Source organism: Somniosus microcephalus, unplaced genomic scaffold (genome assembly GCF_052327205.1).
Source record: "Somniosus microcephalus isolate GS21.2 unplaced genomic scaffold, FLI_Smic_1.0 unresolved_chr4, whole genome shotgun sequence".
NCBI lineage: Eukaryota > Metazoa > Chordata > Chondrichthyes > Squaliformes > Somniosidae > Somniosus > Somniosus microcephalus.
Window position 1 is genome coordinate 25,243,234 of NW_028225182.1, and position 144,179 is coordinate 25,387,412.

A 144,179-nucleotide genomic window follows, 5' to 3' on the forward strand; every position below is an offset into this window, starting at 1 on the left:
GAGACTCACACACAGAGCGAGACTCACACACAGAGACTCACACACAGAGAGAGACTCACACACAGAGAGACTCACACAGAGAGAGAGAGACTCACACACAGAGTGAGACTCACACAGAGAGAGAGACTCACACACAGAGCGAGACTCACACACAGAGCGAGACACACACACTGAGAGAGACTCACAGATAGAGCGAGACTCACACACAGAGACTCACACACAGAGAGAGAGACTCACACACAGAGAGAGACTCACACACTGAGAGAGAGACTCACACAGAGAGAGAGACTCACACTGAGAGAGAGACTCACACACAGAGAGAGACTCACACAGAGAGAGAGACTCACACACAGAGAGAGACTCACACACAGAGCGAGACTCACACACTGAGAGAGAGGCTCACACACAGAGAGAGAGGCTCACACACAGAGAGAGAGACTCACACACTGAGAGAGACTCACACACTGAGAGCGAGACTCACACAGAGAGAGAGAGACTCACACACACAGAGAGAGACCCACACACTGAGAGAGAGACTCACACACAGAGAGAGAGACTCACACACTGAGAGAGAGACTCACACACAGAGAGAGACTCACACAGAGAGAGAGAGAATCACACATATAGAGAGAGACTCACACACTGAGAGAGAGACTCACACACAGTGAGAGAGACTCACACACTGAGAGAGAGACTCACACACAGAGCGAGACTCACACACTGAGAGAGAGACTCACACACACACAGAGAGACTCACACACTGAGAGAGAGCCTCACACAGAGAGAGAGAGACTCACACACTGAGAGAGAGACTCACACACTGAGAGAGACTCACACACTGAGAGAGAGACTCACACACAGAGAGGGAGACTCACACTCTGAGAGAGAGAGACTCACAGACTGAGAGAGAAAGAATCACACACTGAGAGAGAGACTCGCACACAGAGCGAGACTCACACACAGAGCGAGACTCACACAGAGAGAGAGACTCACACACATTGAGAGAGAGACTCACACACAGAGAGAGATTCACAGAGAGAGAGAGAGACTCACACACAGAGCGAGATTCACACACAGAGCGAGACTCACACACAGAGCGAGACTCACACAGAGAGAGAGACTCACACACTGAGAGAGACTCACACAGATAGAGCGACTCACACAGAGATAGAGACTCACACACAGAGAGTCAAACACACTGAGAGAGAGAGTCTCACACAGAGAGAGAGAGATTCACATACAGAGAGAGACTCACACACAGAGCGAGACTCACACAGAGAGAGAGAGACTCACACACTGAGAGAGACTCACACACAGATAGAAACTCACACACTGAGAGAGAGACTCACACACAGCGAGAGACTCACACACAGAGAGAGACTCACACACAGAGAGAGAGACTCACACAGAGAGAGACTCACACACAGAGAGAGAGATTCACACACATTGAGAGAGAGACTCACACACAGAGAGAGATTCACAGAGAGAGAGACTCACACACAGAGCGAGATTCACACACAGAGCGAGACTCACACACAGAGCGAGACTCACACAGAGAGAGAGACTCACACACTGAGAGAGACTCACACAGATAGAGCGACTCACACAGAGATAGAGACTCACACACAGAGAGTCAAACACACTGAGAGAGAGAGACTCACACAGAGAGAGAGAGATTCACATACAGAGAGAGACTCACACACAGAGCGAGACTCACACAGAGAGAGAGAGACTCACACACTGAGAGAGACTCACACACAGATAGAAACTCACACACTGAGAGAGAGACTCACACACAGCGAGAGACTCACACACAGAGAGAGACTCACACACAGAGAGAGTGACTCACACAGAGAGAGACTCACACACAGAGAGAGAGATTCACACACAGAGAGACTCACACACAGAGCGAGACTCACACACAGAGAGAGACTCACACACAGAGAGAGACTCACACACTGAGAGAGAGACTCACACACTGAGAGAGAGACTCACACACAGAGAGAGACTCACACACAGAGAGAGAGAGACTCAAAGACACTGAGAGAGAGACATCAAAAATGAAATGCTAAAGTTCAGCAATATGGAGATGCAGGGTGCGATACTCAAACTATTCAACATCATATTACGCTCAGGCTGTTTTCCCGATATCTGGTGCCAAGGACTAATCTCCCCCATATATAAAAGTGGAAACAAATCAGACCCAAATAACTACCGCGGCATCTGTGTCAACAGTTGTCTAGGGAAGTTATTCTGCAGTATTCTAAATAGTAGATTACTTGATTTTCTTAACAAACATAATATCCTCAGAAAAAACCAAATAGGCTTTCTTCCAAAACACCGCACCGCCGACCATATCTATACCCTTCACACCCTCATTGAAAAACATATACACCAAACAAAAAATGGGAAAATATTCGCCTGTTTCATCGACTTCAAGAAAGCCTTTGACTCTATATGGCACGAAGGGCTCTATTATAAACTTCTTCAGTGTGGAATAGGGGGCAAAGTCTATGACCTTATTAAATCAATGTATCTGAAAAACAAATGCGGGGTCAAAATTGGAGACAAACGCACCGATTTCTTCACCCAGAGAAGAGGCGTCCGGCAGGGCTGCAATTTGAGCCCGACCCTGTTCAACATATACATAAATGAATTAGCAGACATGCTGGAGCAAAGCGAGTCACCAGGTCTCCGTCTCCTGGATGGAGAAGTAAAGTCCCTGTTCTATGCGGACGACCTGGTTCTGCTGTCTCCCACAGAACAGGGATTACAGCAACAACTAGACCTACTCGACAAATACTGCCAAAATTGGGCTCTAACAGTAAATCTAAAGAAAACCAACATCATGATTTTTCAGAAAAGACCCAGATGTCAGGAAAACAAATACCAGTTTACCCTCAGTGATACCACTATAGGACACACTATGAGCTACACCTACCTTGGTCTAACTATTACAGCATCAGGGAGCTTCAGCATAGCAGTGAATGCACTAAAAGAAAAAGCCCGAAGAGCCCTATATGCAATAAAAAGAAAATTCTACAACATCCAAATCCCAATCAAAATCTGGCTCAAAATTTTTGACAGCATAATCCTGCCCATTGCACTGTACGGTAGTGAAGTATGGGGCCCGCTAAATCACCAAAGCTACACTAAATGGGAAAAACACACAATAGAAGCCCTACATGCAGAATTCTGCCGAAGCATCCTTCGCACCCAAAGAAAAACGCCAACAAATGCATGCAGAGCCGAACTAGGCAGATACCCACTGATAATAAACATCCAAAAACGAGCACTAAACTTCCTAAATCACCTCAAATCTAGCTCCCCAGACACCCTTCATTTCAAAGCCTTTCAGACCCAAGAGCTAAACCCAGAAAAGAGTCCCCTGAGTCAGCTGCTACTGAAACTAAGTACTCAGCCGGACCCTGACCAGCCCCAGACCAACACAGCCGTCCAAACACCAATCCGAGTGAACCAAATCATTAAAAAATGCAAAGAAACCTACCTGGAACATTGGAACAAAATAACCGAAAGCCAAAGCAGATTAGAATGTTACCGGGCCCTAAAAAGAGAATATAAACTGGCAGACTACCTCACGACCATCAGAGACACAAAACAGAGACAGACCCTCACCAGGTACAGACTAAGCGACCACCAACTGGAAATTGAAAAAGGCAGATACAAGAAATCCTGGCAGCCTAGAGAGAATAGAATATGCGATCAATGTCTGGCTGGCGAGGTTGAAACAGAAATGCATTTCCTCCTAAAATGCGAAAAATTCAACACATCAAGCAACATATTATTCAACAAGCTAAGCCAAACAACCCCAGATTTCAAGGAATTGGATGATCTGTCAAAATTGAGATTAGTCCTAGGAGAAGGAGACAGACCATACCTTGGGGCTAAATATGTAACAACATGTCACAACCTGAGGACTGTTTAAAAGTAAGACTGTTTAAAATTAATATTGAACATACCAAATGAAGTAGAAAGACTGTTTAAAATTAATATTGTTTAAAAGTAATATTGTATGTACCCAACAAATGTCAAATCGATTGACACCTACAGAATGTTGGAAAACTGTACCTTTTTGCTATGTAAGCTTTGGCAATATGGTTCTCTGTAAACTTTCATGCCAATAAAGCATTTGAACTGAACTGAACTGAACTGAACTGACTGACACAAAGAGAGAGACTCACACACAGAGCGACACTCACACAAAGAGCGAGACTCACACACAGAGAGAGACTCACACACACTGAGAGAGAGACTCACACACAGAGAGAGAGACTCACACACACTGAGAGAGAGACTCACACACAGAGAGTCACAGAGAGAGAGAGACTCACACACTGAGAGAGAGACTCACACACTGAGAGAGAGACTCACACACAGAGCGAGACTCACACACAGAGCGAGACTCACACACAGAGCGAGACTCACACACAGAGAGAGACTCACAAACAGAGAGAGACTCACACACACTGAGAGAGAGACTCACAGAGAGAGAGAGACTCACACACAGAGAGAGAGACTCACACACACTGAGAGAGAGACTCACACACAGAGAGAGACTCATACACAGCGAGAGAGACTCACACACAGAGAGAGAGAGACTCACACACTGAGAGGGAGACTCACACACACTGAGAGAGAGAGACTCACACACACTGAGAGAGAGATTCACACAGAGAGAGAGACTCACACACAGAGCGAGACTCACACACAGAGAGAGGCTCACACACACACAGAGAGAGACTCACACACAGAGAGAGATACTCACACACAGAGCGAGACTCACACAAAGGGAGGGACTCACACACAGAGAGAGACTCACACACAGAGCGAGACTCACAGAGAGAGAGAGAGAGACTCACACAGAGAGAGAGAGCCTCACACACAGAGAGACTCACACACAGAGACAGACTCACACACAGAGAGAGAGACTCACACACAGAGAGAGACACACACACAGAGAGAGAGACTCACACACAGAGCGAGACTCACACACTGAGAGAGAGATTCACAAACAGAGCGAGACTCACACACAGAGAGAGACTCACACACAGAGCGAGACTCATACACAGAGAGAGAGACTCACACACAGAGAGAGACTCACACACACACAGAGAGAGACTCACACACAGAGAGAGAGACCCACACATAGAGAGAGTTTCACACACAGAGAGAGAATCAAACACAGAGCGAGACTCACACACAGAGAGAGACTCACACACAGAGAGAGACTCACACACAGAGAGAGACTCACACACTGAGAGAGAGGCTCACACAGATAGAGAGACTCACCCACAGAGAGAGAGACTCACACACACTGAGAGAGAGACTCACACACACACACACAGAGACTCACACACAGAGCGAGACTCACACACTGAGAGGGAGACTCACACACAGAGCGAGACTCACACACTGAGAGAGAGATTCACAAACAGAGCGAGGCTCACACACTGAGAGAGACTCACACACAGAGCGAGACTCACACACAGAGAGAGACTCACACACACACAGAGAGAGACACACCCAGAGAGAGAGAGACTCACACACAGAGAGAGACTCACACACAGAGCGAGATTCACACAGAGAGAGAGACTCACACACAGAGAGAGACTCACACACAGAGAGAGACTCACACACAGAGAGAGACTCACACACAGAGAGAGACTCACACACAGAGAGAGACTCACACACAGAGCGAGACTCACACACGGAGAGAGACTCACACACAGAGAGAGACTCACACACAGAGAGAGACTCACACACAGAGAGAGAGACTCACACACAGAGCGAGACTCACACACTGAGAGAGAGATTCACACACAGAGCGAGACTCACACACAGAGAGAGACTCACACACAGAGAGAGACTCACACACACTGAGGGAGAGACTCACACACAGAGAGAGACTCACACACAGAGCGAGACTCACACACAGAGAGAGACTCACACACAGAGCGAGACTCACACACAGAGAGAGACTCACAAACAGAGAGAGACTCACACACAGAGCGAGACTCACACACAGAGAGAGAGACTCACACACAGAGCGAGACTCACACACAGAGAGAGACTCACACACTGAGAGAGCCTCACACACAGAGAGAGACTCACACAGAGAGAGAGACTCACACAGTGAGAGAGACTCACACAGAGAGAGAGGCTCACACAGAGAGAGAGAGATTCACACACAGAGAGACTCACACACAGTGACACACATACTCTGAGAGAGAGACTCACACATAGAGACTCACACACACACAGAGAGAGAGACTCACACACACTGAGAGAGAGACTCACACACAGAGAGAGACTCACACACAGAGCGAGACTCACACACAGAGAGAGACTCACACACAGAGACTCACAATTCAATTCAATTCAATTCAAATCGCTTTGTTGGCATGATAAGGTACATCTTATGTTGCCAAAGCATCAAAATACATTTATGGTTGAACACATAAACGCAGTTCTATTCATACAGTGTATAAACAGATATATCCCTGAGTGTATAAATATACATTCGCATTATTTATATGTAATCTTTTCTTAGTTTACTGGTTGTCCCTCTGTTCATGGCAAGCTGTAACATAGTGTGCCGCCAGTGTTACACAGCTTCTCTCCTCCCCCAGTAGGTATGGGAGTTTTTGGTTGTCATTCAGATTTCTGAATTCAGGGCATATTTGTGAGAATTTTTGGTAGAAATTCTCCCTGATGCCCTGATATTTTCCACAGGCTGTGAGGAAGTGCATCTCTGTCTCCACTACTCCCTGACTGCAGTGAGAGCATATCCTGTCCTCTCTTGGCAGCCTGGTCTGCCTGTGTCAGCCTTTTTCGATCGCTAGGCTATGTTCGCTAAATCTGTACCTTGTCAAGGTTTTTCTCAGTTTGTTATCCTTTACCATGGTTAGGTAATCAGCTATGTTGTATTGTCTGTTTAGGGCCAAGTAGCAATTGAGTTTGCTTTGGGTTTTTGTTGTTTCTGCCCAATATGTCAGATATTTTTCCTATTGCTTCGCGACGATTGTGTTGGGTCGAATTCTTTGTGTTACGCTGTCACTGTACTGGGGCTGGTTATTGTTAGTAGTGTTAGTAGTTACTTCACTGAGTCCCAGGACTAGTTGACTGAGGGTATTCTTCTTTATGGTCAGCTCTTGGCATTGCAGGGCGTCGTAGTGATAGCATTGGGGGTTGCTCATTTGTAGGCGATTCCAAAATTTGGTGGCTCTTTTTTGGATAGTGATTATTAATGGATATTGGCCTAGTTCCGCCCTGCATGCATTGTTTACTGTTTTCCTTTGAGTCCGGAGGATACTTTTACAGAATTCTGCATGTAGGATCTCAATTGGGTGTTTGTCCCATTTTGCAAATTCATGTTGTGTTAGCGGTCCCCATACCTCACTGCCATAGAGTGCAATTGGTTCAATTACTGATTTTAACATTTTTAGCCAAATGCTAATTGGGATTTCTTTTTGGATTTATTTTTTAATGGCATAGAAAGCCCTTCTTGCTTTCTCTTTCAGTTCATTCACAGCCAGTTTAAAGTTTCCCGTAGAACTGATTTTTAAGCCCAAGTATGTGTAGTTAGTGGTTTGTTCAATTTTGGTTGTTCCTAGTGTGAAATTTATTTTGGGTCCCTCATGTTTGGATCATTGCTGGAACACAAGGACTTTGGTTTTTTGGGGATTTATTGTCAGGGCCCAAGTCTGGCAGTACGACTCCAGCAGGTCCAGGTTCTGCTGTAGACCCTCCTTAGTTGGTGACAGCAGAACCAGGTCGTCTGCATAGAGGAGGAATTTAATCTTGGATTCATATAGGGTGAGGCCGGGTGCTGTAGATTGTTCAAGTAGTTTTGCCAATTCAATTATGTAAATATTAAAGAGTGTCGGTGAGATTGGCGAGCCCTGCGTCACCCCCCACCCCTGTGGGAAGTATTTTGTTTGTTTGTCTCCAATTCTAACTGCACATTTGTTGTTTGTATACATTGATTTAATTACGTCATATGTTTTTCCCCCTACCCCGCTTTCGATAAGTGTCAGGAATAAACCGTCATGCCAGATGGAGTCGAAAGCCTTCTGGAAATCTATAAAGCATGCGTAGTTTTTGCTTTTGTTATGGTGAACGTGTTTGTCAATTAGGGTCTGTAAGGTGAAGATAAGATCTGATGTTCTATAGTATGGCAGGAATCCAATTTGGCTTTTACTCAAGACAATATGCTCCTCGAGGAAGTTTATGGCCTAGAAGTTCAGTTCGGACGCTATTGCGGCGCTAAAGTCGGGCGCTCGTCAAATTTAGCGGCCGCCGGAAAGTGCAGGCGAGCTCGCCGAAATTCAGTAGATTTGGCCAACTTTTTGGCCGAGCGCTGCAAAAGGCGTTGGAACCCTGTGTTCAGGCGCTAATCTGGCGATGCAGCCTGATAATGCCGATTCCGGGCGCAGCGCAGGTGCGATCATGTGGTGAGTGTCAGCAGACACCCTGACGCCGGCCAGCTCTTAAAGGGGGAAGGGTCAACTTTGACTGCAGCCACGCCCTGCATGCTGTAGCCCTGCAACTAGGCCTCAGGACTGGTTGTGTGCCATATCAACGCCTGGAGGTCATGGAGAGGGCCCGTGAAAGAGCCCAGCGGTTCTCTGAGCATGCGCTGGGTGTGCTCCTTCATGGGGTGCGCCAAAGAAGACGGGTCGTGTGCCCGGCTAGTGGCAGGAAGGCTCCCAGGAGCCAGTTCAGGGAGGCGTGGACCAAAATTGCCCGGAGGGTCTCCTCCAACTCCGATGTTCCCAGGAGTGCGGACCAGTGCCGCAAGAAATACAATGACCTATGTCGGCTGGTCAAGGTGAGTACCCTTTCCAATGTCCCCCTCATCCTTGCATGTGCACCTCCCATTAGGGCCAAAGGGACATCCAAGGTCTAATGCCCAGCCCTGCTGCCGCTGCAATGGCACTTGCATGTTAATCAATAGCTCTTTCTGCACTTACCACACTGTGCAAGCTATTCCACCATGGGAGGCCTCACACACAGCTACAGGGCACCACACTGTGCAAGCTATTCCACCATGGGAGGCCTCACACACAGCAACAGGGCACCACACTGTGCAAGCTATTCCACCATGGGAGGCCTCACACACAGCAACAGGGCACCACACTGTGCAAGCTATTCCACCATGGGAGGCCTCACACACAGCAACGGGGCACCTCACTGTGCAAGCTATTCCACCATGGGAGGCCTCACACACAGCAACAGGGCACCACACTTTGCAAGCTATTCCACCATGGGAGGCCTCACACACAGCTACAGGGCACCACACTGTGGAAGCTATTCCACCATGGGAGGCCTCACACACAGCAACAGGGCACCACACTGTGCAAGCTATTCCACCATGGAAGGCCTCACACACAGCAACAGGGCACCACACTGTGCAAGCTATTCCACCATGGGAGGCCTCACACACAGCAACGGGGCACCACACTGTGCAAGCTATTCCACCATGGGAGGCCTCACACACAGCAACAGGACACCACACTGTGCAAGCTATTCCACCATGGGAGGCCTCACACACAGCTACAGGGCACCACACTGTGCAAGCTATTCCACCATGGGAGGCCTCACACACAGCAACGGGGCACCACACTGTACTTAGACACCCTCCTTTCTCTTGCAGGCCAAGCTGGCGAGGAACGCCAGGAGCCTGCGTGTCACTGGTGGAGGCCCTCGCGATTACCAGGAGCTAACGGCTCTGGAAGAGAGGGTGGCCCGACTGCTGCATCACCCGGTGATTGGGCCTGTGGCGCTCGGCGACGCCGACCCTATACTGGAACCCACTGGTAAGGACAGGACCGGGTGCACCTCTCTCCTTGCCCTCGCGCATCAGATCTACATCCTTCCCCACTGGCCAAAAAATGCGCATAATGCACCAGTGCGGCCTCCCTCGCTGTCGGCCTGTCCTCACTCTAAAGCTACACTTGTGCCTTCCTGCTTTCAGCTGGTGAGGAGGAGGTGCTCCCTGAAGCCCACACAGCCAGGCCCTCAGAGGAGGAGGACGTCGAGGAGCAGCAGGAAGGCGCCACCTCGGGGGAACCCTCCTCCGCTCCAGGAGATGGCAATGAAGGGGAGACGTCTGGCGTGCCGGAGAGCCAGGGGGAGGCGGGGGAGGGGAGCCCCGAACCTGGTCCCAGTGGCATGGATGCACGCGGTAAGGCTCTGGCAGCACACCAGCCTTCTGCCCAGAGGGGGGAGGCGGTGGAGGGGAGGGCAGAACCTGGTCCCAGTGGCGTGGCCGCACGCGGCAACGCTCCGGCGGCACGCCAGCCTTCTGGCCAGAGGGTGGAGGCGCCCTCCAGTCCGGACTCGGACGTCGCCCAGGAGGTGCGCCTCCTGGACGAGATGTCGGCAGCGTCGGAGCGCCGGCACGTCGAATTCATGGAGGTGGTGGCACAGATGCCTCACGCCATCGAAAGCCTCGCTCAAATTGTGGTGGCTTTCGGCCAATCCCAGGCCAGGGGCCTAGAGCTATTCGCAGCAGCGCACGCCAGGGGGGTGGAGCTCCTTGTGGCAGCGCATGAGAGGGGGGTTGAACAACTCGAGGCAGCGCAGCATGCCAGTCGCCAGCTGAGAGGTGCTGTGCAGACAATGGCACTGCAGATGCGGGGACATGCCGGCGCAGTTGGGGCACTGACTTCTGCCACCCTCGCACTGGCGCGGACGCGTCGCCAGGCCAGCCGCCGCCCTGCTGCCGCACACCGGTCTGGCGACCAACAGTTTGGCGTGCTTGCTCCCCGGCCAGGCCGGCCGAGTGCACGTGTGGCTGGCGCCCAGCGTGCGCCTGGCATCACCCACCTTGTCCCCATTGGTGCAGGCGAGCCTGCGACTCCCCCAGCCAGGGTGCAAGGAGCTACTGCAGCCAGTGAAGAGGGCCACCCACAGCTGCAGCAGCCACCAGCTGGCCCCTCCCGGGCCCGCCCTCGTGTAGGCCGACCCCCAAGGGCATCTGGCGAGACGCCTTGTCGCTCTGAGGATCCTTCCCCCAGCCTCGCCACAGCCTCACGGCCCAGCTTGAGGCGCAGCAGCAGGACGGGCCGGGGCAAAAGACAGCTGTCGACAGACTCGCCCTCTCGCCACACCGAATAGAGTGTGTTGAGCGAGGGTTTGGGTGATGCGGGGGCTTCTGTTCTGGGGGGCATTATGTGGTTTGGTTTTATGGGGGTCTTTGTGTTGTGGGGGGGGCTTGTTTTTGTTAGGCCAGTGACGAAGGCCATTTGGATGGTGATGTTATGTTAGTCCTCCCCAGGTTTTGGGAGTGACAGAAGTTTGTTACTGTTTTTTGGGGGTCTTCTCTGTTTTGCTCTTCCATGTGGGAAGGGCCCTGAGTTTTTGAAATAAAGATGTTTATTTATTCACCATGTGCAGGTGTCATGTTTCAAGTGGTTGTTGGGTTAACCGGCTGAGGGCTTGCGAAGCGGCTGCGTTCAGTGGGCCAGGCCATTCCCTGACAGGGGACCTAGAAGTGTCGAGCAATAAGCCCCCGGCGGACGGCCCTTGGACCTTGTCGCTCCCTCCTGGCCTGGTGCTCCTCCTCCTCAGGGTCCTCCTGCTCGTCCTCCTGAGGTGGTGGGGCAATGTCAGGTGGCAGTGCCTGAGTCCTGCGGATAGCCAGGTTGTGGAGCATGCAGCACACCACGACGAACTGGGAGACTCTATCCGGCGAATACTGAAGAGACCCGCCCGAACGATCCAGGCAACGGAACCGTTGCTTGAGGACGCCTATCGTTTGCTCTATTAGGTTCCTTGTGGCTTGATGGCTTTCGTTGTATGCCAGCTCCGCTGGGGTCCTGGGCGCGCGGAGCAGGGTCATGAGCCATCTGCACAAAGGGTAGCCCTTGTCCCCGATAAGCCATCCCCTTGGTGGAGGCTGTGCCTGGAACATGTCAGCCACAGTAGTCTGGCGCAGGATAAAGGCATCGTGGCTGCTTCCTGGGAAGCGGGCATTGACAGCTAGGATGCGCTGCCTGTGGTCACACACCAGCTGCACATTTAGGGAATGGTAGCCCTTCCGGTTGTGGTATTGCTCGGCATTGTGGATAGGTGCCCGCATAGCCACATGCGTGCAGTCAATGGCGCCCTGCACCATGGGGAAGGCCGCGATCCTGGCAAATCTGAATGCACGCAGCTCCTGCTTGTGTTGGGTCATGGGGAAGGAGATGAATTGGTGCCTCCTCGCGAAAAGTGCTTCGGTGACCTGTTGGATGCAGCGATGCGCGGCGAACTGGGAGATGTTCGTGATGTCCCCAGCAGCGGCTTGGAAGGAGCCGCTTGCATAAAAGCTGAGAGCCACCGTGACCTTCACTTCCACCGAGAAAGACGCCCTGGACATGAGCTGTGGCTGCAAAATCTGCATGAAGCAGCTGGCAGATCTCTTCAACCACCTCCCTTCTGAAGCGCAGCCTCTTAACACAATGCGCCGCAGTCATGGTGAGATATGAGACCTGCTCCCGGTATTGCCTGACTGGGTAAGGCCTACGTTGGCGACACCTGATGGCCCCTCTGCGTCTAGGCATGCCTGGCCCTCTCTCAAAGCGTCTGCGAGCCCTTCGCACAAAATGTAGGAACTGAGGGTTGGCCCCCCATGCAGCCCCCATTACAAAGTTCCAAACAGCAAAATCACAAGGATGCAAATGTCAAAGCACTGGCTAGAAGCCAAAAATACCTCTCCTATGGTGTCCGAAATCAGTAATCTCTGTGCCTTGCTCTCTGTGCAGAAATCCAAACCAGTCAAGTCATTGCAGCGAATTGGCTGGATTTTATGGGTGAGTGGATGTGCCCTTTAATTAGCGCTCCCCGAATCCCACAGGGCCTCTGTTGAGTTCCATTTCACAGTTCTTAGCAGCGCCACGGCCACATCGGCCGGGCGCCACTGAATTTCCGGTTTGGGGCGCACAAACGGCGTTGCACGATGGAATGACGTCATAAGATGCGCGCGCAGCTGAGCGGGCGCTAACACTTTGCGCCGGCGCTAAAGCCCAGCTGAATTTCGGCGTAGGCGCAGATCCAGCGGTGCCCGGGCGCTAAGTGGATAGCGCCGGAAATCTGGCGCTAACGGCTGGCGCAAACAGCTGAATTTCTAGGCCTATGTCTTTTGTTTATGATGCTACAGAATACCTTCCTCAGGTTACTGTTTACACAGATGCCTCGATAGTTATTTGGGTCGACTTTGTCCCCACTGAGAGAGAGACTCACACAGAGAGAGAGACTCACACACAGAGAGAGACTCACACACAGAGAGAGAGACTCACACACACTGAGAGAGAGACTCACACACACTGAGAGAGAGACTCACACAGAGAGAGAGACTCACACACAGAGCGAGACTCACACACAGAGAGAGACTCACACACATTGTAAGAGAGACTGACACACAGAGAGAGAGACTCACACACAGAGAGAGACTCACACACAGAGAGACAGACTCACACACTGAGTGAGAGACTCACACAGAGAGAGAGAGACTCACACAGAGAGAGAGAGACTCACACACTGAGAGAGACTCACACACTGAGAGAGAGACTCACACACAGTGAGAGACTCACACACAGAGAGAGACTCACACACAGAGAGAGAGACTCACACACAGAGAGAGACTCACACACAGAGAGAGACTCACACACACAGAGAGAGACTCACACACAGAGAGAGAGACTCACACACACAGAGAGACTCACACACAGAGAGAGACTCACACACAGAGCGAGACTCACACACAGAGAGAGACTCACACACAGAGCGAGACTCACACACAGAGAGAGACTCACACACACTGAGAGAGACTCACACACATTGAGAGAGAGACTCACACACACTGAGAGAGAGACTCACACACAGAGCGAGACTCACACACAGAGAGAGACTCACACACAGAACGAGACTCACACACAGAGAGAGACTCACACACACTGAGGGAGAGACTCACACACAGAGAGAGACTCACACACAGAGCGAGACTCACACACAGAGAGAGGCTCACACACAGAGCGAGACTCACACACAGAGAGAGACTCACACACAGAGAGAGACTCACACACAGAGCGAGACTCACACACAGAGAGAGAGACTCACACACAGAGCGAGACTCACACACAGAGAGAGAGACTCACACACAGAGCGAGACTCACACACAGAGAGAGACTCACACACTGAGAGAGACTCACACACAGAGAGAGACTCACACACAGAGAGAGACTCACACAGTGAGAGAGACTCACACAGAGAGAGAGGCTCACACAGAGAGAGAGAGATTCACACACAGAGAGACTCACACACAGTGACACACATACTCTGAGAGAGAGACTCACACATAGAGACTCACAAACACAGAGAGAGAGACTCACACACAATGAGAGAGAGACTCACACACAGAGAAAGACTCACACAGAGCGAGACTCACACACAGAGAGAGACTCACACACAGAGACTCACAATTCAAATCAATTCAATTCAAATCGCTTTGTTGGCATGATAAGGTACATCTTATGTTGCCAAAGCATCAAAATACATTTATGGTTGAACACATAAACGCAGTTCTATTCATACAGTGTATAAAGAGGTATATCCCTGAGTGTATAAATATACATTTGCATTATTTATATATACTCTTTTCTTAGTTTACTGGTTGTCCCTCTGTACATGGCAAGCTGTAACATAGTGTGCCGCCAGTGTTACACAGCTTCTCTCCTCCCCCAGTAGGTATGGGAGTTTTTGGTTGTCATTCAGCTTTCTGAATTCAGGGCATATTTGTGAGAAATTTTGGTAGAAATTCTCCCTGATGCCCTGATATTTTCCACAGGCTGTGAGGAAGTGCATCTCTGTCTCCACTACTCCCTGACTGCAGTGAGAGCATATCCTGTCCTCTCTTGGCAGCCTGGTCTGCCTGTGTCAGCCTTTTTCGATCGCTAGGCTATGTTCGCTAAATCTGTACCTTGTCAAGGTTTTTCTCAGTTTGTTATCCTTTACCATGGTCAGGTAATCAGCTATGTTGTATTGTCTGTTTAGGGCCAAGTAGCAATTGAGTTTGCTTTGGGTTTTTGTTGTTTCTGCCCAATATGTCAGATATTTTTCCTTTTGCTTAGCGACGATTGTGTTGGGTCGAATTCTTTGTGTTACGCTGTCACTGTACTGGGGCTGGTTATTGTTAGTAGTGTTAGTAGTTACTTCACTGAGTCCCAGGTCTAGTTGACTGAGGGTATTCTTCTTTATGGTCAGCTCTTGGCATTTCAGGGCATCGTAGTGATAGCATTGGGGGTTGCTCATTTGTAGGTGATTCCAAAATTTGGTGGCTCTTTTTTGGATAGTGATTATTAATGGATATTGGCCTAGTTCCGCCCTGCATGCATTGTTTACTGTTTTCCTTTGAGTCCGGAGGATACTTTTACAGAATTCTGCATGTAGGATCTCAATTGGGTGTTTGTCCCATTTTGCAAATTCTTGTTGTGTTAGCGGTCCCCATACCTCACTGCCATAGAGTGCAATTGGTTCAATTACTGATTTTAAAATTTTTAGCCAAATGCTAATTGGGATTTCTTTTTGGATTGATTTTTTAATGGCATAGAAAGCCCTTCTTGCTTTCTCTTTCAGTTCATTCACAGCCAGTTTAAAGTTTCCCGTAGAACTGATTTTTAAGCCCAAGTATGTGTAGTTAGTGGTTTGTTCAATTTTGGTTGTTCCTAGTGTGAAATTTATTTTGGGTCCCTCATGTTTGGATCTTTGCTGGAACACAAGGACTTTGGTTTTTTGGGGATTTATTGTCAGGGCCCAAGTCTGGCAGTACGACTCCAGCAGGTCCAGGTTCTGCTGTAGACCCTCCTTAGTTGGTGACAGCAGAACCAGGTCGTCTGGATAGAGGAGGAATTTAATCTTGGATTCATATAGGGTGAAGCCAGGTGCTGTAGATTGTTCAAGTAGATTTGCCAATTCAATTATGTAAATATTAAAGAGTGTCGGTGAGATTGGCGAGCCCTGCGTCACCCCCCGCCCCTGTGGGAAGTATTTTGTTTGTTTGTCTCCAATTCTAACTGCACATTTGTTGTTTGTATACATTGATTTAATTACGTCATATGTTTTTCCCCCTACCCCACTTTCGATAAGAGTCAGGAATAAACCGTCATGCCAGACGGAGTCGAAAGCCTTCTGGAAATCTATAAAGCATGCGTAGTTTTTGCTTTTGTTATGGTGAACCTGTTTGTCAATTAGGGTCTGTAAGGTGAAGATAAGATCTGATGTTCTATAGTTTGGCAGGAATCCAATTTGGCTTTAACTCAAGACAATATGCTCCTCGAGGAAGTTTATGTCTTTTGTTTATGATGCTACAGAATACCTTCCCCAGGTTACTGTTTACACAGATGCCTCGATAGTTATTTGGGTCGACTTTGTCCCCACTGAGAGAGAGACTCACAGAGAGAGAGAGACTCACAGAGAGAGAGAGACTCACACACAGAGAGAGAGACTCACACACACTGAGAGAGAGACTCACACACACTGAGAGAGAGACTCACACAGAGAGAGAGACTCACACACAGAGCGAGACTCACACACAGAGAGAGACTCACACACATTGAGAGAGAGACTGACACACACAGAGAGAGACTCACACACAGAGAGAGACTCACACACACAGAGACAGACTCACACACTGAGAGAGAGACTCACACAGAGAGAGAGAGACTCACACAGAGAGAGAGAGACTCACACACTGAGAGAGACACACACACTGAGAGAGAGACTCACACACAGTGAGAGACTCACACACAGAGAGAGACTCACACACAGAGAGAGAGCCTCACACACAGAGAGAGACTCACACACAGAGAGAGACTCACACACAGAGAGAGAGACTCACACACAGAGAGAGAGACTCACACACAGAGAGAGACTCACACACAGAGAGAGACTCACACACAGAGCGAGACTCACACACAGAGAGAGACTCACACACATTGAGAGAGACTCACACACATTGAGAGAGAGACTCACACACAGAGCGAGACTCACACACAGAGCGAGACTCACACACAGAGAGAGAGACTCACACACACAGAGAGACTCACACACAGAGAGAGACTCACACACAGAGCGAGAGTCACACACTGAGAGAGACTCACACACTGAGAGAGAGTTTCCCACACAGGGACTCACACACACTGAGAGAGAGACTCACACACAGAGAGAGACTCACACACAGAGCGAGAATCGCACACAGAGAGAGACTCACACACAGACAGAGACTCACACACAGAGAGAGAGACTCACACACTGAGAGAGAGACTCACACAGAGAGAGAGAGACTCACACACAGACCGAGACTCACACAAAGAGAGAGACTCACACACAGAGCGAGATTCACACACAGAGAAAGACTCACACACTGAGAGGGGGTTTCACACACAGGAACTCACACACACTGAGAGAGAGACTCACACACAGAGAGAGACTCACACACAGAGCGAGACTCACACACAGAGCGAGAGTCACACACAGAGAAAGACTCACACACTGAGAGAGAGTTTCACACACAGGAACTCACACACACAGAGAGAGAGACTCACACACTGAGAGAGAGACTCACACACAGAGCGAGACTCACACACACTGAGAGAGAGAGTCACAGACAGAGAGAGATTCACACACAGAGAGAGACTCACACACACTGAGAGAGATACTCACACACAGAGCGAGACTCACACACAGAGAGAGACTCAGAGAGTGAGAGTGAGACTCACACACAGAGCGAGACTCACACACACTGAGAGAGAGACTCACACACACTGAGAGAGAGACTCACACAGAGAGAGAGACTCACACACAGAGAGAGAATCACACACAGAGAGAGACTCACACAGAGAGAGAGACTCACAGAGAGAGAGAGACTCACAGACTGAGAGACTCACACACAGTGCGAGACTCACACACAGAGAGAGACTCACACACAGAGAGAGACTCACACAGAGAGAGAGAGACTCACACACAGAGAGAGACTCACACACAGAGCGAGACACACAGAGAGAGAGAGCGAGACTCGCACACAGAGCGAGACTCACACAGAGAGAGAGAGACTCACACAGAACGAGACTCACACAGAGAGAGAGAGACTCACACACAGAGCGAGACTCACACACAGAGAGAGACTCACACACAGAGCGAGACTCACACAGAGAGAGAGAGACTCACACACAGAGCGAGACTCACAAGGAGAGAGCCTCACACACAGAGAGAGAGACTCACACACAGAGCGAGACTCACACAGAGAGGGAGAGACTCACACACTGAGAGAGACCCACACACTGAGAGAGACTCACACAGAGAGAGAGAGACTCACACACTGAGAGAGAGACTCACACACAGAGCGAGACTCACACACAGAGCGAGACTCACACACAGAGAGAGACTCACACACAGAGCGAGATTCACACACAGAGAAAGACTCACACACTGAGAGGGAGTTTCACACACAGGAACTCACACACACTGAGAGAGAGACTCACACACAGAGAGAGACTCACACACAGAGCGAGACTCACACACAGAGCGAGAGTCACACACAGAGAAAGACTCACACACTGAGAGAGAGTTTCACACACAGGAACTCACACACACAGAGAGAGAGACTCACACACTGAGAGAGAGACTCACACACAGAGCGAGACTCACACACACTGAGAGAGAGACTCACAGACAGAGAGAGATTCACACACAGAGAGAGACTCACACACACTGAGAGAGATACTCACACACAGAGCGAGACTCACACACAGAGAGAGACTCAGACAGTGAGAGTGAGACTCACACACAGAGCGAGACTCACACACACTGAGAGAGAGACTCACACACACTGAGAGAGAGACTCACACAGAGAGAGAGACTCACACACAGAGAGAGAATCACACACAGAGAGAGACTCACACAGAGAGAGAGACTCACACAGAGAGAGAGACTCACAGACTGAGAGACTCACACACAGTGCGAGACTCACACACAGAGAGAGACTCACACACAGAGAGAGACTCACACAGAGAGAGAGAGACTCACACACAGAGAGAGACTCACACACAGAGCGAGACACACAGAGAGAGAGAGCGAGACTCGCACACAGAGCGAGACTCACACAGAGAGAGAGAGACTCACACACAGAGCGAGACTCACACAGAGAGAGAGAGACTCACACACAGAGCGAGACTCACACACAGAGAGAGACTCACACACAGAGCGAGACTCACACAGAGAGAGAGAGACTCACACACAGAGCGAGACTCACAAGGAGAGAGCCTCACACACAGAGAGAGAGACTCACACACAGAGCGAGACTAACACAGAGAGGGAGAGACTCACACACTGAGAGAGACCCACTCACTGAGAGAGACTCACAGAGAGAGAGAGAGACTCACACACTGAGAGAGAGACACACACACAGAGCGAGACTCACACACAGAGCGAGACTCACACACAGAGAGAGACTCACACAGAGAGAGAGAGACTCACACACAGAGCGAGACTCACACACAGAGAGAGACTCACACACAGAGAGAGACTCACACAGAGAGAGAGAGACTCACACACAGAGCGAGACTCACACACAGAGAGATACTCACACTGAGAGAGAGACTCACACACAGAGCGAGACTCACACAGAGAGAGAGACTCACACAGAGAGAGAGAGACTCACACACTGAGAGAGAGACTCACACACTGAGAGCGAGACTCACACACACTGAGAGAGTGCCACACACACAGAGCGAGGATCACACACAGTGACACACATACTCTGAGAGAGAGACTCACACACAGAGACTCACACACACTGAGTGAGAGACTCACACACAGAGAGAGACTCACACACAGAGAAAGACTCACACACAGAGAGAGAGACTCACACACAGAGCGAGACTCACACACAGAACGAGACTCACACACAGAGAGAGACTCACACAGAGAGCGAGACACACACACACTGAGAGAGAGACTCACACACTGAGAGAGAGACTCACACAGAGAGAGAGAGACTCACACACTGAGAGAGAGACTCACACACAGAGAGAGAGACTCACACACAGAGCGAGACTCACACACAGAGAGAGAGACTCACACACACTGAGAGAGAGACTCACACACACTGAGAGAGAGACTCACACAGAGAGAGAGACTCACACACAGAGCGAGACTCACACACAGAGAGAGACTCACACACATTGAGAGAGAGACTGACACACACAGAGAGAGACTCACACACAGAGAGAGACTCACACACACAGAGACAGACTCACACACTGAGAGAGAGACTCACACAGAGAGAGAGAGACTCACACAGAGAGAGAGAGACTCACACACTGAGAGAGACACACACACTGAGAGAGAGACTCACACACAGTGAGAGACTCACACACAGAGAGAGACTCACACACAGAGAGAGAGCCTCACACACAGAGAGAGACTCACACACAGAGAGAGACTCACACACAGAGAGAGAGACTCACACACAGAGAGAGAGACTCACACACAGAGAGAGACTCACACACAGAGAGAGACTCACACACAGAGCGAGACTCACACACAGAGAGAGACTCACACACATTGAGAGAGACTCACACACATTGAGAGAGAGACTCACACACAGAGCGAGACTCACACACAGAGCGAGACTCACACACAGAGAGAGAGACTCACACACACAGAGAGACTCACACACAGAGAGAGACTCACACACAGAGCGAGAGTCACACACTGAGAGAGACTCACACACTGAGAGAGAGTTTCCCACACAGGGACTCACACACACTGAGAGAGAGACTCACACACAGAGAGAGACTCACACACAGAGCGAGAATCGCACACAGAGAGAGACTCACACACAGACAGAGACTCACACACAGAGAGAGAGACTCACACACTGAGAGAGAGACTCACACAGAGAGAGAGAGACTCACACACAGACCGAGACTCACACAAAGAGAGAGACTCACACACAGAGCGAGATTCACACACAGAGAAAGACTCACACACTGAGAGGGGGTTTCACACACAGGAACTCACACACACTGAGAGAGAGACTCACACACAGAGAGAGACTCACACACAGAGCGAGACTCACACACAGAGCGAGAGTCACACACAGAGAAAGACTCACACACTGAGAGAGAGTTTCACACACAGGAACTCACACACACAGAGAGAGAGACTCACACACTGAGAGAGAGACTCACACACAGAGCGAGACTCACACACACTGAGAGAGAGAGTCACAGACAGAGAGAGATTCACACACAGAGAGAGACTCACACACACTGAGAGAGATACTCACACACAGAGCGAGACTCACACACAGAGAGAGACTCAGAGAGTGAGAGTGAGACTCACACACAGAGCGAGACTCACACACACTGAGAGAGAGACTCACACACACTGAGAGAGAGACTCACACAGAGAGAGAGACTCACACACAGAGAGAGAATCACACACAGAGAGAGACTCACACAGAGAGAGAGACTCACAGAGAGAGAGAGACTCACAGACTGAGAGACTCACACACAGTGCGAGACTCACACACAGAGAGAGACTCACACACAGAGAGAGACTCACACAGAGAGAGAGAGACTCACACACAGAGAGAGACTCACACACAGAGCGAGACACACAGAGAGAGAGAGCGAGACTCGCACACAGAGCGAGACTCACACAGAGAGAGAGAGACTCACACAGAACGAGACTCACACAGAGAGAGAGAGACTCACACACAGAGCGAGACTCACACACAGAGAGAGACTCACACACAGAGCGAGACTCACACAGAGAGAGAGAGACTCACACACAGAGCGAGACTCACAAGGAGAGAGCCTCACACACAGAGAGAGAGACTCACACACAGAGCGAGACTCACACAGAGAGGGAGAGACTCACACACTGAGAGAGACCCACACACTGAGAGAGACTCACACAGAGAGAGAGAGACTCACACACTGAGAGAGAGACTCACACACAGAGCGAGACTCACACACAGAGCGAGACTCACACACAGAGAGAGACTCACACACAGAGCGAGATTCACACACAGAGAAAGACTCACACACTGAGAGGGAGTTTCACACACAGGAACTCACACACACTGAGAGAGAGACTCACACACAGAGAGAGACTCACACACAGAGCGAGACTCACACACAGAGCGAGAGTCACACACAGAGAAAGACTCACACACTGAGAGAGAGTTTCACACACAGGAACTCACACACACAGAGAGAGAGACTCACACACTGAGAGAGAGACTCACACACAGAGCGAGACTCACACACACTGAGAGAGAGACTCACAGACAGAGAGAGATTCACACACAGAGAGAGACTCACACACACTGAGAGAGATACGCACACACAGAGCGAGACTCACACACAGAGAGAGACTCAGACAGTGAGAGTGAGACTCACACACAGAGCGAGACTCACACACACTGAGAGAGAGACTCACACACACTGAGAGAGAGACTCACACAGAGAGAGAGACTCACACACAGAGAGAGAATCACACACAGAGAGAGACTCACACAGAGAGAGAGACTCACACAGAGAGAGAGACTCACAGACTGAGAGACTCACACACAGTGCGAGACTCACACACAGAGAGAGACTCACACACAGAGAGAGACTCACACAGAGAGAGAGAGACTCACACACAGAGAGAGACTCACACACAGAGCGAGACACACAGAGAGAGAGAGCGAGACTCGCACACAGAGCGAGACTCACACAGAGAGAGAGAGACTCACACACAGAGCGAGACTCACACAGAGAGAGAGAGACTCACACACAGAGCGAGACTCACACACAGAGAGAGACTCACACACAGAGCGAGACTCACACAGAGAGAGAGAGACTCACACACAGAGCGAGACTCACAAGGAGAGAGCCTCACACACAGAGAGAGAGACTCACACACAGAGCGAGACTAACACAGAGAGGGAGAGACTCACACACTGAGAGAGACCCACTCACTGAGAGAGACTCACAGAGAGAGAGAGAGACTCACACACTGAGAGAGAGACACACACACAGAGCGAGACTCACACACAGAGCGAGACTCACACACAGAGAGAGACTCACACAGAGAGAGAGAGACTCACACACAGAGCGAGACTCATACACAGAGAGAGACTCACACACAGAGAGAGACTCACACAGAGAGAGAGAGACTCACACACAGAGCGAGACTCACACACAGAGAGATACTCACACTGAGAGAGAGACTCACACACAGAGCGAGACTCACACAGAGAGAGAGACTCACACAGAGAGAGAGAGACTCACACACTGAGAGAGAGACTCACACACTGAGAGCGAGACTCACACACACTGAGAGAGTGCCACACACACAGAGCGAGGATCACACACAGTGACACACATACTCTGAGAGAGAGACTCACACACAGAGACTCACACACACTGAGTGAGAGACTCACACACAGAGAGAGACTCACACACAGAGAAAGACTCACACACAGAGAGAGAGACTCACACACAGAGCGAGACTCACACACAGAACGAGACTCACACACAGAGAGAGACTCACACAGAGAGCGAGACACACACACACTGAGAGAGAGACTCACACACTGAGAGAGAGACTCACACAGAGAGAGAGAGACTCACACACTGAGAGAGAGACTCACACACAGAGAGAGAGACTCACACACAGAGCGAGACTCACACACAGAGAGAGAGACTCACAGACAGAGCGAGACTCACACACAGAGAGAGACTCACACACAGAGAGAGAGACTCACACACAGAGCGAGACTCACACACAGAGAGATACTCACACACAGAGCGAGACTCACACACAGAGAGAGACTCACACAGTGCGGGACTCACACACAGAGAGAGACTCACACACAGAGAGAGACTCACACAATTCACAATTCACAATTCACAATTCAAATCGCTTTATTGGCATGATAAGTTACATCTTATGTTGCCAAAGCATCAAAATACATTTATGGTTTAGCACATAAACGCAGTTCTATTCATACAGTGTATAAACAGGTATATCCCTGATTGTATAAATATACATTTGCATTGTTTATATATATTCTTTCTCTTAGTTTACTGGTTGTCCCTCTGTTCATGGCAAGCTGTAACATAGTGTGCCACCAGTGTTATACAGCTTCTCTCCTCTCCCAGTAGGAATGGGAGTTTTTGTTTGTCATTCAGATTTCTGAAATCAGGGCATATTTGTGAGAATTTTTGGTAGAAATTCTCCCTGATGCCCTGATATTTTCCGCAGGCTGTGAGGAAGTGCATCTCTGTCTCCACTACTCCCTGACTGCAGTGAGAGCATATCCTGTCTTCTCTTGGTAGCCTGGTCTGCCTGTGTCTGCCTTTTTCGATCGCTAGGCTATGTTCGCTAAGTCTGTACCTTGTCAAGGTTCTTCTCAGTTTGTTATCCTTTACCATGGTCAGGTAATCAGCTATGTTGTATTGTCTGTTTAGGGCCAAGTAGCAATTGAGTTTGCTTTGGGTTTTTGTTGTTTCTGCCCAATATATCAAATATTTTTCCTTTTGCTTAGCGACGATTGTGTTGGGTCGAATTCTTTGTGTTACCCTGTCACTGTCCTGGGGCTGGTTATTGTTAGTATTGTTAGTATTGAGCGAGACTCACAAACAGAGAGAGACCCACAGAGAGAGAGAGAGACTCACACACAGAGCGAGACTCACACAGAGAGGGAGAGACACACACTGAGAGAGACTAACACACTGAGAGAGACTCACACACAGAGAGAGAGACTCACACACTGAGAGAGAGACTCACACACTGAGAGAGACTCACACACTGAGAGAGACTCACACACAGAGAGAGAGACTCACACACTGAGAGAAAGACTCACACACTGAGAGAGACTCACACACTGAGAGAGAGACTCACACACAGAGCGAGACTCACACACAGAGCGAGACTCACACACAGAGAGAGACTCACACAGAGAGAGAGACTCACACACTGAGAGAGAGACTCACACACTGAGAGAGAGACTCCCACACAGAGAGAGACTCACACACTGAGAGAGAGACTCACACACTGAGAGAGAGACTCACACACAGAGAGAGACTCACACAGAGAGAGAGACTCACACACAGAGACAGAGACTCACACACATACTGAGAGACTCACACACTGAGAGAGAGACTCACACACTGAGAGCGAGACTCACACACACTGAGAGGGAGACACACACACAGAGCGAGACTCACACACAGTGACACACATACTCTGAGATAGAGACTCACACACAGAGACTCACACACACTGAGAGAGAGACTCACACACAGAGCAAGACTCACACAGAGATAGAGAGACTCACATACTCCTCAACTCTTGGGTCTAGTGTGGTGGACTATACAATCACTGACCTGGACCCCTGCGATATCAACGCATTCACTGTCAGGCAGCAATCCCCCCTCTCAGACCATAACCAAATAAATGTGTACCTTAAACTTTCTGCCCAAACTACAGACACAAAAAAGGAACACAGTAAGCTACATAAAATAAACCAGACATACAGATGGGCCCCAGACAGTGGAGATAAATTCATCACAGCACTAAATTCACCTGATCTCACAAGTAAAATTTCAAAATTTAAAGAAAATCTATATGAGATCACCAGAGATGGTGTAAACACGGCCATAGAGGATATAAATATGATCTTCCATGAGGCAGCTGTAAAAGCCGACCTCGTGAAACAGAAGAGGAAGCATCACAAAAGACAAAATAAAAATATGAAATGGTTTGACCACGAATGCAAAAATGCCAGAAAAGACCTGAGAAAAATATCAAACCAAAAGCATCGGCAACCAAACAATCCGGACCTACGTACTAGATACAATGAAACCCTCAAAAGATATAAACACACCATTAGGAACAAAACACAAAACTATACGCACAAAATACTCGAAGAAATTGAAAACTCCACCAATCCAAAACAATTCTGGGAAATGTGGAATAACCTGAGTACAACACAATTGCAAGCATTACCAATCCAAGATGGCGACATCTGGAGAACACATTTTGAAAACCTCTACAAAGACATCCCAAAAAACAAAACAAACCCAAGTCAACATCAGGTCACAGAAAAACTCCACACATTAGAAGCAACAATTAAAGACTACCAAAACCCTCTAGACTCCCCAATCACATGGAAAGAACTGGCCACAAAAACAAAATCTCTCCACCTAAAGAAAGCCTGTGGCCCAGACAACATCAAAAATGAAATGCTAAAGTTCAGCAATATGGAGATGCAGGGTGCGATACTCAAACTATTCAACATCATATTACGCTCAGGCTGTTTTCCCGATATCTGGTGCCAAGGACTAATCTCCCCCATATATAAAAGTGGAAACAAATCAGACCCAAATAACTACCGCGGCATCTGTGTCAACAGTTGTCTAGGGAAGTTATTCTGCAGTATTCTAAATAGTAGATTACTTGATTTTCTTAACAAACATAATATCCTCAGAAAAAAACAAATAGGCTTTCTTCCAAAACACCGCACCACCGACCATATCTATACCCTTCACACCCTCATTGAAAAACATAAACACCAAACAAAAAATGGGAAAATATTCGCCTGTTTCATCGACTTCAAGAAAGCCTTTGACTCTATATGGCACGAAGGGCTCTATTATAAATTTTTCAGTGTGGAATAGGGGGCAAAGTCTATGACCTTATTAAATCAATGTATCTGAAAAACAAATGCGGGGTCAAAATTGGAGACAAACGCACCGATTTCTTCACCCAGAGAAGAGGCGTCCGGCAGGGCTGCAATTTGAGCCCGATCCTGTTCAACATATACATAAATGAATTAGCAGACATGCTGGAGCAAAGCGAGTCACCAGGTCTCCGTCTCCTGGATGGAGAAGTGAAGTCCCTGTTCTATGCGGATGACCTGGTTCTGCTGTCTCCCACAGAACAGGGATTACAGCAACAACTAGACCTACTCGACAAATACTGCCAAAATTGGGCTCTAACAGTAAATCTAAAGAAAACCAACATCATGATTTTTCAGAAAAGACCCAGATGTCAGGAAAACAAATACCAGTTTACCCTCAGTGATACCACTATAGGACACACTATGAGCTACACCTACCTTGGTCTAACTATTACAGCATCAGGGAGCTTCAGCATAGCAGTGAATGCACTAAAAGAAAAAGCCCGAAGAGCCCTATATGCAATAAAAAGAAAATTCTACAACATCCAAATCCCAATCAAAATCTGGCTCAAAATTTTTGACAGCATAATCCTGCCCATTGCACTGTACGGTAGTGAAGTATGGGGCCCGCTAAATCACCAAAGCTACACTAAATGGGAAAAACACACAATAGAAGCCCTACATGCAGAATTCTGCCGAAGCATCCTTCGCACCCAAAGAAAAACGCCAACAAATGCATGCAGAGCCGAACTAGGCAGATACCCACTGAAAATAAACATCCAAAAACGAGCACTAAACTTCCTAAATCACCTCAAATCTAGCTCCCCAGACACCCTTCATTTCAAAGCCTTTCAGACCCAAGAGCTAAACCCAGAAAAGAGTCCCCTGAGTCAGCTGCTACTGAAACTAAGTACTCAGCCGGACCCTGACCAGCCCCAGACCAACACAGCCGTCCAAACACCAATCCGAGTGAACCAAATCATTAAAAAATGCAAAGAAACCTACCTGGAACATTGGAACAAAATAACCGAAAGCCAAAGCAGATTAGAATGTTACCGGGCCCTAAAAAGAGAATATAAACTGGCAGACTACCTCACGACCATCAGAGACACAAAACAGAGACAGACCCTCACCAGGTACAGACTAAGCGACCACCAACTGGAAATTGAAAAAGGCAGATACAAGAAATCCTGGCAGCCTAGAGAGAATAGAATATGCGATCAATGTCTGGCTGGCGAGGTTGAAACAGAAATGCATTTCCTCCTAAAATGCGAAAAATTCAACACATCAAGAAACATATTATTCAACAAGCTAAGCCAAACAACCCCAGATTTCAAGGAATTGGATGATCTGTCAAAATTGAGATTAGTCCTAGGAGAAGGAGACAGACCATACCTTGGGGCTAAATATGTAACAACATGTCACAACCTGAGGACTGTTTAAAAGTAAGACTGTTTAAAATTAATATTGAACGTACCAAATGAAGTAGAAAGACTGTTTAAAATTAATATTGTTTAAAAGTAATATTGTATATACCCAACAAATGTCAAATCGATTGACACCTACAGAATGTTGGAAAACTGTACCTTTTTGCTATGTAAGCTTTGGCAATATGGTTCTCTGTAAACTTTCATGCCAATAAAGCATTTGAACTGAAAACTGAACTGACTCACACACAGAGAGAGACTCACACAGAGAGAGAGAGACTCACACACAGAGCGAGACTCACACACAGAGAGAGACTCACACACAGAGCGAGACTCACACACAGAGAGAGACTCACACACAGAGAGAGACTCACACACAGAGAGAGACTCACACACAGAGAGAGACTCACACAGAGAGAGAGAGACTCACACACAGAGCGAGACTCACACATAGAGAGAGACTCACACACACTGAGAGCGACTCACACACAGAGCGAGACTCACACACAGAGCGAGACTCACACACAGAGAGAGACTCACACACAGAGAGAGACTCACACGCAGAGAGAGACTCACACAGAGAGAGAGACTCACACACAGAGAGAGAGACTCACAGACAGAACGAGACTCACACACAGAGCGAGACTCACACACAGTGACACACATACTCTGAGAGAGAGACTCACACACACTGAGAGAGAGACTCACACAGAGAGAGAGATTCACACAGAGAGAGAGACTCACACACAGATACTCACACACACTGAGAGAGACTCACTCACAGAGACTCACGCACACACTGAGAGAGAGACACAGAGAGAGATACTCACACTGAGAGAGAGACTCACACAGAGAGACTTACACACAGAGACTCAAGCACACTGAGAGAGACACAGAGAGAGAGAGAGACTCACTCACAGAGACTCACACACACTGAGAGAGAGACTCACTCACCGAGACTCACACACACTGAGAGAGACACAGAGAGAGAGAGAGACTCACTCACAGAGACTCACACACACAGAGAGAGAGACTCGCACACAGAGACTCACATGCACTGAGAGAGAGACTCACTCATAGAGACTCACACACACTGAGAGAGAGACACACGCTGAGAGAGACAAAGTGAACTCATTAACTGAAATTTCGAAGGGACAAATGGGTAACCAATTGTCAATGTGACAAATGGTTAACCAAAGTGTCAAAAGTGGGAACTCATGAATAGAAATGTGAAAAGCGACAAATGGTTAACCAAATGTCAGATTGACAGATGATAAACCAAAGTGACAAAAGTGGGTACTCAAGTAACTGAAATTTGAAAAGTGACAAATGGTTAACCAAAGGCACACGTAATAAATGGGGATAAATGGTTAACCAAATGTCAAAGGGACAAATGACACACACACTGAGAGAGAGACTCACATACACTGAGAGAGAGGCTCACACACTGAGAGAGAGACTCACACACAGAGCGAGACTCACACACAGAGCGAGACTCACACACAGAGAGAGACTCACACACAGAGAGAGACTCACACACTGAGAGAGAGACTCACACACTCAGAGAGAGACTCACACACTGAGAGAGAGACTCACACACAGAGAGAGAGACTCACACACTGAGAGAGAGACTCACACACTGAGAGTGAGACTCACACACACTGAGAGAGAGACACACACACAGAGCGAGGCTCACACACAGTGACACACATACTCTGAGAGGGAGACTCACACACAGAGACTCACACACACTGAGTGAGAGACTCACACACAGAGAGAGACTCACACACAGAGAAAGACTCACACACAGAGAGAGAGACTCACACACAGAGCGAGACTCACACACAGAACGAGACTCACACACAGAGAGAGACTCACACAGAGAGCGAGACTCACACACACTGAGAGAGAGACTCACACACTGAGAGAGAGACTCACACAGAGAGAGAGAGACTCACACACTGAGAGAGAGACTCACACACAGAGAGAGAGACTCACACACAGAGCGAGACTCACACACAGAGAGAGAGACTCACACACAGAGCGAGACTCACACACAGAGAGAGACTCACACACAGAGAGAGAGACTCACACACAGAGCGAGACTCACACACAGAGAGATACTCACGCACAGAGCGAGACTCACACACAGAGAGAGACTCACACAGTGCGAGACTCACACACAGAGAGAGACTCACACAGAGAGAGAGACTCACACAATTCACAATTCACAATTCACAATTCACAATTCAAATCGCTTTATTGGCATGATAAGTTACATCTTATGTTGCCAAAGCATCAAAATACATTTATGGTTTAGCACATAAACGCAGTTCTATTCATACAGTGTATAAACAGGTATATCCCTGAGTGTATAAATATACATTTTCATTGTTTATATATATTCTTTTTCTTAGTTTACTGGTTGTCCCTCTGTTCATGGCAAGCTGTAACATAGTGTGCTGCCAGTGTTATACAGCTTCTCTCCTCTCCCAGTAGGAATGCGAGTTTTTGTTTGTCATTCAGATTTCTGAAATCAGGGCATATTTGTGAGAATTTTTGGTAGAAATTCTCCCTGATGCCCTGATATTTTCTGCAGGCTGTGAGGAAGTGCATCTCTGTCTCCACTGCTCCCTGACTGCAGTGAGAGCATATCCTGTCTTCTCTTGGTAGCCTGGTCTGCCTGTGTCTGCGTTTTTTGATCGCTAGGCTATGTTCGCTAAGTCTGTACCTTGTCAAGGTTCTTCTCAGTTTGTTATCCTTTACCATGGTCAGGTAATCAGCTATGTTGTATTGTCTGTTTAGGGCCAAGTAGCAATTGAGTTTGCTTTGGGTTTTTGTTGTTTCTGCCCAATATGTCAGATATTTTTCCTTTTGCTTAGCGACGATTGTGTTGGGTCGAATTCTTTGTGTTACCCTGTCACTGTCCGGGGGCTAGTTATTGTTAGTATTGTTACTATTGAGCGAGACTCACACACAGAGAGAGACTCACACAGAGAGAGAGAGACTCACACACAGAGCGAGACTCACACAGAGAGGGAGAGACACACACTGAGAGAGACTAACACACTGAGAGAGACTCACACACAGAGAGAGAGACTCACACACTGAGAGAGAGACTCACACACTGAGAGAGACTCACACACTGAGAGAGAGACTCACACACAGAGCGAGACTCACACACAGAGCGAGACTCACACACAGAGAGAGACTCACACAGAGAGAGAGACTCACACACTGAGAGAGAGACTCACACACTGAGAGAGAGACTCACACACAGAGAGAGACTCACACTGAGAGAGAGACTCACACACTGAGAGAGAGACTCACACACAGAGAGAGACTCACACAGAGAGAGAGACTCACACACAGAGACAGAGACTCACACACACACTTAGAGACTCACACACTGAGAGAGAGACTCACACACTGAGAGCGAGACTCACACACACTGAGAGGGAGACACACACACAGAGCGAGACTCACACACAGTGACACACATACTCTGAGAGAGAGACTCACACACAGAGACTCACACACACTGAGAGAGAGACTCACACACAGAGAAAGACTCACACAGAGATAGAGAGACTCACACACAGAGAGAGACTCACAGAGAGAGAGAGAGACTCACACACAGAGCGAGACTCACACACAGAGAGAGACTCACACACAGAGCGAGACTCACACACAGAGAGAGACTCACACACAGAGAGAGACTCACACACAGAGAGAGACTCACACACAGAGAGAGACTCACACAGAGAGAGAGAGACTCACACACAGAGCGAGACTCACACACAGAGAGAGACTCATACACACTGAGAGCGAATCACACACAGAGCGAGACTCACACACTGAGAGCGAATCACACGCAGAGAGAGACTCACACAGAGAGAGAGACTCACACACAGAGAGAGAGACTCACAGACAGAACGAGACTCACACACAGAGCGAGACTCACACACAGTGTCACACATACTCTGAGAGAGAGACTCACACACAGAGACTCACACACACTGAGAGAGAGACTCACACACACTGAGAGAGAGACTCACACAGAGAGAGAGATTCACACAGAGAGAGAGACTCACACACAGATACTCACACACACTGAGAGAGACTCACTCACAGAGACTCACGCACACACTGAGAGAGAGACACAGAGAGAGATACTCACACTGAGAGAGAGACTCACACAGAGAGACTTACACACAGAGACTCAAGCACACTGAGAGAGACACAGAGAGAGAGAGAGACTCACTCACAGAGACTCACACACACTGAGAGAGAGACTCACTCACCGAGACTGACACACACTGAGAGAGACACAGAGAGAGAGAGAGACTCACTCACAGAGACTCACACACACAGAGAGAGAGACTCGCACACAGAGACTCACATGCACTGAGAGAGAGACTCACTCATAGAGACTCACACACACTGAGAGAGAGACACACGCTGAGAGAGACAAAGTGAACTCATTAACTGAAATTTCGAAGGGACAAATGGGTAACCAAATGTCAATGTGACAAATGGTTAACCAAAGTGTCAAAAGTGGGAACTCATGAATAGAAATGTGAAAAGCGACAAATGGTTAACCAAATGTCAGATTGACAGATGATAAACCAAAGTGACAAAAGTGGGTACTCAAGTCACTGAAATTTGAAAAGTGACAAATGGTTAACCAAAGGCACACGTAATAAATGGGGATAAATGGTTAACCAAATGTCAAAGGGACAAATGACACACACACTGAGAGAGAGACTCACACACACTGAGAGAGAGGCTCACACCCTGAGAGAGAGACTCACACACAGAGCGAGACTCACACACAGAGAGAGACTCACACACAGAGAGAGACTCACACACTGAGAGAGAGACTCACACACTCAGAGAGAGACTCACACACTGAGAGAGAGACTCACACACAGAGAGAGAGACTCACACACAGAGAGAGAGACTCATACACTGAGAGTGAGACTCACACAAACTGAGAGAGAGACACACACACAGAGCGAGGCTCACACACAGTGACACACATACTCTGAGAGAGAGACTCACACACAGAGACTCACACACACTGAGTGAGAGACTCACACACAGAGAGAGACTCACACACAGATAAAGACTCACACACAGAGAGAGAGACTCACACACAGAGCGAGACTCACACACAGAACGAGACTCACACACAGAGAGAGACTGACACAGAGAGCGAGACTCACACACACTGAGAGAGAGACTCACACACTGAGAGAGAGACTCACACAGAGAGAGAGAGACTCACACACTGAGAGAGAGACTCACACACAGAGAGAGAGACTCACACACAGAGCGAGACTCACACACAGAGAGAGACTCACACACAGAGAGAGAGACTCACACACAGAGCGAGACTCACACACAGAGAGATACTCACACACAGAGCGAGACTCACACACAGAGAGAGACTCACACAGTGCGAGACTCACACACAGAGAGAGACTCACACACAGAGAGAGACTCACACAATTCACAATTCACAATTCACAATTCAAATCGCTTTATTGGCATGATAAGTTACATCTTATGTTGCCAAAGCATCAAAATACATTTATGGTTTAGCACATAAACGCAGTTCTATTCATACAGTGTATAAACAGGTATATCCCTGAGTGTATAAATATACATTTGCATTGTTTATATATATTCTTTTTCTTAGTTTACTGGTTGTCCCTCTGTTCATGGCAAGCTGTAACATAGTGTGCCGCCAGTGTTATACAGCTTCTCTCCTCTCCCAGTAGGAATGGGAGTTTTTGTTTGTCATTCAGATTTCTGAAATCAGGGCATATTTGTGAGAATTTTTGGTAGAAATTCTCCCTGATGCCCTGATATTTTCTGCAGGCTGTGAGGAAGTGCATCTCTGTCTCCACTACTCCCTGACTGCAGTGAGAGCATATCCTGTCTTCTCTTGGTAGCCTGGTCTGCCTGTGTCTGCCTTTTTCGATCGCTAGGCTATGTTCGCTAAGTCTGTACCTTGTCAAGGTTCTTCTCAGTTTGTTATCCTTTACCATGGTCAGGTAATCAGCTATGTTGTATTGTCTGTTTAGGGCCAAGTAGCAATTGAGTTTGCTTTGGGTTTTTGTTGTTTCTGCCCAATATGTCAGATATTTTTCCTTTTGCTTAGCGACGATTGTGTTGGGTCGAATTCTTTGTGTTACCCTGTCACTGTCCTGGGGCTGGTTATTGTTAGTATTGTTAGTATTGAGCGAGACTCACACACAGAGAGAGACTCACACAGAGAGAGAGAGACTCACACACAGAGCGAGACTCACACAGAGAGGGAGAGACACACACTGAGAGAGACTAACACACTGAGAGAGACTCACACAGAGAGAGAGAGACTCACACACTGAGAGAGAGACTCACACACTGAGAGAGACTCACACACTGAGAGAGAGACTCACGCACAGAGCGAGACTCACACACAGAGCGAGACTCACACACAGAGAGAGACTCACACAGAGAGAGAGACTTACACACTGAGAGAGAGACTCACACACTGAGAGAGAGACTCACACACAGAGAGAGACTCACACTGAGAGAGAGACTCACACACTGAGAGAGAGACTCACACACAGAGAGAGACTCAAACAGAGAGAGAGACTCACACACAGAGACAGAGACTCACACACACACTGAGAGACTCACACACTGAGAGAGAGACTCACACACTGAGAGCGAGACTCACACACACTGAGAGGGAGACACACACACAGAGCGATACTCACACACAGTGACACACATACTCTGAGAGAGAGACTCACACACAGAGACTCACACACACTGAGAGAGAGACTCACACACAGAGAAAGACTCACACAGAGATAGAGAGACTCACACACAGAGAGAGACTCACACAGAGAGAGAGAGACTCACACACAGAGCGAGACTCACACACAGAGAGAGACTCACACACAGAGAGAGACTCACACACAGAGAGAGACTCACACACAGAGAGAGACTCACACAGAGAGAGAGAGACTCACACACAGAGCGAGACTCACACACAGAGAGAGACTCACACACACTGAGAGCGACTCACACACAGAGCGAGACTCACACACAGAGCGAGACTCACACACAGAGAGAGCCTCACACACAGAGAGAGACTCACACGCAGAGAGAGACTCACACAGAGAGAGAGACTCACACACAGAGAGAGAGACTCACAGACAGAACGAGACTCACACACAGAGCGAGACTCACACACAGTGACACACATACTCTGAGAGAGAGACTCACACACAGAGACTCACACACACTGAGAGAGAGACTCACACACACTGAGAGAGAGACTCACACAGAGAGAGAGATTCACACAGAGAGAGAGACTCACACACAGATACTCACACACACTGTGAGAGACTCACTCACAGAGACTCACGCACACACTGAGAGAGAGACACAGAGAGAGATACTCACACTGAGAGAGAGACTCACACAGAGAGACTTACACACAGAGACTCAAGCACACTGAGAGAGACACAGAGAGAGAGAGAGACTCACTCACAGAGACTCACACACACTGAGAGTGAGACTCACTCACCGAGACTCACACACACTGAGTGAGACACAGAGAGAGAGAGAGACTCACTCACAGAGACTCACACACACAGAGAGAGAGACTCGCACACAGAGACTCACATGCACTGAGAGAGAGACTCACTCATAGAGACTCACACACACTGAGAGAGAGACACACGCTGAGAGAGACAAAGTGAACTCATTAACTGAAATTTCGAAGGGACAAATGGGTAACCAAATGACAATGTGACAAATGGTTAACCAAAGTGTCAAAAGTGGGAACTCATGAATAGAAATGTGAAAAGCGACAAATGGTTAACCAAATGTCAGATTGGCAGATGATAAACCAAAGTGACAAAAGTGGGTTCTCAAGTCACTGAAATTTGAAAAGTGACAAATGGTTAACCAAAGGCACACGTAATAAATGGGGATAAATGGTTAACCAAATGTCAAAGGGACAAATGACACACACACTGAGAGAGAGACTCACACACACTGAGAGAGAGGCTCACACACTGAGAGAGAGACTCACACACAGAGCGAGACTCACACACAGAGCGAGACTCACACACAGAGAGAGACTCACACACAGAGAGAGACTCACACACTGAGAGAGAGACTCACACACTCAGAGAGAGACTCACACACTGAGAGAGAGACTCACACACAGAGAGAGAGACTCACACACAGAGAGAGAGACTCACACACTGAGAGAGAGACTCACACACTGAGAGTGAGACTCACACACACTGAGAGAGAGACACACACACAGAGCGAGGCTCACACACAGTGACACACATACTCTGAGAGAGAGACTCACACACAGAGACTCACACACACTGAGTGAGAGACTCACACACAGAGAGAGACTCACACACAGAGAAAGACTCACACACAGAGAGAGAGACTCACACACAGAGCGAGATTCACACACAGAACGAGACTCACACACAGAGAGAGACTCACACAGAGAGCGAGACTCACACACACTGAGAGAGAGACTCACACACTGAGAGAGAGACTCACACAGAGAGAGAGAGACTCACACACTGAGAGAGAGACTCACACACAGAGAGAGAGACTCACACACAGAGCGAGTCTCACACACAGAGAGAGAGACTCACACACAGAGCGAGACTCACACACAGAGAGAGACTCACACACAGAGAGAGAGACTCACACACAGAGCGAGACTCACACACAGAGAGATACTCACACACAGAGCGAGACTCACACACAGAGAGAGACTCACACAGTGCGAGACTCACACACAGAGAGAGACTCACACACAGAGAGAGACTCACACAATTCACAATTCACAATTCACAATTCAAATCGCTTTCTTGGCATGATAAGTTACATCTTATGTTGCCAAAGCATCAAAATACATTTATGGTTTAGCACATAAACGCAGTTCTATTCATACAGTGTATAAACAGGTATATCCCTGATTGTATAAATATACATTTGCATTGTTTATATATATTCTTTTTCTTAGTTTACTGGTTGTCCCTCTGTTCATGGCAAGCTGTAACATAGTGTGCCACCAGTGTTATACAGCTTCTCTCCTCTCCCAGTAGGAATGGGAGTTTTTGTTTGTCAATCAGATTTCTGAAATCAGGGCATATTTGTGAGAATTTCTGGTAGAAATTCTCCCTGATGCCCTGATATTTTCCGCAGGCTGTGAGGAAGTGCATCTCTGTCTCCACTACTCCCTGACTGCAGTGAGAGCATATCCTGTCTTCTCTTGGTAGCCTGGTCTGCCTGTGTCTGCCTTTTTCGATCGCTAGGCTATGTTCGCTAAGTCTGTACCTTGTCAAGGTTCGTCTCAGTTTGTTATCCTTTACCATGGTCAGGTAATCAGCTATGTTGTATTGTCTGTTTAGTGCCAAGTAGCAATTGAGTTTGCTTTGGGTTTTTGTTGTTTCTGCCCAATATGTCAGATATTTTTCCTTTTGCTTAGCGACGATTGTGTTGGGTCGAATTCTTTGTGTTACCCTGTCACTGTCCTGGGGCTGGTTATTGTTAGTATTGTTAGTATTGAGCGAGACTCACACACAGAGAGAGACTCACACAGAGAGAGAGAGACTCACACACAGAGCGAGACTCACACAGAGAGGGAGAGACACACACTGAGAGAGACTCACACACTGAGAGAGACTCACACACAGAGAGAGAGACTCACACACTGAGAGAGAGACTCACACACTGAGAGAGACTCACACACTGAGAGAGAGACTCACACACAGAGCGAGACTCACACACAGAGCGAGACTCACACACAGAGAGAGACTCACACACAGAGAGAGACTCACACACTGAGAGAGAGACTCACACACTGAGAGAGAGACTCACACACAGAGAGAGACTCACACACTGAGAGAGAGACTCACACACTGAGAGAGAGACTCACACACAGAGAGAGACTCACACAGAGAGAGAGACTCACACACAGAGACAGAGACTCACACACACACTGAGAGACTCACACACTGAGAGAGAGACTCACACACTGAGAGCGAGACACACACACACTGAGAGGAAGACACACACACAGAGCGAGACTCACACACAGTGACACACATACTCTGAGAGAGAGACTCACACACAGAGACTCACACACACTGAGAGAGAGACTCACACACAGAGAAAGACTCACACAGAGATAGAGAGACTCACACACAGAGAGAGACTCACAGAGAGAGAGAGAGACTCACACACAGAGCGAGACTCACACACAGAGAGAGACTCACACACAGAGCGAGACTCACACACAGAGAGAGACTCACACACAGAGAGAGACTCACACACAGAGAGAGACTCACACAGAGAGAGAGAGAGACTCACACACAGAGCGAGACTCACACAAAGAGAGAGACTCACACACACTGAGAGAGACTCACACACAGAGCGAGACTCACACACAGAGCGAGACTCACACACAGAGAGAGACTCACACACAGAGAGAGACTCACATGCAGAGAGAGACTCACACAGAGAGAGAGACTCACACAGAGAGAGAGAGACTCACACGCAGAGAGAGACTCACACAGAGAGAGAGACTCACAGACAGAACGAGACTCACACACAGAGCGAGACTCACACACAGTGACACACATACTCTGAGAGAGAGACTCACACACAGAGACTCACACACACTGAGAGAGAGACTCACACACACTGAGAGAGAGATTCACACAGAGAGAGAGACTCACACACAGATACTCACACACACTGAGAGAGACTCACTCACAGAGACTCACACACACACTGAGAGAGAGACACAGAGAGAGAGACTCACACTGAGAGAGAGACTCACACAGAGAGACTCACACACAGAGACTCAAGCACACTGAGAGAGACACAGAGAGAGAGAGAGACTCACTCACAGAGACTCACACACACTGAGAGAGAGACTCACTCACCGAGACTCACACACACTGAGAGAGACACAGAGAGAGAGAGAGACTCACTCACAGAGACTCACACACACAGAGAGAGAGACTCGCACACAGAGACTCACATGCACTGAGAGAGAGACTCACTCATAGAGACTCACACACACTGAGAGAGAGACACACGCTGAGAGAGACAAAGTGAACTCATTAACTGAAATTTCCAAGGGACAAATGGGTAACCAAATGTCAATGTGACAAATGGTTAACCAAAGTGTCAAAAGTGGGAACTCATGAATAGAAATGTGAAAAGCGACAAATGGTTAACCAAATGTCAGATTGACAGATGATAAACCAAAGTGACAAAAGTGGGTACTCAAGTCACTGAAATTTGAAAAGTGACAAATGGTTAACCAAAGGCACACGTAATAAATGGGGATAAATGGTTAACCAAATGTCAAAGGGACAAATGACACACACACTGAGACACACACACACTGAGAGAGACAAAGTGAACACATTACCTGAAATTTCAAAGTGACAAATGGATAACCAAATATCAATGTGACAAATGGAGAATCAAATGTCAGAGGGACAAATGGCTAACCAAAGTGTCAAAAGTGGGAACTCATGAACAGAAATGTGAAAATGGACAAATAGGTAACCAAATGTCAATGGGACAAATGGTTAACCAAATGCCAAAGTGACAAATTATGAATCAAAATTTAAAAGTGACAAATGGATAAACAAATGTCAAATGGTTAACCAAAGTATCAAAAGTGGCAACTCATTCAACTGAAATTTGAAAAGTGACAAATTGTTAACCAAAAGTCAGAGGGACAAATGATTAACCAAAGTGACAACTCATTAACTGAAATTTGAAAAGTGACTAATTGTCAACCAAATGTCAGACAGACAAATGATTAACCAAAGTGGCAACTCATTAACTAAAATTTTAAAAGTGACAATTTGTTAACCAAAAGTCAGAGGGACATATGATTAACCAAAGTGGGAACTCAGTAACTGAAATTTGAAAATTGAGAAATTGTTAACCAAAAGCCAGAGGAACAGATGAGAACCAAAGTGACAGCTCATTAACTGAAATTTGAAAAGTGACAAATTGTTAACCAAAAGTCAGAGGAACAAATGATGAACCAAAGTGGCAAATGTGGAACTCATTAACTGAAGTGTAATAGTGACAAATTGTTAACATAGAAAGATAGGAGATAGGAGCAGGAATAGCTCATTCGGCCCCTCGAGCCTGCTCCGCCATTCAATGAGATCATGGCTGATCATCCAAATTCACTACCCTGTCCCTGCCTTCTCCCCATATCCCTTTATCCGTAAGCAATATATCTAACTCCTTCTTGAATATATTTAATGAATTGTCCTCCACTGCCTTCTGGGGTAGAGAATTCCACAGGTTCACCACTCTCTGGGTGAAGAAGTTCCTCCTCATCAATGTCGTAAATGGCTTACCCCTTATCCTTAGACTGTGACAACTGGTTCTGGACTCCCTGGCTATCGGCAACATCCTTCCTGCATCAAGTCTGTCAATCATGTTAGAATTTTATAAGTTTCAACGAGATCCCCCCTCATTCTTCTAAACTCCAGCCCAATCGACCCAATCTCTCCTCATATGTCATTCCTGCCATCCCAGGCATCAGTCTGGTGAATCTTCGCTGCACTCCCTCCATGGCAAGAAGATCCTTCCTCAGATAAGGCGACCAAAACTGCACACAATACTCAAGATGTGGTCTCACCAAGGCCCTGTACAACTGCAGCAAGTCATCCTTGTTCCTGTACTCGAACCCTCTCGCTATGAAGGCCAACATACCATTTGCCGTCTTAACCACCTGCAGCACCTGCATGCTTACGTTCAGTGACTTGTGCACAAGGACACCCAGTTCTCGTTGCACTTCACCTTCTCCCAATCTATTGCTGTTCAGATAATAATCTGCCTTCCTGTTTTTGCCACCCAAGTGGATAACCTCGCATTTATCCACATTATACTGCATCTGCCATGCTTCTGCCCAATCACCCAACCTGTCCAAATCATACTGGAGTTTATCGACATCCTGCTCACAGCACACACGCCCACCCAGCTTTGTGTCGTCTGCAAACTTGGAGATATTACATCTAGTTCCCTCGTCTAGATCATTTATATATATTGTGAATAGCTGGGGTCCTAGGACCGATCCCTGCAGTACCCCACTAGTCATGGCCTGCCACTCGGAAAAATAACCGTTTATTCCAACTCTTTGCTTTCTGTCTACCAACCAGTTCTCTATCCAAGTCAGTACCTTGCCCACAATCCCATGTGCCTTAATTTTACACGCTAATCTCTTTTGCGGGACCTCATCAAAAGCCTGCTAAAAGTCCAAATACACCACATTCACTGGTTCTCCCTAATCTATTCTACTAGTTACATCCTCAAAAAATTCCAGTATATTAGTCAAGCACGATTTACCTTTTGTAAATCCATGCTGACTTTTTCCGATCCTGTCACTGTGTTTCCAAGTGCTCTGCTATTACATCTTTTATAATGGACTCTTGCATTTTCCCCACTACCGATGTCAGGCTTACCGGTCTATAATTCCCCGTTTTCTCTCTACCACCTTTTTTGAATAGAGGGGTAACATTAGCTACCCTCCAATCCATGGGAACTGTTCCAGAGTCTATAGAATTTTGGAAATGACCGGCAATGCATCTACTTTTTCTAGGGCCACTTCCTTAATTACCCTAGGATGTTGATTATGAGGCCCTGGGGATTTATCGCCCTTCAATCCCGTCAATTTCCCTAACACCATTTCTCTACAAATACTGATTTCTTTCAGTTCCACCCTCTCTTTAGACCCTATGTTCCCCGACATCTCTGGGAGGTTATGTGTGTCCTCCTTTGTGAAGACAGAACCAAAGTATGTATTTAATTGGTCTGCCTTTTCTTTGTTCCCCATTATAAATTCCCCTGATTCTGACTGCAGGGGACCTATGCTTGACTTCACCAATCTTTTTCTCTTCACATATCTATAAAAGTCAGAGGGACAAAGGATTAACCAAAGTGGCAACTCAATAACTGAAATTTGAAAAGTGACACAGTGCTAAACAAAAATCAGAGGGACAAATGATTAACCAAATTTTTTGAAAGTGGGACATTTACTGAATTTTGAAAAGCGACAAGTGGTTAACCAAATGTCAATGGGACAAACGGTTAACCAAAAATATGACAAGTGGAACTCGGTAACTGAAATGTGAAATGTGACAAACGGCGAACCAAATGTCAATGGGACAAATGGTTTACCAAAATATGACAACTGGGAACTTATTAACCAAATATTTTTAAGGTGTCCTTTTTGTAAATATTAACCAAAAAGTCACAAATAACACGGTGGGGTTTAATGTCCGAGGTGGGCAACTGGTTAAGCCATTCAGGGAAGGCATTCAGTCAATTCGAAAAAAAATTCCTGAAGTCGGCCGAAAATCAAAAAAAATTCTTGGCCACCGGCCGGGGCGGCGTTCGACTGGGGACGGCAAGCTGCATCTAACGGTGTCAAACTGCTAGGCTCTGACACATGAGTGTGGAGATATGGGCATTCCAAGTTGTACCAGTAGCCCGACAGAACCGGCTTCGGCCGCCATACATGGGCGTCGGGTGATGCTTTCCCGCTTGGAGAAGTGAGTTGCTCTCGGCAATTGGTCATGTGCATTTTCTATAACACTGGTTAATGAGGTAGCAGGTGGGAAAGCATTAACCAATTCGGAAGTCCCGATGGGGAAATAAAAAATGGCCATTTGCGGCGATTTGGGTGCTCACAGTCGGACGGAGGTGGCCGATTAAACCGCCAATTTGACACTTGTCCTTTCTGTAGGGCGGGGGAGGCGGGGTACCTACAGAATGTAAACAGTCAAAATGTGCACATGGGTCGCAAGAATTTGCACCCGAAAGCAACTGTATGGTGTAAGCCGTGACTTAGAACAAATCACTCTATATTAGGCAGGGGATATTAGCGATTGGGGAGCATTCATCCCAGGATGGGTGACTCCCCTGTAGACTTGTAAAATAAAGTTGATTTACTGAACGAACCTCCTGACTCCGAGTGATTGATTGGGAATAAGATGGGCGTCGAACCTTTATATCAGAGTGTCCAACTCGGGGAGAAGAATCTCTCCCGGTTTACCCTTAAAGTGTGTGGCAGTCTGAATGGGCTCCAGGTCTCTGATCTACCAGTGTGTGTGTGGGAGTCTGAATGGGCATCTGGTCTCTGATCTACCAGTGTGTGTGTGGGAGTCTGAATGGGCTCCAAGTCTCTGATCTACCAGTGTGTGTGTGGGAGTCTGAATGGGCATCTGGTCTCTGATCTAACAGTGAGTGTGTGGGAGATTGAATGAGCTCCTGGTCCGTGATGTAACAGATTTTGTGTGGGAGTCTGAATTGGCTCCTGGTCTCTGACCTACCAGTGTGCGTGTGGGAGTCTGAATGGGCTCCTGGTCTCTGATCTAACAGTTATTGTGTGGGTGTCTGAAAGGGCTCCTGATCTCTGGTCAAACAGTGTGTGTGTGGGGGAGTCTGAATGCGCTCCTGGTGTCTGACCTAACAGTGTGTGTGGGAGTCTGAATGAGCTCATGGTCTCTGACCTTACAGTGTGTGTGTGGGGGAGTCTGAATGCGCACCTGGTGTCTGACCTAACAGTGTGTGTGGGAGCCTGAATGGGCTCCTGGCCTCTGATCTAACAGTGTGGGAGTGGGAGTCTGAATGAGCTCCTGGTCTCTGATCTATCAGTATGTGTGTACGTGCATCTGAATGAACTCCTGGTCTCTGATCTAACAGTGTGTGAGGGAGTCTGAATGGGCTCCTGGAGTCTGATCTAACAGTGTGTGTGTGGGAGTCTGGATGACCTCCTGGTTTCTGATCTAACAGTGTGTGTTTGGGAGTCTGAATGGACTCCACGCCTCTGATGTAACAGTGTGTGTGTGGGAGACTTAATGAGCGTTTGGTGTCGGATCTAACAGTGTGTATGTGGGAGTCAGAATGAGCTCCTGGTGTCTGATCTAACAGTGTGTGTGTGGGATTCTGAATGAGCTCCTAGTCTATGATCTAACAGTGTGTGTGTGTGAGACTGAAGTAGCTCCTGGTCTCTGATCTAACAGTGTGTGTGTGGGAGTCTGAATGAGCTCCTAGTCTATGATCTAACAGTGTGTGTGTGTGAGACTGAATTAGCTCCTGGTCTCTGATCTAACAGTGTGTGTGTGGGAGTCTGAATGAACGCCTGGTCTCTGATCTAACAGTGTGTTTGTGGGAGTCTGAATTAGCTCCTGGTCTCTGATCTAACAGTGTGTGAGGGAGTCTGATTGGGCTCCTGGAGTCTGATCTAACAGTGTGTGTGTGTGTGAGTCTGAATGGACTCCTCATCTCTGATGTAACAGTGTGTGTGTGGGAGTCTGAATGGACTCCTCGTCTCTGATGTAACAGTGTGTGTGTGGGAGACTTAATGAGCTTCTGGTGTAGGATCTAACGGTGTGTATGTGGGAGCCAGAATGAGCTCCTGGTCTCTGATCTAACAGTGTGTGCGTGGGATTTTGAATGAGCTCCTCGTCTCTGATCAAACAGTGTATGTGTGGGAGTCTGAATGAGCTCCTGGTCTGGGATCTAACAGAGTGTGTGTGGGTGTCTGAATGGACTCCTTGTCTACGATGTAACAGTGTGTGTGTGGATTGCTAAATGGTTGCTGGTCTCTAATCTTACAGTGTATGTGTGTGGGAGTCTGAATGAGCTCCTTGTCTCTGATAAAACAGAGTGTGTGTGGGAGTCTGAATTGGCTCCTGTTCTTCTGATCTAACAGCTGATGTGCGGGAGTTTAAATGAGCTCCTTGTCTCTGATCTAACAGTGCATGTGTGCGATTGCGAATGAGCTCCTGGTGTCTGGTCTAACAATGTGTGTCTGGGTGTCTGAATGAGCTCCTGGCCTGTGATCTAACAGTGTCTGTGTGGGAGTCCGAATGTGCTCCTGACTCTGATCTGACAGTGGGTGTGTGATAGTCTGAATGGGCTCCTGGTCTCTGATTTAACAATGTGTGTGTGGGAGTCTGAATGAGTTCCTGGTCTCTGATCTAACAGTGTGTGTGCGGGAGTCTGAATGAGTTCCTGGTCTCTGATCTAAAAGTGTGTGTGCGGAATGCTGAATGAGCTCCTGGTGTCTGATCTAACAACATGGGTGTGGGAGTCTCAATGGGCTCCTGGTCTCCGAATTAACAGTTGGTGTGTGTGAGTCTGAATTTACTCCTGGTCTCTGATCTAACACTTTGTATATGGGAGTCTGAATGGGCTTCTGGTGTCTGATCAAACACTGTGTGTGTGGGTGTCTGAATGGGCTCGTGGTCTCTGATCTAACAGTGTGTGGGTGGGATTCTGAATGAGCACCTGGTCTCTGATCTAACAGTGTGTGGGTGGGATTCTGAATGAGCACCTGGTCTCTGATATACCAGTATTTTGGTGGGAGTCTGCATGAACTCCTGGTCTCTGATCTAACAGTGTGTGTGTGTGTGTGGGAGTCTGAATGAGCACCTGGTCTCTGATCTAACAGTTTGTGTGTGAGTCTGAATGAGCTTCTGGGCTCTGATCTAACATTGTGTGTGTGTGGGCGTCTGACTGACCTCTTGGCGTATGACATAAGAGTATGTGTGTGGGAGTCTGAATGATCTCCTGGCCTCTGATCTATCAGTGTGTGTGTCGGAGTCTGAATGAGCTCCTGGTCTCTGATCTAACAGTGTGTGTGTCGGAGTCTGAATGAGCTCCTGGTCTATGATCTAACTGTGTGTGTGTCGGAGTCTGAATGAGCTCCTAGTCTGTGATCTAACTTTGTGTGTGTGGGAGTCTGAATGAGCTCCTGGTCCCTGATCTAACAGGGTGTTTGTGGGAGTCTGAATGGACCCCTGGCCTCAGCTCATACAGTATGTGTGTGGGAGACTCAATGGGCTCCTGGTGTCTGATCTAAAAGTGTGTCAGTGTTAGTCTTTATAGGCTCCAGGTCTGTGATTTAACAGTATGTGTGTGCGAGTCTGAATCGGCTCCTGGTGTCTGATCTAACAGTATGTGTGGGTGTCTGAATGTGCTCCTGGTCTCTGATCAAACAGTGTGTGTGTGTGGGAGTCTGAATGATCTCCTGGTCTCTGATGTACCAGTATTTTTGTGGGAGTCAGAGTGAGCTCCTGGTCTCTGATCTAACAGTGTGTGTGTGGGAGCCTGAATTGGCTCCTGGTCTCTGATCTAACAGTGTGTGTGGGAGTCTGAATGTGCTCCTGGTCTCTGATATAACAGTGTGTGTGGGATTCTGAATGTGCTCCTGGCCTCCGATCTAATGTTTTGTGTGTGGTAGTCTGAATGAGCTCCTGGTCTCTGATCCTACAGTGGGTGTTTGGGAGTCTTAATGGGGTCCTGGTCTCTGAACTAACAGTGTGTTTGTTGGAGTCAGAATGCACTCCTGGTCTCTGATATAACAGTGTGGGTGTGGGAGTCTGAAAGAGCTCCTGATCTCTGATCTAACTGTGTGTGGGTGCAGAATGCTGAATGGGCTCCTGATCTCTGATCTAACAGTGTGTGTGCGGGAGTCTGAAGGAGCTCCTGATCGGTGATCTAACAGTGCGTGTGTGGGAGACTGAATGCGCTCCTGGTCTCTGATCTAACAGTGTGGGTGTGGGAGTCTGAATGAGCTCCCGATCTCTGATCTAACAGTGTGTGTGTGCGGAATGCTGAATGGGCTCCTGATCTCCGATGTAACAGTGTGTGTGTGGGAGTCTGAATGAGCTCCTGGTCTCTGAACCTACAGTGAGCGTTTGGGATTCTGAATGAGCTCCTGACCTCTGATCTAAGAATGTGTGTGGGAGTGCGAATGAGCTCCTGATCTCTGATCTAACAGTGTGTGTGTGTGAGTCTGAATGAGCTCCTAGTCTCTGAATCCAACAGTGTGTGTGTGGGAGTCTGAATGAGCTCCTAGTCTCTGATCTAACAGTGTGTATGTGTGAGTCTGAATGAGCTCCTGGTCTCTGATCTAACACTGTGTTTGTGTGAGTCTGAATGAGCTCCTAGTCTCTGAATCCAACAGTGTGTGTGTGGTATTCTGAATGAGCTCATGGACTCTGATCTAACAGTGTATGTGTGGGACTCTGAAGGAGCTCCTGGTCCCTGATCTAACAATGAGTGTGTCGGAGTCTGAATGAGCTCCTGGTCTATGATCTAACTGTGTGTGTGTCGGAGTCTTAATGAGCTCCTAGTCTGTGATCTAACTTTGTGTGTGTGGGAGTCTGAATGAGCTCCTGGTCTCTGATCTAACAGGGTGTTTGTGGGAGTCTGAATGGACCCCTGGCCTCAGCTCATACAGTATGTGTGTGGGAGACTCAATGGGCTCCTGGTGTCTGATCTAAAAGTGTGTCTGTGTTAGTCTGTATAGGCTCCAGGTCTGTGATTTAACAGTATGTGTGTGCGAGTCTGAATCGGCTCCTGGTGTCTGATCTAACAGTATGTGTAGGTGTCTGAATGTGCTCCTGGTCTCTGATCAAACAGTGTGTGTGTGTGGGAGTCTGAATGCTCTCCTGGTCTCTGATGTTCCAGTATTTTTGTGGGAGTCAGAGTGAGCTCCTGGTCTCTGATCTAACAGTGTGTGTGTGGGAGCCTGAATTGGCTCCTGGTCTCTGATCTAACAGTGTGTGTGGGAGTCTGAATGTGCTCCTGGTCTCTGATATAACAGTGTGTGTGGGATTCTGAATGTGCTCCTGGCCTCCGATCTAATGTTTTGTGTGTGGTAGTCTGAATGAGCTCCTGGTCTCTGATCCTACAGTGGGTGTTTGGGAGTCTTAATGGGGTCCTGGTCTCTGAACTAACAGTGTGTTTGTTGGAGTCAGAATGCACTCCTGGTCTCTGATATAACAGTGTGGGTGTGGGAGTCTGAAAGAGCTCCTGATCTCTGATCTAACTGTGTGTGGGTGCAGAATGCTGAATGGGCTCCTGATCTCTGATCTAACAGTGTGTGTGCGGGAGTCTGAAGGAGCTCCTGATCGGTGATCTAACAGTGTGTGTGTGGGAGACTGAATGCGCTCCTGGTCTCTGATCTAACAGTGTGGGTGTGGGAGTCTGAATGAGCTCCAGATCTCTGATCTAACAGTGTGTGTGTGTGGAATGCTGAATGGGCTCCTGATCTCCGATCTAACAGTGTGTGTGTGGGAGTCTGAATGAGCTCCTGGTCTCTGAACCAACAGTGGGCGTTTGCGATTCTGAATGAGCTCCTGACCTCTGATCTAAGAATGTGTGTGGGAGTGCGAATGAGCTCCTGATCTCTGATCTAACAGTGTGTGTGTGTGAGTCTGAATGAGCTCCTAGTCTCTGAATCCAACAGTGTGTGTGTGGGAGTCTGAATGAGCTCCTAGTCTCTGATCTAACAGTGTGTATGTGTGAGTCTGAATGAACTCCTGGTCTCTGATCTAACACTGTGTTTGTGTGAGTCTGAATGAGCTCCTAGTCTCTGAATCCAACAGTGTGTGTGTGGTATTCTGAATGAGCTCCTGGACTCTGATCTAACAGTGTATGTGTGGGACTCTGAAGGAGCTCCTGGTCCCTGATCTAACAATGAGTGTGTCGGAGTCTGAATGAGCTCCTGGTCTATGATCTAACTGTGTGTGTGTCGGAGTCTGAATGAGCTCCTAGTCTGTGATCTAACAGTGTGTATGTGTGAGTCTGAATGAGCTCCTGGTCTCTGATCTAACACTGTGTTTGTGTGAGTCTGAATGAGCTCCTAGTCTCTGAATCCAACAGTGTGTGTGTGGGATTCTGAATGAGCTCCTGGACTCTGATCTAACAGTGTATGTGTGGGACTCTGAAGGAGCTCCTGGTCCCTGATCTAACAATGAGTGTGTGTGAGTTTGAATGAGCTCCTTGTGTCTGATCTAACAGTGTGTGCATCAGAATTTATTTGTGAACAGACCTGCTCCATGGTTCAGGGACGGTTTCTGTGTTTATCTTCTCCGGGTGAATTGGATAGCCACTGAAATGACAGGATTAGAATTTATCACCGAAAGTACCTGACATCTGTCACTGAAAAGCTGCTCTGACTTCCGGCCAGTAGATGAGACTGTGGGGTTCTTATACTCTGATTTTCCAAATAGCGAGTGAAATAATATTCAGCTCTTGGAGTGTTCACCTTACAGATGGGCAATAATTGTCCAATTTTAATATAGTTATAAAATAATCTCCTTTCTATTTGTTATATAATGTGCCGGACTAGAATGGGTTAATTTCAGCCGTTCAGTGCCTGTAATTGATGCCAGTCTCCATGGGGACTATTTGTCTCTGCTTGTTATTAATTCCAGTCAGTTGAGCACAGCAGGTCAGTGAATATTCTTTCCAATGTGTATTATAATGGAATATATTTAAAATATATCACAGATCTGCATTTTGCTCACATCAAAACATCAATTCCTATCATTTAATCATTAAACACTCTCACTGTACAAAACTAAGAGATGTTCATCTCACTGAGCGAGGTTGCACTGTGGGAATTGGGTTCACTCTGCAGGATTGAAAATGTAGACTGCTGGGTGGAGCGGTGATAAGTAATGTCAGGACTTTCAAAATACGGCAGCAGATTTTCCCCAGTGTGAGCAGCACCTTTCAGGGATTCACTATTCCTCTTTCTGAGTTCAGTCTATACAGCATCAGTGTGAAAATCCCCAACTGTCCAATAAGGCAGAAAAATGCAACATGGACGGTCCCTCATTGCGGGGGATGGAGTTTTAACTGAAAGTTTGGTCTACGCTGCTGAGAATCTGGTTCATATATTGTAATGTTGTGTTACTAAGCTGACTCTGTCCAACACAGGATCCCTCTGAAATGTCCACCAGTAACAGTGAACCTGAATCCCAGCATTAAACAACAGATTGCATTCCCGGCCATGGTTACATCTCTTATTTCATTCAATCAGTGAATGTAATGATTGAATTGTTAGGAGTGAATTGTTTATTTGAGCTGAGAGTTATCTTGGGGAATCTTTCAAAATACATTCTGTGATCTCAGAACTGATAATGGGAGACTTGTGTAAGTCTGTTGTGCTCAGTTTACTGTAACTAATCAGAAACAGAGACAAGTAGGTTCCAGTTCACTGATGTATCAGGAAGGGTAGAGAATATTTAAGTGAGATCAGTGACTGAACAATTCAGGCCAGTAATGTCTCGGAATGGGTAGTGGCAGTACAATGGATGTCAGAGATATTCCTAGAGTTGTAATGACAGTACAATATCTGTCAGTAATCCAGCTCGGTTTGTATTGACAGTACAAGTGAGGTCAGTAATGTACCTGGATGTGGATCGATGGTGCAAGTGAGGTTCCTGGACTACAGAATGGATATTGACAGTATAAGTGAGGTCAGTGACATATCGGAATGGGTAGTAACAGTAGGTGTGAAGTCCGTGACATTTCTAAATAACAATCAAATCTTCCCACATGTTCTGTGAGAAGCTATTATTTCTGTTGCTTGTGTTGAAACTGGCAGTGAGACTGTCAGCTTACAGGGTCTATTAGTGCCAGTCAGTTGGTCACAGCAGCATCAGACATGATCCCGGTCATGTTTATTACAGAACTGAAAATATCTAAATAGAGATATCGAGGAGGGGCAATCAGCACAATCCACTTCTCCCAAAGATCAGTTTCTGGACACTCCAGATTTGCTGAATCAAACTGACCATTAGGTTGAACTGGACCAGAGAACTATAATTGTGAACTGACCTGCTCCGTGGTTCAGGGACAGTATCCGAGTGTACACTGACCGGGAGAATTGGATAGACACTCGCTGAAATGACAGGATTAGAATTTATCACCGAAATTATCTGAAATCTGTAACTAAATTTCTGCGCTCACTGTGATGCTCCCGGACTATGGGGCTCATATTTTCTATTATTCCCAACTGTAGTGAAATAATATTCAGCTCTTTGGGGAGTTCAGTTTACAGACAGGCAATATCTGTCTAATATTAATATAGGTATAAAATAACATACTTCATGTTTGTTATATGAAGTGCCGGACTAGAATGTGTTAATTTCAGCGGTTCAGTGTCTGTAATTGAGACCAGTCTCCATGGGAACTAATTGTCTGCCTGTTATTAATTCCAGTCAGTTGAACACAGCAGGTCAGAGAATATTCTTTCCAATGTTTATTATAATGGAATGTATTTAAAATATATCACAGATCTGCATTTTGCTCACATCAATGAATCAATTCATATCATTTAATCATTAAACACTCTGACTGTAAAATACTAACAGATGTTCATCTCACTGAGCGAGGTTGCGCTGTGGGAACCGGGTTCACTCTGCAGGATTGAAAATGTAGACTGCTGGGTGGACCGGTGCTAAGTAATATCAGGACTTTCAAAATACGGCTACAGATTCTCACCATTGCAAGCAGCACCTTTTTAGGGATTCAATATTCCTCTTTATAAGTTTTGTCTATACAGCTCACTGTGAAAAATTCCATCAACCCTAATAAGGCAGAACCCAGACAACATCGAATGTCCCAAATTTCTGGAGATGGAAATTTACCTGAAAGTTTTCTCTACACTGATTAGAATCTGGATTATATATTTTAATGTTCTGGCACTGAGCTGACACTGACCAACACAGGATCCCTTTGAAATGTCCACCAGTAACAGTGAACCTGAATCCCAGCTTTAAACAAGACAGGTTACTTTCCCAGCCTTGGTTGCATCTCTTATTTCATTCAATCAGTGAATCTAGTGATTGAATTGATAGGGAGTGAATTGTAGAATTGAGCTTCGTGTTAGTTTGGGGAATCTTTTAAAATACATTCTGTGATCTCAGAAATGATAATGGAGACGTGTGTAAATCTGTTGTCAGCTCACTGTAACTAATAAGAAGCAGAGACATGTAGGTTCCAGGGTGAGTCACATTAATTCCAGTCACTGAACAGCAGCAGTTTCCCTTATCACTCTAAGGCTCTTTACACAACAATATACTTTAAACCAGGTATTGGACAGATATATATTAAAAACTCCACAAACCAAAGAATAGGATCGGTTTAATAACTATTGGCAATAGCAGATGTTGCGAATCGCTCGGTCTAACGGGAATGATGAGAAGTGGGAGCCGATTCATTTACAGATTTCAAATCATTTCCATGAGCCGATGTAAACATGCCATTCCATACAATTTATATCCACTTCTCAGGGGTGGGCTTAACAGTCACACCTAGAAACTCAAACATTTCACTGGTCAGACTCCAAAAAAAATCAGGAATGGGAAAATCAGCAGATTATATTTCTATTACAATTCACTTCATGTTTCCTCACCTGTGATATTTCAGAAAATCTAAAATAGGTTCTATGTTTTGTATTTAATTAAATTAATGCATAAATCTACTATAACTTTGAACTATTCGTTTATATTGAAAAGTGCTGCCCTGGATCCATGAGATTTCAGGAGTAATGACAGAGAGTGCCTTATGTCTGAGGCAGCGTCATCATGCAATGTTGCACCAGCGATGTATCTGGATGGGTAGTGACAATATGATTGAGGTCAGTGATAAATCTGGACGGGTAGTGACAGTATGAGTGTGGTCAGTGATAAATCTGGATGGGTAGTGACAGTATGAGTGAGCTCAATGATAAATCTGGATCGGTAGTGACAGTATGAGTGTGGTCAGTGATAAATCTGGATGGGTAGTGACAGTATGAGTGTGGTCAGTGACAAACCTGGATGGGTAGTGAGAGTATGAGTGTGGCCAGTGATAAATCTGGATGGGTAGTGACAGTGTGAGTGAGGTCAGTGACAAACCTGGATGGATAGTGACAGTATGAGTGAGGTCAGTGACAAATCTGGATGGGTAGTGACAGTATGAGTGAGGTCAGTGATAAATCTGGATGGGTAGTGACAGTATGAGTGAGGTCAGTGATAACTCTGGATGGGTAGTGACAGTACGAGTGAGGTCAGTGATAAATCTGGATGGGTACGGTGGCATAGTGGTTAGCACTGTTGCCTCACAGCGCCAGAGACCCGGGTTCGAATCCGGCCTCGGGTGACTGTCTGTGTGGAGTTTGCACATTTTCCCCGTGTTTGCGTGGGTTTCCTCCGGGTGCTCCGGTTTCCTCCCACAGTCCAAAGATGTGCGGGTTAGGTTGATTGGCTATGATAAATTGACCCTTAGTGTTAGGGGGATTAAATACGTGGGGTTGCGGGGATAGGGTGGGATATGTGTTGATGTAGGGGTTACGGGGATCGGGTGGGTTATGTGTCGGTGCAGGCTTGATGGGCCGAAATGGCCTCTATCTGCACTGTGGGGTTTCTGTTCTGTTCTGTTCTGGGTAGTGACAGTATGAGTGAGGTCAGTGATAAATCTGGATGGGTAGTGACAGTATGAGTGAGGTCAGTGATAAATCTGGATGGGTAGTGACAGTATGAGTGAGGTCAGTGATAAATCTGGATGGGTAGTGACAGTATGAGTGAGGTCAGTGATAAACCTGGCTGCGTAGTGAAAGTATGAGTGAGGTCAGTGGTTTACCTGGATGGGCATTGATAACACAGGTCAGTTCAGTGATGTATCAGGAAGGGTAGTGAATATTTACGTGAGATCAGTGACTGAACAATTGACGTCAGTAATGTCTAGGAATGGATAGTGGCAGTACAATGTATGTCAGAGATATTCCTAGAGCTGTAATGACACTACAATATCTGCCAGCAATGCACCTCGGTTGTATTGACAGTACAAGTGTGGTCAGTAATGTAACTGGATGTGGAATGATGGTGCAATTGAAGTTCCTGGACTACAGACTGGTTAGTGACAGTATAAGTGAGGCCAGAGACATATCAGAATGGGTAGTAACAGTAGAGGTGAAGTCAGTGACATTTCTAAATAACTATCAAATCTTCCAGCATGTTCTGTGAGAAGCGATGATTTCTGTTGCTTGTGTTGAAACTGGCAGTGAGACTCGCAGCTTGCAGGGTCATATTAGTGCCAGTCAGTTGGTCACAGCAGCATCACACATTATTCCCGTTCATGATTATTACAGAACTGAAAATATCTAAATAAAGATATCGAGGAAAGGCAATCAGGACAATCCACTTCTCCCAAAGATCAGTTTCTGAACACTCCAGATTTGCTGAATCAAACTGATCATTAGGTCGTGCTGTACCAGAGAACTTTATTTGTGAACTGACCTGCTCCATATTTCAAGGACAGTGTCTGAGTGTAAACTGACCAGGAGAATTGGATAGACAGTCGCTGAAATGACAGGATTAGAATTTATCACCGAAATTGTCTGAAATCTGTAACTAAATCTCAGCTCGCAATGCAATGCTATCGGACTGCGGGCCTCATATTTTCTATTATTCCCAATGCTAGTGAAATAATATTCAGTTATTTGGGGAGTCCACCTTACAGACAGGCAATACATGTCTAATATTAATATAGATATAAAATAACCTCCTTTCTATTTGATATATAATGTGCAGGGCTAGAATGCGTTAATTTCAGCGGTTCAGTGACTGTAATTGACACCAGTCTCCATGGGAACTAATTGTCTCTGCTTGTTATTAATTCCAGTCAGTTGAACACAGCAGGTCAGAGAATATTCTTTCCAATGTTTATTGTAATAGAATGTATTTAAAATATATCACAGATCTGCATGATGCCCTCTGAATAAATCAATTCCTATCATTTAATGATTAAACACTCTGGCCTAGAAATTCAGTTGGCGCTGCGCCAGGGCTTTAGCGCCGGAAAGTTAGCGCCGGCGCTAAGTCCCCCTGCGCGCGCCAAAAATTCAGTAGCGCCGCACCCAAACGGCTGCCGGCGCTACTGAAGGGTGTTTGCGCGATGCGGTGCGGCAGGCTCGGGAAGTGCAGGCCTCCTCCTTCAGTTAAGGAGGAGCTGCCTGTATCCGCCCGCTGGCCGGTAAAATCTTCACAAAAACGAGCCCGGCACCTCGGGGAAGTGCCGGGCTCGCAGCCCAGAAGCATCTGTTCCGCAGGGGGGGTGGAGGAGTCCGGGGAGGGAGGTGCGGGCAGGCGGCCGGCGGGAAAGCGGCCGTCCGCCGCGCGACCTTAATGCGTCGGCGCAAACTCCTGTAAGACTCGGTTGCCAGGCCTAGAAATTCAGTTGGCGCCGCGCCAGGGCTTTCACGCCGGAAAGTTAGCGCCGGCGCTAAGTCCCCCTGCGCGCGCCAAAAATTCAGTAGCGCCACGCCCAAACGGCTGCTGGCGCTACTGAAGGGTGTTTGCGCCTGAAAACTGGCGCTACGCGACGCATTGCGGCGCTATTCTGGTGCTCTGGCGCCCGATGCGGTGCGGCAGGCTCGGGAAGTGCAGGCCTCCTCCTTCAGTTAAGGAGGAGCTGCCTGCACCCGCCCGCTGGCTGGTAAAATCGCCACAAAAATGAGCCCGGCACCTCGGGGAAGTGCCAGGCTCGCAGCCGAGAAGCATCTGTTCCGCGGGGGGGGGGGGTGGGGGAGTCCGGGGAGGGAGGTGCGGGCAGGCGGCCGGCGGGAAAGTGGCCGGCCGCCGCTCCACCTTTATGCGCCGGCGCAAAGTCGTGTAAGACTCTGTTGCCAGTCTTAGTTGCGGCTGCCACGGGCGAGGCGGCCGCAACTGAATTTCGGCACTGGGGCCGGTCGGCATGGCAACCGGGATGCTGCGCACACTGATGATGTTATCGGTGCCGGCGCAGCGCTACCGGTCTACCGCTGTTTCCAGGGCCCCAGTGAATTTTTAAACTGGCCATAACTCCGGCGCTAGGCCGTCCAGCGCCCCAAATGGGGCGCTAGGCCTACTGAATTTCTAGGCCCCAGAGTCTTAGTTGCGGCTGCCACGGGCGAGGCGGCCGCAACTCAATTTCGGCGCTGGGGCCCGTCACCACGGCAACCGGGACGCTGCGCACACTGATGACGTCATCGGTGCCGGCGCAGCGCAACCGGTCTACCGCCGATGGTAGGGCCCCAGGGAATTTCTGATCCGGCTGTAAGTCCAGCGCAATGACCTCTAGCGCCGCAAAATGGGCGCAAAGCCCACTCAATTTCTAGGCCTCTGACTGTACAAAACTAAGAGATGTTAATTTCACTCAGCGAGGTTGCAATGTGGGATTGGGTTCACTCTGCAGGATTTAAAATGTAGACTGCTGGGTGGACCGGTGATAAGTATTATCAGGACTTTCAAAATACGGCAACAGATTCTCACCATTGCAAGCAGCACCATTCAGAGATTCACTATTCCTCTTTATAACTTCAGTCTATACAGAATCACTGTGAAAACCCCTATCACCCCTAATACGGCAGAACCCAGACAACATCAACGGCCCTCGTTGTGGGGGATGGAGATTTACCTGAATGTTTTGTCTACACTGTTAGAATCTGGATTATATATTTTAATGTTCTGGCACTGAGCTCACTCGGCCCAACACAGGATCCCATTGAAATTTCCACCAGTAACAGAGAACCTGAATCCCAGTGTTAAACAAGAAAGGTTAGATTCCCAGCCGTGGTTACATCTTACTTCAATTAATCAGTGAATTTTATGATTGAATTGATAGGGGGTGAATTGTAAAATTAAGCTTAGTGTTAGTTTGGGGAATCTTTTAAAATTAGTTCTGTGATCTCAGAAATGCTAATGGGAGACTTGTGTAAATCTGTTGTGCCCAGATCACTGTAATTAATAAAAAGCAGAGACATGTCGGTTCCAGGGTGAGTCACATTAATTCCAGTCACTGAACAGCAGCAGTTTCGAATTTCACTGTAAGACTCTTAACACAACGATATACTTTAAACCAGATATTGCACAGATGTATGTTAAAACCCCCACAAACCATAGAATAGCATCATTTAATAACTTTTGGGAACAACAGATGGTGCAAATTGGTCGTTCTGACAAGAATGATGAGAAGTGGGAGCCGATTCATTACAGATTTCAAATCACTACCCGGTCTGGGCCTACACCTGACTCCAGTCCCTCACTACACGGCCTTGGCCCACACCTGACTCCAGTCCCTCACTACCCGGTCTGGGCCCACACCTGACTCCAGTCCCTCACTACCCGGTCTGGGCCTACACCTGACTCCAGTCCCTCACTACACGGCCTTGGCCCACACCTGAATCCAGCACCTCACTACCCGGCCTGGACCTACACCTGACTCCAGCCCCTCACTACCCAGTCTGCACTTACACCTGACTCCAGCCCCTCAACACCCAGTCTGGGCCTACACCTAACTCCAGTCGCTCACTTCCCAGTCTGGGCCCACACCTGACTCCAGTCCCTCAACACCCAGTCTGGGCCCACACCTAACTCCAGTCGCTCACTTCCCAGTCTGGGCCCACACCTGACTCCAGTCCCTCACTACCCAGTCTGGGCCCACACCTGACTCCAGTCCCTCACTACCCAGTCTGGGCCTACACCTAACTCCAGTCGCTCACTCTCCGGTCTGGGCCCACACCTGACTCCAGTCCCTCACTACCCAGTCTGGGTTCACACATGACTCCAGTCCCTCACTACCCGGTCTGGGTTCACACCTGACTCCAGTCCCTCATTACTTGGTCTGTGCCTACACCTGACTCCAGTCCCTCACTACCCGGTCTGGGCCAACAGCTGACTCCAATCCCTCACAACGCAGTCTGGGCCTACACCTGACTCCAGTCCCTCACTACCCGGTCTGGGCCCACACCTGACTCCAGTCCCTCACTACCCGGTCTGGGCCCACACCTGACTCCAGTCCCTCCCTACCCGTGCTGGGCCAACAGCTGACTCCAATCCCTCACAACGCAGTCTGGGCCTACACCTGACTCCAGTCCCTCACTATCCAGTCTGGGCCTTGTCCTAACTCCAGGCCCTCACAACCCAGTCTGGGCCCACACCTGAATCCAGTCCCTCACTACCCGGTGTGTGCCCACTCCTGACTCCAGTACCTCACTACACGGTTTGGGCCCCCACGTGATTCAAGTCCCTCACTACCCATTCTGGGCCAACAGCTGACTCCAGTCCCTCACTACCCAGTCTGGGGATACACATGACTCCAATCCCTCACTACAGTGTCTGACCTTGCACCTGATTGCAGTCCCTCACTACCCAGACTGGGCCCACACCTGACTCCAGCCCCTCACTACCCAGTCTGTATCCAAACCTGACTCCAGTCCCTCACGACCTCGTCTGGGCCTACACCTGAATCCAGTCCCTCACTACCAAGTCTGTGCCCACACCCGACTTCAGTCCCTCACTGCACGGTCTGAGCCTGCACCTGACTCCTGCCGTTCAGTAACTGGTCTGGACCTAAACCTGATTTCAGACCCTCACTACCCGGTCTGGGCCTACACCTGACTCATGCCGTTCAGTAACTGGTCTGGGCCTATACACGAGTCCATCCCCAAACTAACCTGTCTGGGCCTACACCTGCTTTTAGGCAGCCTGGGCCAGCACCTGACTACAGCCCCTCAGTCTGGGCCTAAAATTGCCTTCAGGCTGTCTGGGCCTGCACCAGAATCCAGCCCGACACTACCCAGTCTGGGCCCACACCTGACTCCAGCCCTCACTACCCATTCTTGGCCAACACATGTCTTCCGGCACTCAATACCCAATCTGGGCCTACACCTGACTCCAGTCCCTCAGTAACTGATCTGGCTCTACACACGACTCCTGTCCCACACTAAACAGTCTGGGCCTACACATGAGTCCATCCACACATTAAACTGGCCGGACCTACACCTGGCTCCAATCCGTCCCTACACAGTCTGGACCTGCTCCTCACTCCAGCCCCTCATTAACCTGTCTGGGCCTGCACCTGACTCCAGTCCCTCACTACATAGTCTGGGCCTGCACATGACTCCAGTCCCTCACTACCCAGTCTGGGCATACACCTAACTCCAGTCCCTCAGTACATAGTCCGGGCCTGCACATGACCCCAGTCCCTCACTACAAAGTCTGGGCATGCACTTGACTCCAGTCCCTCAGTAACCTGTCTGGGCATAAACCTGACTCCAGTCCCTTACTACCCGGTGTGGGCCTACAACTGAATCCATTCCCTCACTACGCAGTCTGGGCCTACACCTGAATCCAGTCCCTCACTAACAGTCTGGGCCCACACCTGACTCCAGTTCCTCAATACCTGGTCTGGGTGAACACCTGACTCCAGTCCCTCACTACCCAGTCTGGGACCACACCTGACTCCAGTCCCTCACTACCCGGTCTGGGCCCACACCTGACTCCAGTCCCTCACTACCCGGTCTGTGACCACACCGACTCCAGTCTCTCACTACCCGGTCTGGGCCTACACCTGACTCCAGTCCCTCACTGCCCAGTCTGGGCCGACACCTGACTCCAGTCCCTCACTACTCAGTCTGGGCCCACACCTGACACCATGCCTCACTACACATTCTGGGCCCACACCTGACTCCAATCCCTCACTAACCGGTCTGGGCCCAATCCTGAGTCCAGTCCCTCACTACCCGGTCTGGGCCTACACCTGACTCCAGTCCCCCACTACCTGGTCTGGGCCCACACCTGAGTCCAGTCCCTCACTATCCAGTCTGCGCCTACACCTGACTCCAGTCCCTCACTACCCAGTCTGAGCCCACAGCTGACTCCAATCCCTCACTAACCAGTCTGTGTCCGAACCTGACTCCAGTCCCTCACTACATGGTCTGGGCCCACACCTGACTCCAGTCCCTCACTACCCAGTCTGGGCCTACACCTCACTCCAGTCCCTCACTACCCAGTCTGGGCCCACACCTGACTCCAGTTCCTCAATACCTGGTCTGGGTGAACACCTGACTCCAGTCACTCACTACCCAGTCTGGGACCACACCTGACTCCAGTCCCTCACTACCCGGTCTGGGCCCACACCTGACTCCAGTCCCTCACTACCCGGTCTGTGACCACACCGACTCCAGTCTCTCACTACCCGGTCTGGGCCTACACCTGACTCCAGTCCCTCACTGCCCAGTCTGGGCCGACACCTGACTCCAGTCCCTCACTACCCAGTCTGGGCCCACACCTGACACCATGCCTCACTTCACAGTCTGGGCCCACACCTGACTCCAATCCCTCACTAACCGGTCTGGGCCCAATCCTGAGTCCAGTCCCTCACTACCCGGTCTGGGCCTACACCTGACTCCAGTCCCCCACTACCTGGTCTGGGCCCACACCTGAGTCCAGTCCCTCACTATCCAGTCTGCGCCTACACCTGACTCCAGTCCCTCACTACCCAGTCTGGGCCCACACCTGACTCCAATCCCTCACTAACCAGTCTGTGTCCGAACCTGACTTCAGTCCCTCACTACATGGTCTGGGCCCACACCTGACTCCAGTCCCTCACTACCCAGTCTGGGCCTAAACCTGACTCCAGCCCCTGACTACACGGTCTGAGCCTGCACCTGATTCCAATCCCTCATTACCCGGTCTGGCCCCACACTTGACTGCAGTCCCTCACTACCTAGTCTGGGCATACACCTGACTCCAGTCTCTCACTACCTAGTCTGGGCCTACACCTGACTCCACTCCCTCACTACCCAGTCTGGGCCTACACCTGACTCCAGTCCCTCACTACCCAGTCTGGGCCTACACATGACTCCAGTCTCTCACTACCTAGTCTGGGCCTACACCTGACTCCACTCCCTCACTACCCAGTCTGGGCCTACACCTGACTCCAGTCCCTCACTACACGGTCTGAGCCCACACCTGACTCCACTCCCTCACTACCCAGTCTGGGCCTACACCTGACTCCACTCCCTCACTACCCGGTCTGAGCCTGCACCTGACTCCAGTCCCTCACTACCCAGTCTGGGCCTGCAGCTGACTCCAGCCCCTCAGTAACCGGTCTCAGCCTACAACTGACTCCAACCCCTCAGTTACCAGTCTGGGCCTACACATGAGTTAATGCCCACACTAACCTGTCTGGGCCTACAATGGACTCCAGCCCCTCAGTAACCGGTCTGGGCCTAAACATGAATCCATCCCCACACTAACCTTTCTTGGCCTACACCTGACTACAGGCTGTCTGAGCCTGCAACGGACTCCAGCCCCGCACGACCCAGTCTGGGCCTACACCTGACTCCAGCCCCTCACTATCCAGTCTTGGCCTACATCTGTCTTACAGCACTCAATATCCACTCTGGGCCTACACCTGACTCCAGTCACTCAGTAACTGGTCAGGGCCTACATTCGATTCCTGCCACGCACTAACCAGTCTGGGCCTACACATGCGTCCATCCACACACTAAACTGGCCGGGCCTACACCTGGCTCCAAACACTCACTACACAGTCTGGACCTGCACCTGACTCCAGCCTCTCACTAACCTGTCTAGTCCTGCAGCTGACTCCAGTCCCTCACTACCTAGTCTGGGCCTGCACATGACTCCTGTCCCTCACAATCCAGTCTGGGCCTACACCTGACTCCAGTCCTGCACTACCCGGTCTGGGCCTACAACTGACTCTAGTCACTCACTACCCAGTCGGGGCCTACACCTGACTCCAGCCCCTCATCACCCAGTCTGGGCCTAAACCACAATCCAGTCCCTCACTACAAAGTCTGGGCTCACACCTGACTGCAGTCGTATTGGCTCCAACGATTCCACCTTCCACACCAGTGCTTCAGACATGTCTTCCTTTTTCCGCAACCGAGGATTCCTCTCTACCATGGGTGACACTGCCCTCGACCGTGTCAGTTCTATTGCCGGAATTCTGCCCTCAACCCCGCCCCTCCCTCCCGGAACCACGGTAGGGTTCCCCATGTCCTCACCTTTCCCCCCACCAGCCTCCACATTCAACGGATCATCCTCCGGCATTTCCGGTACCTCCAAAGTGATCCCACCACCAAATGTGTCTTCCCCTCCCCTCCCCTTTCAGCATTCCGTAGGGACCGCTCCCTCCAAGAAAACCTAGTCCACTTCACTATCACCCCAAACTGCCCTTCCCCTTTGCCTGGCACCTTCCCGTGCAAGCAGAGGAGATGTAACACCTGCCCCTATACCTCCCCCCTTCCCACTGTCCAGGGCCCCAAACACCCCTTCCAGGTGAACCAGCGATTTACTTGTAATTCTCGCAATCTAGTATCCTGTATTCGCTGCTCACGATGCGGTCTCCTCTACATTGGGGAGACCAAACGCAGGTTGGGTGACTGCTTTGCGGAACACCTCCATTCAGTCCCTCACTACCTGGCCTTGGACTGCACCTGACCCCAGTCGGTCGATACCCGTTCTGGGCCCACAACTGATTCCAGTCCCTCACTACCCAGGCTTGGCCTACACCTGACTCCAGTCCCTCGATACCCGGTCTGGGTCCAAACCTGATTCTACTCCCTCACTACGTGGTCTGGGCCTACACCTAACTCCAGTCCCTCATTACGCAGTCTGGGCCTACACCTGACTCCAGTACCTCACACTCTGGTCTGAGCCCACACCTGACTCCAGTCCCTCACTACCCAGTCTGGGCCTACACCTGACTCCAGTCCCTCACTCCCGAGTCTGTGACCACTCCTGACTCCAATCCCTCGATAGTTGGTCTGGGCCTGCACATGACTCAGTCCCTCATTTTGTGTGCTGGGCATACACCTGACTCCAGTCCCTCACTCCCGAGTCTGTGACCACTCCTGACTCCAATCCCTCGATAGTTGGTCTGGGCCTGCACATGACTCAGTCCCTCACTATGTGGTCTGGGCCTACACCTGACTCCAGTCCCTCAGTAACCGGTCTCAGCCTACAACTGACTCCAACCCCTCAGTCACCGGTCTAGGCCTACACATGAGTTAATGCCCACACTAACCTGTCTGGGCATACAATAGACTCCAGCCCCTCAGTAACCGGTCTGGGCCTAAACATGAATCCAGCCCCACACTAACCTGTCTTGGCCTACACCTGCCTACAGGCTGTCTGAGCCTGCAACGGACTCCAGCCGCGCACGACCTAGTCTGGGCCTGCACCTGACTCCAGCCCCTCACTATCCAGTCTTGGCCTACTTCTGTCTTACAGCACTCAATATCCACTCTGGGCCTACACCTGACTCCAGTCACTCAGTAACTGGTCAGGGCCTACATTCGATTCCTGCCACGCACTAACCAGTCTGGGCCTACACATGCGTCCATCCACACACTAAACTGGCCGGGCCTACACCTGGCTCCAAACACTCACTACACAGTCTGGACCTGCACCTGACTCCAGCCTCTCACTAACCTGTCTAGTCCTGCAGCTGACTCCAGTCCCTCACTACCTAGTCTGGGCCTGCACATGACTCCTGTCCCTCACTATCCAGTCTGGGCCTACACCTGACTAAAGTCCTGCACTACCCGGACTGGGCGTACACCTGACTCCAGCCCCTCATTACCCAGTCTGGGCCTAAACCACAATCCAGTCCCTCACTACAAAGTCTGGGCTCACACCTGACTCCAGTCCCTCACTCCCGAATCTGTGACCACTCCTGACTCCAATCCCTCAATAGTTGGTCTGGGCCTGCACATGACTCAGTCCCTCACTATGTGGTCTGGGCCTACACCTAACTCTAGTCCCTCATTACGCAGTCTGGGCCTACACCTGACTCCAGTACCTCACACTCTGGTCTGAACTCACACCTGACTCCAGTCCCTCACTACCCAGTCTGGGCCTACACCTGACTCCAGTCCCTCACTCCCGAGTCTGTGACCACTCCTGACTCCAATCCCTCAATAGTTGGTCTGGGCCTGCACATGACTCAGTCCCTCACTATGTGGTCTGGGCCTACACCTGATTCCAGTCCCTCATTTTGTGTGCTGGGCATTCACCTGACTCCAGTCCCTCACAACCCAGTCTGGGCCTGCACCTGACTCCAGCCCCTCATTAACCAGTCTGGGCCTAAACCACAATCCAGTCCCTCACTACAAAGTCTGGGCTCACACATGACTCCAGTCGTATTGGCTCCAACGATTCCACCTGCCACACCAGTGCTTCAGACATGTCTTCCTTTATCTGGAACCGAGGATTCCTCTCTACCGTAGTTGACACTGCCCTCGACCGTGTCAGTTCTATCTCCCACACTTCTGCCCTCAACCCTGCCACTCCCTCCCGGAACCACGATAGGGTTCCCCATGTCCTCACCTTTCCCCCCACCAGCCTCCACATTCAACGGATCATCCTCCGGCATTTCCGCTACCTCCAAAGTGATCCCACCACCAAACGTATCTTCCCCTCCCCTCCCCTTTCAGCATTCCGTAGGGACCGCTCCCTCCAAGAAAACCTAGTCCACTTCTCTATCACCCCAAACTGCCCTTCCCCTTTGCCTGGCACCTTCCCGTGCAAGCAGAGGAGATGTAACACCTGCCCCTATACCTCCCCCCTTCCCACTGTCCAGGGCGCCAAACACCCCTTCCAGGTGAAACAGCGATTTACTTGTACTTCTCGCAATCTAGTATACTGTATTCGCTGCTCACGATGCGGTCTCCTCTACATTGGGGAGACCAAACGCAGATTGGGTGACTGCTTTGCGGAACACCTCCATTCAGTCCGTAAGGGTGACCCCGAGCTTCTGGTCGCCTGTCATTTTAATTCACCGCTCCATTCCCACTCGGACCTCACCCTCCTTGGCCTCTTGTATTGTTCCACGGAAGCTCAATGTAAACTCGAGGAACAGCACCTCATCTTCCGATTAGGCACTCAGTCAGCCTTCCGGACTCAATATCGAGTTCAACAATTTCAGATCATAACCTCAGCACCTATTACACATTTTTCTTGTTATTTTTCCACTCATTTTCTCCACCCCCTTTCCTTTTGTTTCTCTCTCACACCTGGCAGCTATCTCTTGCCCTGCCAGTACACTTTACACCTAATCTCAGCCTATTACCATCTCGTCTGGCTCTTTTGTATTCTTTCACTTCTTTTGTCCGATCGCAGCCCTGCATTCGAACTATTTTCTTTTCTTTCCAGTTTTGAAGAAGGGTTTGAGCCAAAACGTCAACTCAAATCTCTCTCCACGGATGTTGCCTGACCTGCTGAGTTTTTCCAGCATTTTCTGTTGTTATTTCCAGGCCCTCACTACCCGGTCAGGGCCCACACCCGACTCCAGTCCCTCACTACCTGGTCTGGGCCTACACCTGACTCCAGTCCCTCACTATCCAGTCTGGGCCCAAAACTGACTCCATCTATCAGTACCCGGTTTGGGCCCACACCTGACTCCAGTCCTGCAGTACCCCGTCTGGGTCAGCACCTGACTCCAGTCCCTCATTACGGGTCTGGTCCCACACCTGAAACCTTCCCTCACTACACAGTGTGGGCCCACACCTGACTCCAGTCCCTCACTATCCTGTCTGGGCCCACACCTGACTCCAGTCCCTCACTATCCTGTCTGGGCCCACAACTGACTCCATTCCCTCACTACCCAGTCTTGGCCCAAGCCTGACTCCAGACCCTCACTACCTTGTCTGGGCCTACACCTGACTCCAGTCGCTCACTACCTTGTCTGGGCCTACACCTGACTCCAGTCCCTCACTACCTGGCCTTGGACTGCACCTGACCCCAGTCGGTCGATACCCGTTCTGGGCGCACAACTGATTCCAGTCCCTCACTACCCAGGCTTGGCCTTCACCTGACTCCAGTCCCTCGATACCCGGTCTGGGTCTAAACCTGATTCCACTCCCTCACTACGTGGTCTGGGCCTACACCTGAATCCAGTCCCTCGATACCTGGTCTGGGCATACACCTAACTCCAGTCCCTCATTACACAGTCTGGGCCTACACCTGACTCCACTACCTCACACTCTGGTCTGAGCCCACACCTGACTCCAGTCCCTCACTAACCAGTCTGGGCCTTAACCTGACTCCAGTCCCTCACTCCCGAGTCTGTGACCACTCCTGACTCCAATCCCTCGATAGATGGTCTGGGCCTGCACATGACTCAGTCCCTCACTATGTGGTCTGGGCCTACACCTGACTCCAGTCCCTCATTATGTGTGCTGGGCATATACCTGACTCCAGTCCCTCACTACCCAATCTGGACCTGCACCTGACTCCAGCCCCTCAGTAACCGGTCTCAGCCTACAACTGACTCCAACCCTTCAGTAACCGGTCTGGGCCTACACATGAGTTAATGACAGCACTAACCTGTCTGGGCCTACAATGGACTCCAGCCCCTCAGTAACCGGTCTGGGCCGAAACATGAATCCAGCCCCACACTAACCTGTCTTGGCCTACACCTGCCTACAGGCTGTCTGGGCCTGGAAAGGACTCCAGCCCCGCACGACCCAGTCTGGGCCTACACCTGACTCCAGCCCCTCACTATCCAGTCTTGGCCTACATCTGTCTTACAGCACTCTATATCCACTCTGGGCCTACACCTGACTCGAGTCACTCAGCAACTGGTCAGGGCCTACATCCGATTCCTGTCACGCACTAACCAGTCTGGGCCTATACATGCATCCATCCACACACTAAACTGGCCGGGCCGACACCTGGCTCCAAACAATCACTACACAGTCTGGCCCTGCACCTGACTCCAGCCTCTCACTAACATGTCTAGTCCTGCAGCTGACTCCAGTCCCTCACTACCTAGTCTGGGCCTGCACATGACTCCTGTCCCTCACTACCCAGTCTGGGCCTACACCTGACTCCAGTCCCTCACTACACGGTGTGGGCCCACACCTGACCCCAGTCACTCACTATCCAGTCTGGGCCCACACCTGACTCCCGTCCCTCACTACCCAGTCTGGGCCCACACCTGACTCCAGTCCCTCACTACCCAGTCTGGGCCAACACCTGACTCCCGTCCCTCACTACCCAGTCTGGGCCCACACCTGACTCCAGTCCCTCACTACCCAGTCTGGGCCTACACCTGACTCCAGTCCCTCACTACACGGTGTGGGCCCACACCTGACCCCAGTCACTCACTATCCAGTCTGGGCCTACACCTGACTCCAGTCCCTCACTTCCCAGTCTGGGCCTACACCTGACTCCTGTCACTCACTACCCGGTCTGTGTCAGCAACTGACTCCAATCCCTCACTACCCGGTCTGGGCCTACACCTGACCCCAGTCACTCACTATCCAGTCTGGGCCTACACCTGACTCCAGTCCCTCACGACCCGGTCTGGGCCCACACCTGACTCCAGTCCCTCACTACCCAGTCTGGGCCCATACCTGACTCCCGTCCCTCACTTCCCAGTCTGGGCCTACACCTGACTCCTGTCACTCACTACCCAGTCTGGGCCCACACCTGACTCCTGTCACTCACTACCCGGTCTGGGCCCACACCTGACTCCTGTCACTCACTACCCGGTCTGGGCCTACACCTGACTCCAGACACTCACTACCCAGTCTGGGCCCACACCTGACTCCAGTCCCTCACTACCCAGTCTGGGCCCACACCTGACTCCAGTCCCTCACTACCCAGTCTGGGCCCACACCTGACTCCAGTCCCTCACTACCCAGTCTGGGCCCACACCTGACTCCCGTCCCTCACTACCCAGTCGGGGCCCACACCTGACTCCAGTCCCTCACTACCCAGTCTGGGCCAACACCTGACTCCCATCCCTCACTACCCAGTCTGGGCCCACACCTGACTCCAGTCCCTCACTATCCAGTCTGGGCCAACACCTGACTCCAGTCGCTCACTACCCGACCTGGGCCTACACCTGACTCCAGTCCCTCACTACCCAGTCTCTGCCCACACCTGACTCCAGTCCCTCACTACCCCATCTGGGACAACACCTGACTTCAGCCCCTTACTACCCCATCTGGGACAACACCTGACTTCAGCCCCTTACTACCCGGTCTGGGCCCACACCTGACTCCAGTCACTCACTACCCAGTCTGGGCCCACACCTGACTCCAGTCCCTCACTACCCAGTCTGGGCCCACACCTGACTCCAGTCCCTCACCAAATGGTCTGGGCCTACAGCTGAATCCAGTCCCTCACTACCCAGTTTGGGCCCACATCTGACTCCAGCCCCTCACAACATGGTCATGGCCCACACCTGACTCCAGTCACTCATTATCCGGCCTGGGCACTTTGCTGACTCCAGTCTCTCAGTACCCGGGCAGGGCCAATACCTGACCCCAGTCCCTCACTACCCAGTCTGGGCCCACACCGGACTCCAGTCCCTTAGTACCCAGTCTGGGCTGACATCTGACTCCAGTCCCTCACTACCCCATCTGGGCCCACACCTGACTCCACTCCCTCACTACCCGTTGTGGGCCCACACAAACTCCATCCCCTCACTACCTGGTCTGGGCCTACAACTGACTTCAGTCCCTCACTCCCTCTCTGGGCCCACACCTGACGCCTGTCCCTCACTACCCGGACTGTGTCAACAACTAATTCCAGTCCCTCACTATCCAGTCTGGGCCAACACCTGAATCCAGACCCTCACTACTCGGTCTGGGCCCACACCTGACTCCAGTCCCTCACTACCCAGTCTGTGCCCACACCTGACTCCAGTCCCTCACTACCCGGTCTGGGCTTACACCTGACTCCAGTCCCTCACTACCCAGTCTGTGCCCACACCTGACTCCAGTCCCTCACTAACCAGTCTGGGCCCACACCTGACTCCAGTCCCTCACTACCCGGTCTGGGCCCACACCTGACTCCAGTCAATCACTACCCAGTCTGGGCCCACACCTGACTCCAGTCCCTCACTACACAGCCTGGGCCCACACCTGACTCCTGTCCCTCACAACCCATTTTGGGCCCACACCTGGCTCCAGTCCCTCTCATCCGGTCTGGGCCCACACCTGACTCCAGTCCCTCACTACACAGTCTGGGCCCACACCTGAGTCCAGTCCCTCACTAACCAGTCTGGGCCCACACCTGACTCCAGTCCCTCACTACACAGCCTGGGCCCACACCTGACTCCTGTCCCGCACAACCCATTTTGGGCCCACACCTGACTCCAGTCCCTCACTACCAGGTCTGGGCCTACACCTGACTCCAGTCCCTCACTAACCAGTCTGGGCCCACACCTGACTCCTGTCCCTCACAACCCATTTTGGGCCCACACCTGACTCCAGTCCCTCACTACCTGGTCTGGGCCCACATCTGACTCCAGTCCCTCACTAACCAGCCTGGCCCTACACATGGCTTCAGTCCCTCAATACCCCGTCTGAGCCAACACCTGACTCCAGTCCATCATTACCCAGTCTGGGTCCACAGCTGACTCCAGTCCCTTACCACCTGGTCTGGGACCACACCTGACTCCAGTCTCTCACTAGCCGGTCTGGGCCAACACTTGTCTCCAGTCCCTCACTTTTCGGTGTGGGCCCACACCTGAATCCAGTCGCTCACTACCCATTTTAGGCCTACACCTGACTCCAGTCCCTCACTACCCAGTCTGGGCCCACACCTGACTCCAGTCCCTCACTACCCTGTCTGGGCCCACCCCTGACTCCAGCCCCTCACTACCCGGTCTGGTTCAACACCTGACTCCAGTCCCTCACTACCCAGTCTGGGCCAACACCTGACTCCAGATCCTCACTAACCAGTCTGGGCCCACACCTGACTCCAGTCCCTCACTACCCAGTCTGGGCCCACACCTGACTCCAGTCCCTCACTACCCAGTCTGGGCCCACACCTGACACCAGTCCCTCACTACCCAGTCTGGTTCAACACCTGACTCCAGTCCCTCACTACCCAGTCTGGGCCAACACCTGACAGCAGTCCCTCACTACCCAGTCTTTGCATGCACCTGACCCCAGTCCCTCACTACCCGGTCTGGGCCCACACCTGACTCCAGTCACTCACTACCCAGTCTGTGCCAACACCTGACTCCAGTCCCTCACTACCCGGTCAGGGCCCACACCTGACTTCAGATCCTCACTACCCAGTCTGGGCCCACACCTGACTCCAGTCAATCACTACCCAGTCTGGGCCCACACCTGGCTCCAGTCAATCACTACCCAGTCTGGGCCCACACCTGGCTCCAGTCAATCACTACCCAGTCTGGGCCCACACCTGACTCCAGTCAATCACAACCCAGTCTGGGCCCACACCTGGCTCCAGTCCCTCCCATCCGGTCTGGGCCCACACCTGACTCCAGTCCCTCACCACGTGGTCTGGGCCTACAGCTGACTCCAGTCCCTCACTACCCCGTCTGGGCCCACACCTGACTCCAGTCCCTCACTACACAGTCTGGGCCCACACCTGACTCCAGTCCCTCACTAACCAGTCTGGGCCCACACCTGACTCCAGTCCCTCACTACACAGCCTGAGCCCACACCTGACTCCTGTCCCTCACAACCAATTTTGGGCCCACACCTGACTCCAGTCCCTCACTACCAAGTCTGGGCCTACACCTGACTCCAGTCCCTCACTAACCAGTCTGGGCCCACACCTGACTCCAGTCCCTCACTAACCAGTCTGGGCCCACACCTGACTCCAGTCCCTCACTAACCAGTCTGGGCCCACACCTGACTCCAGTCTCTCACTAGCCGGTCTGGGCCAACAATTGTCTCCAGTCCCTCTCTTTTCAGTGTGGGCCCACACCTGAATCCAGTCGCTCACTACCCAGTCTAGGCCCACCCCTGACTCCAGTCCCTCACTACCCAGTCTGGGCCCACCCCTGACTCCAGTCCCTCACTACCAAGTCTGGATCAACACCAAACTCCAGTCCCTCACTACCCTGCCTGTGCCAACACTTGACTTCAGACCCTCACTACCCAGTCTGTGCCCACACCTGACTCCAGTCCCTCACTACCCGGTCTGGGCCCACACCTGACTCCAGTCACTCACTACCAAGTCTGTGCCCACACCTGACTCCAGTCCCTCACTACCCGGTCTGGGCCCACACCTGACTCCAGTCACTCACTACCAAGTCTGGGCTCACACCTGACTCCAGTCCCTCCCATCTGGTCTGGGCCCACACCTGAGTCCATTCCCTCACCACGTGGTCTGGGCCTACAGCTGACTCCAGTCCCTCACTACCCAGTCTGGGCCCACATCTGACTCCAGCCACTCACTACATGGTCAGGGCCCACACCTGACTCCATTCACTCACTATCCGTTCTGGGCACACTGCTGACTCCAGTCTCTCAGTACCCGGGCAGGGCCAAAACCTGACCCCAATCCCTCACTACGCAGTCTGGGCCCACACGGGACTCCAGTCCCTTACTACCCAGTGTGAGCCCACACCTGACTCCAGTACCTCACTACCTGATCTGGGCCCACACCTGACTCCAGTCCCTCACTCCCTGTCTGGGCCCACACCTGACTCCAGTCCCTTAATATCCCGTCAGGGCCAACAACTGACTCCAGTCCCTCACCACCTGGTCTGGGCCCAGACCTGACTCCAGTCCCTCACTACCCGGTCTGGGCCCACACCTGACTCCAGTCCCTCACTATTCGGTCTGGGTCCACACCTGAATCCAGACCCTCACTGCCCAGTCTGGGCCTACACCTGACTCCAGTCCCTCACTACCTGGTCTAGGCCCAAACCTGACTCCAGTCCCTCACTACCCAGTCTGGGCCTACACCTGACTCCAGTCCCTCACTACCTGGTCTCGGACCAAACCTGACTCCAGTCCCTCACTACCCTGTCTAGGCCTACACCAGACTCCAGACCCTCACTACCAGTCTAGGCCTACACCTGACTCATTTCCCTCACTACCAATCTAGGCCTACACCTGACTCCAGTCCCTCAATACCCGGTCTGGGCCCACACCTGACTCCAATCTCGCAATACCCAGTCTGTGCCCACACCTGACTCCAGTCCCTCACTATCCAGCTCGGCACACACCTGACTCCAGTCCCTCACTACCCAGTCTGGGCCAACACCTGACTCCAGTCCATCACTACACGGTCTGGGCCCACACCTGACTCCAGTCCCTCACTACCCAATCTGAGCACACACAGGACTCCAATCCCTCTCTACCCGGTCTGGGCCCACACCTGACTCCTGTACCTCACTACCCAGTCTGGGCCCACACCTGACTCCAGTCCCTCACTACCCAGTATGTGCCCACACCTGACTCCAGTCCCTCACTACCCAGTCTGGGCCCACACCTGACTCCAGTCCCTCACTACCCCGTCTGTGCCAACACCTGACTCCAGTCCCTCACTACCCGGTCAGGGCCCACACCTGACTTCAGACCCTCACTACCCAGTCTGGGTCCACAGCTGGCTCCAGTCCCTCACTACCCAGCCTTGCCCCACACATGACTCCAGTCCCTCACTACCCGGTCTGGGCCCACACCTGACTCCAGTCAATCACTACCCAGTCTGGGCCCACACCTGACTCCAGTCAATCACTACCCAGTCTGGGCCCACAGCTGGCTCCAGTCCCTCCCATCCGGTCTGGGCCCACACCTGACTCCAGTCCCTCACCACGTGGTCTGGGCCTACAGCTGACTCCAGTCCCTCACTACCCCGTCTGGGCCCACACCTGACTCCAGTCCCTCACTAACCAGTCTGGGCCCACACCTGACTCCAGTCCCTCACGACCCAGTCTGTGCCAACACCTGACTCCAGTCCCTCACTACCCGGTCAGGGCCCACACCTGACTTCAGACCCTCACTACCCAGTCTGGGTCCACAGCTGGCTCCAGTCCCTCACTACCCAGTCTGTGCCAACACCTGACTCCAGTCCCTCACTACCCGGTCAGGGCCCACACCTGACTTCAGACCCTCACTACCCAGTCTGGGCCCACACCTGACTCCAGTCCCTCACTACACAGCCTGGGCCCACACCTGACTCCTGTCCCTTAAAACCCATTTTGGGCCCACACCTGACTCCAGTCCCTCACTACCAGGTCTGGGCCTACACCTGACTCCAGTCCCTCACTAACCAGTCTGGGCCCACACCTGACTCCAGTCCCTCACTAACCAGTCTGGGCCCACACCGGACTCCAGTCCCTCACTAACCAGTCTGGGCCCACACCTGACTCCAGTCTCGCACTAGCCGGTCTGGGCCAACACTTGTCTCCAGTCCCTCTCTTTTCAGTGTGGGCCCACACCTGAATCCAGTCGCTCACTACCCAGTCTAGGCCTACACCTGACTCCAGTCCCTCACTACCCAGTCTGGGCCCACCCCTGACACCAGTCCCTCACTACCCAGTCTGGATCAACACCTAACTCCAGTCCCTCACTACCCTGCCTGTGCCAACACTTGACTTCAGACCCTCACTACCCAGTCTGTGCCCACACCTGGCTCCAGTCCCTCACTACCCGGTCTGGGCCCACACCTGACTCCAGTCACTCACTACCAAGTCTGGGCCCACACCTGACTCCAGTCACTCACTACCAAGTCTGGGCTCACACCTGACTCCAGTCCCTCCCATCTGGTCTGGGCCCACACCTGAGTCCATTCCCTCACCACGTGGTCTGGGCCTACAGCTGACTCCAGTCCCTCACTACCCAGTCTGGGCCCACATCTGACTCCAGCCACTCACTACATGGTCAGTGCCCACACCTGACTCCATTCACTCACTATCCGTTCTGGGCACACTGCTGACTCCAGTCTCTCAGTACCCGGGCAGGGCCAAAACCTGACCCCAATCCCTCACTACGCAGTCTGGGCCCACACGGGACTCCAGTCCCTTACTACCCAGTGTGAGCCCACACCTGACTCCAGTACCTCACTACCTGATCTGGGCCTACACCTGACTCCAGTCCCTCACTCCCTGTCTGGGCCCACACCTGACTCCAGTCCCTTACTATCCCGTCAGGGCCAACAACTGACTCCAGTCCCTCACCACCTGGTCTGGGCCCAGACCTGACTCCAGTCCCTCACTATTCGGTCTGGGTCCACACCTGAATCCAGACCCTCACTATTCGGTCTGGGTCCACACCTGAATCCAGACCCTCACTGCCCAGTCTGGGCCTACACCTGACTCCAGTCCCTCACTACCCAGTCTGGGCCTACACCTGACTCCAGTCCCTCACTACCTGGTCTCGGACCAAACCTGACTCCAGTCCCTCACTACCCTGTCTAGGCCTACACCAGACTCCAGACCCTCACTACCAGTCTAGGCCTACACCTGACTCATTTCCCTCACTACCAATCTAGGCCTACACCTGACTCCAGTCCCTCAATACCCGGTCTGGGCCTACACCTGACTCCAATCTCGCAATACCCAGTCTGTGCCCACACCTGACTCCAGTCCCTCACTATCCAGCTCGGCACACACCTGACTCCAGTCCCTCACTACCCAGTCTGGGCCAACACCTGACTCCAGTCCATCACTACACGGTCTGGGCCCACACCTGACTCCAGTCCCTCACTACCCAGTCTGAGCACACACAGGACTCCAATCCCTCTCTACCCGGTCTGGGCCCACACCTGACTCCTGTACCTCACTACCCAGTCTGGGCCCACACCTGACTCCAGTCCCTCACTACCCAGTCTGTGCCCACACCTGACTCCAGTCCCTCACTACCCAGTCTGGGCCCACACCTGACTCCAGTCCCTCACTACCCGGTCAGGGCCCACACCTGACTTCAGACCCTCACTACCCAGTCTGGGTCCACAGCTGGCTCCAGTCCCTCACTACCCAGTCTTAACCCACACATGACTCCAGTCCCTCACCTCCTGGTCTGGGCCCACACCTGACTCCAGTCCCTTACCACCTGGTCTGGGTCCACACCTGACTCCAGTCCCTCACTACCCCGTCTGTGCCAACACCTGACTCCAGTCCCTCACTACCCGGTCAGGGCCCACACCTGACTTCAGACCCTCACTACCCAGTCTGGGTCCACAGCTGGCTCCAGTCCCTCACTACCCAGCCTTGCCCCACACATGACTCCAGTCCCTCACTACCCGGTCTGGGCCCACACCTGACTCCAGTCAATCACTACCCAGTCTGGGCCCACACCTGACTCCAGTCAATCACTACCCAGTCTGGGCCCACACCTGACTCCAGTCCCTCACCACGTGGTCTGGGCCTACAGCTGACTCCAGTCCCTCACTACCCCGTCTGGGCCCACACCTGACTCCAGTCCCTCACTACACAGTCTGGGCCCACACCTGACTCCAGTCCCTCACCACGTGGTCTGGGCCTACAGCTGACTCCAGTCCCTCACTACCCCGTCTGGGCCCACACCTGACTCCAGTCCCTCACTACACAGTCTGGGCCCACACCTGACTCCAGTCCCTCACTAACCAGTCTGGGCCCACACCTGACTCCAGTCCCTCACTACCAGGTCTGGGCCTACACCTGACTCCAGTCCCTCACTAACCAGTCTGGGCCCACACCTGACTCCAGTCCCTCACTAACCAGTCTGGGCCCACACCTGACTCCAGTCTCGCACTAGCCGGTCTGGGCCAACACTTGTCTCCAGTCCCTCTCTTTTCAGTGTGGGCCCACACCTGAATCCAGTCGCTCACTACCCAGTCTAGGCCTACACCTGACTCCAGTCCCTCACTACCCAGTCTGGGCCCACCCCTGACACCAGTCCCTCACTACCCAGTCTGGATCAACACCTAACTCCAGTCCCTCACTACCCTGCCTGTGCCAACACTTGACTTCAGACCCTCACTACCCAGTCTGTGCCCACACCTGACTCCAGTCCCTCACTACCCGGTCTGGGCCCACACCTGACTCCAGTCCCTCCCATCTGGTCTGGGCCCACACCTGAGTCCATTCCCTCACCACGTGGTCTGGGCCTACAGCTGACTCCAGTCCCTCACTACCCAGTCTGGGCCCACATCTGACTCCAGCCACTCACTACATGGTCAGAGCCCACACCTGACTCCATTCACTCACTATCCGGTCTGGGCACACTGCTGACTCCAGTCTCTCAGTACCCGGGCAGGGCCAAAACCTGACCCCAATCCCTCACTACGCAGTCTGGGCCCACACGGGACTCCAGTCCCTTACTACCCAGTGTGAGCCCACACCTGACTCCAGTACCTCACTACCTGATCTGGGCCTACACCTGATTCCAGTCCCTCATTTTGTGTGCTGGGCATTCACCTGACTCCAGTCCCTCACTACCCAGTCTGGGCCTGCACCTGACTCCAGCCCCTCATTTACCAGTCTGGGCCTAAACCACAATCCAGTCCCTCACTACAAAGTCTGGGCTCACACATGACTCCAGTCGTATTGGCTCCAACGATTCCACCTGCCACACCAGTGCTTCAGACATGTCTTCCTTTATCTGGAACCGAGGATTCCCCTCTACCGTAGTTGACACTGCCCTCGACCGTGTCAGTTCTATCTCCCACACTTCTGCCCTCAACCCTGCCACTCCCTCCCGGAACCATGATAGGGTTCCCCATGTCCTCACCTTTCCCCCCACCAGCCTCCACATTCAACGGATCATCCTCCGGCATTTCCGCTACCTCCAAAGTGATCCCACCACCAAACGTATCTTCCCTTCCCCTCCCCTTTCAGCATTCCGTAGGGACCGCTCCCTCCAAGAAAACCTAGTCCACTTCTCTATCACCCCAAACTGCCCTTCCCCTTTGCCTGGCACCTTCCCGTGCAAGCAGAGGAGATGTAACACCTGCCCCTATACCTCCCCCCTTCCCACTGTCCAGGGCGCCAAACACCCCTTCCAGGTGAAACAGCGATTTACTTGTACTTCTCGCAATCTAGTATACTGTATTCGCTGCTCACGATGCGGTCTCCTCTACATTGGGGAGACCAAACGCAGATTGGGTGACTGCTTTGCGGAACACCTCCATTCAGTCCGTAAGGGTGACCCCGAGCTTCTGGTCGCCTGTCATTTTAATTCACCGCTCCATTCCCACTCGGACCTCACCCTCCTTGGCCTCTTGTATTGTTCCACGGAAGCTCAACGTAAACTCGAGGAACAGCACCTCATCTTCCGATTAGGCACTCAGTCAGCCTTCCGGACTCAATATCGAGTTCAACAATTTCAGATCATAACCTCAGCCCCTATTACACATTTTTCTTGTTATTTTTCCACTCATTTTCTCCACCCCCTTTCCTTTTGTTTCTCTCTCACACCTGGCAGCTATCTCTTGCCCTGCCAGTACACTTTACACCTAATCTCAGCCTATTACCATCTCGTCTGGCTCTTTTGTATTCTTTCACTTCTTTTGTCCGATCGCAGCCCTGCGTTCGAACTATTTTCTTTTCTTTCCAGTTTTGAAGAAGGGTTTGAGCCAAAACGTCAACTCAAATCTCTCTCCACGGATGTTGCCTGACCTGCTGAGTTTTTCCAGCATTTTCTGTTGTTATTTCCAGGCCCTCACTACCCGGTCAGGGCCCACACCCGACTCCAGTCCCTCACTACCTGGTCTGGGCCTACACCTGACTCCAGTCCCTCACTATCCAGTCTGGGCCCACAACTGACTCCATCTATCAGTACCCGGTTTGGGCCCACACCTGACTCCAGTCCTGCAGTACCCCATCTGGGTCAGCACCTGACTCCAGTCCCTCATTACGGGTCTGGTCCCACACCTGAAACCTTCCCTCACTACACAGTGTGGGCCCACACCTGACTCCAGTCCCTCACTATCCTGTCTGGGCCCACACCTGACTCCAGTCCCTCACTATCCTGTCTGGGCCCACAACTGACTCCATTCCCTCACTACCCAGTCTTGGCCCAAGCCTGACTCCAGACCCTCACTACCTTGTCTGGGCCTACACCTGACTCCAGTCGCTCACTAACTTGTCTGGGCCTACACCTGACTCCAGTCCCTCACTACCTGGCCTTGGACTGCACCTGACCCCAGTCGGTCGATACCCGTTCTGGGCCCACAACTGATTCCAGTCCCTCACTACCCAGGCTTGGCCTTCACCTGACTCCAGTCCCTCGATACCCGGTCTGGGTCTAAACCTGATTCCACTCCCTCACTACGTGGTCTGGGCCTACACCTGAATCCAGTCCCTCGATACCTGGTCTGGGCATACACCTAACTCCAGTCCCTCATTACACAGTCTGGGCCTACACCTGACTCCACTACCTCACACTCTGGTCTGAGCCCACACCTGACTCCAGTCCCTCACTAACCAGTCTGGGCCTTAACCTGACTCCAGTCCCTCACTCCCGAGTCTTTGACCACTCCTGACTCCAATCCCTCGATAAATGGTCTGGGCCTGCACATGACTCAGTCCCTCACTACCCAGTCTGGACCTGCACCTGACTCCAGCCCCTCAGTAACCGGTCTCAGCCAACAACTGACTCCAACCCTTCAGTAACCGGTCTGGGCCTACACATGAGTTAATGACAGCACTAACCTGTCTGGGCCTACAATGGACTCCAGCCCCTCAGTAACCGGTCTGGGCCGAAACATGAATCCAGCCCCACACTAACCTGTCTTGGCCTACACCTGCCTACAGGCTGTCTGGGCCTGGAAAGGACTCCAGCCCCGCACGACCCAGTCTGGGCCTACACCTGACTCCAGCCCCTCACTATCCAGTCTTGGCCTACATCTGTCTTACAGCACTCTATATCCACTCTGGGCCTACACCTGACTCCAGTCACTCAGCAACTGGTCAGGGCCTACATCCGATTCCTGTCCCTCACTACCCAGTCTGGGCCTACACCTGACTCCAGTCCCTCACTACACGGTGGGGGCCCACACCTGACCCCAGTCACTCACTATCCAGTCTGGGCCTACGCCTGACTCCAGTCCCTCACTTCCCAGTCTGGGCCTACACCTGACTCCTGTCACTCACTACCCGGTCTGTGTCAGCAACTGACTCCAATCCCTCACTACCCGGTCTGGGCCTACACCTGACCCCAGTCACTCACTATCCAGTCTGGGCCTACACCTGACTCCAGTCCCTCACGACCCGGTCTGGGCCCACACCTGACTCCAGTCCCTCACTACCCAGTCTGGGCCCACACCTGACTCCAGTCCCTCACTTCCCAGTCTGGGCCTACACCTGACTCCTGTCACTCACTACCCAGTCTGGGCCCACACCTGACTCCTGTCACTCACTACCCGGTCTGGGCCCACACCTGACTCCTGTCACTCACTACCCGGTCTGGGCCCACACCTGACTCCTGTCACTCACTACCCAGTCTGGGCCCACACCTGACTCCTGTCACTCACTACCCGGTCTGGGCCCACACCTGACTCCTGTCACTCACTACCCGGTCTGGGCCCACACCTGACTCCTGTCACTCACTACCCGGTCTGGGCCCACACCTGACTCCAGTCCCTCACTACCCAGTCTGGGCCCACACCTGACTCCAGTCCCTCACTACCCAGTCTGGGCCCACACCTGACTCCAGTCCCTCACTACCCAGTCTGGGCCCACACCTGACTCCAGTCCCTCACTACCCAGTCTGGGCCCACACCTGACTCCAGTCCCTCACTACCCAGTCTGGGCCTACACCTGACTCCCGTCCCTCACTACCCAGTCTGGGCCCACACCTGACTCCAGTCCCTCACTACCCAGTCTGGGACAACACCTGACTTCAGCCCCTTACTACCCGGTCTGGGCCCACACCTGACTCCAGTCACTCACTACCCAGTCTGGGCCCACACCTGACTCCAGTCCCTCACTACCCAGTCTGGGCCCACACCTGACTCCAGTCCCTCACCACATGGTCTGGGCCTACAGCTGAATCCAGTCCCTCACTACCCAGTTTGGGCCCACATCTGACTCCAGCCCCTCACTACATGGTCAGGGCCCACACCTGACTCCAGTCACTCATTATCCGGCCTGGGCACTTTGCTTACTCCAGTCTCTCAGTACCCGGGCAGGGCCAATACCTGACCCCAGTCGCTCACTACCCAGTCTGGGCCCACACCGGACTCCAGTCCCTTAGTACCCAGTCTGGGCTGACATCTGACTCCAGTCCCTCACTACCCCATCTGGGCCCACACCTGACTCCACTCCCTCACTACCCGTTGTGGGCCCACACAAACTCCACCCCCTCACTACCTGGTCTGGGCCTACAACTGACTCCAGTCCCTCACTCCCTCTCTGGGCCCACACCTGACGCCTGTCCCTCACTACCCGGACTGTGTCAACAACTAATTCCAGTCCCTCACTATCCAGTCTGGGCCAACACCTGAATCCAGACCCTCACTACTCGGTCTGGGCCCACACCTGACTCCAGTCCCTCACTACCCAGTCTGTGCCCACACCTGACTCCAGTCCCTCACTACCCGGTCTGGGCTTACACCTGACTCCAGTCCCTCACTACCCAGTCTGTGCCCACACCTGACTCCAGTCCCTCACTAACCAGTCTGGGCCCACACCTGACTCCAATCCCTCACTACCCGGTCTGGGCCCACACCTGACTCCAGTCAATCACTACCCAGTCTGGGCCCACACCTGACTCCAGTCCCTCACTACACAGCCTGGGCCCACACCTGACTCCTGTCCCTCACAACCCATTTTGGGCCCACACCTGGCTCCAGTCCCTCTCATCCGGTCTGGGCCCACACCTGACTCCAGTCCCTCACTAAACAGTCTGGGCCCACACCTGACTCCAGTCCCTCACTAACCAGTCTGGGCCCACACCTGACTCCAGTCCCTCACTACACAGCCTGGGCCCACACCTGACTCCTGTCCCTCACAACCCATTTTGGGCCCAGACCTGACTCCAGTCCCTCACTACCAGGTCTGGGCCTACACCTGACTCCAGTCCCTCAGTAACCAGTCTGGGCCCACACTTGACTCCTGTCCCTCACAACCCATTTTGGGCCCACACCTGACTCCAGTCCCTCACTACCTGGTCTGGGCCCACATCTGACTCCAGTCCCTCACTAACCAGCCTGGCCCTACACATGACTTCAGTCCCTCAAAACCCCGTCTGAGCCAACACCTGACTCCAGTCCATCATTACCCAGTCTGGGTCCACAGCTGGCTCCAGTCCCTCACTACCCAATCTTGCCCCACACATGACTCCAGTCCCTCACCACCTGGTCTGGGCCCAAACCTGATTCCAGTCCCTCACTACCCGGTCTGGGCCCACACCTGACTCCAGTCTCTCACTAGCCGGTCTGGGCCAACACTTGTCTCCAGTCCCTCACTTTTCGGTGTGGGCCCACACCTGAATCCAGTCGCTCACTACCCAGTCTAGGCCTACACCTGACTCCAGTCCCTCACTACCCAGTCTGGGCCCACACCTGACTCCAGTCCCTCACTATCCTGTCTGGGCCCACCCCTGACTCCAGCCCCTCACTACCCGGTCTGGTTCAACACCTGACTCCAGTCCCTCACTACCCAGTCTGGGCCAACACCTGACTCCAGATCCTCACTACCCAGTCTGGGCCCACACCTGACTCCAGTCCCTCACTACCCAGTCTGGGCCCACACCTGACACCAGTCCCTCACTACCCAGTCTGGTTCAACACCTGACTCCAGTCCCTCACTACCCAGTCTGGGCCAACACCTGACACCAGTCCCTCACTACCCAGTCTGGTTCAACACCTGACTCCAGTCCCTCACTACCCAGTCTGGGCCAACACCTGACAGCAGTCCCTCACTACCCAGTCTTTGCATGCACCTGACCCCAGTCCCTCACTACCCGGTCTGGGCCCACACCTGACTCCAGTCACTCACTACCCAGTCTGGGCCCACACCTGACTCCAGTCCCTCACTACCCAGTCTGTGCCAACACCTGACTCCAGTCCCTCACTACCCGGTCAGGGCCCACACCTGACTTCAGACCCTCACTACCCAGTCTGGGTCCACAGCTGGCTCCAGTCCCTCACTACCCAGTCTTGCCCCACACATGACTCCAGTCCCTCACCACCTGGTCTGGGCCCACACCTGACTCCAGTCCCTCACCACCTGGTCTGGGTCCACACTTGACTCCAGTCCCTCACTACCCCGTCTGTGCCAACACCGGACTCCAGTCCCTCACTACCCGGTCAGGGCCCACACCTGACTTCAGACCCTCACTACCCAGTCTGGGTCCACAGCTGGCTCCAGTCCCTCACTACCCAGCCTTGCCCCACACATGACTCCAGTCCCTCACTACCCGGTCTGGGCCCACACCTGACTCCAGTCAATCACTACCCAGTCTGGGCCCACACCTGACTCCAGTCAATCACTACCCAGTATGGGCCCACACCTGGCTCCAGTCCCTCCCATCCGGTCTGGGCCCACACCTGACTCCAGTCCCTCACCACGTGGTCTGGGCCTACAGCTGACTCCAGTCCCTCACTACCCAGTCTGGGCCCACACCTGACTCCAGTCCCTCACTACACAGTCTGGGCCCACACCTGACTCCAGTCCCTCACTAACCAGTCTGGGCCCACACCTGACTCCAGTCCCTCACTACACAGCCTGAGCCCACACCTGACTCCTGTCCCTCACAACCCATTTTGGGCCCACACCTGACTCCAGTCCCTCACTACCAAGTCTGGGCCTACACCTGACTCCAGTCCCTCACTAACCAGTCTGGGCCCACACCTGACTCCAGTCCCTCACTAACCAGTCGGGACCCACACCTGACTCCAGTCTCGCACGAGCCGGTCTGGGCCAACACTTGTCTCCAGTCCCTCTCTTTTCAGTGTGGGCCCACACCTGACTCCAGTCCCTCACTAACCAGTCTGGGCCCACACCTGACTCCAGTCCCTCACTAACCAGTCTGGGCCCACACCTGACTCCAGTCCCTCACTAACCAGTCTGGGCCCACACCTGACTCCAGTCTCTGACTAGCCGGTCTGGGCCAACACTTGTCTCCAGTCCCTCTCTTTTCAGTGTGGGCCCACACCTGAATCCAGTCGCTCACTAACCAGTCTGGGCCCACACCTGACTCCAATCCCTCACTACCCAGTCTGGGCCCACCCCTGACTCCAGTCCCTCACTACCAAGTCTGGATCAACACCTGACTCCAGTCACTCACTACCCTGCCTGTGCCAACACTTGACTTCAGACCCTCACTACCCAGTCTGTGCCCACACCTGACTCCAGTCCCTCACTACCCGGTCTGGGCCCACACCTGACTCCAGTCACTCACTACCCAGTCTGGGCCCACATCTGACTCCAGCCACTCACTACATGGTCAGGGCCCACACCTGACTCCATTCACTCACTATCCGTTCTGGGCACACTGCTGACTCCAGTCTCTCAGTACCCGGGCAGGGCCAAAACCTGACCCCAATCCCTCACTACGCAGTCTGGGCCCACACGGGACTCCAGTCCCTTACTACCCAGTGTGAGCCCACACCTGACTCCAGTACCTCACTACCTGATCTGGGCCTACACCTGACTCCAGTCCCTCACTCCCTGTCTGGGCCCACACCTGACTCCAGTCCCTTACTATCCCGTCAGGGCCAACAACTGACTCCAGTCCCTCACCACCTGGTCTGGGCCCAGACCTGACTCCAGTCCCTCACTACCCGGTCTGGGCCCACACCTGACTCCAGTCCCTCACTATTCGGTCTGGGTCCACACCTGAATCCAGACCCTCACTGCCCAGTCTGGGCCTACACCTGACTCCAGTCCCTCACTACCCAGTCTGGGCCTACACCTGACTCCAGTCCCTCACTACCTGGTCTAGGCCCAAACCTGACTCCAGTCCCTCACTACCCAGTCTGGGCCTACACCTGACTCCAGTCCCTCACTACCTGGTCTCGGACCAAACCTGACTCCAGTCCCTCACTACCCTGTCTAGGCCTACACCAGACTCCAGACACTCACTACCAGTCTAGGCCTACACCTGACTCATTTCCCTCACTACCAATCTAGGCATACACCTGACTCCAGTCCCTCAATACCCAGTCTGTGCCCACACCTGACTCCAGTCCCTCACTATCCAGCTCGGCACACACCTGACTCCAGTCCCTCACTACCCAGTCTGGGCCAACACCTGACTCCAGTCCATCACTACACGGTCTGGGCCCACACCTGACTCCAGTCCCTCACTACCCAGTCTGAGCACACACAGGACTCCAATCCCTCTCTACCCGGTCTGGGCCCACACCTGACTCCTGTACCTCACTACCCAGTCTGGGCCCACACCTGACTCCAGTCCCTCACTACCCAGTCTGTGCCCACACCTGACTCCAGTCCCTCACTACCCAGTCTGGGCCCACACCTGACTCCAGTCCCTCACTACCCCGTCTGTGCCAACACCTGACTCCAGTCCCTCACTACCCGGTCAGGGCCCACACCTGACTTCAGACCTTAATACCCAGTCTGGGTCCACAGCTGGCTCCAGTCCCTCACTACCCAGTCTTGCCCCACACATGACTCCAGTCCCTCACCTCCTGGTCTGGGCCCACACCTGACTCCAGTCCCTTACCACCAGGTCTGGGTCCACACCTGACTCCAGTCCCTCACTACCCCATCTGTGCCAACACCTGACTCCAGTCCCTCACTACCCGGTCAGGGCCCACACCTGACTTCAGACCCTCACTACCCAGTCTGGGTCCACAGCTGGCTCCAGTCCCTCACCACCCAGCCTTGCCCCACACATGACTCCAGTCCCTCACTACCCGGTCTGTGCCCACACCTGACTCCAGTCAATCACTACCCAGTCTGGGCCCACACCTGACTCCAGTCAATCACTACCCAGTCTGGGACCACACCTGGCTCCAGTCCCTCCCAACCGGTCTGGGCGAACACCTGACTCCAGTCCCTCACCACGTGGTCTGGGCCAACAGCTGACTCCAGTCCCTCACTACCCCGTCTGGGCCCACACCTGACTCCAGTCCCTCACTACACAGTCTGGGCCCACACCTGACTCCAGTCCCTCACTAACCAGTCTGGGCCCACACCTGACTCCAGTCCCTCACTACACAGCCTGGGCCCACACCTGACTCCTGTCCCTCACAACCCATTTTGGGCCCACACCTGACTCCAGTCCCTCACTACCAGGTCTGGGCCTACACCTGACTCCAGTCCCTCACTAACCAGTCTGGGCCCACACCTGACTCCAGTCCCTCACTAACCAGTCTGGGCCCACACCGGACTCCAGTCCCTCACTAACCAGTCTGGGCCCACACCTGACTCCAGTCTCGCACTAGCCGGTCTGGGCCAACACTTGTCTCCAGTCCCTCTCTTTTCAGTGTGGGCCCACACCTGAATCCAGTCGCTCACTACCCAGTCTAGGCCTACACCTGACTCCAGTCCCTCACTACCCAGTCTGGGCCCACCCCTGACACCAGTCCCTCACTACCCAGTCTGGATCAACAGGATAGTTAGGCTAAATACGTGGCTTGAGCAGTGGTGTAAGAGGGAGGGTTTTAAATTTTTGAGGCATTGGAACCAGTTTTGTGGTAGGTGTGACCTATACAAAAGGGACGGTCTACACCTGTGCAGAGATGGAACTGATGTTCTCGGGGTAATTTTTGATAAAGCAGTTCGGGAGCATTTAAACTAGTATGGCAGGGGGCTAGAAACCTATGTAGTGAAATAGAGGAAAGTGAAAGGCAGACAGAAATAAATGGTAAAAGGGTGAGGAACAAAAAACAAAGGGCCAAACTAATTCATAAAAAATGTGAGCATAAAAAAAGCCTGAGGGTTTTATACCTTAATGCGAGAAGCATCAGGAACAAGGTAGATGAATTAGCTGTGGAAATAGAGGTTAATAATTATGATCTAATTGGGATTACGGAAACATGGTTGCAGGGTGAGCAGGGCTGGGAGCTTAACATACAGGGGTATTCAGTATTTAGGAAGGATCGACAAAAAAGAAAGGGAGGAGGGGTAGCATTGCTAGTAAAAGAGGGGATAAATGCAATTGAAAGGAAGGATATTAACTCAGTTAATACAGAATCTATATGGGTGGAGCTAAGAAATAGCGAGGGGCGAAAAACATTAATAGGAGTGGTATATAGGCCTCCAAATAGTAAAATAGAGGTTAGGGAGGGCATCACGAGGGAAATTAGAGAAGCGTGCAATAAGAGCACAGCTGTCATCATAGGTGACTTTAACTTACATATAGATTGGACTAGCCTAATCAGTAAAAATAATGAGGAGGAGGAATTCCTTGAGTGTTTAAGGGATGGTTATCTGGATCAATATGTCGAGGAACCAACTCGGGAACAGGCTATATTGGACTGGGTACTGTGCAATGAGAAGGGACTAATCAGTAATCTTGTTGTACGGGGACCCTTGGGTCAGAGCGATCATAACATGATCGATTTCTCACTCGAAATGGAGAGCGAAGAAATTGACTCAGAGACTAAGGTCCTGAATTTAAACAAGGGGAATTATGATGCCATGAGACGGGAACTGAGTAGGTCTGATTGGACAACGTTCCTGAGAGGACTGGAGGTAGATAAACAATGGCAAACATTTAAAGATAGAATGACAAAATTGCAAAAATTGTGTATACCAATCTGGCATAAAAGGAAATCTAAAAAGGTGACTCAACCGTGGATAACAGGGGAAATTAGAGACAGCATAAAATCCAAAGATAGGGCGTATAAAATAGCCAAAAAAAGCGCCAGAGCGGAAGATTGGGAACAGTTTAAGATAGAGCAAAGGAGGGCAAAGGGCATGATCAAGAGGGGCAAAATAGCTTACGAAAACAAGCTGGCGGAAAATATAAAAACTAACTCCAAAAGCTTTTATAAATATATCAAAAGGAAAAGACTGGTGAAAACCAAAGTTGGTCCATTGCAGTCAGATACGGGGGAATATATAATGGGAAATAAGGAAATGGCAGATCAACTAAATGCATACTTTGGGTCAGTCTTTACGAAGGAAGACACAAAAAACCTCCCTGGGATATCGGGAAAAATAGGGACATTGGCAAAGGAGGAACTGACGCAAATCAATATCTCTAAGGATATGGTGTTAAGGAAGCTAAAGGGATTGAAGGTGGACAAATCCCCAGGGCCTGATAACATGCATCCTAGGGTACTGAAGGAGGTGGCCCTAGAGATAGCGGATGCACTAAGGATGATTTTTCAGAATTCATTAGACTCGGGAACAGTGCCGATGGATTGGAGGGTAGCTAACGTTACCCCACTATTCAAAAAGGGGGGTAGGGAAAAAGCAGGTAATTACAGACCTGTAAGCCTTACATCAGTTGTGGGCAAAATGCTGGAGTCCATCATTAAGGATGAAATAGCGGAGCACTTAGCAAATGGGGACAGGATAGGACAGAGTCAACATGGATTTACAAAGGGTAAATCGTGCTTGACTAATCTATTGGAATTTTTTGAGGGAGTAACTGGTAGAATAGATGGGGGAGAGCCAGTAGATGTGGTGTACCTGGACTTCCAAAAGGCCTTCGATAAGGTCCCACATAAAAGATTAGCATGGAAAATTGAGGCTCATGGGATAAAGGGGAAAGTTTTGGCGTGGATAGGGAACTGGCTGTCAGATAGAAAACAGAGAGTTGGAATAAACGGCTCATTTTCTGAATGGCAGGCAGTAACAAGTGGGGTACCACAGGGATCTGTCCTGGGCCCCCAGCTGTTCACAATTTACATTAATGACCTGGATCAGGGAGTCGGATGCAGCATTTCCAAATTTGCAGACGACACTAAACTAGGAGGTGGGGTGGGCTCAGAGGAAGAGACCAGGAAGCTCCAGAGCGATTTGGACAGACTGGGCGATTGGGCGGATAAATGGCAGATGCACTATAATGTGGACAAGTGCGAAGTTATCCACCTTGGGTGCAGGAACGGGAGGGCAAATTATTATTTAAATGGCAATAGATTGGGAGAGGGGGAAGTACAGAGAGACCTGGGTGTTCTTGTGCACCAGTCACTGAAGGCGAGCATGCAGGTGCAACAGGCGGTCAAGAAGGCAAACGGTATGCTGGCCTTCATAGCAAAAGGGTTAGAATACAGGAACAGGGATACCTTGCTGCAGCTGTACAGGGCACTGGTGAGACCACACCTCGAGTACTGTGTACAGTTTTGGTCGCCTCATCTGAGGAAGGATGTTCTTGCCATGGAGGGGGTGCAGCGGCGATTCACCAGGCTGATACCAGGAATGGCGGGAATGACCTATGAGGAGAGACTATGTAGTTTAGGGATGTACACACTGGAGTTTAGAAGATTGAGAGGGGACCTCATAGAAGTGTATAAAATTCTGACAGGTCTAGACAGACTGGATGCAGAAGGAATGTTTCCCTTGGCGGGTGAGAACAGAACTAGAGGACATAATTTAAGGATAAGGGCTAAACCATTTAGGACAGAGATGAGGGGGAATTTCTTCACTCAGAGAGTGGTGAACCTGTGGAACTCATTGCCACAGAGGGCAGTGTACGCCAGCTCATTAAATATATTTAAGAGGGAATTAGATATATTTCTACGGGAAAAAGGGGTTAAGGGTTACGGAGAGAAGGCGGGGACGGGATACTGAATTAAAGGATCAGCCATGATCTCATTAAATGGCGGAGCAGGCACGAAGGGCCGAATGGCCTACTCCTGCTCCTATCTTCTATGTAACACCTAACTCCAGTCCCTCACTACCCTGCCTGTGCCAACACTTGACTTCAGACCCTCACTACCCAGTCTGTGCCCACATCTGACTCCAGTCCCTCACTACACGGTCTGGGCCCACACCTGACTCCAGTCACTCAATACCAAGTCTGGGCCCACTCCTGACTCCAGTCCCTCACTAACCAGTCTGGGCCCACACCTGACTCCAGTCCCTCACAACCCATTTTGGGCCCACACCTGACTCCAGTCACTCAATACCAAGTCTGGGCCCACTCCTGACTCCAGTCCCTCACTACACAGCCTGGGCCCACACCTGACTCCTGTCCCTCACAACCCATTTTGGGCCCACACCTGACTCCAGTCCCTCACTACCAGGTCTGGGCCTACACCTGACTCCAGTCCCTCATTAACCAGTCTGGGCCCACACCTGACTCCAGTCCCTCACTAACCAGTCTGGGCCCACACCGGACTCTAGTCCCTCACTAACCAGTCTGGGCCCACACCTGACTCCAGTTTCGCACTAGCCGGTCTGGGCCAACACTTGTCTCCAGTCCCTCTCTTTTCAGTGTGGGCCCACACCTGAATCCAGTTGCTCACTACCCAGTCTAGGCCTACACCTGACTCCAGTCCCTCACTACCCAGTCTGGGCCCACCCCTGACACCAGTCCCTCACTACCCAGTCTGGATCAACACCTAACTCCAGTCCCTCACTAACCTGCCTGTGCCAACACTTGACTTCAGACCCTCACTACCCAGTCTGTGCCCACACCTGACTCCAGTCCCTCACTACCCGGTCTGGGCCCACACCTGACTCCAGTCACTCACTACCAAGTCTGGGCCCACACCTGACTCCAGTCACTCACTACCAAGTCTGGGCCCACACCTGACTCCAGTCACTCACTACCAAGTCTGGGCCCACACCTGACTCCAGTCCCTCCCATCTGGTCTGGGCCCACACCTGAGTCCATTCCCTCACCAAGTGGTCTGGGCCTACAGCTGACTCCAGTCCCTCACTACCCAGTCTGGGCCCACATCTGACTCCAGCCACTCACTACATGGTCAGGGCCCACACCTGACTCCATTCACTCACTATCCGTTCTGGGCACACTGCTGACTCCAGTCTCTCAGTACCCGGGCAGGGCCAAAACCTGACCCCAATCCCTCACTACGCAGTCTGGGCCCACACGGGACTCCAGTCCCTTACTACCAAGTGTGAGCCCACACCTAACTCCAGTACCTCACTACCTGATCTGGGCCTACACCTGACTCCAGTCCCTCACTCCCTGTCTGGGCCCAAACCTGACTCCAGTCCCTCACCACCTGGTCTGGGCCCAGACCTGACTCCAGTCCCTCACTACCCGGTCTGGGCCCACACCTGACTCCAGTCCCTCACTATTCGGTCTGGCTCCACACCTGAATCCAGACCCTCACTGCCCAGTCTGGGCCTACACCTGACTCCAGTCCCTCACTACCCAGTCTGGGCCTACACCTGACTCCAGTCCCTCACTACCTGGTCTAGGCCCAAACCTGACTCCAGTCCCTCACTACCCAGTCTGGGCCTACACCTGACTCCAGTCCCTCACTACCTGGTCTCGGACCAAACCTGACTCCAGTCCCTCACTACCCTGTCTAGGCCTACACCAGACTCCAGACCCTCACTACCAGTCTAGGCCTACACCTGACTCATTTCCCTCACTACCAATCTAGGCATAAACCTGACTCCAGTCCCTCACTATCCAGCTCGGCACACACCTGACTCCAGTCCCTCACTACCCAGTCTGGGCCAACACCTGACTCCAGTCCATCACTACACGGTCTGGGCCCACACCTGACTCCAGTCCCTCACTACCCAGTCTGAGCACACACAGGACTCCAATCCCTCTCTACCCGGTCTGGGCCCACACCTGACTCCTGTACCTCACTACCCAGTCTGGGCCCACACCTGACTCCAGTCCCTCACTACCCAGTCTGTGCCCACACCTGACTCCAGTCCCTCACTACCCAGTCTGGGCCCACACCTGACTCCAGTCCCTCACTACCCCGTCTGTGCCAACACCTGACTCCAGTCCCTCACTACCCGGTCAGGGCCCACACCTGACTTCAGACCCTCACTACCCAGTCTGGGTCCACAGCTGGCTCCAGTCCCTCACTACCCAGTCTTGCCCCACACATGACTCCAGTCCCTCACCTCCTGGTCTGGGCCCACACCTGACTCCAGTCCCTTACCACCTGGTCTGGGTCCACACCTGACTCCAGTCCCTCACTACCCCGTCTATGCCAACACCTGACTCCAGTCCCTCACTACCCGGTCAGGGCCCACACCTGACTTCAGACCCTCACTACCCAGTCTGGGTCCACAGCTGGCTCCAGTCCCTCACTACCCAGCCTTGCCCCACACATGACTCCAGTCCCTCACTACCCGGTCTGGGCCCACACCTGACTCCAGTCAATCACTACCCAGTCTGGGCCCACACCTGACTCCAGTCAATCACTACCCAGTCTGGGCCCACACCTGGCTCCAGTCCCTCCCATCCGGTCTGGGCCCACACCTGACTCCAGTCCCTCACCACGTGGTCTGGGCCTACAGCTGACTCCAGTCCCTCACTACCCCGTCTGGTCCCGCACCTGACTCCAGTCCCTCACTACACAGTCTGGGCCCACACCTGACTCCAGTCCCTCACTAACCAGTCTGGGCCCACACCTGACTCAAGTCCCTCACTACACAGCCTGGGCCCACACCTGACTCCAGTCCCTCACTACCAAGTCTGGGCCTACACCTGACTCCAGTCCCTCACTAACCAGTCTGGGCCCACACCTGACTCCAGTCCCTCACTAACCAGTCTGGGCCCACACCGGACTCCAGTCCCTCACTAACCAGTCTGGGCCCACACCTGACTCCAGTCCCTCACTAACCAGTCTGGGCCCACACCTGACTCCAGTCCCTCACTAACCAGTCTGGGCCCACACCTGACTCCAGTCCCTCACTAACCAGTCTGGGCCCACACCGGACTCCAGTCCCTCACTAACCAGTCTGGGCCCACACCTGACTCCAGTCTCGCACTAGCCGGTCTGGGCCAACACTTGTCTCCAGTCCCTCTCTTTTCAGTGTGGGCCCACACCTGAATCCAGTCGCTCACTACCCAGTCTAGGCCTACACCTGACTCCAGTCCCTCACTACCCAGTCTGGATCAACACCTAACTCCAGTCCCTCACTACCCTGCCTGTGCCAACACTTGACTTCAGACCCTCACTACCCAGTCTGTGCCCACACCTGACTCCAGTCCCTCACTACCCGGTCTGGGCCCACACCTGACTCCAGTCACTCACTACCAAGTCTGGGCCCACACCTGACTCCAGTCCCTCCCATCTGGTCTGGGCCCACACCTGAGTCCATTCCCTCACCACGTGGTCTGGGCCTACAGCTGACTCCAGTCCCTCACTACCCAGTCTGGGCCCACATCTGACTCCAGCCACTCACTACATGGTCAGGGCCCACACCTGACTCCATTCACTCACTATCCGGTCTGGGCACACTGCTGACTCCAGTCTCTCAGTACCCGGGCAGGGCCAAAACCTGACCCCAATCCCTCACTACGCAGTCTGGGCCCACACGGGACTCCAGTCCCTTACTACCCAGTGTGAGCCCACACCTGACTCCAGTACCTCACTACCTGATCTGGGCCTACACCTGACTCCAGTCCCTCACTCCCTGTCTGGGCCCACACCTGACTCCAGTCCCTCACTAACCAGTCTGGCCGCACACCTGACTCCAGTCCCTTACTATCCCATCAGGGCCAGCAACTGACTCCAGTCCCTCACCACCTGGTCTGGGCCCAGACCTGACTCCAGTCCCTCACTACCCGGTCTGGGTCCACACCTGACTCCAGTCCCTCACTAGCCGGTCTGGGTCCACACCTGACTCCAGTCCCTCACTATTCGGTCTGGGTCCACACCTGAATTCAGACCCTCACTGCCCAGTCTGGGCCTACACCTGACTCCAGTCCCTCACTACCCAGTCTGGGCCTACACCTGACTCCAGTCCCTCACTACCTGGTCTAGGCCCAAACCTGACTCCAGTCCCTCACTACCCAGTCTGGGCCTACACCTGACTCCAGTCCCTCACTACCTGGTCTAGGCCCAAACCTGACTCCAGTCCCTCACTACCCTGTCTAGGCCTACACCAGACTCCAGACCCTCACTACCAGTCTAGGCCTACACCTGACTCATTTCCCTCACTACCAATCTAGGCCTACACCTGACTCCAGTCCCTCAATACCCGGTCTGGGCCCACACCTGACTCCAATCTCGCAATACCCAGTCTGTGCCCACACCTGACTCCAGTCCCTCACTATCCAGCTCGGCACACACCTGACTCCAGTCCCTCACTACCCAGTCTGGGCCAACACCTGACTCCAGTCCATCACTACACGGTCTGGGCCCACACCTGACTCCAGTCCCTCACTACCCAGTCTGAGCCCACACAGGACTCCAATCCCTCTCTACCCGGTCTGGGCCCACACCTGACTCCTGTACCTCACTACCCAGTCTGGGCCCACACCTGACTCCAGTCCCTCACTACCCAGTCTGGGCCCACACCTGACTCCAGTCCCTCACTACCCAGTCTGGGCCCACACCTGACTCCAGTCCCTCACTACCCAGTCTGGGCCCACACCTGACTCCAGTCCCTCACTACCCAGTCTGGGCCCACACCTGACTCCAGTCGCTCAATACCATGTCTGGGACTGCACCTGACTCCAGTCCCTCGATACCACGGTCTGGACTCCAGCCAGAGGTGTCACTGCAGCAGCTGGGCTTACATAGGATATACAACACAGAAAGATGCCATCTGGCCAAACCGGTCCAAGCCTATGTTTATGCGCCCCTCGAGCCTCCTCCTGGCTTTCCTCATCTATCTCTAATAGAGTAACCCCCTATTGCCTTTTCCCTTATATGCTAATCTAGCCTCCCATTATATGCATCAATACTGTTTACTTCAATCACGCCCAGTGGAAGCAAGTTCCATATTCTCACCACTCTCGGTAAAGAAGTTTCTTCTGAATTCCCTATTTAATTTCTTGGTGACTATCTTATATTGATGGCCTGTAGTTTTGCTCTTCCCCACCAGGTAACGTTCTCTCTGTATCTACTCTAGCAACATTTTTCATATTTTTCAGCCCTCAGCCTTCCCAGCCTGTTTATACTTTTCTGATAGGTTCACCATCGCATTTCTGATATCATCTTTGTAAATCTTCTCTACCTCTATATGCTTTTTATAATATGGCGACCAGAACTGTACGCAATAGTCTAAGGCTGGTCTAACCATGGTTCAATACAGGTTTAGCCTAACTTAACTGCTTTTCAATTCTATCCCTTAGAAATAAACCCTAGTGCTTGGTTTGCTTTTTCTGACCTCGTTAACCGGAGTCACTACTTTCAGTGATTTGTGTATTTGTACCCCGAGATATTTATGCTCCTCCATCACATTTAGATTCTTATTTTCCAAGTGATATGTGGCCTCCTTATTTGTCTTACCAAAATGTAATACCTCAGATTTGTCTGTGTTACATTTCATTTGCCAATTAAATAACCATTAAAGATCTTTTATAAATGCATAAAAAATAATATCAATCAATAATGCAAATATATGACTAACTATATATTTTGTGCCTCCCCAACTGCGCTCTCCCTCACTCCCTCCTCCTCCCCCTCTGTGTCCCTGTCCCTCCCTCCCTCGCTCCGCTATCTCGCTCCCTCTCCCTCAAAATTATAAAATAGCTCTTTGCTTATACACATAGGCTCTACGGTCCTGAAATAAGCAATTCAGCCCAAACAGCCCATGCCTTATTGCAGGTCTCCAAGCCACTGGGATCTGCTGCAGAGGTGAGGAGGACAAACATGGTTGTAGTGTCTGGGAGGGGACATTTCAGGGGCACCCCTCATTGTGTAGGTCTAATTGCTGCCTCCCCCTCTCTCTTGCAGTTAGTCTCGGAGTTCCTGACTGGCACCCTGCTGCCCCGCAGACCCCAGGCGTCCAAGATGGACGACCTGCTGGTGGAGGTACAGGAGATTGAGCACCCGAGCCTTCGACATGCTCCACAGCAAGGTAAGATCATCCCTGGAAGCAGGCGGTAGAGCAGGGGGTCAAATCAGCTCAGGCCAGGGATGGAGCCAATGCCTTTCCTGCTCTGTTTGTGTGGGGCTCTGTCCCACAACAGGTGAGAGAACTGGTTAAGTCAACACAGGCCGGGGATGGAGCCTGGGATTTTCCTGCCCAGATTCGGCCCTAATCTCTGGTGATTTCCCTCCCCCATCCTCCGCTGTGGCAGACCTGGCGATGTTGGGTGTAGTGTATGAACCTTTAAGAGAGAACTACTTTTACAGCTCCTGTATACTGTAGTACCGGCAGTGACCACACCTGTATATAAGCCTTGAGCATGCCTCTGGACTGTCAGTCTTGAGACTACACTACTCCAGTAAACACCTGTTGATTGTTAAGTTACAGCCTCCGTGTAGTTATTGGAAAACATCATACTTTAAGAATCACGGATTCAACAGTGGCGACGAGGTTGATTCGAATCTACCTGCAACTCTGCATTTCCCTTCAAGGATTCGCACCGGGAGGGCGGTGGAAGAAAGTCGAGGCCAGAAGCACGGGCGTCGACCACGAGCAACCGCCCAGTCATCCGGCAGAGAGTAAACATTGCAGGGGAGGCTGTTGAGAGCCGGGCTTGGTTCCCCAGCCACGATGATCCAGCAACAGACTGGCAACAGGTACAGTGCAGACCCTTCCAGAACAGTGGCGGCTGGAGATGACCGACGGCATAGAAAAAGCCGAGCAGCGTCGACGGGGTAAGAGAGAGGGTGAAGCGCTCAGGGTCCGTCCGGTGGTTGAAAACAGAGCGGCGTCGATGAAAAACAAACAGAGAGAGAGAGAGGGTAAAGCAGCAGCCGGGATCAGGGCCGAGCGACGGCAATGGGAAAGGCACACAGGAGAATGCGCAGAGCACAGCCAGGGCTCAAGGGCTGAACCGTGTCCATGGGGAGAAGAAAGGAGAGCGCGGGAGATGCCATTTTTAGCAGCCGCAGCGGAGAAGGAGGGCGAGCACGGGAAGAAAGGAAAGCGCGGGAGTTGCCATTTTGTGCCAGTGGAGAAGAAGGGATAGCGTGGGAGACGCCATTTTAGACAGTTAATTCTCACCCAGGGATGCCGAAGAGTGGCAGTATCACTGCGTTCCACAATGAAGTCGAAGATTGGGCGACATATGTGGAACGCATTGAGGTGTACTGCAGGGCGAATGAAGTGCCAGATTCTAGGAAAGCACTGGTTTTGTTAAATTCCATGGGTGCAAAAACTTATGGCTTACTGCGAAACCTAATAACCTCAGAGATGCCCGTGGATAAGAATTTCGAAAGCATAGTAGAAATCCTACAGGACCACTTAAACCCCACACTGCTGCTGATAGCAGAAAGATTTAAGTTCCACAAGAGGAACCAGCATAAAGACGAAAGTAATGCTGAGTACTTAATGGAACTGCGCAAGCTATCGAAACACTGCCAGTTTGGAGTGGGGCTAGCAGATACGTTAAGGGACAAGTTTGTGTGTGGGCTTCAAAGTGAAGGAACCCAGAAACGGCTTCTATCAGAAAAGGATCTTACGCTGGACAAGCCTTTCAGCATGGTAGTACCACATGAAGCAGCCGCACGGGGCGCGGCAGAGATACAACAGAGACCGCAAGAATATGGCACCAATGAAATGTCATATGGAGCAGTGAAGTGCTTTCGCTGCGGCAGAACAACACATGACCGGAAGGATTGTTGGTTCAAGGACCAAGTGTGCAGACAGTGTGGAAAAGCAGGACACATAGCAAGAGTCTGCAGGTCAGGGAAGAAAACCAGCAGCAAGAAATCTCCACAGGAGAAGTACAAAAAGGTACATAAGGTGATGGACAGTAGTTCAGATGAACAGAAAATTGATACAGACTCCGGAAGCAAGGAGCTGGGTTGTCTGAAACTACATAAGGTAATCAAAATGGAGGATCACCAGACAATCTGGGTCACACTCAAGATAGACGGGGTCCAAGTGAAAATGGAATTGGACACTGGATCAGCCCTAACAGTCATAAACCAAAGGGTATACCAGCGGCAATTTTCACATATGCCCTTGAAAGCTACAGAGATTGTCTTGAAGACGTACACGGGGCAAAAAGTCTAACCCAAAGGAAAAATAAGGGGGAAATTGATATACAAAGGCCAGGAAATACCTAAAATGGACTTATATGTATTGCCAGATGGAGGACCACCACTACTAGGGCGTGAATGGATCCGGAAAATACAATTAGATTGGCATTCCATACAGGCACTGAAGGTTGAGGCCAAAAAGGATGACGACGTCACACCTGGATGACTGTCAAAAATGCTAACTGACGCAAAGAAGTGTTCCAGGAGGGACTCGGAACACTAAAAGGCATAACAGCAACGATTAAGATAGAGGGAAATGCAAGCCCAAAGATTTTTAAGGCCAGACCGGTGCCTTATGCGATGCGACCAGCCATCGAAGCAGAGCTGGAAGGGTTGGAACGTTCAGGAGTGCTGTCCAAAGTAGACTGGACCGAGTGGGCTACACCCATCGTTCCTGTAATGAAGAGGTCGTTGAGTAATATGCCTGGGGAAACAAAGAAGGTCCGCATCTGTGGGGATTTTAAGGTGACAGTGAACCCAATCCTTCACACGGTACAATATCTGCTTCCACGGATTGAGGATATTTTTTCCTCGCTATCAGGAGGTAAACGCTTCACCAAAATTGATCTGGCCCAGGCGTACTTGCAAATGGAGGTAGATGAAGCCTCGAAATATTATCTCACGATCAAAACTCATAAAGCTCTCTACCAATACAACCGGCTGGTTTTCGGTGTAGCATCGGCTCCGGCTATTTGGCAAAGGGCAATGGATCAAGTCCTGCAAGGGATTCCAGGGACCCAGTGTTATTTGGACGACATCCTGGTCACGGGCGAAAATGACAGTGATCACCTCGCCAACCTAGAGAACATGCTAACTATATTAAAGGAATATGGGCTACGAGCTAATCGCCACAAGTGCGAGTTCTTCCAGAAGCAGATCTCGTATTGTGGCCACGTTATATATGAAGAGGGGTAACATAAGTCCCCTGAACAGATTGAGGCAGTAGTCAAGGCTCCAGCACCGGAAAATGTGTCACAACTGAGGTGGTTCCTGGGGCTGGTGAACTACTACCATAAGTTCGACCAAATTTGTCTACAGTATTACACCCACTGAACACCCTATTGCAAACGGGGGTACGATGGAAGTGGAATGACGAATGTAAATGAGCTTTCCAGAAGTGCAAAGAATTGATCACATGAAAAGAGGTGTTGGCCCATTTCAACCCAGCACTACCAATTCGGTTGGCATGTGACGCATCATCCTATGGTATTGGAGCGGTGCTGTCGCACAAATTGCCAGACGGGTTGGAGAGGCCAGTAGCCTTTGCGTCTCGGTCACTAACCTCAGCCGAGCGCAACTATGCCCAGATCGACAGGGAGGCCTTCAGCCTAGTATGGGGAGTAAAAAAAATCAACCACTATCTGCATGGGCAGAAGTTCACCTTGCTGACTGACCAACAACCACTTGTCTCCATCTTTAATCCAAAGAAGGGCGTTCCATTGATGACTGCACAACGGTTTCACAAAGATGGTCCCTTTTTCTAGGGGCGAACCAATATGAAATAGAATATAATGGCAGGAAACAGCATGGAAACGCTGATGGGCTATCATGCTTGCCACTGCCTACTGTGGAGGAAACAACAGCAGTGGACCTTATCGAGATATTTTATTCATCATTAATTGAACGATTGCCAGTAACTAACGCGGATATAGAGAAGGAGACCCGCAATGATCCAACACTGTCTCGGGTATATGATTTGACGGTGAGGGGATGGCCAACACATGGTGACTCACTTTAGCCAGCATTCTCATCCAGAAGAGAACAGCTGTCAGTATGCCAGGGGACTGTGATGTGTGGATCCCGAGTGGTAATTCCACCCATGTTAAGGGAGAGAGTGCTCAATGAGCTTCACGAAGGTCATCTGGGAGGGGTGAAAATGAAAAGCCTTGCAAGGGCTTATGTGTGGTGGCCGGGGATTGATCAATAAATCGAGGACTTAACCAAGAGCTGCTCAGGATGCCAGAAGATCCAAAATGCTCCACCACATGCCCCTCTACACCCATGGGAGTGGCTCTCCTCTCCATGGCAACGGGTGCATATTGATTTTGCTGGTCCATTCAGGGACTCAATGTTTTTAATAGCAGTGGACCCGCACACTAAATGGCCTGAGGTGATAAAAATGTCCTCAACCACTACAGATAAAACGATTGCAGTCCTACGGGCCATATTTGCCAGGAACGGCTTGCTGTGGTGTATGTGCCTTTAAGAGCAATTGTGGTGTATGTGCCTTTAAGAGCCCCAGGTGTGCGTAATGCCGGTAATTGCCACTTGGGCTATATAAGCCTGTGTATTGTGTATATCCTTTAGAACCCCCCCCCACAGACTTGCTTAATAAATACCTATGAACCAACTCCTGTCTTCAGTGTCTTTATCTACACACGGACACTATAGTGGCGACGAAGTGGAAACGGGCTTACCTGCAATTCGGCAGCACCTCAAGGACATCGATTCCTCCAGCGTCCAGAAGACTCAAGGAAGTTATAGAAACTGTGGTTTCACCAGCTGGCCAAGCTGGTGGCAGGGACTGCGCTAATCCTTCCTGGGCATCAGGCTGGGGCTCCAGTGTCAGGCTCTACAGCTGAGACAGGCAGCGAAATCAGAGGCAAGCAATAACGTACTGGGAGGGTGCACTCGGGAGACGGCCGGCGCGGCAAGCAGGTCAGCGTTTAGACCTCCGTCGGGAACGAGTCTCCGACAGTGAATAAACGGAAACCACAGTAAAACAGCGTTGTTATCGGTAGCAGCGGCGGGAAAGCACAGGAAGCGCCATATCGTTGCTACAGAGAGAAAAAAAAAAGCGCGGGAAGCGCCATATCTTTTTTTTGAAATGCCTAAGTCTGGCAATATTGATGCTTTTGATAACGAAACAGAGCCTAACTTTGGCAATATTGATGTTTTTGATAACAAGATGGAGAATTGGACCACATATGTAGAAAGAGTGGAGGTGATTTGCACCGCAAATGGAATAGAAGATGAAAAAAAAGCTTCAGTGCTTCTGGATCTAATGGGCGCAGAAACATACAAGCTGTTACGCAACTTAATCACTCCAGCCGAACCGATGGTCAAGAATTTTGAGGAGATTGTTGATACCCTACACTGCCAATTGGAGGCAGGACTGGCAGATTCTCTGCAAGACAAATTCATCTGCGATCCCCTAAGTGTAGAAACACAAAAAAAGGTATCTTCTGGAAAAGATTTAACACTGGACAAGGCTTTCAGTGCAATAGGAGCGGCAAAGATACAGCAAAGGCCACAGGACTTCGGCACCCATGAAATGACACGGGGTTTCAAGAGATGTTATTGCTGCGGCAGATCCAACCATGACCAGAGGGATTGCTGGTTCAAAGAAAAAGCATGCAGGCGATGCGGAAAGATGGGACACATTCCACGTGTATGCCGATCTGAAAATAAAAAATCCACTAACGGGAAAAGAATCAATAAGGAAAAGCACAGAAAGGTACAAATGATGACGGACAGTAGCTTCAAAGACCAGAAGAGCGATAGCGACTCCGGGAACAAGAGACTAAGCTCTCTCAAATTACATAATGTAATTGCCAATGAAGATTACCAGACCATTTGGGTTACCCTCATAATAGCAGGGTCCCCAGTTAAAATGGAGCTAGATACAGGATCAGCTCTAACCGTAATAAATCGACGAGATTACGAGAGGCTATTTTCGCATATACCTCTAAAAGACACATCCATTATCTTAAAAACATATACGGGGCAGAAAGTATTCCCCAAAGGAAAAATAAAGGTGCCTGTGGTATACAACGGCAAAGAAATACAAAAGTTGTATTTATACATTCTACAAGATGGTGGTCCACCGTTGTTGGGACGTGAATGGATAAGGAAGATACGTTTAGACTGGCACTCCATTCAGGCACTGACGGTGACCAGTAAGAAAAAAAACAAGGATGACATCATACCTGAACGATTAAAAGACATCTTGGCCAACGCCAAAGAAGTGTTTCAAGAGAAACTAGGAACCTTGAAAGGCATCACCGCCTCAATAAAAGTGGAAGATGCAGCAATTCCAAAATTTTTTAAGGCAAGACCGGTGCCATACGCAATACGCCCGGCAGTCGAGGCAGAGCTGGAGAATTTGGAAAAGGCAGGCGTATTATCCAAAATAGATTGGAGCGAATGGGCAACACCCATCGTTCCAGTCATGAAAAAAGCATTGAAAAATAACTCTGAGGAACAGAGAAAAATTCGCATCTGTGGGGACTTTAAGGTGACTGTAAACCCGGTCCTTCACACGGTACAGTATCCTCTTCCGAGGATAGAAGATATTTTCGCCTCACTATCCGGAGGAAAACGTTTCACAAAAATTGACTTGGCACAGGCATATCTACAGATGGAGGTTGAGGAGACCTCTAAAAAGTATCTCACAATAAACACACACAAAGGCCTGTACCAGTACAATCGACTGGTTTTTGGAGTAGCATCAGCTCCAGCTATCTGGCAAAGAGCTATGGAGCAAGTCTTGCAAGGGATTCCGGGGACTCAGTGTTACCTAGACGACATCCTTATAACAGGAGAAAACGACAACGAGCACCTTGCCAATTTGGAGCAGGTGCTCACTAGGCTGAAAGAACGGGGCCTATGAGCAAATCGCCCCAAGTGCGAAATTTTCCAAAATCAGATATCATATTGTGGCCACATAATTAATAAGGAAGGGTTACATAAGTCACCTGAAAAAATTGAAGCAGTTATAAAAGCCCCAGCACCTGAAAATGTTTCACAATTGAGGTCATTCCTGGGATTAATAAATTACTATCATAAATTTTTACCGAACTTATCAACTATTCTACACCCTCTTAATGATCTTCTACACACAGGAGTGATTTGGAGATGGAACGAAGACTGTAAACGTGCCTTCCATAAATGTAAAGACTTAATCACATCCGAGAAAGTTTTGGCTCATTACAACCCATCACTACCAATCAGACTGGCGTGCGATGCATCCCCCTATGGCATAGGAGCGCTATTGTCCCATAGATTCCCTGATGGCTCGGAACGGCCGATAGCTTTTGCGTCATGCTCATTGAACTCAGCTGAGCGTAACTATTCCCAGATAGACAGGGAAGCACTCAGCCTGGTATGGGGAGTGAAGAAATTCAACCATTACCTACACGGACAAAAATTTACCTTGCTGACTGACCATCAACACCTCATCTCCATATTCCACCCTAAGAAAGGTGTCCCCATTATGACGGCACAAAGACTACAGAGGTGGTCCCTTTTTCTAGGGGCACACCAATACAACATTGAATACAAAGGGTCAAAACAGCATGTGAATGCTGACGGATTATCGCGCCTGCCGTTGCCAACAATAGAAGAGGCACCTACAGTAGACCCAGTAGAGATATTCCACTCTACCATAGTGGAATGTCTACCGGTGACAAATTCTGCCATTGAAAGGGAGACCAGAAATGACCCTACTCTCTCACGGGTCTACGATGTAACAATGAAGGGATGGCCAGCACATGGCGAACCACTGTTGCCAGCATTCTCGCAAAGAAGAGAACAGCTGTCAGTGTGCCAAGGAACCTTGATGTGTGGATCCAGAGTGGTGATTCCACCCAAACTCCAGGATAAAGTGCTAAAGGAGCTTCACGAGGGGCATCTGGGTGGAGTGAAAATGAAGAACATAGCTAAGGCGTTAGTATGGTGGCCAGGTATCGATGGAGACATCGAAGACATGACCAAGAGCTGCCTAGGATGCCAGAAGTACCAAAATGCTCCGCCACAGGCCCCTCTACATCCATAGGAGTGGCCCTCATCTCCCTGGCAAAGGGTGCACATCGACTTTGCTGGTCCATTTATGGACTCAATGTTCTTAATCGCAGTTGATGCACACTCCAAGTGGCCGGAGGTAATAAAGATGTCCTCCACCACCACGGAAAAAACCATCACAGTATTAAGGACCATATTTGCCAGGAATGGGCTGCCGGAACAGATATGTTCTGATAATGGACCGCAATTTGTGTCCGAAGAATTCAGAAAGTTCTTAAAGAACAATGGGGTAAAGCACTACACGTCCGCCCCATACCATCCCACCACCAATGGATTGGCTGAAAGATTTGTCCAGACCTTTAAGAAGGCCATAAAGGCCATGGGTAATGAAGGCATAAAACTTCAGCACAAGGTGGATAACTTCTTATTTGCATATAGGAATGCAACACATATGGTTACAAACCAAACTCCCGCCATGATGTTCTACAATAGAAACCTAAGATGCCGGCTGGATTTGGTCAAGCCCAACATCCGAAGGGACGTGGAGAACCGGCAGTTTCAGGGCATGAATGAAAGGCCAACTAGGGCCTTCCAGATAGGCCAACCGGTTTTGGCCTGGGACTACCGTACCGAGAAATGGCAGCCTGGAACTATCTGCACATGACTAGGACCACTGATGTATACCGTGGACATCGGAGAAAGCATAATAAGGCGCCATGCTGACCAAATCATCAAGTCATCCGAAAAGGGACAACCTACACCACCACGCTATACATCTAACGATGAAGTAGAGATACCCATATCTACCTCCGATCCGGTGATACTGGAACCCGATGAACCCGACACTGGCCTTCAAGCCGAATCAGCCTTGCCAGAAGTACCTACTACACCACCAGAAACTACTACACCCCCGAGGCGTTATCCGGACCGAGTCAGGAAGCCTCCTGAGAGACTAACTTATAATTAATTAATACAGCAATGTATATTATTTTGCATATAACATGTAATTAATAATTACTTAAAATATGATGTACTAGTTAGCTAGAAGGGGAGGAATTGTGGTGTATGTGCCTTTAAGAGCAATTGTGGTGTATGTGCCTTTAAGAGCCCCAGGTGTGCGTAATGCCGGTAATTGCCACTTGGGCTATATAAGCCTGTGTATTGTGTATATCCTTTAGAACCCCCCCCCCCCAGACTTGCTTAGTAAATACCTATGAACCAACTCATGTTTTCAGTGTCTTTATCTACACACGGACACTACACTTGCCAGAGCAGATTTGCTCTGATAATGGACCACAGTTTTTGTCCGAAGAGTTTCGGAAATTTATGAGAATGAATGGGGTAAGGCATTACACATCCGTCCCGTATCATCCTGCCACAAATGAATTGGCTGAGATGTTCGTACAAACCTTTAAAAAGGCGATGAAGGCCATGTGCGATGATGAAATTCCACTACAGCATAAGGTGGACAATTTCCTATTAGCCTACAGAAATGCGACGCATGCAGTTACCAACCAGACCCCGGCCATGATGTTCTTTAACTGAAGGTTGAGATCTCATCTGGATTTGCTCAGACCAACTGTGCGAAGAAATGTTGAGGATAAACAATTCCAGCACATCAATGAGAAGCCAACAAGGAGCTTCAATGTAAGACAACCAGTCTTGGCCCATAACTGCCGAATAGAGAAATGGCAACCCGGAACGATATGCACATGGCAGAGGCCATTAATGTACAGTGTGGATGTCGGGGAGAACATTGTGAGACGCCACTTTGACCAGATCTTAGCGTCACAGGAATGAGTCAACTGCATTTCTCGCGTACCTGGGGATGAACCCGACATACTGGTAGCATCTACCTCAGAAACAGTAGCAGTGGAAACTGATGAACTAACCGACGAAAGGGGGCCAGAATCGCCTCCGCACCAAGAACAAGAACCTCAGAAAATGCGCTATCCAGAAAGGATCAGGAAGCCACCCCAAAGACTGAATCTATAAATGGATTATTTCTGTTTAATGTGCATGTTAAAGTGTTAATTGTTATTTGAATATTATGGGTACTGCTAATCTAAAAGGGGAGGAATTGTAGTGTATGTACCTTTAAGAGAGAACTACTTCTACAGCTCCTGTATGCTGTTGTACCGGCAGTGACAACACCTGTATATAAGCCTTGAGCATGCCTCTGTACTGTCCGTCTTGAGACTACCCTACTCCAGTAAACAACTGTTGATTGTTAAGTTACATCCTCCGTGTAGATATTGGAAAACATCATACTTTAAGAATCACTGATTCAACATCGGGGACCTGGGCCAAGAAGATTCTGGCACCAAGCAGATCATGGGCACAATGCAGACATATTGGTCAAAGGGTTTCATCGCCGAGTTAGCTGGCACGGAAACGGGACTCTGGCAATTTTAGGTACAGGATCACTGAACCTGAGCATTCTGGTAATGTGTCACAGGTCCTTGGCATTGTGGGTACAGGGTCACTGACCCTGGGCATTGTTGCAACCGTGTCCCTGACCCTGGGCTTTGTAATTACAGTGTCACTGACACAGGGCATAATGGATACAGCGTCAATGACACTGGGCATTGTGGTACTGGTTCACTGACCTTGGGTATTGTTGGTACAGGGTAACTGACAGTGGGAATTGTGATTACAGGGTCGCTGACACTGGGCATTGTGATTATAGTGTCCCTGACACTATGCATTGTTGGTACTGGGTAACTGACAGTGGAATTGTGATTACAGGGTCACTGACATTGTGCACTGTGGGTACAGGGTCACTGACACTGAACATTATGGTACAGGGTCACTGAGACTGGGCATTGTGATTACAGGGTCACTGACACTGGGCATTATGGGTACCGGGTGCCTGACACTGGGCATTGTGATTACAGCATCACTGAAACTGTGCATTGTGGGTACTGGGTCACTGACCCTGGGCTTTGTGATTACAGGGTCACTGACACTGGGCATAATGGGTACAGGGTCACTGACACTGGGCATTGTGAATACAGCGTCACTGACACTGTGCATTGTTGGTACAGGGTCACTGACACTGAGCATTATCGGTACAGGGTCATTGACACTGGTCATTGTGATTACACGGTCAGTGACACTGGGCATTATGGGTACAGGTTCACTGACACTGGGCATTGTCATTACAGAGTCACTGACACTGGGCATTGTGGGTACTCTGTCAGTGACCTTGGGCATTGTGGGTACTGGGTCACTGACCCTGAGCATTGTGGGTGCAGGTCGCTGACCATGAGCATTGTGGGTGCTTGTCACTGAAACTGGGCATTGTGGATACAGATTCAGTGACCCTGGGCATTGTAGGTACAGAGTCACTGAACCTGGGAATTGTGGTACTGGGTCACTGACCTTGGGCATTGTGGGTCCAGCGTCCCTGACACTGGGCATTGTGATTACAGGGTCACTGACACTGGGCATTATGGGTACAGGGTCACTGACACTAGGCATTGTCATTACAGGGTCACTGACACTGTGCATTGTGGGTACTGGGTCAGTGACCCTGGGCATTGTGGGTACTGGGTCACTGACTCTGAGCATTGTGGGTGCAGGTCGCTGACTCTGAGCATTGTGGGCGCTGGTAACTGAAACTGGGCATTCTGGATACAGAATCTGACCCTGGGTATTGTAGGTACAGTGTCACTGAAGTTGGGCATTGTGGTACTGGGTTACTGACCTTGGGCATTGTGGGTCCAGCATCACTGACCCTGGTCATTGTGGGTGCAGGTTCACTCACCCTGGGCATTGTCGGTACAGGGTCACACAGCTCATGCATTGTGGATACGGGCTCAATTACAATGGGCATTGTGGGTACAGGGTCAATGCCCGGAGCATTGTGGGTAAAGCTCACTGACCCGGGGCATTGTGGGTAACGGTTGACTGTCCACGTGCATTGTGGGTACAGCTCACTCACCCTTGATCTTGTGGGAACTGGGTCACTGACCGCGGGCATTGTGGGTCTTTGGGACTGACATTGGGCATTGTGTGTTAGCTCAATTACCCTGGACATTGTCGGTAAATGGTCACTGACCTGGGCAATGTGTGTACAGAGTCAATGCCCCTCGGAATTGTGGGTGCAGCTTCACTGACCCTGGGCATTGAGTGAAAATTCCTGAGGGTGTGTACAGCACCCTGTGGGTGTATAAAAGTAAATGATGTTTGACCTCTGACCCATCTTGCCCCCCCCCCCGCAGAGCCAACTGTGTCCTGCCCAGCGAAGTGGGTCATGGAATACCTGGAACAGACAGAAGAGAAACTGTAGCTGGGGGAACATGAGCTGGAACAGTGTCAGGAACAGCATTGGTACGGAGCCGGGAGGGGGAGGTGGAAACATTGTTAATGTCACGGTAAAATAGATGGAGCTCTTTAGTGTACCTGACCAGGTAGCGCTCAATTCTGACACTGGGCATTCAATGACAGGACACTGTCAGTGTGTTGTAGAGGAAGCTCTTTACTGCACCTGCCCTGGGAGTGCTTGATGCAGATTCTGGGTATAAAGTGGGGGTACACTGTCGGAGTAATGTAGAGGGAGCTCTGTATTGTACCTCCCCCGGGAGTGCTCGATGCTAATACTAGGTACATAGTGGGGTTACACTGTCAGGACAATGTAGAGGTAGCTCTGTAATGTACCTGCCCCAGCAGTGGGAGCGGCTATGTCTAATTTATGACATCGTTGCAGCCTGCTGTATGCTTGGCTCCCGGTTCCTTTGTGATGTCACCTGGAGTCAGGGCACCGCCAATGATTATGGTTCATCAGTGGGATGTCAGTGTGGGAGGAGCTGGAGTTACCGCTGAACCTGGGAGTGTGTTGCTCCCGATATACAGGGCAAAGGAGAGAATAGAACAATTTCATATTATCTACGATAATTCAAATACCCATTAATTGCGAATATCTTCATAATAGATACGCTCACTGTGACAAAAACTGTTCTACTGTATTCCATATAGAGATTCTGTGTTTAATGTAATTCATTTTTCTGTTGACAGTCTCTGAGAGTGAGCAATATCTCAGGAAGATGGAGAGAGAGAACTCGAATCATCGCCACTCTCACTGGGACTGGAGAAATGTCAGTGAGTTCAACGAGCAGATCTGGTGGGACCATGATTCCCAGTGTCAGAGACTGTATGAAACGGAAAGCTTCAACAATGATTGCAAAGGTGAGGAATTTTACTGAGAATCCCATCAGTCCAGCATTTTGCTGAGGTGAGAGTCTAACCAGACAATGGGAGCTGTTAAATATCTGCCAACAGGCTCAGCCTTTGATGCAACAAGTTGAGCGGAGCGGAGCTCAACTTGCAGATAAATCTTGCGAGTACCTCACCCGGGAACGTTTGAAGCCTTCATGTAGAGGGATCTTTATTCTGTATTCACCCCATGCTGTACCCGAGCTGGTTGTTTTGAGCAACCACATTGGAGGGAGCTTTACTCTGCACCTAACCCGTGATGTCCCTGTCCTGGGATTGTTTGGTGGGGCAGTGTAGAAGGAGATTTACTTTGTATCTGACCCACTGTGTCTGCCTTATAGGTATTTGATGTGAGCTTTACTCTGTAACAGTGGATTACATGGGATATACAGCACAGAACCAGGTCATTCTGCCCAACCCGTTCATGCCAGCATTTATGCTCCACTCGATCCTCCTCCCATCTTACCTCATCTAATTCTATCAACATAACCCTCCATTCCCCTCTCACTCAAATGCTTATCTAACTGGCCCTTAACTGCATCTATACTGTTCACTTCAACCACTCCCTATGGTAGCGATTTCCACATTCTCACTACTCTCTGGGTAAAGAAGGTTCTTCTGAATTCGCTATTAGATTTCTTGTATTGATGGTCACTAATTTTGCTCTACCCCACTAGTGGAAACACTCTCTCTTTATCTACTCTATCAAAACTTTTCCTCATTTTAGCGACCTCTAGTAGGTCAACCCTCAGCCTTCGAGTGCAAGGAAACCCAGCCTGTTCATCAGTTCCAGATATGTATACCCTAGTTTTTCTGATCTCATCCATGTAAATCTTCTCTGCACCCTCTCCAGTGCCTCTAAACCCTTTTTAGAATATAGCGACCAGAACTGTACGCAGTACTCCAGTGTGGTCTTACCAAGGTTCGATACAGGTTTAGCATAAATTCACTACTTTTCAATTCTACCCATCCAGAAATAAACCCTAGTGCTTGATTTGCTTTTTCTTATCTCCTTATTAACCTGTGTCGCTACTTTCTGTGATTTGTGTATTTGTACTCCGAGATCCCTTTGCTCCTCTACCCCATTTGGATTATTATTTTCCAAGTAATATGTAACCTCCCTCCTATTTTACCAAAATGTGATACCTCAGATTTATCTGTGCTAAATTTCATTTGCCAGTTATATGCCCAATAAACAGCTATTAGAAATAAATAATAAATTATATCAATCAGTAATGCAAATGTATGACAATAAATATAATATTTAGGTCTCCACCTCCTCTCTCTCTCTCTCTCTCTCTCCCTCGTTCTCTACTCTACAGGCTAACTCAGCACAGGCCGGGAATGGAGCCTAGGCATTTCCTGCTCTGTGTGTGGGGTGTCACTGTAACCACTCTGGGAGGGGCATTTCAGGGGTGGGGCACCCATCATTGTGGGGGTCTAATTGCCACCTCTCCCTGTATCTCTTGCAGTTAGTCTCAGAATTCATAACTGAGCAGAATGGCCCGCTGCTGCCCCGCGCACCCCACACGTTCAAGATGGACGATGGTGGAGATGCAGGAGATTGAGAACTCAAGTTTTGACATGCTCAGCAGCGAGGTAAGATCACCCCTGTGAGCAGAGGGTAGAGCAGGGTGTCGACTCAGCACAGGCTGGGGTTGGAGCCTGGGCATTTCCTGCTCTGTGTCTGGGTGTGCATGTGTGCTTGGGGGGGGAGGGATGCTCAATGCCACACCGGATTAGATCAGGCTAACTGAGCACAGGCCGCAGATGGAGCCTGGGGCTTTCCTTCCCAGCACGGTGGCATAGTGGTTAGCACTGTTGTCTCACAGCGCCAGGGACCCGGGTTCGAATCTGGCCTCGGGTGACTGTCTGTGTGGAGTTTGCACATTCTCCCCGTGTTTGCGTGGGTTTCCTCCGGGTGCTCCGGTTTCCTCCCACAGTCCAAAGATGTGCAGGTTAGGTTGATTGGCTATGATAAATTGACCCTTAGTGTTAGTGGGATTAAATACGTGGGGTTACGGGGATAGGGTGGGATATGTGTTGGTGCAGGGGTTACAGGGATCGGGTGGGATATGTGTCGGTGCAGGCTCGATGGGCCGAAATGGCCTCTATCTGCACTGTGGGGTTTCTGTGATTCTGTGATTCTGTGATTCGGGGCCTAATTTTTGGTGCTTTCCCTCCCCAAGCCCACGCTGTGGCAAACCAGGCAATGTCGGGGTACCGAGCTGAGGATTTCCTTGTCAGCGAGCCGACATAGACATATTGCAGTCCGACAGTGAAGCCGATTGGGCAATGCAGATCATTGCCGAGTTGTAGGAATGGGCCACCCTGCGTTGTTGGTACAGGGTAACTGACACTGGGCATTGTGGGCACAGAGTTCTTGACCCTGGGCATTGTGGCTACAGGGTCACTGACCCTGAGCATTGTGGTACAGGTTCACTGACCCTGAGCATTGTGGGTACAGGGTCACTAACACAGGGCATTTTGGATTCAGGGTCGCTGACCCTGGGCATTATGGGCACAGGTTCACTGATGCTGGGCATTGTGGGTACAAGGTAAAACTGACACTGGGCCTTGTGGGTAAAGGGTCTCTGACCCAGGGCATTGTGGGTACAGTGTCACTGAGCCTGGTTGTTTGGATACAGAATCACTGACCCTGGGCATTGTGGGTACATGGTCACTGACACTGGGCATTGTGGGTACAGAGTCAGTGACCCCTGGCATTGTGGGTGCAGAGTCACTGCCCCTGGGCATTGTGGGAACAGGGTCAATGACGGTGGTGATTGTGGATACACGGTCACTGTCCCTGGGCATTCTGCTTACAATGTCACTGCCCCTGGGCATTGTGGGTATAATATCACTGCCCCTGGGCATTGTGGATACAGGTTCACTGCCCTATGGGTATTGTGGGTACAGGGGCACCGCCCGGGCATTCTCTGTAAAAGGCCACTGCCCCTGGGCAAACTGGGTACAAAGTCACCTATAAAGTATGTGTCTACACTTAATGCAATAATGACGAGACAGCTTGGAAGATTCAACGTAGGTCTTTATTAATACCAACAGGCGGGAAAACTGAGGGGAGATCAGTACCCACAGTACTATTTATACCCCTATGGCCAGGAGTGGTACTACGGTATCACTACGCTCTACAAAGTAGTGCTGCCCTGGCCATAGGTTTAAAGTAACATACCTATTACATACACAACATTCCACCCCTTTTAATTAAAACGTACCCGTGCAATTAAGTCAATAGATGCCCCATAACTAGGGCTAATAACATTTGGTAACACAATATACATAATATATTCACATCAAGAGTTGTCTACTTATATATATATAAACAGAAACATTTTATAGATTCAGTCTCTGAGGAGGCCTCCTGTCTCGACTAGGATAACGTCTTTCTCTAGTCGGTCTCGGTGTAGGCGGCGGTACTTCCGTCACCCCTTCATCGCTGGACTCATCGGTGTCTGATGGCACATCCTGTGCCGTGGAGATCACTGGAGTGCTGAACTCCTCGCAATCCTGAGACCTCTGTAATGACGAGCTGGGCCGTGATTCCACTGTAACAATGTGCTGAGACGTTTGAGGTAGTGAATCAGTTGGGTTTCTGGACTCCACAAGTTGATCAGCTTGTCGTCTGATTATGCCTTCCCCTGTCTCAACTGTGTACATCAAGGGTCGCTGCCGGGCCTTTATCGTACCAGACCACCACTTTTCATTCCTATAATCACGGGCCAACACTTGTTGACCCACCTCGAAGCTCCGTGTCTGTCTGTCAGGAGCCCTACGAAATACTCGGTTTTCCACATCTCTCCGAATGTTTGGTCTGAGCAATTCAAGGCGAGACCTTAACCTTCTATTAAAGAACATGACGGCGGGGGCCTGGTTGGTCACCGTATGTGCAGCATTACGGTATGCAAATAGGAAGTTGACAACTTGTGTTGTAGTGGCAACCTTTCCTCCCCCATCGCCTTGATGGCCTTTTTAAAAGTCTGTACAAATCGCTCTGCCAGCCCATTTGTAGCCGGATGATATGGTGCGGACGTATAATGTCGCACTCCATTCCTTTTTCGGAATGCTTGAAATTCTTCTGCCACAAATTGTGGCCCATTGTCCAAACAGACTTGCTCGGGCACCCCGTTTCAGGCAAAAATGGTCCTTAAGACTGTGACCGTCTTTTTGGCTGTCGTTGATGACATCTTTATGACCTCCGGGCATTTTGAATGGGCCTCCACTACAATAAGGAACATTGCATCCAGGAAGGGGCCAGCGAAGTCCACATGGATCCTTTGCCACGGCATTGAGGGCCACTCCCACGGATGTAGTGGGGCTTGTGGTGGTATGTTCTGTACCATCTGGCACCCTTGGCACGCTTTTGCTACTTCCTCAATGTCCCTGTCAATGCCGGGCCACCAGACATAGGCTCTGGTGAGGCTTTTCATTTTGACACCCCCCAGATGACCTTCGTGTAAGCCCTGCAACACTTTATGTTGTAATTTTTGAGGGACCACCACCCTGGCTCCGCACATCAGTGTGCCCCGGCAGACGGACAACTGGTCCTTCCTTGCCAAAAACGCTGGCAATGATGTGTCACCCTGCGCCGGCCAGCCTTTCACGGTTAATTCGAAAACCCTTGCCAATGCCGAGTCGTTCCGTGTTTCCCGCTCGATACATTGGCTGGTGATGGGCAAGTGTTCCATAAAAGCCGTATGATATATTTCCATGGGGTCCTGTACTATCTCTTCAATCTCGGCAGGCAAGGGTAGCCACGGCAGGCCATCCGCATTGCCATTCTGTTTGGTACCCTTATATTCGATAAGGTACTGGTGTGCTCCTAAGAACAGTGACCATCTCTGTAGCCTTTGGGCCGTCATCAGGGGCACCCCTTTTGTTGGATTAAATATCGACACCAACGTTTGATCATCCGTCAGTAGTGTGAAACGTTGCCCATGCAGGTAGTGGCGGAATTTTTTTACACCCCACACCAGACTGAGGGCCTCCCTGTCGATTTGCGCATAGTTTCTTTCAGCTGTAGTTAACGACCTTGAGGCAAATGCTATTGGCCTCTCCGTCCCGTTGGGAAATTTGTGTGACAACACTGGTACTCTACCGTACGGGGAGGTGTCACATGCCAACCTCATTGGCATTTTTGGGACAAAGTGTGCGAGCACTTCCTTTGATGTAATGAGTTGTTTACCCTTTTTAAAAGCAGTCTCACTCGCTTCGTCCCAATTCCAGGAGACTCCCTTTTGCAGCAATGAATTTAGTGGATGTAAAATGGACAATAATTTGGGGAGGAACTTATGGTAATAGTTTATAAGGCCTAAGAATGACCGTAACTGAGATACACTCTCAGGGGGCGGGGCCTTCACTACTGCCTCGATCTTTTCCGGGGACTTATGCAGGCCTTCCTTATCTATAATGTGATCACAGTATGAGATACGTTCCTGGAAAAACTCACATTTCTGCTTGTTCGCCCTGAGTCCATATTGTTATAACCGCAGAAGTACTCGCTCCAGATTAGTGAGGTGGTCGTTATCCATTTGTCCTGTCACCAGGATGTCATCCAGGTAGCATTGCGTTCTTGGAATGCCCTGTAGGACCTGTTCCATGGTCCTCTGCCACATTGCCCGGGCGGACGCCACACCAAATACCAGGCGATTTTACTGGTACAATCCCTTGTGTGTGTTAATCGTTAGGAGCTTTTTCGAGTCCTGCTCCATCTCCATCTGTAAATAAGCTTGAGAAAGGTCAATCTTCGTAAAGTGTCTACCCCCAGCTAACGATGCGAATATGTCCTCTATCCGCGGCAGCGGATACTGTACCGTGTGCAGGACTGGGTTAATAGTTATCTTAAAATCCCCACAAATGCGAACCTTCTTTGGTTCCCCCGGTGTGTTATTTGCAGATTTCTTTATAACTGGGACGATGGGCGTGGCCCACTCGCTCCACTCAATCTTTGTAAGGACACCTGCGCTCTCTAAGGCATCCAGTTCTGCTTCCACCGCTGGCCGAATAGCATAAGGCACCGGTCTGGCCTTACAAAACTTGGGGTTTGCGTCTTGAGCAATAGTTATTTTTGCTCTAATGTCCTTTAAGGTCCCCAGCCCTTGTTTGAACACTTCTGGCGCTTTTGCCAATAGTTTCGACAGCCTGCTTGTAATGGTTGTATCATCCTTGGTGGTCTCTACTTTTAACTCGTGTATCGACTTCCAGTCGAAATGGATATTTCTTTTCCATTCCCTACCCAAAAGTGGTGGTCCACCGTTTGGTAGGACGTAGAAATAAAGTCCTGGCACTTTTCTGCCATTGTATTTAACTGTTACTTGCATTTTTCCCTTCGGGTAAACTTTTTGTCCCGTATATGTTTTTAATTTAATTTCCGTATCCTTTAAGGGAATGCGTTTGAACAGCCTGTTATAATCTTGTTCATTAATTAATGATAGGTCTGAACCCGTGTCCAGCTCCATATTAACTTCGACGTCTGCTACCGTCATTTTAACCCACATTGTGCTGTGGTCCTCCGTTTTGTCTACACCATATAACTTGAGACATCCCAGACCTTTAGGCTCTGCTTTTGTGCCTTCCTGTGACTCGTCTGAGCTACTGTCAGACATCTTATGTATTTTTGTCCTTGCCTTGGTACTGCTCAGATTGCCCCCACGATTGGGTTTCGTACCAGACCGACAAACTTTCGCTATATGCCCCTTTTTCCCACACTGCCGGCATATTTTATCATGAAACCAACAACCAAAGATGTGCGGGTTAGGTTGATTGGCTATGATAAATTGACCCTTAGTGTTAGGGGGGATTAAATACGTGGGGTTACGGGGATAGGGTGGGATATGTGTTGGTGTAGGGGTTACGGGGATCGGGTGGGATATGTGTCGGTGCAGGCTCGATGGGCCGAAATGGCCTCTATCTGCACTGTAGGGTTTCTGTGATTCTGTGATTTGGTCGTGGGTGGTTTTGCCACAACGGTAGCATTTACCTTTCTGAAATGTCACCTCATGGGTGTCATAGCCGGTTGTGTTTTGTCATATTCGAGCAGCACCCTGTGCTGCTGCTTCGTGGCCCGATGCTATTTCAATTGCCTGATCTAGGCTGAGCTGTTTCTTGGCTAGCAACCGTTTACCTGTATTCTCATTTAACATGCCACAGACAAATCTGTCTCTGATCGCGTCCACCAATATGGCTCCAAACTGGCAATGTTTGGACAACCTTCTGAGCTCAGCTAAATAGGCTGCCTGCGATTCATCATTCCTTTGGTCGCGTCTGTAGAAGCGGTACCTTTCCACTATAAATGGTGGCTTAGGGTTTAAATGTTCCCTTAACGTATCAACAATTTGGGCGTACGTTTTGTCTGCTGGCTTTTCTGGAGTATGAAGATTCCTCAGCAGACCATATGTTTTTGCCCCCATAAAATTTAAGAAGGTTGCTACCTTTTGGTCATCTTCCACCTTGTTTACTATGCAATAAAGTTCATGACATTCGATATAGGCATCCCACTCTTCTGTGTCCTGAGCAAATGCTGACAAACAACCTGCTTTAGCCATTTTAAACTTTTGAAGAGAAAAAGAAAACTTTTCCCGCTTTCTCCACTAGATGGCGTTTTTCCCACCTTTTCTCCCACTGCTGTCAACGACCTCTCTCCAGCGTCGTTATTTTTGGCCCTTGCAGCTCCCGTTATTGCCACCACTGCTATTAACAACGACCTTCCCCTCTCGTGGCCCGCTAGTCCTTGTGGCTTCGTTTGTTCCCCAGATCGCCTGCCCGTTCTGGCCCTTGCAGCTCCCGTTCCCCAGGAAGGATTTCAGTTTACCTGGCCCTGGGTGGACTTTTGCCCCGTGGCTGGAGCGCCCGTTCAGCCTCTTCTCTCAGCTGCCGCAGTCTCCGCTGGAAACCTCTCTCTCTCGCTCCGTTGCTGCCGCTCCTCCTGAACCCGGAGTGCTGGGCGGCCTCCTTCGGTCGACGCTGGAATCTGCAGGCTGGCTGGTAAGAAGCCTCTCTCCTTCTCTCTCCATACTGCTACCATTCCTTTGTTGCACCGTGTACTGGTGAGTTCGAACCTTACTCGTCGCCAGTATAAAGTATGTGTCTACACTTAATGCAATAATGACGAGACAGCTTGGAAGATTCAATATAGGTCTTTACTTAATACCAACAGGTGGGAAAACTGAGGGGAGATCAGCACCCACAGTACTATTTATACCCCTATGGCCAGGAGTGGTACGATAGTATCACTACGCCCTACAAAGTAGTGCTGCCCTGGCCATAGGTTAAAAGTAACATACCTATTACATACACAACATCACCGACCCTGGGCATTGTGGGTACAGGGTCACTGACACTTGGCATTGTGGGTATAGTGTAACTGACACTGGGCATTGTGGGTACAGGGTTATTGACCTGGGAATATGAATACAGAGTCACTGACTCTGGGCATTGTGGGTACAGGGTCACTGACACTGGGCATTGTGGGTACTGAGTCACTGACACTAGCCATTGTGGGTACCGGGTCACTGACACTGGGCATTGTGGGTACTGGGTCAGTGACACTGGGCATTGTGGATACAGAGTCACTGACACAGGGCATTTTGGATTCACGGTCACTGACCCTGGGAATTATGGGCACAGGTTCACCGGCACTGGGCATTATTGGCACAGGATCACTGACACTGGGCCTTGTGGGTACAGGGTCTCTGACCCAGGGCATTGTGGGTACAGGGTCACTGACCCTGGGTTTTTGGATGCAGAGTCATGACCCTGGGCATTGTGGGTACATGGCCACTGACATTGGGCATTGTGGGTACAGCGTCACTCACCACAGGCATTGTGGGTACAGAGTCACTGACCCTGGGAATTGTGGGCGCAGGGTCAATGACGGAGGTGATGTGGGTACAAGCTCAACGTCCCTGGGCATTCTGCTTAGAATGTCACTGCCCCTGGGCATTATGAGTATTATGTCGCTGCCCGTGGGCATTGTGGATACAGGTTCACTGCCCTATGGGCATTGTGGGTACAGGGGCACCACCGGACATTCTCAGTACAAGGTCACCGCCCCTGGGCATTGCGGGTACAAAGTCGCCGACCCTGGGCATTTTGAGTATAGGGTCACTGATCCTGGGCTTTTTGGTTAAGGTCCTGTGTGTGATTACGGCCCCCTGTAAGTTTTTGTCTTTAAATGGTGTTTGTCCTCTGAATCTTACTCTACCCCCAGACCACACTCTGACCTGTCCAACAAAGTGGACCCTGGAACCACTGGAAGAAACGGCAGTGGAACTGCAGCTGTGGAACCCGACCTGGAGCTGCATCAGGAACAGGGAAAGGTATGGCACGGGAGGGAGTAACAGTGGGAATGTCTGAGTAATGTAGAGGGAGCTCTGTATTATACCAGCCCTGGATGTGCTGCATGCTGACACTGGGTATAAACTGGAGGTGCACTGTCATGGTAATGTAGAGAGAGCTCTGTGTTGTAGCTGCCCTGGGAGCGCTGGATGCTGACACTGGGTATAAAGTGGAGGTACACTGTCAGGGTAATGCTGAAGGAGCTCTGTATTGTACCTGCTCTGGAAGTGCTGGATGCTGACACTGAGTTTGAAGTGGAGGTACACTGTCAGGGTAAAGTAGTGAGTGCTCTGTATTGTACCTGCCCTGGAAGTGCTGGATGCTGACACTGAGTTTCAAGTGGAGGTACACTGTCAGGGTAAAGTAGTGAGAGTTCTGCATTGTACCTGCCCTGGAAGTGCTGGATGCTGACACTGGGTATATTTTGGAGGTACACTGTCAGGGCAATGTAGAATGAGCTCTGTACTGTCCCTGCACTGGGAGCACTCGATGCTGACACTGGGTATAAAGAGGAGGTACAATGTCAGGGTAAATTAGATGGAGCTCTCTATTGTACCTGCCCCAGGAGTGGGAGGAGCTATGGACAATTTGTGACATTCTTCCTGGCTGCTGTGTAATTGGCTCCTGGTTCCTTTGTGATGTCAACTGGAGTTGGGCCGTAACCAGGGGTGTAAACCTATCAGTGGGATGTCAGTGTGAGAGGAGATGGAGTGACAGCTGACACTGGGAGTGTGTAGCTCCCGATAAACAGTGCAAAGGACAGAAAAGAACAATTTGATATTAAAGTAAGTAATTCATACACACACATTATTGCAAATGTATGCAAATTAGATACAATGAAAGTTGCAAAAACTGCCCCATTGTATTCCAGGTAGAGATTCTGGGATTAATATGAATAATGTTTCTATTTACAGTCTCTGGGTGTGAGCAATATCTCACGAAGGAGGAGAGAGAGATGTCGAATCATTGCCTCACTAACTGGGACTGGAGAAATGTCGGTGGCTTCACAGAGCATGTCTGGTGGGACCAAAACCCCCAGTGTCAAAGACAGGATAAAACGGGAAGCTTCAACAATGATTGGAAAGTTGAGGAACTTTACTGAGAATCCCGCCAGCCCAGGATGTTTCCAGGGTGAGAGTCTAACCAGCTACTGGGAGCTGTTCAACATCTGCCATCCAGCTTGGCCTCAGATGCATCAAGCTGACCGGAGCTTAACTCATAGATAAACCTGGCCAGTACCTCGCCTGGGAGTGTTTGACACTTTCATGTAAAGGGATCTTTATACACCCCATGCTTTAACTGAGCTGGTTGTGCTTCATTGGGCAGTGCCAAGGGAGCTGTATGCTTATTTGAAGACTTACTGTATCTGAGTTGGTCGTGTTTGTGGGTGCAGGTTACTGACCCCAAGCATTGTGGGTGCAGAATCAATGGCCCTGGAGATTGTGGGTAAAGGGCACTGACCCGGGGCATTGTGGGTACAGTGTCATTGACCCTGGGATTGTGGGTACAGTGTCACTGACCACGGATATTGTGGGTTCAGAGTCAATGACCCTAGACATTGTGGGTAATTGTTGACTAACCACGGGCATTGTGGTTACAGGGTTACTGACCCTGGGATTGTGGGTACGGTGTCACTGACCTTGGGCATTATGGGTACAGGGTCACTGAAACTGGGCATTGTTGGTAGAGTGTCACTGACCCTGGGCTTTGTGGGTAACGGTTGATTGACCAAGGGCATTATGGGTACAGTTTCACTGATAATTGGCAGTGTGTGTACACATCACTGACCCTGGGTCTTGTGGGTAATTCGGCACTGACCCTGGGCCTTGTGCTACAGGGTCACTGACCCTGCGCATTGTGGAAATGGGTCATGATTCTGGGCAATGTCGGTAAGTTCACTGACCGTCAGGAATAGTGAGTAGAGGGCCATTGACACTGGGCATTGTGCGAACAGGTCACTGTCCCTGTGCATTGTGGTTACATGTGGACTGACACTGCGCATTGTGGGTACAGGGTCACTGCCCCTGGGAATTGTGCATACATCGGCACTGATTCTGGGCATGGTGGGAAGAGTCCTGAGGGTGATTACTGCGCCATATGGGTGTAAAAACTTTAATGGTGTTTGTCATCTGACACTTCCTGTTCCCGCGCAGAGCCTGCTGTGTCCTGCCCAGCGAACTGCGCCCAGGAATACCTGAAACAGACGGAAGAGAAATTGTAGCTCGGGGAACACGAGCTGGAGCGGAGTCAGGAACAAATTTGTTATGGAGTGGGGAGGCGGTGGTAATTACAGTGTTAATGTCAGGGTAATGTAGAGGGAGCTCTGTATTGTACCTGCCCCAGGAGCGCTCGATGCTGACACTGGGTATAAAGTGGGGGTCCACGGTTAGGGTAATATAGAGGGAGGTCTGTATTGTACCTGCCCCGGGAGCGCTCGATGCTGACACTGGGTATAAAGTGGGGCGACACTGTCAGGGTAATGTAGAGGGAGCTCTGTATTGTACCTGCCCCGGGAGCGCTCGATGCTGACACTGGGTATAATGTGGGGGTAAACGTTTAGGGTAATGTCGAGGGAGCTCTGTATTGTACCCGCACTGTGCACGCTCGATGCTGACACTGGGTATAAAGTGGGGGTACACTATTTAATTAATAAAGAGGGAGCTCTCTATTGTACATGCCCCGGGAGTGGGAGGGGCTATGGCCACTTTGTGATATTTTTCCTGGCTGCTTTGTGAATGGCTCCCGGTTCCTGCGTGATGTCACCTGGAGTCAGGGCCCCGCCACTGGTTATGGCCCATCAGTGGGATGTCAGTGTGAGAGGAGCTGGAGTGACAGCTGACAGTGGCAGTGAGTGTAGTCCCAATAAACAGGATCAAGGTCAAAAAGGAATAATTCAGTATTAAAGTAAGTAATTCAAAAAATGTCATTAATTGCAAATATACTCAAACTAAATATACTCAGTCACAAAAACAGTCCCGCTGTGTTCCAGTTACAGATTCTGGGATTAATATGAATCAATTTTTCTATTTACAGTCTCTGGGAGTGAGCAATATCTCAGGAAGATGGCGAGAGAGAAGTCGAATCATCACCTCACTAACTGGACTGGAAAAATGTCGCTGGCTTCACAGAGCAGATCCAGAGGGACAGACTTTCCCATTTTCCGAAAAGGGATAAAACGGAAAACTTGAACAATGATTGGAAAGGTGAGGAACTTTACTGTTAATACCATCGGTCCAGTATTTTGTCGAGGTGAGAGTCTAACCAGATACCGGGAGCTGTTCTCCATCTGACATCAGGCTCGGCCTTTAATGCGGCAATATGAGCAGAGCATAACTCGTACATAAAACTTGCCCGTACTTCACCCGGGAGTGCTTGACGCTTACACACGGAGGGATCTTTATTCTGTATTCACCACATGCTGTACCAGAGCTGGTTGTGCTTCATTGGGTAGTGTAAATGGAGCTGTACGCTGCATTGAACATGTGCTATATCTGAAATGGTTGTGTTTTATGAACCAATTTAGTGGGAGCTTTACTCTGTATGTCACCCGTGCTCTGACTGCCCAGAGAGTGTTTTGGGTTGTCACTGTAAGGAAGCTTTACTTTGTATCTCTCTATCTTACCCTTGCTGTACCTTCCCTTGGAATGTTTGATTGGGCAGTGTAACGGGAGCTTTCAAAACATAAGAAATAGGAGCAGCAGCAGGCCATTTTTATTCGCTTATAGGATCTGGGCATCGCTGGCAATTGCAGCATTTGTTGCCCATCCCTATTTGCCCTTAAGAAGGTGGTGTTGAGCCACCTTCTTGAACCGCTGCAGTCCGTGTGGTGAAGGTACTCCCACAGTGCTATTAGGTAGGGAGTTCCAGGATTTTGAACCAGCGACAATGAAGGATCGGCGATATACTTCTAAGTCAGGATTGTGTGTGACTTGGAGGGGAGCTTGGAGGTGGTGCTGTTCCCATGCACCTGCTGCCCTTGTCCTTCTAGGTGGAAGAGGTCACGGCTTTAGGAACAGCTGCCGATGAAGCCTTGGCGAGTTGCTGCAGTGCATCTTGTAGATGGTACACACTGCAGCCATGGTACGCTGGTGGTGGAGGGAGTGAATGTTTAAGGTGGTGGATGGGGTGCCAATCATGTGGGCTGCTTTGCCCTGGATGGTGTCGAGCTTTAGTGTTGATGGAGCTGCACTAATCCAGGGAAGGGGAGTTTATTCCATCACACTCCTTACTTTTGCCTTGTAGATGGTGGAAAGGCTTTGGGGAGTCAGGAGGTGAGACCTGCTCTTGTTGTTACAGTATTTATATGGCTGGTCCAGTTAAGTTTCTGGTTAATGGTGACCCCCAAGATGTTGATAGAGGGGGATTCGGAGATGGTAATGCAATTGAATGTCAAGGGGAGGTGGTTAAACTTTCACTTCTTGGAGAAAGTCATTGTCTGTCACTTCTGCGGCGCGAATGTTACCTGCCACTTATCAGCCCAAGCCTAAACGTCGTCCAGGTCTTGTTGCATGCAGGCATGCACTGCTTCATTATCTGAGGAGTTGTGAATGGCGCTGAACACTGTGCAGTTCCCAGTGAACATCCACATTTCTGACCTTAAATTGGAGGGAAGTTCATTGATGAAGCAGCTGAAGATGGCTGTGCCAAGGAGACTGCCCTGAGGAACAACTGCAGCGATGTCCTGGGGCTATGATGATTGACCTTCAACCACCACAACCATCTTCCTTTGTGATAGGTATGACTCCAATCTGTGGAGGATTTTCCCCCTGATTCCCATTGACTTCAGTTTCCCTAGGGCTCCTTGATGCCAGACTCTGTCAAATGCTGCCTTGATGTCGAGGGCAGTCAGTCTCACCTCACATCTGGAATTCAGCTCCTTTGTCCTTGTGTGGACGAAGGCTGTAATGAGGTCGGGTGTCTTGGCGGAAGCCAAACTGGGCATCAGTGAGCAAGTTATTGGTGATTAAGTGCCGCTTGATAGCACTGTCGATGACACCTTCCATCACTTTGCTGATGATTGAGAGTAAACTGATGGGGCAGTAATTGGCCAGTTTGTCCCTTCGAGCCTGCTCCCATTTCAATAAGATCATGGCTGACCTTTTACCTCATCTCCACTTTACTGAACTAGCCCCATATCCCTTGATTCCCTTAATATACAAAAGTTTTTTGCATCTTCTTTTGTGAAGACAAACACAAAGTATTTGTTTACTTTCTCTGCCATTTCCTTATTCCCCATTATAATTTCTCCTGTCTCAGCCTGTAAGGAACCCACAATTACTTTTGCTAATCTTCCCCTTTTTACATACCTATAGAGGCTTTTACAGTCTGTTTTTATTTCTCACGCTTGATAACTCTCATTTTATTTTCCCTTTCCTTATCAATCTCTTGGTCCTCCTTTGGTTAATTCTAAAATCTTCCCCATCCTCAGGCTTACTATTCTGTTTGTCAGCTTTATAAGACTATTCCTTTGATCTAATACTATCGTTAACTTCTCTTGTTAGCCACGGTTGGACCACTTTTCCTGTGGGGTTTTGGTGCCTTCAAGGAATGTATATTTGTTGTAAATTATATATTCATTCTTTAAATGCTAGCCATTGCTCGTCCATTGTCATACCTTTTAAAGTAGTTTCCCAAACTACCGTAGCCAACTCGCTCCTCATACTTACGTAGTGTGCTTTGTTTAGATTTAAGACACTAGCTTCGAATTTATCTAAGTCAATTTCAAACTCAATATTGAATTCTATCATATTATGGTCACTCTTCCCGAAATGCCACTTTACTACAAGGTTATTAATTAGCACTTTCTCATTACACCAATACTAGATCTAAAATAACCTGCTCTCTAGTTGGTTCCTCAACATACTGATCTAGAAAACTATCTTGCATACATTCCATGAATTCGTCCTCCAAACTATTATTGCAAATTTGGTTTCCCCAGTCGATATGTAGTTTAAAGTCCCCCACTGATTACTGTATTACCCTTGTTACATGCACCTCTAATGTCCTGATGTACACTCTGCCCTACATGTTTGGGGGCCTATAAACAACGCTCACCAATGCTTTCTGTTCATTGCTGTTTTTTAAGCTCCACCAAAACTGATTCTACTGCTTGATTTTTCAGAGCCAAGATCCTTTCTCTCTACTGTTGTTATCCCATTCTCTACTATCAGGGCTACCCGGCCTCCATTTCCATTTTGCCTATCCCTTCTAAAATTTATGTAGCCTGGAATATTTGGTTCCCAACCGTGGCCGCTTTGCAACCTCATCTCCGTTATGGCTATTAGATCAAACCTGTTAATTTCCAGCTGTGCTATTAATTCATCTATTTTTTTGCAAATGATTCACACATTCAGATGTAGTGCCTTTAGTTTTGACTTATTTCTCTTTTTCCCTGATGTCACCTTAGTCACTGATGCCTTATTATCTTTACTATTCCCTCTGTCCCTTCCTGACACATTCTGTTTATTTTGACACAAGAAGCTACTCTGCTCCAGAGCCTTGACATTTCTCTTGTGGCTTTTAAATTGACTATTTCCTGAATCCCCGCTTCATTAGTTTAATGCCCTGTCTACTTCCCAGTAATTCAATTCGCCACAACACTGGTCCTAGCCCAGATTAAGTGGAGCCCATCCCAACGGAAAAGCATCCTCTTTCACCATACTCATGCCAGTGCCCCATGAACCGAAACCTCTGCCTCCCACTCCATTCTTTGAGCCACGCATTTAAACCTCTAATCCATTTGTCCATATGCCAAATTGTGCATGTCTCAGGTAACAATCCAGAGATTATTAGCTTTAAGGTTCTGCTTTTGGATTCTAATTTGGATTCTAGCTCCTCAAATTCCCTCAGCAGAACATCATTTCTAGTTCTAACTATGTCGTTGGTTCCTTATGGACGTGACAACTGGACACCCCCCTCCCACACCAAAGTCTGTGTATAACGCATGCTATATGCAGGAAGATATCACTGGACGGGTCAGGTGGGCAGAAAAGTGGCAAATGGAATTCAATCGGAGAAGTGTGAGGTAATGCATTGGGGGAGTGCTAAATAGGCAAGGGATCCCACACACACACAGTACCAGAGACTGAATAAAACAGAATGAATCCCACGCTCACACACAGTACCAGAGACTGACAGATAAAGAATGAATCCCACACTCACACACAGTATCAGAGATTGACAGACACACAATGAATCCCACACTCATACACAGTGTCAGAGACTGACAGATACATAATGAATCCCATAATGACACACAGTATCAGAGATTGACAGACACACAGTGAATCCCACACTCATACACAGTAACAGAGACTGACAGATACATAATGAATCCCATACTGATACACAGTACCAGAGACTGGCAGATACTGAATTAATCCCACATTCACACACAGTACCAAAGACTGTCAGATAAAAATGAATCCCTCACTCTCACACAGTACCAGAGACTGATAGATACATAATGAATCCCATACTCATATACAGCACCAGAGACTGGCAGATACAGAATTAATCCCACATTCATACACAGTACCAAAGGCTGACAGATAAAGAATGAATCCCACTCTCACACAGTACCAGAGACAGACAGATAAAGAATGCATCCCACTCTCACACAGTACCAGAGACAGACAGATAAAGAATGAATCCCACTCTCACAAAGTACCACAGACCAACAGATATAGAATAAATCTCACACTCACACACGGTACCAGAGACGGGCAGAAAGGGAATGAATTTCACTCGCACATACAAGACAACAGGCTGACTGATTTAGCCCAACATTATAACCAGTGTTTGTTCTAACAAAATGCAATGATATCCCGTCTTCCCTCCTAGTATTTCTGAATCCCTCCAGTCCAGTGTAATGTGAGCAATTATTGTCTGTTTTGTCTCCCCTGAGATCTGTAAAATTCGCTGTACCAGAGCTTGGTGACAGCTACTGGCTGGAGACAGAACTGCAACAGAGTGGCAGAAATTCACTTAATCTGACAGGGTTAAAGAGACATTGCAATGTGCGGAAATAGCGACGCGGTTTGATAGGGTAGAGGTCGGGGTGTTTCCATTTGTGTATGTGTCAGAAGCAAGGTTCAGAAATATAAAATAGTCACTAATAAAACCAATAACGAATTAATGAAAAACATCTCCACACAGAGTGGTTTCAATCAGGAACATGGAGCGTTTGAGGCGAATGGCAACGATGCATTTAAGGGGAGCTGGATAAGACTCTGACGGAGAATCAAGTTGAGGGATACACATACAGGGTTATATGAAGTGGGGTGGCTGGAGGCTCGTATGGAGCAGTTGTGACAGTCTCAGTGCAGGGCTGCATTGTGTCTGGATGTACCCGCCCAGAACACTTGGGCCTAGAAATTCAGTATAGCCACTTTTGGGGCGCTAAAGTCGGGCGGCCGCTAAAGTTTGCGCCCAGCGCAAAGTCGCGCCACCTTTGACGATATTCAGTCGCATCGCCCCAAGAGGTTGCTGCTGCACTAAAACAGGTGATGCACGACTATCTTTAGGCGCTAAGCCGGCGGTGCTGAGCGATAATTCCGAGGCCGGGCACAGCGCAGGTGCGGTGAGTTGTTGATTGATGGCAGACACTCTGGCGCCGGTCAGCTCTTAAAGTGGGAGGGTGGATTTGTTTGCCTGCCACGCCCTGCACACTGCAGCCCTCAACCTAGGCCTGACCACTTCTGCTTCATCTGCACAACGCCCAGGGCTATGGAGAAGGCCAGGGAGAGAGTGCAGCACTTCAGCGACGGTGACCTGAGGGTGCTGGTTGGCGGAGTGGAGCGCAGGCACCATGTTCTGTTCCCAGAAGGTGGCAGGAGGCTGCTGCCCAGTGCCTACCGGAAAGCCTGAAGGGAGGTCTCAAACAGGGTGTCTTCCAACAGCGTGGTTGCCAGGAATCCTGTGCAATGCCGGAAAAAGTTCAACGACCTCACTCGGGTTGTCAGGGTGAGTACCCTTTCCAGTGTCCTCCTCATCCCTGCATGTGCACCTCAGTTTATGGGCAAAGGGACCTGAAAGCCCTAATGGCCAGCCCTCATCCAGCAGCTATGGGATTGTCATGAAAATCACTTGCACATTCAGCACTTTAAACACTGTACAAGCGATTCGACCATGGGAGGCATTCCAGACAAGGTCAGGGCTTCACACTGTCAGGGCCAGTCCACCATGGGAGGCATTGCAGACAAGATCAGGGCTTCACACTGTACAAGCTATTCGACCATGGGAGGCAGTGCAGACAAGATCAGGGCTTCACACTGTACTTAGAGGCCGTCCTTTCTCTTGCAGGCCAAGGTGGTGCACAACCGGCAGAAACGAAGGGAGACCGGGGGAGGCCGTCCTGACGTCAAAGAGCTCTCCGACCTCGACCAGCGTGTGGAGCGCATTATGGCAGGCCGGCTGATTGGCCCCATCGCCAGTGGAGATGCCGACCCTGTTCTGGGTACCAATGTTAAGGGCACCACCTTTTTGACCTCTCTCGTTCCACTTGTGCCTCAGATCAGCATCCTTTGCCACTGTCCGACCAATGCAGTGAATGGCAGCACTCATGCCTCCCTCGCTGCTGCCCTGTCCTAACTCTAAAGCCAATCTTGTGCCTTCCTGCTTTCAGATGGTGAATCGCCAGGTGAGGAGGCGGGCCCTCAAGCTGCCACTGTCAGCGCTTCCAAATTCGAGGAGGAGGAAGAGGAAGCCGGCCCATCAATGCCACCCTCAGCCGCGCCAGCACATGGCGATGAAGGGGACACGTCTTCCCTGGAGGGGAGCCGGGGGGAAGGGTCGGAGGAGAGTGAAGCTCTGGGGCCCAGTGGGCTGCAGCAATGCGGGAGGGGTGGGGAAGCTTGGCGGACTTCTCCCCAGAGGGTGAGTGCGGCCTCCAGTCCTGTGACGGTGAGCGCAGAGGAGGTGCGGCTCCTGGAGGAAATGGCCATCCAAGCTGAGCGCAGGCACAATGAGCTCATGGCTGCAGTGGCAAGGATGCCTGACTCCATTGAGTCTTTGTCAAGGAGTGTGCAGCAATTTGGAGCAGCACAGGCCAGGAGTCTGGATCAATTCAGTGCAGCACAGGCCAGGAGTCTGCAGGACTTCGCGGCAGCACAGGCGGCTTCGAGCCAAGTGCTCAGTCGTGCCATCCATTCACTGGCTGTTGTCATGCGGACACAGACCAGGGCCACACGGGCACTAACTGCTGCCACCCTCGCTGGATCAGCCAGGCATCGCCAGGGCACTTGCCGTGCAGCAGCAGCCCAGCAGTCTGTTCTTCAGCTGTTTGCTGCGCATGCTGCAGTGCTGGCCCGTGCGAGTGCCAATGTATCAGGTGACCAGCGAGCACCTGCGATCTGTCAGGTTGGCACCTTTCCTGCAGCCGACACTGCCACTCCGCCATTGCAGCTGCCACGAGCCGCTGGACAGACTGCTGCCGCCCAAGCAGAGTTGGAGCAGTCAGCAGCCGGCCCCTCCAGGGCCAGAGCTGGTGCAGGCCGACCCCCAAGGGCATCTGCCGTCTCGCCATCTGACCCTCAGCAGCCTGCCCCCAGCCTTGCTGCAGCTACTGGGCTCCCATTGAGGAGGAGCTGCAGGGCAGGCAGGGGCCAGGCAAGGATGCAAAAGGCATCGCCCTCGCAGGGCAAAAAGTAGAAGGTCTGCACAAATGCTTTGTGGTTGTTGAAAGGCCGAGACTGGCGTAGTTGTGTTTTTGTAAGGCCGAGACTGGTGTCTTAGTTGTGTTTATGTAAGGCTGAGACTGGTGTCTTTCTTTGTTTTTGTAAGGCCGAGACTGGTGCCTTTCTTTGTTTTTGTAAGGCTGAGACTGTTAGTTTTGTGTTTCTGGAGGGGGCTTCTCAACATGAGGTTGTAATGTGGGAAGGGCAGAGGTTTGCAATAAATTAATGTTCTTAAATCGCACTGTGCATGTTTTTTTTGGCAAGTCCTGGTTGCCCTGCTCGGCTGAGGGCTTGTGGAGCGGCTACATTCATCTGCTGACATTGGCACAAGCCATTCCCTGAGAGGGGGCCTAGAACCGATGTTCAATAAGCCAGCGACAGGCGGCCCTTGCACTTTCTGCCTCCCTCCTGTGCTGGTCCTCCTCCTCCTCCTCCTCCTCCTCCTCCTCCTCAGGTGGTCCTCCAATCTCTGGTGGCAGTGGCTGAGTCCTGCGGATAGCCAGGTTGTGCAGCATGCAGCACACGACCACAAAATGGGAGACTCGCTCCGGCGAATATTGTAGGGCTCCACCGGAATGATCCAGACAGCGGAACCGTTGCTTCAGGACGCCAATTGCTTGCTCAATGATGTTCCTCGTCGCTGGATGGCTGTCGTTGTATCCCTCTTCAGCAGGGGTGCTGGGTGCACGGAGCGGGGTCATCAGCCAGGTACACAAAGGATAGCCTTTGTCCCCGATAAACCATCCTCGTGGGTGAGGCTGGGCCTGGAACATGTCTGCCACAGAAGTCTGGTGCAGGATGAAGGCATCGTGGCTGCTGCCTGGAAAGCGGGCATTGACAGCTAGGATGAGCTGCCTGTGGTCACACACCAGCTGGACGTTGAGCGAATGGGAGCCCTTCCGGTTGCGGTAATCCTCGGAATTCTCCAGAGGTGCCCGCAAAGCCACATGCGTGCAGTCAATGGCGCCCTGCACCATGGGGAAGCCCGCGAATGCTGCAAAGCCCATTGCACGCTGTTGCTGCTTGGCAAGGGCCATGGAGAAGGAGATGAACTGACGTCTCCTTTTGAAAAGGGCATTGGTCACCTGGCGGATGCAGCAATGCACGGCGAACTGGGAGATGTTGGAAATGTCCCCAGTAGCGGATTGGAAGGTGCCGGTGGCATAGAAGTTGAGAGCCACCATCACCTTCACTGCCACCGACAGAGACGTCCTGCTCCTCAGATGTGGCTGCAGATCACCGCCAAGCAGGTGGCAGATCTCTGTGACCACCTCCCTTCAGAATCACAGCCTCCGAACACACTGCTCGTCAGACATGTTGAGATAGGAGAACTGCTGGCGGTATACCCTGGGTGGGTAAGGCCTCCGTTTCCGACGCCTGTTGCCCCCTCTCTGCCTAGCCAGGACTGCCACTCTCTCACGGCGTCTGTGAGCCCTTTGGATGCAATGGAGAAGGCCAGCGTTTGCACCCATTGCGGCCCCCATAATATGTTAGCAAACAATGATATGTCAATGAAGGCAAAGACAAGTGGAAAGCTGTGGCCTGAAGCCACAAGCACCTGTCCGAGTGTTGAGCCAAAGCAGAAAGCTCTCTACCTTGGTCTCTCTGCAAAGATCCGTCTCTCAAGAAGGAGTGCTGCGAAATGGCAGCCTTTTATAGTGCAGGAGGAGTGCCCTTTAATTTGCACCCCCCGCGCCCCGCATTGACTGAGCACCGTTCCACTCTACCAGTCGCTAGGGGCGCCAGGCTCACATTGGGGCGTCGTGACTGAATTTCCTGTTTGGGGCGCACAAAGGGCGTTGCACGAGGAAATTACGTCAGGATCTGCACGCGCAGCTGAGCGCGCGCAAAGACTTTGCGCCACCGCTAAATCGTGAGTGAAGTTGGGGAGAGACGCAGATTGCACTGCGCCCAGCCGCTAGCCGCCTAGCGCCTGACATCTACTCCTCCTAAGGCGCTACCAACTGAATTTCTAGGCCTTGGTGTTCAGAAGCTGAGAGCTGTAGTGAAATCAGACACTGACACTGGCTGTTCAATGGAAGTGTAGATAATGTAGTTAAGAAGGCATATGGGATACTTGTCTTCATTAGCCGAGGCATATAATATAAGAGCAGGGAGGTTATGATGGAGCTGTACATAATGCTAGTAAGGCCACAGCTGGAAAACTGTGTATAGTTCTGGTCGCCACACGATAGGAAGGATATGATTGCATTAGAGAGGGTGTAGAGGAGATTCATCAGGTTGTTACCTGGGCTGGAGCGCTTCAGCTATGAAGAGAGATTGGACAGGCTGGGGTTCTTTTCCTTGGAGCAGAGAAGGCTGAGGGGGGACCTGACTGAGGTGTACAAAATTATGTGGGGCATAGATAGGGTAGATAGAAAGGAACTTTTCCCCTTAGTAGAGGGATCAATAACAAGGGGGCATAGATTCAAGGTAAGAGGCAGGAGGTTTAGAGGGGATATGAGGAAAAACTTTATCACCCAGAGGGTGGTTGGAATCTGGAACTCACTGCCTGAAAGGGTGGTAGAGGCAGGAACCCTCACAACATTCAAGAAGCATTTATGAGCATTGAAACACCATAGCAGACAAGGCTAGGGACCAATTGCTGGAAAACGGAATTAGAATAGATAGAGCTTGATGGCTAGCGCAGACACGATGAGCCAAATGTCCTCTTTCTGTGCTGTATAACACTATGAAGCTATGACAGAACATAACAGTACGAGGTGTGGGGTATATCAGAGTGTTACAGTGAGGGGTGAGGGGTATATCAGAGTGTTACAGTGAGGGGTGTAGGGTATATCAGAGTGTTACCGTGAGGGGTGTGGGGTATATCAGAGTGTTACAGTGAGAGGTGTGGGGTATATCAGAGTGTTACAGTGAGAGGTGTGGGCATATCAGAGTGTTACCGTGAGGGGTGTGGGGTATATCAGAGTGTTACAGTGAGGGGTGTAGGGTATATCAGAGTGTTACCGTGAGGGGTGTGGGGTATATCAGAGTGTTACAGTGAGAGGTGTGGGTATATCAGGGTATTTCAGTAAGAGGTGCGTATATGAGAGTGTTAAAGAGAGGATTCTGGGCTATATCAGAGAGTATAAGAACATAAGAACATAAGAAGTAGGAGCAGGAGTAGGCCATACGGCCCCTCAGGACTGCTCCGCCATTCAATAGGATCATGGTTGATCCGAACCTAGACTCACGTCCACTTCCCTACCCGCTCCCCATAACCCTTAATACCCTTATCAATTAAGAAACTGTCTATCTCCGTTTTAATTTATTTAATGTTGCAGCTTCCACAGCTCTCTGAGGTAGCAAATTCCATAGATTTACTACCCTCTGAGTGAAGATGTTTCACCTCATCTCAGTTTTGAAACGGCAGCCCCTTATTCTAAGATTATGCCCCCTAGTTCTAGTCTCAACCATCAGTGGAAACATCCTCACCGCATCCACCCGATCAAGCCCCCTCACAATCTGATATGTTTTGGTAAGATCGCCACTCATTCTTCTGAATTCCAATGAGTAGAGGCCCAACCTACTCAACCTTTCCTCATAAATCAAACCCCTCGTCTCCGGAATCAACTGAGTGAACCTTATCTGAACTGCCTCGAGAGCAAGTATATCTTTTCTTAAATATGGAAACCAAAACTCTACGCATTATCCAGGTGTGGCCTCACCAGTACGATGTATAACTGAAGCAAGACTTCCCTGCTTTTACACTCCAACCCACTTGCAATAAAAGCCAAGATTCCATTGGCCTTCCTGATCACCTTCTGTACCTGCATACTAACCTTCTGTGTTTCATGCACCAGGACCCCCAGATCCCTTTGTACTGTAGCATTTTGCAGTTTCTTTCCATTTAGATAATAACTTGCTCTTTGATTATTTCAGCCAAAGTGCATAACCTCACACTTTCCAACATTATATTCCATCTGCCAAATTTCTGCCCACTCACTTAGCCTGTCTATGTCCTTTTGCAGGTTTTTTATGTCCTCCTCACTCACTGCTTTCCCTCCCATCTTTGTATCGTCGGCAAACTTGGATACGTTGCACTTGGTCCCCTCCTCCAAATCGTTAATATAGATTGTAAAGGGTTGGGGTCCCAGCACTGACCCCTGCGGAACACCACAAGTCACTGATTGCCAGCCCGAGAATGAACCATTTATCCGAACTCTCTGTTTTCTGTTAGATAGCCAATCTTCCACCCATGCCAATATATTATCCCCAATCCCGTGATTTTTTATCTTGTGCAGTAATCTTTTGTGTGCCACCTTGTCAACTGCCTTTTGGAAGTCCAAATGCGCCACATCCACTGGCTCCTCTTTATCTGCCCTGTTTGTTACGTCCTCAAAGAATTCGAGCAAATTTGTCAAACATGATTTCCCCTTCATAAAACCATGCTGACTCTGTCTGATTAATTTATGCTTATCCAAATGTCCTGTTACTGCTTCCTTAATAATGGACTCCTACATTTTACCAACCACAGATGTTAGGCTAACTGGTCTATTGTTTCCAGCCTTTTGTCTACCTCCCTTTTTAAATAAGGGCGTTACATTAGCAGTTTTCCAATCTGCTGGGACCTTTCCTGAATCCAGGGAGTTTTGGAAAATTACCACCAATGCATCTGCAATCCCTACTGCTACTTCTCTCAAGACCCTAGGATGTAAGCCACCAGGTCCAGGGGACTTATCCGCCTTAAGTCCCATTATCTTACCGAGTACCATCTCCTTAGTGATTTTAATAGTGTTTAGCTCCTCCCCCCTATAACCCCCTGTTTGTCCAGTGTTGGGATATTTTTAGTGTCCTCTAATGTAAAGACTGAAACAAAATATTTGTTCAACGTATTTGCCATCTCCATGTTCCCCACTACTATTTTCCCGGTCTCGTCCTCTAAGGGACCAACATTCACTTTAGCCTCTCTTTTTCTTTTTATATAACTGTAGAAACTCTTGCTATCTGTTTTTATACTTTTTGCTAGTTTACTTTCATAATCTATCTTCCCTTTCTTAATTAATCTTTTAGCTATGCTTTGCTGGCTTTAAATGCTTCCCAATCTTGTATCCTCCCACTAGATTTGGCTACATTATATGACCTTGTTTTCAGTCAGGTACTATCCTTTATTACTTTACTTAGCCACGGATGGCTGTCTTTTGTTTTACGCCCCTTTTTCCTCAGTGGAACATATTTTTTTCTTGAAAGCTGTGAAATATCTCCTTGAATGTACACCACTGCTCCTGTACCATCTTACACTTTAATCTATTTTCCCAGTCCATTTCAGTCAACTCTGCTCTCATACCTTTATGCTCTCCTTTATTTAAGCTTAGTACGCTGGTTTGAGATCCAACTCTCTCACCCTCCAACTGAATTTGGAATTCAACCATGTTATGTTCACTCATTTCAAGGGGATCCTTTACTAGGACATTTTTTATTAAACCTGTCTCATTACACAGGACCAGAACTAAGATTGCCTGCCCCCTGGTTGGTTCAGTAACATACTGTTCAAGGAACCCGTCCCTAATGCACTCTATGAACTCTTCCTCAAGGCTGACCTGCCCAATTTGATTTGTCCAGTCAATATGAAAGTTAAAATCTCCCATGAACATAGTTGTTCCCTTATAACAAGCCCCAACTATTTCCTGATTTATACTCCGACCATTAGAGTTGCAACTGTTAGGGGGCCTATAGATTACGCCCACCTGTGACTTTTTCCCCTTATTATTCCTTATCTCCACCCAAACTGTTTCACTATCCTGATCCTTTGACCCAATATCATTTCTCACTATTGCAGTGATTCCATCCTTTATTAACATAGCCACCACACCTACCTTTCCTTCCTGTCTGTCCTTTCTAATAGTCAAATACCCCTGGATGTTTAGTTCCCGGTCATGGGCACCTCGCAGCCATGTTTCTGTAATGGCTACCAGATCATACACATGTGTAGTTATTTGTACTGTCAACTCATCTATTTTGTTACGAATGCTGCGTGCATTCAGATGAAGAACTTTTAAATAGGTTTTGTGACAATTTATTCCTGCTTTTACCCCTTTTACTACTTTACCTTTATCTTTATATATTCTGTCCCTTCCTGAAACGCTCTGGTTTTTAATTTCCCCACTGCTACTTTGCTCTATTGCCTTCTCCGCTGACATTTTTATTTTTTGCTCTCTTGAAACCTCCCCCTCACTAATTAGTTTAAAGCCCTCTCTACAGCCCTAGTTATTCGATTACCCAGGACTCTAGTCCCAGCACTAGCCAAGTGAACTCCATCCCAACGGAACAGCTCTCTCCTGTCCCAGTACTGGTGCCAGTGTCCCAAGAAGCAGAACCCATTTCTCCCACACCAGTCTTTGAGCCACGCATTTAACTCTCACATTACATTGAATGATGTGGGGTGTATCAGTGTTAAAGACATTGGTCTGGGGTTTATCAGAGTGTTATACTGAGTGGTGTGAAGCATATCAGATTGTTACATGAATTGTGTGGGGTATATCAGTGTGTTACCGGGAGGGGAATGAGGTGTTACAGTGTTTTTCAGTGATCGGTGTGTTGTAACAAAGTGTCTTACCATGAGGGATATGGGTTATCTCAGAGCGTTATGGTTAGGTGACTAACCATAGCTTAGGCTTTGCGATCTTGAGGAGCACCTGGAGTCACTGCAGATCATCAGGGAGGCTGAGCCTTTCCTGGACCGTACCTTCCAAGAAGTGGCCATCCCACAGGCAGGGGGAGTTCAGGATAGTAAATGGATGGGCAGCTGGAAGAGTAGGAAGAGTCAGGAAGTACAGGAGACTTCAGGGTGGTTGTCACTCTCAGACCGGTATGCAGAATTGGAGACAGCTGGGAGTGACGATACCTTGAGTGAGTGCAGTCGAGACCATAGAACCAATCGGCAAGGGACTGCACAATGGGAAGAGCAAAGTGTAGAAATGCAGCTGTTATAGGAGATTTCGTATTTAGGGGGGCAGGCTGCCGTTTCTGTAACCATCACTGTGAGTCCCGCATGGTGTGTGGACTCCCTGGTGTCAGGTTAAAGGACATCACGGAGAGGGTGCAGTATATTCTGTCGGTAGAAGGGAGTGATCCAGAGGTCGTGGTACACGTTGGTACAAACAACATAGAGAGGGCAGGTATTGAGGTCTTACATTCAGGCTTTCAGGAGCTACAGAGTATGTTAAAAAGTAGGACCTCAAAGGTGGTTATCTCTGGATTACTCCCAGCGCCAATCTCTGGATTACTCCCAGTGCCAATCTCTGATCACTCCCAGTGCCAATCTCTGGATTACTCCCAGTGCCATGCACCAGCGAGAGTAGAAAATGGAAGATAGGGAGAATCAATGCTTGGCTTGAGGCTTGGTGCATCAGGAAGGGCATTCAGATTCTTCGGGCACTGGGACCAGTTCTGGGGCAGGAGGCACCGATTCAAAAGGGACGAGTTGCACCTCAACAGGCCTGGGACAAGTGTCCTCGCAGGGAGGTTCACTAGTGTGGTTGGGGAGGGTGTAAACTAAATTGGCTGGGGGGTGGGCACCAGCATATAGAAGTGGAAAAGAGGAATAAGGTGCATAAAGGAGGGAGTGTGTTGGATAGTACTAGAGAAGGATGTAGTGCCATATTAGATAGGAGCAGACTAAGAAGAATTATGAGGACTACAAAGACAGGTTTGGAATGCATGTATGTAAATGCACAAAGTGTTTTGAATAAGCTTGCCAAGCTACAAGCACAATTAGCTGTGTGCTAATATGATGCTTTGGTAATAAATGAAACATGGCTTGAAATGGTGAGTACTGGACTCTTAATATTCACGGATACAAGGTGTTCAGAAAAGATAGGGAAGGAAAAAAGGGAGGTGGGATGGCAGTACTGATTGGCGAAGACATTTGTAGTGTTGGAAAGAGAGGATGTCCTTGAGGGGGCAAGGACAGAATCCATTTCTTTACAGTTGAGAAACAAAAAGGGTATGATCACGCTATTGGGGGTATTCTATAGACCTCCAAATAGTGATAGAGAGATAGAGGAGCAAATATGCTGGGAAATCACAGAGATGTGCAAGTACAATTGTGTCGTGATATTGGGGGACTTTAATTACCCAAACATCGAATGGGATAATGCTAGGGTAAAGGGAGAGGAGATGGAAGAATTTCTAAAATGTGTTCAGGAGAACTTCCTTGACCCATATGTTCCAGGCCCAACTAGGAAGGAAGCATTGCTGGATCTCATGTTTGGGAATGAGGTGGACCAGGTGGCCCAAGTGTCTGTGGGAGAACACTTGGATAAGAGTGATCGCCATATCATAAGGTTTAGATTAGAAAAGGAGAATCACAAGGAACAATCTAAAGTGGAACTTCTAAATTTGAAGATGGCTAACTTCAATGTGATGAGAGGGGATCTAGTCCAGGTAAAATGGAACCAATGATTGACAGGAAAAATTGTAACGGAACAATGGGTGATCTTTAAGGAGGAAATGTTGCAGGTACAAGCTAGGTCCATTCCAACAAGAAGGCAAGTTAGGGGAACCAAAGCCTTGGATGACGAGGGAGAGAAAGAATATGATGAAACAGAAAATGGTGTATGATGCATGTGAGAACCAGACCAAATACAATAAGTTGAGAGGGGAAGTGAAGAGCTAAATAAGACTTAGAAAGAGAGAATATGAGAATAGAATGGCAGCTAACATAATCGGGAACCTATAAATCTTCTGCCGGAATGTATATAGTAAGCGGGTAGTAAGAGGCGGGGTGGGGTCTATTGGGAACAAAGAAGGTGATGTACGCTTAGGTGTGCAGAGCAAGACTAGAATGCTTAATGAGTACTTTGTATCGGTGTTTCCTAAGGAAGAGGATGCTGACAAAATATCGGAGATGGTAGAGATAATGGATGGGGTGAAAATTGATAGGCACAACGTACTGGAAATGTTGGATATGCTTAGAGTGGATAAGAGCCTGGTCGGATGGCTTGCATCCAGGTTGCTCAGGGAAGTGAGGGTGGAGATAATGGTAGGGATTGCCATAATCTTCCAAACTTCCCTAGATGCGGGGGAGGTGCTAGAGGATTGTAAAGTGGCAAGTGTGACACCATTGTTGAAGAAAGGGTGTAAGGACAGTCCTAGTAACTATAGGCCGGTCAGTTTAAAATCAGTGGTGGGTCTGATTTTAGCAACAATAATCAGGGGAATTAAAACAGGCACTTGGAGAAGTTTAATCTACTTAAGGAGAGCCAACACGGGTTTGTAAAAGACAGATGTTGTTTCCATCATCTAATTCCATTTTTTGATTAATTAACAGAGTAGGTTGATGAAGGGAATGCAGTGGATGTTGTCTCTATGGATTTTAAACAGGGTTTGACACAGTACTACATAAAAGGCTGGATAACTAAATTGAGGCTCATGGAATAGTTGGGTCAATGTCAGCTTGGATAAGAAATTGACTTAACGACAGAAAACCGTGCTTTGTGGTAAATGGCTGTTTTTCAGACTGGAGGATGGTGCACAGTTGTGTTCGCCAAGGGTCAGTGCTAGGACAATAGCACAAGTTTGAAGATATCGGCACATTTTGAAATTTTACTCTGCATTCCAATATCCAAGTCATATTCATATATGGTTTTGTCGGAGTGTTACAACCATGTCTATGGGGTATATCAGAGGTTTACAGTGATTGTGTGAGGTATCAACAGTGTTAAAATGATGGGTGTATAGTGAATCAGTGCTTTAAATATAGATATGAGGTTTTCATAAGTTTGTTACAGTGAGAGTTATGGGGTATATCAGAGCATTACAGTGAGTGGTGTGAGGTATATCAGAGCTTTACAGTGAGGGGTGTGAGGTATATCAGAGCCTTATAGTGAGCGGTGTGGGGTATATCAGAGCATTTCAGTGAGGGGTGTGAGGTATATCAGAGCCTTACAGTGAGGGGTGTGGGGTATATCAGAGCCTTACAGTGAGGGGTGTGAGGTATATCAGAGCCTTATAGTGAGGGGTGTGGGGTATATCAGAGCGTTACAGTGAGGGGTGTGAGGTATATCAGAGCCTTATAGTGAGGGGTGTGAGGTATATCAGAGCTTTACAGTGAGGGGTGTGAGGTATATCAGAGCCTTACAGTGAGTGATGTGAGGTATATCAGAGCCTTACAGTGAGGGGTGTGGGGTATATCAGAGCCTTACAGTGAGTGGTGTGAGGTATATCAGAGCCTTATAGTGAGGGGTGTGAGGTATATCAGAGAATTACAGTGAGGGGTGTGAGGTATATCAGAGCCTTATAGTGAGGGGTGTGGTGTATATCAGAGCATTACAGTGAGGGGTGTGAGGTATATCAGAGCCTTATAGTGAGGGGTGTGGTGTATATCAGAGCCTTACAGTGAGGGGCGTGAGGTATATCAGAGCATTACAGTGAGTGGTGTGAGGTATATCAGAGCCTTATAGTGAGGGGTGTGGTGTATATCAGAGCCTTACAGTGAGGGGTGTAAGGTATATCAGAGCATTACAGTGAGGGGTGTGAGGTATATCAGAGCATTACAGTGAGTGGTGTGAGGTATATCAGAGCCTTATAGTGAGAGGTGTGAGGTATATCAGAGCCTTATAGTGAGGGGTGTGGTGTATATCAGAGCCTTACAGTGAGGGGTGTGGTGTATATCAGAGCCTTATAGTGAGGGGTGTGAGGTATATCAGATCCTTATAGTGAGGGGTGTGGTGTATATCAGAGCATTACAGTGAGTGGTGTGGGGTATATCAGAGCCTTACAGTGAGGGGTGCGAGGTATATCAGAGCCTTATAGTGAGGGGTGTGGTGTATATCAGAGCCTTACAATGAAGGGTGTGAGGTATATCAGAGCCTTACAGTGAGGGGTGTGAGGTATATCAGAGCCTTATAGTGAGGGGTGTGGTGTATTTCAGAGCATTACAGTGAGTGGTGTGGGGTATATCAGAGCCTTACAGTGAGGGGTGCGAGGTATATCAGAGCCTTATAGTGAGGGGTGTGGTGTATATCAGAGCCTTACAGTGAGGGGTGTGAGGTATATCAGAGCCTTATAGTGAGGGGTGTGGTGTATATCAGGGCATTACAGTGAGTGGTGTGGTGTATATCAGAGCCTTACAGTGAGGGGTGTGGGGTATATCAGAGCCTTACAGTGAGGGGTGTGAGGTATATCAGAGCATTACAGTGAGGGATGTGGGGTATATCAGAGCCTTATTGTGAGGGGTGTGGGGTATATCAGAGTCTTACAGTGAGGGGTGTGAGGTATATCAGAGCCTTATAGTGAGGGGTGTGGTGTATATCAGAGCATTACAGTGAGTGGTGTGGGGTATATCAGAGCCTTACAGTGAGGGGTGTGGGGTATATCAGAGCATTACAGTGAGGGATGTGGGGTATATCAGAGCCTTATACTGAGGATTGTGAGGAATATCAGAGCCTTATAGTGAGGGGTGTGGTGTATATCAGAGCATTACAGTGAGTGGTGTGGGTATATCAGAGCATTACAGTGAAGGGTGTGAGGTATATCAGAGCCTTACAGTGAGGGGTGTGAGGTATATCAGAGCCTTATAGTGAGGGGTGTGGTGTATATCAGAGCATTACAGTGAGTGGTGTGGGGTATATCACAGCCTCACAGTGAGGGTTGTGGGGTATATCAGAGCATTGCAGTGAGGGGCGTGAGGTATATCAGAGCCTTACAGTGAGTGGTGTGGGGTATATCAGAGCGTTACAGTGAGGGGTGTGAGGTATATCAGAGCCTTGCAATATGGGGTGTGAGGTTTATCAGAGCATTACAGTGAGGGGTGTGAGGTATATCAGAGCCTTACAGTGAGGGGTGTGAGGTATATCAGAGCATTACAGTGAGTGGTGTGAGGTATATCAGAGCGTTACAGTGAGGGGTGTGAGGTATATCAGAGCATTGCAATATGGGGTGTGAGGTATATCAGAGCATTACAGTGAGTGGTGTGAGGTATATCAGAGCCTTACAGTGAGAGGTGTGATGTATATCAGAGCCTTACAGTGAGGGGTGTGAGGTATATCAGAGCATTACAGTGAGTGGTGTGGTGCAAATCAGAGCCTTACAGTGAGGGGTGTGAGGTATATCAGAGCATTACAGTGAGTGGTGTGAGGTATATCAGAGCCTTATAGTGAGAGGTGTGATGTATATCAGAGCCTTACAGTGAGGGGTGTGAGGTATATCAGAGCATTACACTGAGTGGTGTGAGGTATATCACAGCCTTATAGTGAGGGGTGTGAGGTATATCAGAGCATTACAGTGAGTGGTGTGGTGTAAATCAGAGCCTTACAGTGAGGGGTGTGAGGTATATCAGAGCATTACAGTGAGTGGTGTGAGGTATATCAGAGCCTTATAGTGAGAGGTGTGATGTATATCAGAGCCTTACAGTGAGGGGTGTGAGGTATATCAGAGCATTACAGTGAGTGGTGTGAGGTATATCAGAGCCTTATAGTGAGAGGTGTGATGTATATCAGAGCCTTACAGTGAGGGGTGTGAGGTATATCAGAGCCTTACAGTGAGGGGTGTGAGGTATATCAGAGCATTACAGTGAGTGGTGTGAGGTATATCAGAGCCTTATAGTGAGGGGTGTGGTGTATATCAGAGCCTTACAGTGAGGGGTGTGAGGTATATCAGAGCCTTATAGTGAGGGGTGTGAGGTATATCAGAGCATTACAGTGAGGGATGTGGTGTATATCAGAGCCTTATATTGAGGGGTGTGAGGTATATCAGAGCCTTATAGTGAGGGGTGTGGTGTATATCAGAGCATTACAGTGAGTGGTGTGGGGTATATCAGAGCCTTACAGTGAGTGGTGTGAGGTATATCAGAGCATTAGAGTGAGTGGTGTGGGATATATCAGAGCCTTACAGTGAGGGGTGTGAGGTATATCAGAGCCTTATAGTGAGGGGAGTGGTGTATATCAGAGATTACAGTGAAGGGTGTGAGGTATATCAGAGCCTTACAGTGAGGGGTGTGAGGTATATCAGAGCCTTATAGTGAGGGGTGTGGTGTATATCAGAGCATTACAGTGAGTGGTGTAGGGTATATCAGAGCCTTACAGTGAGGGGTGCGAGGTATATCAGAGCCTTATAGTGAGGGGTGTGGTGTATATCAGAGCCTTATAGTGAGGGGCGTGGTGTATATCAGAGCCTTACAGTGAGGGGTGCGAGGTATATCAGAGCCTTATAGTGAGGGGTGTGGGGTATATCAGAGCATTACAGTGAGTGGTGTGGGGTATATTAGAGCCTTACAGTGAGGGGTGTGAGGTATATCAGAGCCTTATAATGAGGGGTGTGGTGTATTTCAGAGCCTTACAGTGAGGAGTGTGAGGTGTATCAGAGCATTACAGTGAGGGATGTGGGGTATATCGGTGCCTTTTTGTGAGGGGTGTGAGGTATATCAGAGCCTTATAGTGTGGGGTGTGGGGTATATCAGAGCCTTACAGTGAGGGATGTGAGGTATATCAGAGCCTTATAGTGAGGGGTGTGGTGTATATCAGAGCATTACAGTGAGTGGTGTGGGGTATATCAGAGCCTTACAGTGAGGGGTGTGGGGTATATCAGAGCATTACAGTGAGGGATGTGGGGTATATCAGAGCCTTATAGTGAGGGGTGTGAGGTATATCAGAGCCTTATAGTGAGGGGTGTGGTGTATATCAGAGCATTACAGTGAGTGGTGTGAGGTATATCAGAGCCTTATAGTGAATGGTGTGGGGTATATCAGAGCCTTACAGTGAGGAGTGTGAGGTATATCAGAGCCTTATAGTGAGGGGGGTGCTGTATATCAGAGCATTACAGTGAGTGGTGTGGGGTATATCACAGCCTCACAGTGAGGGGTGTGGGATATATCAGAGCATTGCAATGAGGGGTGTGAGGTATATCAGAGCCTTACAATATGGGGTGTGATGTATATCAGAGCATTACAGTGAGGGGTGTGAGGTATATCAGAGCCTTATAGTGAGTGGTGTGGTGTATATCAGAGCCTTACAGTGAGGGATGTGAGGTATATCAGAGCCTTATAGTGACGGGTGTGGTGTATATCAGGGCATTACAGTGAGTGGTGTGGTGTATATCAGAGCCTTACAGTGAGGGGTGTGGGGTATATCAGAGCCTTACAGTGAGGGGTGTGAAGTATATCAGAGCATTACAGTGAGGGATGTGGGGTATATCAGAGCCTTATTGTGAGGGTTGTGAGGTATATCAGAGCCTTATAGTGAGGGGTGTGGGGTATATCAGAGCCTTACAGTGAGGGGTGTGAGGTATATCAGAGCATTACAGTGAGTGGTGTGGGGTATATCAGAGCCTTACAGTGAGGGGTGTGGGGTATATCAGAGCATTACAGTGAGGGATGTGGGGTATATCAGAGCCTTATACTGAGGATTGTGAGGTATATCAGAGCCTTACAGTGACGGGTGTGGTGTATATCGGAGCATTTCAGTGAGTGGTGTGGGTATATCAGAGCATTACAGTGAGTGGTGTGGGGTATATCAGAGCATTACAGTGAGGGGTGTGAGGTATATCAGAGCCTTATAGTGAGGGGTGTGGTGTATATCGGAGCATTACAGTGAGTGGTGTGGGTATATCAGAGCATTACAGTGAAGGGTGTGAGGTATATCAGAGCCTTACAGTGAATGGTGTGGGGTATATCAGAGCCTTACAGTGAGGGGTGTGAGGTATATCAGAGCATTGCAGTGAGGGGTGTGAGGTATATCAGAGCCTTACAGTGAGTGGTGTGGGGTATATCAGAGCGTTACAGTGAGGGGTGTGAGGTATATCAGAGTCTTGCAATATGGGGTGTGAGGTATATCAGAGCATTACAGTGAGGGGTGTGAGGTATATCAGAGCCTTATAGTGAGGGGTATGGTGTATATCAGAGCCTTACAGTGAGAGGTGTGAGGTATATCAGAGCCTTACAGTGAGGGGTGTGGGGTATATCAGAGCATTACAGTGAGTGGTGTGAGGTATATCAGAGCCTTACAGTGAGTGGTGTGAGGTATATCAGAGCCTTACAGTGAGGGGTGTGAGGTATATCAGAGCATTACAGTGAGGGATGTGAGGTATATCAGAGCCTTGCAATATGGGGTGTGAAGTATATCAGAGCATTACAGTGAGTGGTGTGGTGTATATCAGAGCATTACAGTGAGGGGTGTGAGGTATATCAGAGCATTACAGTGAGTGGTGTGGTGTATATCAGAGCCTTACAGTGAGGGGTGTGAGGTATATCAGAGCATTACAGTGACTGGTGTGAGGTATATCAGAGCCTTATAGTGAGGGGTGTGAGGTATATCAGAGCCTTACAGTGAGGGGTGTGAGGTATATCAGAGCCTTACAGTGAGGGGTGTGAGGTATATCAGAGCATTACAGTGAGTGGTGTGAGGTATATCAGAGCGTTACAGTGAGGGGTGTGAGGTATATCAGAGCCTTGCAATATGGGGTGTGAGGTATATCAGAGCATTACAGTGAGTGGTGTGGTGTATATCAGAGCATTACAGTGAGGGGTGTGAGGTATATCAGAGAATTACAGTGAGTGGTGTGGTGTATATCAGAGCATTACAGTGAGGGGTGTGAGGTATATCAGAGCCTTATAGTGAGAGGTGTGGTGTATATCAGAGCCTTACAGTGAGGGGTGTGAGGTATATCAGAGCATTACAGTGAGTGGTGTGATGTATATCAGAGCCTTACAGTGAGGGGTGTGAGGTATATCATAGCATTACAGTGAGTGGTGTGAGGTATATCAGAGCCTTATAGTGAGGGGTGTGGTGTATATCAGAGCCTTACAGTGAGGGGTGTGAGGTATATCAGAGCCTTATAGTGAGGGGTGTGGTGTATATCAGAGCATTACAGTGAGTGGTGTGGGGTATATCAGAGCCTTACAGTGAGGGGTGTGAGGTATATCAGAGCCTTATAGTGAGGGGTGTGGTGTATATCAGACCATTACAGTGTGTGGTGTGGGGTATATCAGAGCCTTACAGTGAGGGGTGCGAGGTATATCAGAGCCTTATAGTGAGGGGTGAGGTGTATATCAGAGCCTTACAGTGAGGGGTGTGAGGTATATCAGAGCCTTATAGTGAGGGGTGTGGGGTATATCAGAGCATTACAGTGAGTGGTGTGGGGTATATTAGAGCCTTACAGTGAGGGGTGTGAGGTATATCAGAGCCTTATAATGAGGGGTGTGGTGTATTTCAGAGCCTTACAGTGAGGAGTGTGAGGTATATCAGAGCATTACAGTGAGGGATGTGGGGTATATCGGTGCCTTTTTGTGAGGGGTGTGAGGTATATCAGAGCCTTATAGTGTGGGGTGTGGGGTATATCAGAGCCTTACAGTGAGGGGTGTGAGGTATATCAGAGCCTTATAGTGAGGGGTGTGGTGTATATCAGAGCATTACAGTGAGGGGTGTGAGGTACATCAGAGCCTTATAGTGAGGGGTGTGGGGTATATCAGAGCATTACAGTGAGGGATGTGGGGTATATCAGAGCCTTATAGTGAGGGATGTGAGGTATATCAGAGCCTTATAGTGAGGGGTGTGGTGTATATCAGAGCCTTATAGTGAGGGGTGTGGTGTATATCAGAGCATTACAGTGAGTGGTGTGGGTATATCAGAGCATTACAGTGAGGAGTGTGAGGTATATCAGAGCCTTATAGTGAATGGTG